Below are 144179 nucleotides of genomic sequence, written 5' to 3' on the forward strand. Positions count from 1 at the left end.
CTTCCAAAATCTACTTCAATTCTTTTTCCACTTGCACTAAAATGATATAACCAAAATGAAAACTGCATTGCACTGCATCCTTGCTTAAAGTGTTTAAGGATTATCATCACTTATACTGTAATCCACAGTTTTTCAGCGTGTTACTGAATGTGCTTCATGGTCTGTGTTGTTTTCCTATACACACAACACCCAGCTCTTTAGGGTTCCCTGTTGGTTCTGGGATACGTCCCTCTAAGGCCTCTGTGCCTTCAGTCTGTCTGGGATCTTCTTCTCAAACTGATTTTCACCCCCAGATCAGGTTACTCATGCTCTGTGAATACTTCTTTACTTGACTATTGAGCTCCATACCTTCCTCCAATCCAGTCTATAACTTCCCCTTTAGTATGTCCTCCATGCCTTATGCATACTCTGTAATAGTACCTATTGCATCCAGATGCTGCACTCCACAAGAGAAAAGATTATAGTTTATTTATTATTTCTTTAATCCTGAAATCTAATCAATGACATAATAAATGATTACTTATATAGTTTAGAGAGTTAATTGAATGCAGTAGTAGTTCACGCTAACCTTTCTAAAATCTACAAAGAAACGGTCTCAAATAGTTTTACAGGTAGAAGTTACATTTTAATAAGTCATGATATGTAAGTAAGGCTAGTTGATTAAATAAAATTTTTGCACAGATTGATCTGGAACTAAAAGGAGATTAGAGAACATAGTTTTTTAACTAGTGGGAAAATCTACCAATCACAGTTTATATATTATGCTTTCTCTTCCCTTGAGGGCTATGGGACTAGGAACCAGTCTGAGAATGTGTGAACACTTAACCACCAATCCTAGTTTTGTTTTTGGCTTTTGGGAGTCTCAGAGAAGAGCAAAAGCAGAAAACAAAGGTCCCATTTTAAATTCTGTTACACAAAGTTATAAACATGTGCTGGATATAATACACGGGGGTTTTGAATGCCAGGCCAACGAAACTGGAAAACGTTAAAAATTCTCCAAACTAAGTTTTAGCAATGTTTGTTCTTGCCTTTATATGTATTTCTTTGTCTCTGCTTGCAGGTTCCACTAAAGCTCAAAAATTTTAATGGCACAGGCACTTTGGAACCCAGCGAAAATTTGGTTTTCATTATATACCCCAGATAATAAATCAGCTCCTATTGATTTGCAACTTGACTGAGGTCTTCTAAAAAGACTTAAATTTCTTTTCTGGGTTGTTAGATTGGACCAATTTCACTCAATTTTGAATTTCATTACAAACTGCCTTCTGCATTCAGTGGAAAGCTGATTTCCTTTGCAAACCCACCAAACGCATCTCTCCAAATTGTAGTTGAACTTTTCTTAGTGGGATGTCTGCAACCTCCATGATAAATATTGATCTTGTATTCAGACATTCTAAAATAAAATATTTCCCATTTTCATGTGTTTCACCTTGTGGAGGTAAATCCTCCAAAGAAGAGGCTAGTCTTCACCTCTCATCAAATAACTAGTACTACCAATTTCTATTGAGCCAAGAGAATCTGAATAGGTCTTCAAATGCCTTCTCCCAAAATCACCTTTTAGAACTTGAAGTCCAATAATCAAACGCATATTGAGAATTTGTGGTGTCAACAAGAAAATTACAAGCATGTTCACATATAATCTACGCCTGGGAAAGGGATTTCTTTTCACTGATGGAAAACTGATCTTTTTGCCTAAGACTACAGATGTAAGTACCTAATGGATATATTAAATTTTAAACAGTAGAAAAAAAATAAAAACATTATTGTTTTTTTGTTTGTTTGTTTGTTTGTTTTGCGGTACACAAGCCTCTCACTGTTGTGGCCTCTCCTGTTGCAGAGCACAGACTCCGGAGGCGCAGGCTCAGCGGTCATGGCTCACAGGCCCAGCCTTTCAGCGGCATGTGGGATCTTCCCGGACCGGGGCACGAACCTGTGTTCCCTGCGTCGGCAGGTGGACTCTCAACCCCTGCGCCACCAGGGAAGCCCGCATTATTGGTTTTTGATTAACATGCCAGAGGTCATTCTGCCTCTAACTCGAGTCTTTCTAAATTCATCTATCAGTTAGAGACATACTAATCTTCTCTCTAAAATCTCAATTTTATCCTGTTACATCTGAGCCCCTCAAATTTTACTGTTTCTCCATGGTTTAAATTTCCAAAGTCAGCCTAAGGATCTAAATCCTTTGCATTCTGATTCCAGCTTATTCTTGCAGACCCATTCCTCTCAATTCCTGCAAGAATGGACTCTTTTCTTAAGTACCTTGGCCCAGTAAAGATGTAGAATTTTCTAGCTTTTCCCTGTCTGTATCTCAAGGACACCAAGTTCTCTCAAATTATTTCATAATTGACAAATTTTAATACCACAAAACCTTAGACAATGACTTAGGAGTAGGTTTATTTGGGAGGTACCGCTGAATACAATTGTGAGGGAGTGGGGAGAGTGTGACAAGGAGAGGAAGGTACATTATGAAGCAGGTTACCATGGTGGAATATGGGACTCAAAGCTCTTGGGGAATTTCAAATCTGCTAGAATGAGCTTAAGCATTACCTTTCTGAAGGCTGGAACAAGGGGCATTTACCCCCTAACTTTCATTTCCCAATAGTGGGGAATTCACTTGGAGGCATTTATTCACCCACCCTTGTGTGCTGTACCAGGTACATGAGCTAAATAACCTTCAGTGACTTCAGAGAAATCATTGTAGTAGAAAAGCAGTCTCACTAGGTATGTTTGGGGTGGGATGCTGTCAGGGTAAGTGAAACCATCCACCGGAATGTCACTGAAATCAGAGGTGGGCTGAGGGACATGGTTTGGGGCACCAGTAGCATTGGACCATCTTCCACTGGCATTAGAGTAAGGCCCAGAGCAACTCATGTTTGCTTTCTCCTTATTCCTGACTTCAGATGGACTTCCTGGCTTCTGGTTTTATAGCTTCTCAGCAGTTCATGGGTTCTATTAATGGCCTCATGAATGGCTTCTCACAAGAAAACATGCCCCCAAGACCTCCAGTCATTATGTGGTTCCATAGTTAGCAGTCCTTCTTCCAGTGGACTGAGGGATACAGACATTACATTCCTCCCCAAACCCTGTCCTCCAAACAAATGCTGTGCTCAGTGACCACCAAAGAGCCCTTTTATTTTCACAAATGCTTAGAACCTTCTTTCTACACAGTTCACCCTCCCACATCCCCTTTATAACCACTATTTAATCCCTTATTTAACATCAATTTTGGGTTTTAGAAAACAGCTTTATGCTTCAAAGTTCCACCTGGCTGCTGCATCATCTATGACATGTTGTATGATTGCCCCAATATAAAATGATCCCTCTTTTCTATTAATTCCTATGATAAAAACAGAAAGAGTAATTATTTCTCTATGAAATGAAAATGTCAACAGATATACCCTGTGCTTTCAGATTCAAATCAATGTAGAATTCACCCTTTTCAAGCATTCCAGGGATTCTGGGAGGAAATGACTCACATTTTCTCCAGGTACCCCGATTAGCAGTTTCTGCTTCTTCTGAATTAATTCAATTTGTGGATCATCATGGAGATGATGTCTCTATTCACGCATATGTCAAAACAAACCTGATATGTAGCTCTCTTCTCTTGAGTCCAGCAACAAAAATAACAATAACATACCTATCCATCTATATGAAACTTCTATTTGCACAGAAGACTGAAAAAATAATTCTAATGTATCACTGGAATACAAAAATTACATTGGCCATTTATACCAAATAGGGATTCAGTTTTCTTCTATGTTAATGAGTGTCATGCAATCATACCTCCCTTTATTCTCTCATGCCTCTCTTTACCTCAATCCTAAATCCCTTTTCATCGTATATTCAGAGTTCATTTCTTTCAAACCATACTCTCAACCCTCAGAATCAACCCCAATGTGACCATCAAGGTGTTTACCTAATAAGGTCTTTTACTTCCCTCAAAGAAACTCGGAAAATAATATTTTTCCTTTAAAGGTGTAGTCATCAATAGAAGATAGACATGGATCTGGAAATGGTGAAGTGTCTTCTAAGAGAGATCCTCACTGGATTCTACTCTAAGGGCCCAGATACTGCTTAACTAGCCCCCAGTAATGACAAGACACTAAGAGAATGACTCACGAAGTAAACAAATACAAAACCAATATGTTCTCAGTGTGTCATTTTATCAATTTACAATGAGAAATATAATCATCTTGTGGGCCAGAGATGTTCAGATCTCTTGTTTAGCCTTTTCTTCCTCTGTAGCTAATGAACAGGGACACCAAATCATAACCAGAAACAGTCATTAAGTAACCATGTGAAATCATTGTCAGAGAGTGTAAACAATCAAAGTCTTTGTCATCAGTGCAGTATCTCTTTAATGCCCTTCAGTATGCATGAAAACAAGAACTGTGAAAAAAGTCCCATGGTCAAGGGCAATTGGGCTAATATATTCATGGTGATCCTTGCCAGTGACAGCTGATAGCTTGGACACTGATCATAAATTCCTCTGATTCTTCTCTTTCTATACTACAAGGCAAACCCATTCTTATGGGCACATTATTTTATAAGTATATTAATATATTTGAAAATGTCACTCTGGAGTCTAGTTATCCCAGGCACTATATTCTGCTTCAGATAATTCTACATCTCTTTTCTCTGTCTTTTTATATTATCTTACAGCTTAATTTCTCTCTGTTCCAATTTCTTAGAGCAGTTACATACTTTGGTTCAGGCACAGCATTGATACTCTACAATTTGTGGCGCTAGTCTTTAAAACTCACATTACAAGTTACATTTCATTAGGGTGCATTTTATAGTCTATATCTTCTCCTATTCAACTGATATTTGCCTCATGATAGATATTTGTTTATAGTCCCAGTATTTTCTTCTTTAATTATGAGCTCTCTGAAAGCAAGGGCAAAGTCCAGGGACAGTAGGAGACCTACAGATATGTGAACTATACTATATAAACTGAAATGCAAATGAATAGCTGTAGCAACCATTTCACAAAACTTATAAAAAGGCAAAAAAAAACTGTCGCAAATACTGTTGATAAAAAGTCGTCATTAGGTTTAATATTGAGGAATTGAAGATGATTTTTTTTTTCTGAAAATGAGTAACATTGGCCTTGATACAGGGCCATGACCTACCCAATGAAAAAGAGTATGTGATGAAAACCACACTGGTCACTTCAAGAAGAATTAGAAGACCCAGGGAGAGAGATTGCATCCAGGAAGAGGGATGTGATGGGCTTCCCTGGTGGCGCAGTGGTTGAGAGTCCGCCTGTCGATGCAGGGGACACGGGTTCGTGCCCCGGTCTGGGAAGATCCCACATGCCACGGAGAAGCTGGGCCAGTGAGGCATGGCCGCTGGGCCTGCGCGTCCGGAGCCTGTGCTCCGCAACGGGAGAGGCCACGACAGTGAGAGGCCCGCGTACCGCAAAAAAAAAAAAAAAAAAAAGGAAGAGGGATGTGATTTGCCAAATGGGATGAGAAACACATTTTAAGTTAAATGATGGATATATTATCATTGCATGAGAATCAGCATGAGAAAACGAGAAGCAAGGTGGGTAAAACTCAGTACGTGAGTTTGAGGTATAGCTCTTCTACTTGCTGCTGCGACACCTTTGTAAATTTCTGTTTCCTCATCTGTACAGTAAGGATGATAAAATCTGCCTTAGAGAGCTGTTGTGAAGATGGCTTTGTAATAGCTCATATTTATTGAATATGCACCATGATCCACCTAGGGACTCTGCTTGTATAATCCCATACAGTCCTTCTAACAATACTGAGATAGGTATTAGTACTTGCTATGGAGAAAAAAAGGCACAGGGAGATCACTCCGTGTCATGCAGGTAATATATGTTAGAGTTAGAATTTGACGCCAGCATTCTGATCCTAGAGGCTCTCCGCTCTTAAGCCAGGTTGCTGCACTGCCTCCTAAATGACCCATTACCTTATTAAAGATTTCCTTTTTTGAGACAATGTACAAAAAGTCTTTATACCAGAATTTAGAACATAACAAAGACCATTTCTTCTTACTATTTTATTGTTATTAAATTTATAATTATCAAATTCTATGGAACATTATTAGCCCGGATGTCAGGCAACCTTAATTCTGGTGTTAGCTCTGTCACTAACAAGAAGTATGGCTCTGGGCAAGTCGCTTCCTTCTCTGACACTTATTTTTCTCACCTGTAAAATAAAGCACTGATATTGTCTGAACTTACTTTTTGTCCCAATATCTTATGATTCTTAGGGAAATTTAAGAACTATTCATTAAACATCTTACAGTTTCCACTAAACATACATTAAAGTCTTTAACTTTGTTTCCTGAGTACGTGGTTTTACTAAGTATTTTAGAGAGGATGCCGGATTGGAGGGGAATTAAGAAAGTTAGCATTGTGTGTGTGTGTGTGTGTGTGCATTATGTACGAATGAGAAGAAACTGAGCAGAAAAAAGAAAAGCGAGTAGAAATCTCATTTTCATTGTCCAGAAAGAGGCTCAGAGCCGCAGAAGTGGAGAAATTTCACTGCCTGTCCAAAATTATCTTGGATGTCCCTTGAAATAAATTGATCCAGGGTCCTAACATATGTAATTCCAATTTCGTTAATGGTAGGTTTGCAGCATTAGTGGCAGTTGCCAAAAAGTGTTGACATTTATTACAGGCTCAGACATGGAGAAAAATGATTCTTCACATGAATACATTTGCCTAAAGCAATGATAGTCTCAGAGGGAAATCATAAACAGAAAGAAAATGCTACTTGACTGCCCTCGAATCTTGAAAATCCTAGAAAGGCTCAAGAACAAATAATTAGCTAAATTCAGGAAAATTTGCTTCTCTTTTTCCTTAGCTCATTGTCATGGATTCTGCTTGTTCTTTGCCAATATCCTCTTGGTACTTTCCATTTTGTGTGTGCCAGTGACCTGCTCAGGTACCTGTGCTTCTCCGCCTGGGGGCTTTCTCTGGTTGAGCGAGGGGCAGGCCAGAGGTACCAGGTCATTGATACTCCTGTGAAAAGTCCTCAGATAATGCCACTTAGCACCTAGTGGATGAGTATCTCAGCTTCCTCATCCCTCAGGTAGGAGGGTCTTTGAGGTCTGTTCACAGTGTTCAGACGTCCTGAGCAAGATTAAGCCCAAATGCCCATGTCATTAGCATGCTCACTAATACACCTTGAATTGGCTTCTGTTTTGGCTTTGAGAATACACCTGCCAGATCTCTGACTGCAGGAAATTAATTGCAAGCTCCATCTGCTTTCTGTTCTCAACTCCAGCACCACCTTTGCACCAAGACCATGCTTCCCATGGATTTCTCTCAGCCAACAACTGAGAGATACAGGGATACTAAGGCAGATGCAATACTCCTCTGATAGTTTACTAGGGTTCAAGAATTCACAAAGAAGGAGAGAGGGAAGGAAGGAAATCTGCTTCTCAGCTTCTTCTTGTTCCTCCCCATTTTCTTTTGTACAGATGTTTTCTCCTAATAAAATCATTATGCTTCTAATCCCATCTTGGTGTCTGCCTCTCAGAAGACCTGTAATAATACATATGTGTTCCTTTTTCTGTATTATTTCTCTGCTCCTTACCAGTGTTTCCTGGGATCACCCAAGACACTATTTGCATTCAAAACTTCATCTCATACTCTACTACTGGGGAAACCCAATTTAAGATGACCCTTCCTCCTTTAATCTATAACACCTTGAAACTTGTAAATTCTACATTCTCTCTACTACACATACACACACCTTCACACACACACGCGTGTGCAGAACGCACACAGTGGAGTACTTCAATAGAAAATCATTTGAGATGATGTCCTTTCATAGGTTTAAACAGAGGATTGCAGAGAATGTTAAATACTGACATATATTGGGAGACTCCAGAGATTTAGTGGGAACAGTTGAAATCTTAGATTCTCCATGATTGATTATGTTCAGTTTTTTTATTTCTTCTTTGATTTCTTCACTGGCCCACTAATTGCTTAGTAGCATGTTGGTTAGTCTCCACTTGTTTATGTGTATGTGTGTTTTCTTTCCAACTTTCTTTTTGTAATTGATTTCTAGTTTCATACCACTGTGTTTGGAAAAGATGTTTGACATGATTTCTATTTTCTTAATTTTATTGAGACTTTTTTTGTGATCTATCCTGGAGATCCATTCTGGCCTAGCATGTGATCTATCCTGAAGAATGTTCCAGGTGCACTTGAAAATAATGTGTATTCTTCTGTTTTGGGGTTGAATATTCTGTATGTATTTATTAAGTGCATCTGTTCTGTGTCATCTAAGACCAGTGAAATTGTTTTCTTATTGGAATTCTGTCTGGGTGATCTATCCATTAATGCAAGTGAGGTGTTACGGCCTCTAATATTATTGTATTACTGTCAACATCTCCCTTTATTTTTGTTAATATTTGCTTTGTATATTTAGGTTCTACTATGTTGGGTTCATATATACTTACAATTTTTAAAGCCCTTTATTGTGATGATTCCTTTATTATAATGCAATTTCTGTCTTTGTTTCTTGTTACTGTCTTTGTTTTAAAGGTCATTTTGTCTGATATAAGTAACGCTACCCCAGCTTTCTTCTTGTTTCCATTTGCATGAAAATCTTTTCCATTCCTTTACTTTCAGTCTATGTATGTCTTTAGATTTGAAGTAAGTGTCTTATAGGAACCATATATATGGATTTTTAAAAATCCATTCAGCAACCCTATATCTTTTGACTGGAGAATTTAGTCCATTTGCCCTTAAAGTAACTGTCAACACATATATACTTATTACCATTTTTTTTTTAACTTGTGTTCTGGTTGTTTGTGTAGTTCTTGTCTGTTCTTTTCTTCCTATTTTGTTTTCTTCCCTTGTGAATTGATGACTTTATTTACTGTTATGTTTGTATTCTTATCTCTCTATTTTTGTGTATCTTCTTTAGTTTTCAGTTTGTGTTTTTTATGAGGTTCATATATAACAGTCTATGTATATAGTAGTCTATTTTAAGTTGATGGTCACTAAAGTTCAAGCACATTATTAAAGTACTACATTTTTACACCTCCTCACACATTTTATGTTTTTGACATCATATTTTACATCTTTTTTATTTTGTATATCACTTTATTTTTTTTAGATATAGATTTACTTTATTACTTTTGTCTTTTAACCTTCATACTCTCTTTATAGATGTTTGTTCCACAACCTTTAACCTAAGTTTGCCTTTACCAGTGAGATTTTTGCTTTCATAATTTTCTTGTTTCTAGTTATAGCTTTTTCTTGTTCATTTAAAGAAGTTCCTTTAACATTTCTTTTAAGGCTTGTTTAGTGGTGATGAGCTCCTTTAACTTATACTTGCCTGGGAAACTCTTTAGCTCTCCTTCAGTTCTGAATGATAACCCTGCCAGATAGAGTATTCATAGTTATATATATTTTTTTCCTTTTGGCACTTTGAATACATTGTGCCAGTCTCTTCTGACCTGTAAAGTTTCTGCTAAAAAATCAGCTGATAGTCTTATAGGGATGCCCTTGTATATAAGCAAATGTTTTCTCTGGATGATTTTAAGATTCTCTCTTTATCTTTAACTTTTAACATTTTGATTGTAATGTGTCTTGGTGTGGGTCTATTTGGGTTTATCTTATTTGGAACATTTTGTGCTTCCTGGACTTAGATGTATGTTTCCTTTTTCAGGTTAGGAAAGTTTTCAGCCATTATTTCTTGAAATAGGTGTTCTGTCCTCTTCTCTCTCTCTCTTCTCCTTCTGGAACCACTGTAATGTGAATGTTGGTATACTCACTATTGTCCCAGAGGTCCCTTAAACTATCTTCATTTTTGTAATTTTTTTTTTTTTTTTTTTTTGCTCTTTCAACTGGGATACTTCTACCAACCTATCTTCCAGATCACTGACTCATTCTTCTTCACCCTCTAATCTGCTGTTGAGTCCTTCTAGTGTTTTTTCCATTTCATTTATAGTATTCTTAGTTCTGATTGGTTATTTTTTATAGTTTCTATCACTTTGTTGAAATTTTCACTGCATTCATCCAATCATACCCTGAGTTTTGTGAGCATCTTTATGACTATTACTTTGAACTCTTTATCTGGTAAATTGCTTACATCCATTTTTCTTAGTTCTTTTTCTGAGGTTTTGTCTTTCTTTCATTTGAAAGCTATACTTTTGTCTCCTCATTTTGCTTAACTCTCTTTGTTTCTATGTATTTGCATATCAGCTGTATTTTGCAGACTAGAAAAAGTGGCCTTACATAGAAGGTGTCTTGTGGGGCCCAGAGGAACAGTATCCCCTGGTCACTAGAGCCAGGTGCTCCAGTGATATCCCCTGTGTGGGCTGCATGTGCCTTCCTGTTGCAGTTGGGCAATAATTGTTGTAGCTATGTCCCTGGCCTGGCTCACTGCATGACTCAACTGTGACTACTGCAGACACATTGGTAGGTAAGGACAGTCCCCACCCTATAAAGCCTGGCTGCAACTTCTAGGTGAAGGCTATGTTTTTCTTAAATGGCACTAGCCAGAAATTTCATCAGAGAAGATTCTACAAGATTCCTGCCCCTCCAGCACATGCTCTAAAATTAGTCAGTGAATCACAATCTCATATGACTCAGGTACTCTTCTTGCTGCTGACTGTGCATTGGAACTTGGAGTGGGTGAATTTGTGTGTGAACCCTTCAACAGCAGAGTCTCAGTTTCCCACAGCCCTCTGGCTCTGTCCCACATACGCCTTAATGGTTTCTAAAGCCAGATGTTATGGGGGTTCACCTTCCCAGTGAGAGTCCCTGGACTGGGGAGCCTGATATGGGGCTTGGACCCCTCATTCCTCAGGCGAGACCTCTGCAGTAGTAATATTCTTCCAGTTTGTGGAGTTTCATACCAGGTGTGAGTTCTGACTAGACCACATCTCTACCCCTCCTACCCATCACCATGTGGCCTTTTAAAAATATCCTTAGTTAAAGAAAATCTGATCTGCTAGACTTCAGGTTGTTCTCAGAGATAGTTGTTCTCTATGTAGTTGTAGTTTTGTTGTGTCCATGGGAGAAGGTGAGTTCAGATCTTCCTACTCTGTTATTTTGATTTGGACACTCAAGCCCTGAGATCCTGCTTTTTGAGAAATATTGACTAACACTAGGTTGTAGAACTCATGGGAGGAAAAAAATAAGGCGGAATCTAGAAAAATTTGAATAAAGGAATTTGATATGGCCAAAACCATTCCAGAAGTTCAATATGCAGTATGGTAAAAAGTTTTACTTTATTTGAACATAATTTGAAATCCAAGGATATCCAATAGCATGGTCAGGTACAAATACACTAAAATAGGAAGTTCTTGCAGGAAAATATCTATAATTTCAGGGAGGTAGTGATGAGATGTTTCTCAGAGGTCAGCCTATTTTCAACTAAACATCTATTTAAGCATGAAAATCATAACATTGTCAGAAAGGAAACTGGATGGCGTTAGGTGTTGTGCAGAACCTCATGCCCTTCCATGCAGGCAGAGCTCTTATGGTAAGAAATATGACAGAACTGTAAAACATGGTTGAAGTCACCTAAATAAATGAATAAACGTAAGTATAATTGTGTACACTCTGTAAAATCATAAAATGGCAGAAAAAGATAAGATAGAAAACAAAAGACAAGTATAGACAGTATGGTTTAGCTCAAATCTTGATGCAATTTTATTGTCCTTATTTCATAGAGATATTCATCACAGTCATATTCAAACAATATGACCCCTCCTTCCAAGAATTATATAAATAACTATATAACACTATATATATCAGTTACTGAGGATATAGAGACCCAATTTCCTGGAAGGTTAAAATGATTCCAAACTATGAAAGATGCCAGGGTCTCAGCCAAGTGTCCTGTGGTTTAAGACAGTGCCAGTGGGAAACCAGATGACTAAGCAGGACCAAAGGATGATGCCCACTTGGATAGATTGGGTGTGCAGTTGGAGAAGCTAATTCAATGGGTGAAGCATTTACCTGAGGTAAACCAGGCAATTAACTTATGGCAACAAAGAGAGTTATAGGGCTTCCTTTGTGGTGTAGTGGTTAAGAAATCCACCTGCAAATGCAGGGGACATGGGTTCGAGCCCTGGTCCAGGAAGATCTCACATGCCGCGGAGCAACTAAGCCTGTCCACCACAACTACTGAGCCTGCGCTCTAGAGCCCATGCACCAGAACTATCCACGTGCCTAGAGCCCATGTTCCACAACAAGAGAAACTACCTCAATGAGAAGCCTGCGCACTGCAATGAAGACCCAACACAGCCAAAAATAAATAAATAAAAATTAAAAAACAAAAGAGAGTTATAGACTTCATGAGCTCTCTGGGGAAAATGATGCTGAGACATAAACTATTGTGCCCAAGACTTCTCATGAAGTAAGTGATTTAGGGAAGGGCAGTAAGGGATCACAGTATCACCTGGATAAATCTGGGGAAGGCAGGGCTTGAAGACTCTCAACCAGAGTTGCAGCTGTGCAGCCGATGTTGTACAGCACGAGTCTGTTAGAGAGAGACGTTTCCCATCCACTATAGCCACTGAACAGGCATTCTTTAAGGGACTAGGGCAGTGATTCTCAATTCAGAGTGATTCTGCCACCCAAAAGACATTTGACAATGCCTGAAAATATTTTTGATTACTACAACTAGAAAAGTTGCCACTGGCATCCCTTGAGTAGAGAACAGGGCTACTGATAAACATCATACAGCATCCTACAGCCCCTATAACAAAATTTATATGACCCCAATGTCAATAGCACTGAGACTGAGAAATCCTGGACTAAGGCAATGTTGACAAGCTTCTCAGAAATTCTGTGAGCAAGAGAAAAGGGACTTACTTGACATAAGGCGGGGGTGGGGATTACACTTCATGAGCGCTGTTATGTGTCAGGTCCAGCACATAGCTACTCTTCAATTTCATAAATGAGAGTAGATATTATGACATCACTTTATAGAAAAGGAAATAGAGTTTCATAAGGAGAAGGAACTACCCAATAAATAACTCATTTTAACTTAAACTTAATCCAAAGCTTTTAGATACAAAGCCCAGAGATGAGATGTCACTGGGAAAAAAATGCATAGTTAGTTTTTTCTAGTTTCAAAATGGAAATCCATTTCATTGATCACTTTTCTTTTTTGCAGTACACGGGCCTCTTACTGTTGTGGCCTCTCCCATTGTGGAGCACAGGCTCTGGACGCGCAGGCTCAGCAGCCATGGCTCATGGGCCCAGCCGCTCCGCGACATGTGGGATCTTCCTGGACCGGTGCACGAACCCGTGTCCCCTGCATCGGCAGGCGGAGTCTCAACCACTGCGCCACCAGGGAAGCCCTCACTTACAATTTTTAACAAGGCAGGGAAGTGTCATTGTGCTCATGACTGGCTTTATGTGTCAATAATTTTAGCCTCATTTTAGTAGCTTTTAATAAATGTAAACACTATGCTATTAGGATGCTTATTTAAACATTAAAGTTTATTTAACACTGAAATATCAGGAATAGCTTTATCAGGGAGGTAGGATTGCAGGTTACTTTTATTACTATCTAATATTTTTCTTGAATTTTGCAACTTTTTACAATAAGCATATATTAAAAACTATAAAGTTTCCAAATAGCTATATTTTAATGTAGTATATATTTTAAGAAATTGCATAGAGGATAGAGACTCATTTATTTTGGAATTATATGGATTTGTTGACCATGAAATCTAAAATTCCATTTCATTGAATATTTCCTTATGTATTACAGAAAATGGGGGGAAAAGGAAAAAGGGGCACACAGTTTTTGCCTCTAAGGAGCTTGCAAAATTCCAAATAATGCAAATGTTTGGAGTGCTTTCTCCTCAGAGCTGCCCTTGAAGTTTCCATGTATAATCCCTCAGCCAATTATAATTCCAACTTTTCCACAAATATTTCATCCACCATTATTGGGTGTGATATCCTCTCTACCTCCACTCTAATAGCACCTTGCTGGAATTTCTGATGTAACATTCTAGCTGCATTATTATTAGCTTCCTCCCTAAAATTATGAGTCTCAAAGGCCAGGTTTTTATGCTTATTCAACTACATATTCCCCTATCACCTAATGCAGTGTCTTGCACATAGTAGAAAGTCAATAAATGCCTGCTTATTTGAAATAATTCCAGCCCTGAGGCCAAACGCTCACAGATTTCCATAATCTCAGAGAAGAGACAGGTGTGGAGGTGTTGCAGAGTGCCTGTGCTTAGCAGCCACGTTTATATTCGGGGTTAGTGGCCTCTATTTTTAATTTACCGGATTTTTCTACAATATCGACTTTTTTCTTAAATAATTCCTTATTTACATCCGAAGATCAAAAGTCTTTCAAGCTTAAGTCTTGCCTACACACACATTTATGAGCTGTGCTCACAAAATGCTCAGGAACATTAAAAATTCCTGACATGATAAATATGTCGCACCACAAGGTTTTAAGATGAACCAAGTAAATAAATACGTAACTCGTTTGCGGAGCAGTGCTAGACAGAGGGTTAGACTGCTCTGGCGCAAAGTTTAACAGGGCATCAAACAGGAGTGGATAAAATCCACTGGAACAATGAGAGAAGCCTGCCATCTACAGGCCAATAAATGTATCACCATGTAGGTACTGGTAGACTTTGAACCCAGGGTGTAATAAGTCTAGCTAATACTCAGTATGGGAGCTCAAAGAGACGATTCTATGTTGAATTATTGGGAGCCAATGCTCTGTTTCTGTCCTTCAATATCAGTATATAAGCAAAAAGTTAAAACTGTCTTAAAAGCAATACTCTCTTCCACCTGGTTCCCTGCAAAATCATTACTTCACAAAACTGAAGAAAAACTGTCTCCCATTTTTATTTTTATGATGATGCTCTGCACTTTTTAAAATTGTAATTATCTTTGTGTATTTTTATCTTCCCAGGAGTTAGTTAATTCCTACAGTGCAAGGGACCTATAAAATTCATCTTTGTATGACCTCTTGCCTAGCCCAATGTCTGACATGTGGCAGATATTCTAAAAAGATATAATGCCTGAATTATTAAAATAATGAATGAATAAATAAATGAGAAAATAAATCAACAAACTAATTATTTCTTGGTTTCCTTGTTCCAAATCACATAAAAATTTATGAATAAAATATTGTAATCTAATATACATGTATATGAACACATACAGATTTATGTATAAATATGAATATATGTATGTGTACATATGTATGTATATGTATTATATATATACATATATACATATATTTGTGTGTATAGCCAGTTGTTTTGCAACCTTTATAATAAAATAAGTGTTTTAACGCTTTTTATTAAAATCCTGAAACCCGTATATTAAGATCTTATAAATTCAGCTTTAGGGTCTTGGCTATGTCATTTTACCAGACAGAATATTCTGAAAGATTCATTTTATTTATAAAGCAAACATAGCACCAAGGCCATAGTTATGGTTTCGCATTTATTTTTTTCCTTTCTGTGATTGACCAGATAGCTCTCATCAGATGAAATGAGAGCCAAGGAAAAATGTTTAGATTATTATGGAGGTAGAATAAAAAAGAAGGTGCAGAAGTAAGAGAAATATTGTTTCTTTTAAGAGAACTTGGTTCTCTTCCCACTTCTCTATCAACACAACCTTGAAGAAATTTTTTTGCACTTTTAACCTTCAATTATCCTTAAAAAGAAGGGGCCACATGGACAGACCTAGAGATTGTCAGCTGAGTGAAGTAAGTCACACAGAGAAGGACAAATATCACATGATATCGCTTATACATGGAATCTAAAAAAAATGGTACAAATGAACTTATTTACACAACAGAAATAGAGTCACAGATGTAGAAAGCAATCTTATGGTTACCAGAGGGGAAAGGAAGGGGAGGGATAAACTGGGAGATTAGGATTGACATATACACACTACTATATATAAATCATATAATCAACAAGGACCTACTGTATAGCACAGGGAACTCTACTCAATACTCTGTAGTGACTTATATGGGAAAAGAATCTAAAAAGAGTTTTATGAATACATATATATGTATATATAAAACTGATTCACTTTGCTCTACAGCAGAAACTAACACAACATTGTAAATCAACTCTAATCCAATAAAATTTTTTTAAAATAAAAAATAAGAAGAAGGGGCCAATATTCATTGTTCACTGCTGAGTAACAGGCACTGTGCTTAGTAGTTCTATGAACCTTCACATTTAATCTGCCCAATGGCCCTATATCTGGGAGACATCTACTGATACACCCACTTTTTGGACCAGGAAACTGGGTCTCAGAGAATTTTTCTGTAGGGTTACATTGTGGGAAGTACACTGAACCCAGCTCACACCAGCTTATAAGAGCTCACTCTGTGTTCAGGGGTGTCACTTTGGTAGCAGAAAATCAGCCACAGTGGAATTGTTTACAACATGTAAATCAACAATTGCTAGGGAGCAGCCCTGGCCCCTGCCCTGAGAGCCAGCTGTTAAACATGTACCAGCATACCACGGGGTATGAAGCAATAATAAAAGTTTAAGAATACTCAACTCCAAAATGTATGTTCTTTCAACAGACTGCAGTACCCAAGAGTTAAGGAATTGTCCATTTAAGACTTACATAGAAATTTATAGTTGGTAAGAGAATATTTTACACAATAAAAAGAACCTGATTTCCATTTCACTTTTCTTCCTCCCTGTTTTCTACCCCACCCCTTCCCCCTGTTCATCACTGCCACACACTGAGCTTCTGCTAAGTGCTAGGTTCTTGACATAAATTGCAATATTTATATAACACTGAGGAAAATAAGGTCTGGATCAGTCAAGGGATTTAGAAAAAAACATGAATTAACTAAAGATGGAGCCCTGAATCCGGAATAAATATTTCACTCTTTTTATCTGCTTTGAGAGTCATATGGTTATGCATAACTGCTCGTCATTCTGAAAAAGAGTATTAAGAGTTAGGAGAAGAGGAGCTTTAAGATGGCAGAAGAGTAAGACTTCTTGGCAGAAGAATTAAGAGTTAGCGGAGATCACCTTCCTCCCCACAAATACATCAGAAATACATCTACATGTGGAACAACCCCTACAGAACACATACTGAACACTGACAGAATACCTCAGACCTCCCAAAAAGCAAGAGACTCCCCACGTACCTGGGTAGGGCAAAAGAAAAAAGAAAAAACAGAGACAAAAGAATAGGGATGGGACCCACACCAGTGGGAGGGAGCCGTGAAGGAGGAAAGGTTTCCACACACTTGGAAGCCCCTTCGCGGGTGGAGACTGCAGGTGGCGGAGCGGAGAAGCTTCAGAGCCACAGAGGAGAGCGCAGCAACAGGGGTGCAGAGGACAAAGCGGAGATATTCCCGCACAGAGGATCGGTGCCGACCAGCACTCACCAGCCCGGGACGCTTGTCTGCTCACCAGCCGGGGCGGGGTTGGGCGGCGGGGAGCTGAGGTTCTGGCTTCAGTCAGATCCCAGGGAGAGGACTGGGGTTGGCTGCGTGAACACAGCCTGAGGGGGCTAGTGCGCCACGGCTAGCCGGGAGGGAGTCCGGGAAAAAGTCTGGAGCTGCCGAAGAGATAAGAGACATTTTCTTGCTCCTTTGTTTCCTGGTGCGTGAGGAGAGGGGAATAAGAGTTCTGCTTAAAGGAGCTCCAGAGACGGGCACGACCCGCAGCTATCAGTGCGGACCCCAGAGACGGGCATGAGATGCTAAGGCTGCTGCTGCCACCACCAAGAAGCCTGTGTGCAAGCACAGGTCACTATCCATAACTCCCCTGCCGGGAGCCTGTGCAGTCTGCCACTGCCAGTGTCCCGTGATCTAGGGACAACTTCCCGGGAGAACACACGGCGCTCTTCAGGCTGTTGCAATGTCATGCCGGCCTCTGCCGCCGCAGGCTCGCCCCACATCTGCCCCCCTCCCTCCCCCCAGCCTGAGTGAGCCAGAGCCCCCGAATCAGCTGCTCCTTTAACCCCATCCTGTCTGAGCAAAGAACAGACGCCCTCAGGCAACCTACATGCAGAGGCGGGTCCAAATCAAAGCTGAGCCCCGGGAGCTGTGCTAACAAAGAAGAGAAAGGGAAATTTCTCCCAGCAGCCTCAGGAGCAGCAGATTAAATCTCCAAAATCAACTTGATGTACCCTGCATCTGCAGGATACCTGAATAGACAACGAATCATCCCAAACTGAGGAGGTGGATTTTGGGAGCAATGATACATATATTTTTTTCCCCTTTTTATCTTTTTGAGAGTGTGTATGTGTATGCTTCTGTGTGTGATTTTGTCTGTATAGCTTTGCTTTTACCATTTGTCCTAGGGTTCTGTCTGTCCATTTGTTTTTTTATTATATCTTAATTTATTTTTCTTAATAATTATTTTTTATTTTTCATTTTAATGACTTTATTTCATTTTACTTTATTTTATTGTATTTTATTTTAACTTCTTCTTTCTCTCTTTTTTTTCTTTTTTTCCTCCCTCATATTCTGAGCCGTGTGGAGGACAGGTTCTTGGTGCTCCAGCCAGGTGTCAGGGCTGTGCCACGGAGGTGGGAGAGCCAAGTTCAGGACACTGGTCCACAAGAGACCTCCCAGCTCCACGTAATATCAAATGGCAAAAATCTCCCACAGATCTCCATCTCAACACCAAGACCCAGCTCCACTCAGCAAACAGCAAGTTACAGTTCAGGACACCCTATGCCAAACAAATAGCAAGGCAGGAAGACAACCCCATCCATTAGCACAGAGGCTGCCTAAAATCATAATAAGGCCACAGACATCTCAAAACACACCACCAGACGTGGACCAGCCCACCAGAAAGACAAGATCCAGCCTCATCCACCAGAACACAGGCACTAGTCCCCTCCACCAGGAAGCCTACACAATGTACTGAACCAACCTTAGCCACTGGGAATAGACACCAAAAACAATGGAAACTACAAACCTGCAGCCTGTGAAAAGGAGACCCCAAACACAGTAAGTTAAGCAAAATGAGAAGACAGAGAAACAAACAGCAGATGAAGGAGCAAGGCAAAAACCCACCAAACCTAATAAATGAAGAGGAAATAAGCAGTCTACCTGAAAAAGGATTCAGAAAAATGATAGTAAAGATGATCCAAAATATTGGAAATAGAATGGAGAAAATACAAGAAATGTTTAACAAGGACCTAGAAGAACTAAAGAGCAAACAAACACTGATGAACAACACAATAAAATGAAATTACAAATTCTCTAGAAGGGATCAATAGCAGAATAACTGAGGCAGAAGAATGGATAAGTGACCTGGAATATAAAATAGCAGAAATAACTTCTGCAGAGCAGAATAAAGAAAAAAGAATAAAAGAATTAAGGAGAGTCTCAGAGACCTCTGGGACAACACTAAAAGACCAACATTCGAATGTTGGGGTCCCAGAAGCAGAAGAGAAAAAGAAAGAGACTGAGAAAATATTTGAAGAGATTATACATGAAAACTTCTCTAATATGGGAAAGGAAATAGTTAATCAAGTCCAGGAAGCACAGAGAGTCTCATACAGGATAAATCCAAGGAGAAACATTCCAAGACACTTATTAATCAAGCTATCAAAAATTAAATACAAAAAACAAATATTAAAAGCAGCCAGGGAAAAACAACAAATAAGGGAATCCCCATAGGATTAACAGCTGACCTTTCAGCAGAAACTCTGCAAGCCAGTAGGGAGTGACAGGACATATTTAAAGTGATGAAGGAGAAAAATCTACAACCAAGATGACTCTACCCAGCAAGGATCTCATTCAGATTTGACAGAGAAATTAAAAGCTTTACAGACAAGCAAAAGCTAAGAGAATTCAGCACCACCAAACCAGCTTTACAACAAATGCTAAAGGAACTTCTCTAGGCAGGAAACACAAGAGAAGGAAAAGACCTATAATAATAAACCCACAACAATTAAGAAAATGGTAATAGGAACATACATATAAATAATTACCATAAATGTAAATGGATTAAATGCTCCAACCAGAAGACATAGACTGGCTGAATGAATAAGCAAAACAAGACCCGTATATATGCTGTCTACAAGAGACCCACTTCAGACCTAGGGACATATACAGACTGAAAGTGAGGGAATGGAAAAAGATATTCCATGCTAATATAAATCAAAAGAAAGCTGGAGTAGCAATTCTCATATCAGAAAAATAGACTATAAAACAAAGACTATTAAAAGAGACAAAGGACACTACATAGTGATCAAGGAATCAATCCAAGAAGAAGATATAACATTATAGATATTTATGCACCCAACATAGGAGCACCTCAATACAAAAGGCAAATATTAACAGCCATAAAAGGGGAAAATGACGGTAACACAATCATAGTAGGGGACTTTAACACCCCACTTTCATCAATGGACAGATCATCCAAAATAAAAATAAATAAGGAAATGCGAGCTTTAAATGATACATTAAACAAGATGGACTTAATTGATATTCATAGGACATTCCATCCAAAAACAACAGAATACACATTCTTCTCAAATGTGCATGGAACATTCTCCAGGATAGACCATATCCGGGGTCAGAGATCAAACCTTGGTAAATTTAAGAAAATCAAAATCGTGTCAAGTATCTTTTCCAACCACAGTGCTATGAGACTAGATATCAATTAGAGGAAAAAAGCTGTAAGAAATACAAACACATGGAGGCCAAAAAACACACTACTTAATAACCAAGAAATCAAAGAGGTAATCAAAAAGTACCTAGAAACAAATGACAATGAAAACACAAAGACCCAAAACCTGTGGGATGCAGCAAAAGCAGTTCTAAGAAGGAAGTTTATAGCAATACAATCCTACCTTAAGAAACAAGAAACATCTCAAATAAACAACCTAACCTTACACCTAAAGCAATTAGAGAAAGAACAAAAAACCCCAAAGTTAGCAGAAGGAAAGAAATCATAAAGATCAGATCAGAAATAAATGAAAGAGAAATAAAGGAAACAATATCAAAGATCAATAAACTAAAACGTGGTTCTTTGAGAAGATAAACAAAATTGATAAACTATTAGCCAGACTTATCAAGAAAAAAAGGGAGAAGACTAAATCAATAGAATTAGAAATGAAAAAGGAGAAGTAACAACTGATACTGCAGAAATACGAAGGATCGTGAGAGATTACTACAAGCAACTATATGCCAATAAATTGGACAACCTGGAAGAAATGGACAAATTTTTAGAAATGCACAACCTTCCGAGACTCAACCAGGAAGAAATAGAAAATATAAACAGACAAATCACAAGCACTGAAATTGAAACTGTGATTAAAAATCTTCCAACTAACAAAAGCCCAGAACCAGATGGCTTCACAGGTGAATTCTATCAAACATTTAGAGAAGAATTAACAACTATCCTTCTCAAAGTCTTCCAAAATGCAGCAGAGGGAGGAACACTCCCAAGCTCATTCTATGAGGCCACCATCACTCTGATACCAAAACCAGACAAAGATGTCACAAAGAAAGAAAACTACAGGCCAATATCACTGAAGAACATAGATGTAAAAATCCTCAACAAAATAGTAGCAACTAGCATCCAATAGCACATTAAAAGGATCATACACTATGATCAAGTGGGGTTTATCCCAGGAATGCAAGGATTCTTCAATATACGCAAATCAATAAACGTGATACACCATATTAACAAACTGAAGGAGAAAAAACATATGATCATCTCAATAGATGCAGAGAAAGCTTTCAACAAAATTCAACACCCATTTATGATAAAAACCCTCCAGAAAGTAGACATAGAGGGAACTTTCCTCAATATAATAACGGCCATATATGACAAACCCACAGCCAACATGATCCACAATGGTGAAAAAGTGAAACCATTTCCACTAAGGTCAGGAACAAGACAAGGTTGCCCACTCTCACCACTCTTATTCAACATAGTTTTGGAAGTTTTAGCCACAGCAATCAGAGAAGAAAAGGAAATAAAAGGAATCCAAATTGGAAAAGAAGTAAAGCTGTCACTGTTTGCAGATGACATGATACTATATATAGAGGATCCTAAAGATGCTACCAGAAAACTACTAGAGCTAATCAATGAATTTGGTAAAGTAACAGGATGCAAAATTAATGCACAGAAATCTCTTGCATTCCTATACACTAATGATGAAAAATATGAAAGTGAAATTAAGAAGCCACTCCCATTTATCAGTGAAACAAAAAGAATAAAGTATCTAGCAATAAACCTAAGGAGACATAAGAGCTGTATGCAGAAAATTATAAGACACTGATGAAAGAAATTAAAGATGATACAAAGAGATGGAGAGATATACCATGTTCTTGGATTGGAAGAATCAGCATTGTGAAAATGACTCTACTACCCAAAGCAATCTACAGATTCAATGCAATCTCTATCAAAATACCACTGTTGTTTTTCACAGAACTAGAAAAAAAAAAATTCACAATTTGTATGGAAACACAAAAGACCTCGAATAGCCAAAGAAATCTTGAGAAAGAAAAACAGAGCTGAAGGAAGTAGGCTCCCTGACTTCAGGCTATAACACAAAGCTACAGTGATCAAGACAGTATGGTACTGGCACAAAAATAGAAATATAGATCAATGGAACAGGATAGAAAGCCCAGAGATAAACCCACGCACATATGGTCACTTTATCTTTGATAAAGGAGGCAAGAACATACAGTGGAGAAAAGACAGCCTCTTCAATAAGTGGTGCTGGGCAAACTGGACAGCTACATGTAAAAGAATGAAATTAGAACACTCTCTAACACCATACACAAAAATGAATTCAAAATGGATTAAAGACCTAAATTTATGGCCAGACACCTTCAAACTCTTAGAAGAAAACATAGGCAGAACACTCTATGACATAAAGCACAGCAAGATCCTTTGTGACCCACCTCCTAGAGAAATGGAAATAAAAACAAAAGTAAACAAATGGGACCTAATGAAACTTTAAACCTTTTGCACAGCAAATGAAACCATAAGCAAGACGAAAATACAACCCTCAGAATGGGAAAAGATATTTGCAAATGAAGCAACTGACAAAGGATTAATCTCCAAAACATATAAGCAACTCATGCAGCTCAATGTCATAAAAACAAACAACCCAATCCAAAAATGGGCAGAAGACCTAAATAGACATTTCTCCAAAGAAGATATACAGAATGCCAACAAACACAAAAAAGAACGCTCAACATCATTAATCATTAGAGAAATGCAAATCAAAACTACAATGAAATATCATCTCACACCAGTCAGAATGGCCATCACCAAAAAATCTACAAACACTAAATGCTGGAGAGTGTGTGGAGAAAAGGGAACCCTCTTGCACTGTTGCTGGGAATGTAAATTGATACAGCCAGTATGGACAACAGTATGGAGGTTCCTTAAAAAACTAAAAATAGAACTAGCATAAGATGCAGCAATCCCACTACTGGGCATATACCCTGAGGAAACCATAATTCAAAAAGAGTCATGTACCAAAATGTTCATTGCAGCTCTATTTACAATAGCCAGGACATGGAAGCAACCTAAGTGTTCATCAACAGATGACTGGATAAAGAAGATGTGGCACATATATACAATGGAATATTACTCAGCCATAAAAAGGAATGAAACTGAGTTATTTGTAGTGAGGTGGATGGACCTAGAGACTCTTATACAGAGTGAAGTAAGGCAGAAGGAGAAAAACAGTACCATATGCTTACGCATATATATGGAATCTAAAAAAAGAAAAAGAAAAAAAAAAAGATCAGAAGAACCTAGGGGCAAGACGGGAATAAAGATGCAGGCCTACTAGAGAATGGACTTGAGGATACGGGGAGTGGTAAGGGTAAGCTAGGACAAAGTGAGAGAGTGGCCTGGACATATATACACTACCAAATGTAAAATAGATAGCTAGTGGGAAGCAGCTGCATAGCATAGGGAGATCAGCTCGGTGCTTTGTGACCACCTAGAAGGGTGGGATAGGGTGGGTGGGAGGCAGGGAGATGCAAGAGATACAGGGACATACGTATATGTATAACTGATTCACTTTGTTATAAAGCAGAAACTAATACACTATTTTAAAGAAATTATAGTCTAATTAAGATGTTAAAAGAAAAAAAGAGTTAGGTTAAGGCCCTACTTTAGTGAGTTTATGATTGAGAAACTGACATAACCTAGAAAATGTTAGGGCCACTTATGTCTTCGTTTCCTATTCTGCTGTGCTATACCTGCCCTATCGCAATGAATGCTTAGCTTTCCAAAATGGAAAAGGGAATGTAATCTTATTTAAGAGTAATAACTCAAATATTACTCTACTTCACCACGATCAAGGTGCTGACATAGTTTGAGTCCTCATGTAGTCCATTGGTGAGCCACATTGCTTGTCCATGTCCACTCCTTCACCCTTACACACAGTCAGGTTCAAAATACCAGCCACAAAGTGGAGATCAAGACAAACAATAGACGCTAGAGAATCAACAGATGACAGGGGCAGAGCACAACCCATTAATGGCATGTGGGCAATGTTTTCTTTTACTCCAGAGCCGACCGCAAGATGAACATGTCCTAAGCTTCATTGTCCTTATGTATATGAAGCAGACAGCACTCTCCATTTATAAAGAGTGCAGATTGCAGATAAGGGATGTTAGTCCATAGCAAGTGCATATACATAGTTAATGCAAGATAAATTACAGCCATTATTGTTTCAAAAAGAAAAAAAATGTCCCATTAAAAAAATTAAACATCCAAAATGGTGAAATAAATTATTCCATTGATCCCATATATTTCCCAAGCAAGTTAGTAAGAATTTGCAAAATCTTTTCCCAATTGCCCCATATCCCATATCCAGTGCCTGCTCTTAGTGTCACAAACAACCCCCTCCATAAACTCTTCCCTGTATCTTCCTCCCAAAGATAATTAGTATCATGCTTTGCTTGTTTTATAATTCTCTCTCCATGTTACCCATTATTCAGATTATCTACAAGAAAATAATAATGAACAGGAAAGAGGAGGGGCTCTCACTGAACAGGCTTGGAGTCCTCTCCCTTCCTCCAGCACCTGCAGCTCTCTCTTCTCAAGCTTTGCGAATCTCACAAGCCCAGCAAGCAAGCAGGCTTAGGCACTCTCCCTGGAGGGTGAGGATGAGTACAGAAAGTTAAAATTTTCATTAGGGGTGGGAGGGAAGGAATGTGGAGAAAGGCTGGGGACCCTCACATGTTATTTGATCCTACTCTCATCACACTGGTGCTGGAAGGGCAAAATCTCCATAGGGTGTAGATACCAGGTCTTGGGCTCTGTTAACAACCTTGCACTAAAGTTATTTATTTTTCAGAATGGTCCTTGTTGCTTCCTCCTCCTCCTAAATGATTCACCTAAGGGACCTCAACTTATATTTAATGAAACTGTGCTTTTTGAGATTCTGTCCTACATCTTAGTGTGACGTGTGTTTTATTTTGCCCTGCATTTATTTGTGGGTTATGGTGGAGTCTACTGAGATGGAAAATATACTGGAGATGTTACTTCACATGTTCAGTACTTTGTCATTTTTAATGGGCTTTCCCAGAATCTCCATCTCCTCTTCCTACCCCATCTCTTCCTTCCCCTTCCCCTCCTCCTTTTCCTCCTCTCTTCCATTGCAACATGCTACATGTCTAATAAAAATAAAAGTTGGGTGTTTTTCTTTCTTTATTTATTTTTGGAAACCCAATCATTATCTTTACTCTCATTGAGACCTTATTTTCGAGGACTATTTTTACAAAGTGACTTTTACAGATGATATTCTGTGCAACAGAGCTTTTTCAATCACTGTGGTAGAATCCAGGATACTGGGTCTCAAAGGTGGAATTGCTAGGGAAAGTGTATACACCTAGCTGCTGCTGTTATCCTGACCTTATAAACCATCTTGCAGGTGCCTGTCTCTTTGGCCATCTCAAATTGCCACAGGAAGAGGTGATGACAGTTTGGCTTCACCCAGTCCCTTGAGTTATGAGTAATTTTGCTAGACTCTTGTCATTTTCTGGCAGTTCTCATGAAGTTGTGCTGAATTTGCAAACAAAGACAAAAGGCAAACAATGGTCTAAGCTGCTCTGAGATTGCCTCATTAAATTGCAGCCTGCCGGAAGCTTTCTGCTTATAGCAATGAACACATCTTAGCCTATGATGATGTCACCATCTAAAACCCTGTTCACATTGCTTGGAATGATAGAGCTGTCCCATGTGCAACTAAGCAAAAAAAGTTTAATTCATTAAACATGTAAGGAAGGAAAAAGGAAAGAAAAGAAAACTACCCCAGTTTTCAGGAAAGCTAATTTTCAGCTTGCTTGCTGCTAAATCAGCCTTGTCACCAATGAGCAGTATACCTGAGTTCTTCAAGACTAAGTTTAACCTTCTGGAACTTGGGTACACTGACATCCTTTGTGTTTGGGGAATCCACTGAGTCCTGCACATGTCTCCTGTTCAGAGATGGAATTGTGTGACATGTTCTCCACAATCTTTTAAATTTCAGAAGTAGCATGCATTTGTGAGGTTATGGGAAAGCCCTTTAAAAATGGCAAAGTCCTGAACATGTGAAGTATGGTCCCAGGGTATTCTTCATCTCAGTAGCCTTCATCATAACCCACAAACAAAAGCAGGGACAAGTAAAACAAATGTCAGACTAACATGTAGGAGACAATCTCAAAAGAATACTGTTTCATTAAATGTAAGTTGAGATCCCTTAGGTCAGCAGTCCCCCAAATTTTTGGCACCATAGACAGCGCAGGGGTGGGGGGGGATTTTTTGGGTGGTAATGCAAGCAATGGGGAGAGGAAGATGAAGCTTTGTCCACTTGCCCATCGTACACCTCCTGCTGTGTGGCCTGGTTCCTAACAGGCCACAGACCTGTAGCAATCTGTGGCCGCAGAGGTTGGGGACCCTGGCCTTAGGTGAATCATTTAGTCTCTGGAATTCAGTGTCTTCATACATAAATTATGATGAAATGGACCAATCTGTTATCCTCACAAGGTTACTGGGAGATTAAAAGAGACTATTTTTATTTTAGATAATAAATGTATTAAAAATTATTTTAAATAGATCATTTAAGAAAACTTGAAGTCTATGGCATTAGTTGTCCCAAGGGAAAAAGTGTCTAGTTATTGAAGAATTTTTCCCAAACAAACACTATCTGGATTCATAGCCCTCTAAATTGAGTTAAGCCTGTGCTCAATCTACTCATCTATAAAATGAGGTAATAAGACCTAACCCACAGGGTTAAATGTGAGGCTTAATACAATTAAACAGTGGAGAATGTGTCTGGCATATCATATTTAATTAATAAACACTTGTTTCCTTTACATTTTTTAACTCTTCTATGGCATGGAATTCCATGTGATTGTAGACATTAAAAAAATGACATTAAGATAAACATTTTTGACAAACAGCAACAACAACAGCCAAAGAAGCAAGTATCCAGCCTCTAAGTTCTTGAATTCCAGAGGGAGTCCAACCTCCTAGACAGGAGTGAACCAAGCCTCACCCAGGGCAGGGACCCTGTGCACAGCAGCCTCCATCTTGACCTGTTTGATCATAACTTCTGAAGGAGACCTGGGCTTCCAGGGTGGAGAGAGTTGTGGCAAAAGCATCATCACTAGCAACACCAAGAAGCTGCCTGAGCATCAGTGCCCTCCTCTCCCTGGATTGTGCCCTCCCTGAAGATTACCCTTTGATCTTTCATTCTGCCCTTCTCTAAAGAACAGAAGATCCTTTCTATGAAGATAGTAGCGAGTCACAAATTGGCCATCTCAAAACCTTCCCATGGAGCAAAAGAAAGTAGAAACTCGCCCCTCCTTTCTCTCTTGAGGAGAGGTGCCCATACTCCATGTCTTTCTACAGAACAGAAAGTAGAGCTGCCTCTCCCAGGCCAGGAGGATGCACTCTCCCTATTTAAGCAGAGAGAGAGAAGCTACCCTACACCAAGTCAAGTAGACCCCTGACCCAGAACAAAGCTAGCCTGTTCTGTGACCAGATGCCACTCCACACCCAAAACATGAGGTCCATCCCAGCCAGACACAGTACTTCCAATGGAGCTGAACCCTCAGGGGGAAGCCCACTAACTGAATAGTACCCCCCCGAAACCTCCCGCATATAATCTGAACTAGATATGCCTTCCTGACCTGCGGCAAGTGGCATGTGAGGCTGGCAGCTTGTCCCAGACTGGCCTCTCCCGCCTTCATCCTCCATGTCCTTCTATGGACCAGATGTTTCTATTGCTGCTGCTGCTGATGATACTGAACAAACCACCTGGACCACATAGAAATTATGAGAGAAAGTGCCCTGAGGACAGGTTTATGATAGGAATGAAGCTCAGTGGTGGTGCTGGTAGTGGTGACTCTCTCCCCTTGAGGAAGCATCCTCTTGCCTCCAGCCACAGCCTCCCACTCGACATTTCCTAGGGCCCCAGTTACCTTCTCTCTCATGGGTGCCCATACTGATCAATGTCAGGACAATTAATTCCTGAGATGCACCCTATGTTTACAGCCACTAGGGCACCAATCCCAATCAGAGGTAAATGCAGGCTCTCAGCCAGCCAGAGAAAGAGAGAGTTGCTGTTGTCAAGGGCACCACCACAGCTGCTATGGAAGGCTGAGACGATGCCCTCAATCATCTGTAGCAGACTCTAAGGCCGCCAGAACTTCTATATCCATCCACACTCCCAGCCCCTGAGATGTATTACTTCAAGTATGACCACAACATGTTGACCTTTGACACCAGCTGAGTCAATCCCAACCTCATGGACCAGCTTTGTGGCAAGCAAAGTGTTCTCACCAAATATAAAGAAATTCTGGGTTGATCAGAAACATAACTACTCACTGTGATGACTAGTCCCTTCTAGAGCAACTCTGCTTTGATGAGGTGGAGAAAGAAGCCTTCATTGATGACCTGCATTGTCCCCAAAGTGACCTCAAAGTCACCTTTTCTGGTTCTCTGTTCTAGAGAAAAAGTTCTAAGCAAAGTTCTAGAGATGAATGGGAAACTGCTCAAATAACCCCACTGTCTGAGAAATGTGATTTGGTGTCCAGATATCTGGACATGACAGTGGCCAAGGGGACCAGAGGCCAACTCAGGGAACACCTGTCTCTCCCACCCCATAACCTAGGAAGAGTGATTCACACACAGAGATGTGGGGTCAGACGGAGGGGAATCCCACCTCATATCATCCACCTCCTCAAATACTCACTACAATAAATCATTCTTGGAAAAACCATTAGGCTTTAAAAGATATGCTGTACTATGTATTTTTGGAGAGAAATAGCTAGAAAAATGTCTTATTGGTACAGCAAAACAAGTTTTTATTTGCTATGAAATGTGTGTCTAAACATTGAAGTCTCCAAATATCATGCTATGATTTCTAGCATCTCTCTCTTGAAAACAGCATTTTCCAGTAGGTCTTTGTCACTGTGGTCCCATTTAGCCAGTGAGCACTTCTTTTCAGCCAAGGTTGGTAACAGAACTGGCAAGAAGAAGTCACAGCTACAACCTTAGCTCTCAGTGAAAATGACCTTGAAGACAAAGCCCCAGGCAGCATGATGACTTTCCTCTCAGTAAACATTTTTACATATGTTTATACATGCCACTCTTCACAGTCATTGCAGGGAACACTGAACCTGTGTCTATTTTGCTCCAGATTATTCAAAGACTATTATGGGTGCTTATTGATGGATTAGACAAGAGGTCTTGGTTTTCTGAAAGTAAGAAAAGAGTAATTTAGTGTGAGTTCTTTGCTTCCTGCTCTATCCACACTTTTCTTATTTACCTTTGAGGACACAATAAGAAAATCAAGTTAGACAGCTAGACCCAAACTGTGTGTCCTATGTAACAGCATATCTCAGCCTTGAGTCTGGAGAGTAGGGATATAGTTCTTGGAGGAAAATTAGAATCTTCCCTGGGAGCTATTAATTCAATATACAAATTGTTATAATAAAATTGAGGTTATATTGTTGACTAAAATTTCCCTACTACACATGAAAATTCTTCTACTACTAAGAGAAGAGGGGTTGGGTTTATTTGTACTTATAACTTGTATTTGTAACATAAAGTGGGTACACATATTGAGTAAATTATTAAGCAATGAAAATCAGTGATTGAGTACAGAGTATCCCATGAGAACAGCTACATCAGAAGCTAGAAAATCATGACCTTAGTGCTCAAGCCATGGAAGCATCAAAAGCTTTAGTTCAGTATATAAAACATATCTATGCATGTGTGATTTAGATAGAAACATGGGAAAATTCAGAAGAAAAGTAACCAATAACATATGTCAAATTTCAATATGCCACAGTGTTTGTATAAGAAACATGCTTTAAAACTTTAGTCAAAAATTATCCACTCATGTATTTCCAATGTGTTTGCATATGTTTGTGTGAGCCAAACTAATTTCAAATTTTGTGTTGTAGTATTTAAATCCCAAATACAAGAATGTGTTCATATACTGATGTATTGAGTCTGAAAATATAATATATGGTATATAATTTTTTAAAAAAGAGTGAAAGGAATACCACAAAGGGAATCAGTTGAAGTAATGTGAGTTAAGAATGCAGAGGACATCTCAAGGAAGGAATACAAAGTTGGGGTCAGACCAAATTCACCTAGTATCCCAGTGCCATTACTTATAAATGGCATGACCTTTGGTAGGTTTACTTACGATTTCTAAAATTAATCTCTTTGAGATTCAGTCGATTTCCTCATTTGAAAAATGATAGTAATAGAGGTGATTGTCAGAATAAGTTGAGATATGTTTACTTCTTTTAATACAATTTAATAATATATAATAAGTTTGAAGAGATACAGGTTTACCTCAGAGATATTCAGTTCCAGACTGCTACAATAAAGCGAGAATCACAATAAAGTAAGTCACATGAATTTATTTTAGTTTCCAAGTGCATATAAAAGTTATGTTTACACTATACTGTAGTCTATTAAGTGTGCAATAGCATTATGTCTTAAAAAAGTGTAGATACCTTAATTTAAAAATACTTTATGGCTAAAAATTGCTAACCATCATCTGAGCCTTCAGCAAGTTGTAATCTTTTTTGCAATAGTAACATCAAAGATCACTGATCACAGATTATCATAACAAATATAATAATAATGAAAAACTTTGAATTATTGAAAGATTACCAAAATGTTACACAGACATGTGAAGTGAGCAAATGCTATTGGAAAAATGGTGCCAATAGACTTGTTCAACCAAGGGTTGCCACAAACCTTCCATTTGTAAAAAATGCAATGTCTGTGAAGTGTGATAAAGTGAAGCACAATAAAATAAGGTACGGATGTATTAATTTTATCTTTACTATTAATCCCACCTATTGAACAGCAACTATTTGTCAGGTGCTATGACAGATCCTTGACATATGATCCTTTCTTTACTCCTCTGATAGTAGCCATTTTCCTCTCCCAAGCTAATTTCAATAGGATCATACACATACATTGACTTAAACTATAGATGACCAACTTGCCTTAATTTGCCCAGAACTTTCCAATTTTACACTGAAAGTCCTATGTTCCTAGAAACCCCTCCTTCCCAGGCAAACCAGGATAGTTGGCATATTAGTTGCCTAGGGCTGCCATAACAAAATACCACAGAATGGGTTGCTTAAACAATAGGAATTTATTTTCTCACAGTTCTGGAAGCCAGAACACCAAGATCAAGGTATTGATAGGTTTTCTTCTGAGGCCTCACTCCGTGACTTGCAGATGGTCACCCTCTCACCGTACCCTCATATGACATTTCCTCTGTATGTGTACATCCCTGGTGGTTCTCTGTGGGTCCAAATTCCCTCTTCTTATAAGGACACCTGTCAGATTGAATTAAGGACCTACGCTAAGGACTTGATTTTAACTTAATCACTGCTTTAAAGGCCTTATCTCCAGATACGGTCACATTCTGAGGTGCTGGACTTATGCATTAAACATATGAACTTTGGGGAGCTACAGTTTAGCCCATAACAGTTTGTTACCTTAGTTAAGCTTCATACAGTCTCTGTTATTCAACAAACATTCTTTAAGCACTCACTTTGAGCCAGGACATGTGCTTAATTATTCCACCCAACATCTGAAGCCAACCATCCATGCAGCTCCTATTCTCATTACCCCATGAAAAATGAGGATGTAAGTACTTGAACAAAAAGTAGAAAATAAAATGACCATTATTTTCATGGAGGCCTGAGGATTACATGTGAATTGTTGAATCACTTTAGGGGGAGACATCTTTGACCATATGAGAGAAAAAATCATAGATGTGATGAGAACGAAGAAGTCAATTTTGTTTAGATTGGACCATTGGAAATAAATGATACTTTATCATTTTGACCTACACAAACAGAAGTTTCACCTATTTCATAGAGCAGAGTCTTCTTGCAGTGAATATCTCAGTTCATAGTAATTTTGCCTTCTCTGGGGATAGCCCTCACATGTCAGTGGCCATGTTACTACTTAAATGACAATCCGCCTCATGGCCATATTTGATGGATGAAGGGTATGCACTTAATCCAGTCTGATCCACTTAGATATCCAATGAAGAGTAAGGAGGCACAAAGAGACAGAAAGTCATAAAACTGAGTCAGGTTAATGACAGGCTTCCAGGTAGAAGATTCAAGTGTCTCTGCTGTTTCAAGTTAGAATCTCCCTGGTTACTTTCCTTTCCAAGTTGTTGATACCCTCTCCTATTCCACCAGATACTTGAACATCCTTCCAAATATTTGCTTTTTTTCTTAAACTAACCAGGGTCAGGTTTTATCACTCAAAATAAAATGACATAAATAAAAACAGATCTGTACTAATACAGGCATCCTGCTTGAGTTCTCTGAACTTGAATCCTTTATGCTTGGCCACCATTTTATCACAGTGCTAGTAAAGTCCTAGTCAAAGAAGAGGAGTTTAATAACATTGAAAGGATAGAGAAATAAATGAATGAGTGAAGAAATAAAATATATTTAAATAAATTAAATGCAAAATTTTGCTCTCACTTTTTTATCTTCACTTGGGAGACAAAAGATGCATGGTTTTTAGTTGATTCTAAAATCAATTCCTGTCCCAAGAAATTTGGCAAGAGCTCACTTAGAGAGTAATCAGAAGAGCATGGGATTAAGTGTCCTGAAATCATTTGCTAATAACCTCAGACATAGGAGGCATTGTGAACCTAGCCTTACCTTTGAAAGCCCCAGCACAGAAAACTGGGAAAAATAAAGGCTTGAGCATATCTGAACAAATTAGAACTCTGGCTTCTTCTAACATCCCTTTTTACAAGTATTTGGCCTTCCAAATGTCCAATGAAACATGTCTGTCTTTTGGCATTACCTTAAAAGGCCAGTCTTGACAATGACTTATGAGAGGACCCAATAAAATAAATGTTTTCCCATATAAATTTGAAATCAACTGAAATAGAGTTAGAAATAAGGTCAAGGGAAATGAAAATCTTTTCTCAGCGACAGTTAAAAGCTGTTTAGGTGGATGTGGCTAACTGTGAAAGTACAGTGCCTAATAACATTAGGATGACCCTCCCAAACAGACACAAGCAGTTCTTGCTGGGGGTGAGATCTTTACCAGACTTCTTGCAGGGCCTCTGCTGTACCACAACACACACGCTCTTTTGATGGGCAGACTCCTAAAAGGAGGGAAGAGAAAAGGACTGAGTTGAAACTAACAATGGGAATAATTGTGGAGAGTGGAAAGGGAACAGGAAGTTCATGTGAATGTGTTTCCCCCCACTTGGAAACAATAAGCACGGGAAATGAAAGTTCCTCATTAAAATAGTGCTACTGCTGTGTTGATATTTTTTGTGGGGTAAAGAGGTATGGTATAGAGAGGATGTGAAGGCTTTAAAAAAAAATAGATCTAGAATCAAATTATAACCATGCCACTTAAATCTTTGATAAGTTACCTGACCTCTCTGAGTACAGATTCTACATCTGTAGAAGCAATCAGTCTACACCCTTACACAGATTATGACAACATAACATGAGTGTAACAAATGTGCTGAACATTTTTCCTGGCACAGTATTCAAATAAAATCCTTGAAAAATAGGGCTTCCCTGGTGGCGCAGTGGTTGAGAGTCCGCCTGCCGATGAAGGGGACGCGGGTTCGTGCCCCTGTCTGGGAAGGTCCCACATGCCATGGAGAGACTGGGCCCGTGAGCCGTGGCCACTGGGCCTGTGCGTCCAGAGCCTGTGCTCTGCAACGGGAGAGGCCACAACAGGGAGAGGTCCGCATACCACAAAAAAAAAAAAAAAAAAAAAAAATCCTTGAAAAATAAAAGGAAAATAATGAAGTTATAGTATCAGAAAGCCTATGACATAGCAGGGAGAAAGATGGAAGCTCAGTGCCTGAATCAAAGTTACTGTTAATGGCAGGAACAATTTATATTCCTTGTCTTATTTCAAAGAGATACTAACCATAGGGTATGAGTAGTGATATGCACCCCTTTACACAGAAATGAAAACTAAGGACTGAAATGGCTACATAACTTAAGGTCAGTCAAGTGGGTAAGCAAGAAATTCAGACCCATGTTGTCTGGGTTCAAAGACTGTATCTTTAACTATGATGGTATATTGTCTCCCCATACTCAATGAGTAAATAAAAGATGCATAAATGAATGGGACGGAGGACCCTCCAGGAAGCAATGGGTCATCGATTTCAGCTCAGGCACTAAGGACCTTGATCATCTTCATACTCTTGCCCAAGACAGACTCTGTGTTTCCACATGAAAGTTTCTTTTCCTCTTTGACCCTGGCAAGGTTACACCTGCAATGATGGATTAAACTTTGAACATTGCAAGAACTCAACAAACAGCTCCAAGAATAACAGTTCAGGTGAGTAGAAAGACTGATTCATAACAGGAATTTTAAAGAGGAATGAGTTTCAAAGATATTTCAAATCTTAGCCAAGTGAAAAGAAAAAGAAGACCTGATTGTTATCTGTGCATATTTAAGGAAAAGAATGACTAGAATGTATAATATTAGTTCCTTTATTTTCTTTACTTTTTTTAAAGTTATGTTTAAGAAGCTAAGGTAAATCCAGGAAAGAGATCACAGAGGGACTAGACTTCGAAAAATGCCTTTAGATATTTAGGGCTGGACCCAGAGCTAAGATTTGGCAAATCTCTCACAGAAAAAAGAATAATGATCCAAAGGCTAGGGAAATATCCCTCAGTTTCCTCTTAAGGATTTTGTCATGTTCAAAGTGGATAAAGAAGGCTAAGTCCTAAGTCAATAGCAGGCTCATGTAAGTAGTACACTGTTGGCACGGGTGAGAAAAAGAGAACAGCTAAGACATCCTGAAAGTTATTCTATTTCCTCCAAGGGAACAGGTTTAAGTGACAGAAAACTGACATTGAATATAATATCCAGTTCAAGTAAACTATTATGAATTCATTATTATGAGAAATCAGGGACATTTGAAGGTAAATGCTTCCCATGGGTGTATCTGGGAAAAGGAGAATGGAAAACCTCTAGTAAATAGATCAACATAGATTTGTGTCTACATAATGTTTGACATCATATTATTCATTCAAGAATAATCATGATCATTTTGTTGAAATTTGATTTGTACCCAGTGAAGTGGGAAACACATAAAAAAAAAATCTCAGTGCAGAAAAGGCAAAGTAACATGCTCAGCTCTGTGGAGTTGTTTTTATTTTCTAATCCTGTCATTATCAACTTGGTTGCTTATCAGCTAATTTTCAGGAAACTAAACACTATAGTTGGGTTCTAAATTTGAAGGGCAGTTTTGATGCTGAATTTCTGTGTAGTAGATTGCATTATTTTGCTTAAATATTCACTGATCTTAATCTTGCCCACCCATACAAGGCCCTTTCTTGGTGCCTTCTTTTAGGAGGAACAAAAATTGGGGAAGAAAGCATTGTGTCTTGGGGGATAGACTCAAATACATATTACATTGTTTTTAATGGGTCATTAGCTAAAAACTCAACTCCAGAAGGTAACTCAGAAGCACTTCCAACAACTACTTGTATTTTTACTCAGGATACTATGAAACAATACCAAAATATTAGCTTTTACTGATTCCTCAGCTCTCAGTTGTTGATATTTTTCTTCTTAAAAAATGTCAATGATTTAAGCAGGATTTCTATCCCCAAATATTAGGAAGTTTTTTTTGTTGTTGTTGTTGGGGTGGGGTGGTTATCATCCATAGACAAACACATGTGCATCACTTATTCTAATTCTTGAGGTGACAACTCCCTAACTCAATTTACTTCTGAGTTAACAGTTGGTGATGAAATTCAGTTACAGTTGCTTCTTTCACACTTAAAGCACTGATATTTGGACTTTTGATAGTTCCTAACAGAAGTAATACAAACCATAAGACAAGTGAAACTTCTCAAGTTACAGTATAAGATGCAGAGATACCCCAACTCTTATAAAAATTCTCAGGGGAATGTATTAGACATTTGTGTTCCTATGGTATGCACACCCCAAGACAGACTCCCACATGGTGTTCATGCATAAGGAAGGACAATGTATCTTGATAAATGCCTAAGAAGCAGAATTATCCAAACACCTTCTAGCATCCTTTATGAATAAGAATAATTGATCATCAGTGTAAACCAACAAAGTTACATTCAGATGTTAATTTTATAAATAATGCTTATTGTATCATTTAGGAAGAAGTAGGTTATGCTGCCATAACAAATAACCCCCAAATTTCAGTGAAGCAATAAAATAGTTGTTTGTTGTCCAGGAACCATTGTAGATTGGCAAGGATAGGATCCTCCTTGTTTCTGATATAGTTAGAATGCAGGGTTGGATAAAGTCTCACCATGTAGAAGATCACCTTGCTCCATAGCACAGAAAAGGGCAATATGGAGAAGCACATCCCAGATAGTAAATTCTTCTGCCCAGAGGAGACGTGTATTTTATTGACCTAGATAAGTGGTCTGATCATGTCTAAACTTGAATGCATGGAGGAACTAAAAGCTGACCATGTGCTTAGAGGAAGAGAACCAGAAATACTAGTGAGCAGAATTTGTATCCTACTTACAAAAAGAGTGTTATTCAATCGTTTGAGGGAAGCTATGGAACTCTCTTCAGTGTAAAACTCATGAGGTTTATGATAATCTTCCATTTAATTGGAGACTGTTTTGTTGGCTCTCCATTTATTTATTGCAATTTATTTATCTTTTTAAAAAATTAAGCATCTCCTTAATTCCAATTCTATATGAGACTTCATGGATTTAAGTAGAAGATTTCTGTTCTCTATTTGCTCAATTTTTTAGGTAAGCTCAGGCTTCTCTAAAAACAAAATATATCCAACTCAGAAAGGAGAAAAGCTAATCTGGGCAGGCTTTCTGAGGGACATAACATTAGAGTAAACTTTTATAGCATGGGGAGATGTTACAAAAGCACCTGGGTGGGGCTTCCCTGTTGGCACAGTGGTTGAGAGTCCGCCTGCTGATGCAGGGGACATGGGTTCATGCCCTGGTCCGGGAAGATCCCACATGCCGCCAGAGCAGTTAGGGCTAGGCCCGTGAGCCATGGCCACTAAGCCTGTGCGTCTGGAGCCTGTGCTCTGCGACAGGAGAGGCCACAACAGTGAGAGGCCCGTGTACCACCAAAAAAAAAAAAAGCACCTGGATGGAGAAGTGACAGAAGCATCTGTATTCCAGTCCAGAAAAAAGTATGTTCCAGATACTTGTAGGCAGATTCTTGGGAGGTATTAATTAAAAGCTCACACTTTTTGTCTCAAGTAAAACTTGAAAAAATTAGAAAAAATGTAAGGCTATATTTACTATTTTAGAGGTCAGAGATTCAGATTTCTTACAAATACACACAAGGAAGCAAGAGACGGTAAGCATTCATCACTAAATTGCATATCTGAAAGGATGGTGGATGGGTGGATGGTGTCTTGCAGAAGGTTTTGATATGCACAGAGGTTTCACCAAGGAATGTGAACCAAATCCATTTAAAGAACTTAGAGCTTGCCCTGAAGCCTTAAAATAACTTTCTCCTGTTTTCAATACCTCCTGCTTTCCCTGAAACCACTGTCAGAATGTTGAAAAGCCAGACTTCACTTGCAGAAAGAAAGAAAATATAGATAGTTGAGAGTGTAAGGAAGTCTGTTGGATAAGGATTTATTTGAATAATTATTATTTTATATTATAAATATCTGAACACTGGTCTGTCTCCTTTTTTCCTGTAAGACCACTGCCCTATTTGAATAAGAGGTGAGTACTTCAGAGTGCCACTAAGCACCAATGTCTTTTCACCACCGAGGACTTGAAACTTTATTGAGAATACGTGGAAAGCAGTCAAAAGAATATGGCTTTTAGAGACTTTCTAATTTTGAACCCAAGCACCATGAAAGCATATTATTTATCATTGCTGAATTCTTATTTCCTCAACTATACGATGGAACAAATAACTACAGCAGAAATGTGGGAGGGTTAAATTAGATTAATCAAAGATTAATATTCCACATCAATAATAATCTCCTCAGTATTATATTGACATTATCTTTTTCTGAACTCCTATAGAGGGAATACTTGGTTCCATTTAATTTAACATGCCATTATATACACTCAGCAGCCTGCCATCCTACAAAGCATTTCATGGTGTTTTACAATTGACAGAATCTTGCATGCATTATTTTATGTTCATGACCTTTACCCATACCACTCTCTGTGGACAAGCTGTTGTCATCATCACGTCCATTCACAGTTGCACAAACATGCCAAGTCATAATGATTATAAGTGACAGAGTAGGATTCATCAGAAAACCTGGAATTCAGCTCGAATTCTGACAAAAGCTGTTGCCTGATCTTAGAAAACTCACTGGCTTTTGAGTCTCAATTTTTTCATCTCTAAAATAGGTATAATTATGATTTAACTATCTCATACAGTTGGTGAGAATATTAAGCAATATAAAATATAAAGCAATTGCTCAAGTTATATTGGTTCTCTTCCTTGAAATCTTGTATTTTGTTCTGTAGTCTACTCTAAAGTTTATTACCTTTTTTATGCTATTGTCTGTTTTATCAAACTTCATGGACCAAGGAAAGGACTGTCCAAGAAATAAAATGTGACCACAGGAAATGTATATTTACACATTGTGCCTACATCTATATGTATATATATATATATATATATATATATATTTAATATAGTTATATAAAATAGTTCACATACATTTGTATATAAATTACATAGCAGTATTCACATTAGTATTAATATAAATATAATAAAATTCATATTATTAGTTAGGATGATTATAAAATTTACCATGATACAGATTATATATATAACAATATGAGTTATGGATATACAATGCATATTTGGATACGGACATTTTGATATACTATGTTAAGTATATAGTATGCACAAGATGTGCCTATTTTTTGTACACTTATCAGGACATTTTGGCATAGTTGGACTACAACAGGGCATAGGTTATATATGCAAAAAAATAAGCATGACTATTGCACTAACACTGGAGTTGAATATTGCTGAAGGGAGGGGATACAAACATCATTTGCCCCTACTCCCAGGCATACACACACATACACACAGAAACACGCACACACACCCCACCACAAAAACCAACAGTATTTATTTGTAAACAAAGCTTTACTTGAATACAGAAAGGCTTCCTAAGATTAACAGAACCAATGTCCGGAGGCTTATCTGACCAAATGGCAGCTCATCTGGCCACCTGTTCTGCTGAAGCCTCTGAGGTTCAGATTTCTGCAATGATGACTAGGGGTGCTTCTGGTGGGTAAAATAATGACCCCCAAAGCTATCTATGTACTAATGCTAAATGCCTGTGAATAAGTTACCTTATATGGAAAAAAAAGATCTTGTAGATGTGATAAGAATCTTGGAATGCAGTGATTATCTGTGTTCTTTAGATGGGCCCAGTGTAATGACAAGGGTCCTTATAAGTGAAAGAGGGAAGCAGGAGAGTCAGAGTCAGAGTGATGTGGACTCAAGCCAAGGAATGTGCACAGCTCTAGAAGCTAGAAAAGGCAAGGCACAGACTCTCCCTTAAAGCGTCCAGAAGAAACACAGTTCTCTTAACACCTTGATTTTAATCCCATAAGACCCATAACAGACATTTGATCATGGAGATTTTAAGGCAATAAATGTATGCTGTTTTAAGCCACTCATTGTGTCAATATGTTACAACAGCAACAGGAAACTAACACAGTGCTCTTTCCCTCTGGCACCAATGTTGCCTGGCCAGAGTCTCACTGTTGCAGGGATTACTCTCAGAAAATGCTCATTTATGCTTTGGTCTAAACCAAAGTGTGTTAAAACTTCCCTGGCCTTTTGTGGCCTAGAAAATTACTGCCTATTGCCCCCAACATCTCACACATTGTGAGTGTGTGCATCCTACAGGTGTCTGTTTCACTCCTAGCTCACTGTTTCTAGGTCTGCAACATGAACCTTTGGGGAAAATGGGCTGAAGAAAATCTGCATAACAGACACCATGTTACAAGAATAATCAGCCTCTCTTCTCCTGTCTCAGTTGAGCCCACAGACCACATCTATTTGTCCAATAACATATCACCAATAGTGTCTGACTCATGCTGAAACTTAATACATATTTATAGACTGACAGCCCAATCCTGGGCCAGCCTTCTGCAAATACACACCATCTTCCCTAAATTTCTCATAACACCACCAAGGGCTTGCTCCTTGCCTCAGCCACTACCCTTCCAGGCTACTCCTACACAAGACATAAGAACGTGGACTTCTCTTCCAAGCATCCTAAACTAAACATGTTGTGGGTTGAATTATGTCCCTACAAAAGATGAAGTCCTAACCCCAGGTACTTGTGAATGTGACCTTATTTGGGAATAGGATCTTTACCTAATACAAGAAATCAATTCAATATAAGGTCATATTGGATCACAGTAGGCCATAATCCAATGACTGCTGTCTTACAAGAAGAGGGAAATTTGGATCCAGATGTAAAGGGAAGGCAACATTGTGAAGGAAGTCAGAGGCAAAGATTGGAGTTATGCTGCCACAAGCCAAGGAATGCCAAGGACTGTCAGAAACCACTGAAGAGAGGCTCTAGAAGAAAGACATGAAACAGTTTCTCCCTGAGGGTTTCCTGAAAGGACCAACCCTGCTGGCATCTTGATTTCAGATTCTGGCCCCTGTACTGTAAGGAAATACATTTCTGTTGCTTTAAACCTCCGAATGTGTGGTAATTTGCTGCATCAATCCAAAGAAATTAATAGGGTAAAGATAGTAGCTATGCTACTCAATATAATTCTACCTCCATCCACATGCACAAACCACTGCACTTTCTTGTTGATTTAGGTTGACAAAGATGAATCTATTTTGCCATTCCAGCAGGAGGGGATCCTGTGCACACTCCCCTGCCTGGCAGAGTCCCCACTGAGGTAATCTGCATGCATTGACATCATCTGGTTATAAAGTGAAAGTTAACGTGGCAGAACGGCGGTGTTCCCGTTAACTACTGATTTGTTTTCTCATTTGTGTAAACACGAACTGAACTATCTGCGAAGCCAGGAGAAAGAAACCTCATCAGGGAGTCTTATAGGTTGTGTAAGTGTTTCCGACACCTGGGCCTCTCTGTACATACAGAATCCTATATCTGAGCTGCTTATTTCTTTTGCAAACAAAACGTTCAAAATTCTTAGCACACGATATTCATCTGAATCCCTCAGGAAAATAAACATTATGCACTAAAAATAAAACCAGCTACCCTGCAATTCAGGGACCCAATTCATACTACTGCCTCAGTCTGACAAAAGCAGGGTGGTCTATGGTCACAAAACCTGGGCAATGAGAATATATTCTAGAGTTATCCTAAACTACCCTCAAAGTCTCAAAACCAAGTATAAACATGGCAGTGTCCAACACCCTAGGCTACCCAGTGAAGGGTATTTTTGAAATCTTTCCCCTTTATAACAGCAATCTGTCAGTCCACGGGCCATTTGTATTTCTTCCCTAGTCTTAATTGAATTCAGAGAATTAGTGAGATTGCCAAAGAGCAGGATTTCAATCAGATAAGGAATGACTGAAGCCATATAAAGTATAGGTCTTGGGAAAAAAACCTGAGAAAACAGAGAAGGTAATATTTCTCCAATTGCAATAACATTTCTTAGAACATGGAGATTCTAGGAGAAATCTAGTATCCTCTCTTTGCAAGTCATCAAATCCACCTTCCAGGGGGACTGGGGATATATTGTTTAAGGATACAAACTTGCAGCCAGTAGATAAATGAGTCCTGGAGATCTAAACACAGTGTAATGATTATAGACAACAATGTTGTATTATACTTCAAAGTTGCTAAGAAACTAGATCTTGTTACCACCACCCAAAAGAAACGATAATTATCTGAAGTGATAGAAGTATTGGTTAGTGCTATGGTGGTAATCATACTGTAATATATAAATGTATCAAATCAATACTTTGCATACCTTAAACTTACATGCCATGTGTCAATTATATCTCAATTTAAAAAAAATCCAATTTCCTATACCCTGTGATTATTCATTCAAGACAACATTTGAATGTCTTACTCACTCTGAGTAAAGGAGGCCAGGCATAACTAAGATGTACAATATGCTGTCCCTGTACTCATGGTGATGACAATCTAATGAACAAGCTCTCACTGGAAGGTCTGCTTTGGAGTCTGAGAAATAGTTAGCAATTGGCAGCCAAAATATCTATATCTATTTTCTATCTCTGACACTAATAGTTATCTGTGTTGTAGTCCCCATATCTCTTAAAGCTCGGTTACGTTAATATCAAAATGGGGAAACTTACTCGGGTTCCATTAGAACCTGGTTGGCTGATATCTTCATTGAGCAGAGTTGCCCACTCTCCCTGTACCACCAGCCTATCTCCACCCTCTTATATAATGGAGAAATAAACTTCTCTTGCTTGAGATTTTGTAAGTTTTGTCTCTGTTATATAAGCTTAACCCATCCCTAACTATGCCCCCTTCTTGCCTCCATGTGACATTATCCTGTTCTTGTGTCAGGGAAGATTATGTTTTAGGATACACCGTTTATCTCAATGATATCAATAAAAACACTTCATGTCAAGGATTGTATTTGCGAGGATTGTACGCTGAATGGTACATCATAATAATAGGTAGTACCTTTCCTGTATAAATTTTGACACTTTGAAAAGGTGGATAAATAATAAAGTTATATAATATGCTATAAAAAAATGGGGCAACTTTGCTTTTCTTACATTCTCATTAAGAAGATAAAGCACATGAGACCATTTTGAAATTCAAATCATCTAACAAGTGTAACCTACATTTGTTACAGTTTTTTGATAAAGAGTGCTTTAGTATCTTCCCGAGTCCTTTGAAAGCTCATAGCTTCATTGCCAAACAGCTCTGAACGTGAGGCTTTCTATTCTTATCTCATAGCTTGGCTCTCCTTGGTGGATAGATAATATTCTTGTGCCACACAAATCTTAAAATTAGACTGAATATTTTTACAAGTACCTCAAAAAGGAAAGAGAAAGCTAAATGTTAGTGAGAAATGAAGATTTTACTAAAGATTCCATAGGGAAGATGAAGAGAAAATTCACATCACTCACTACAGAGCAAAGAACTGTACAATCGTCCCTTAAATCCTTAAATATTTCTGTTACCTTGGAAAACCTCTCTCTGGACAAATAGGTAAACTTTACTCTTCATATATTGCCTTTGTCTCTTTCTTTGTCTCTCTTGTCTTTACTCAAACTCTTTATTTTCTTGTTTTCTGGAAAGCATCCTAAATATATATGTGTGTGTATATATATATTATATATATATATATAATATATATATACACACAGAGGGAGAAAGTATAATTAACATACCATATAATTCATTTATTAAGTGGTGTAATTTAATATTTTGATATAATCACAAGGTTGTACAACCATTACCACCATCTAATTTAGACCATTTATTGCCACAAGAACTCCCATACCCATTAGTATTCTCTCTCTATGACCCTTCACCACACCACACTCCCCACACAGCCCCTAATCTATTGTCTCTCTCCAGATTTACTAACACTGGACCTTTCATGTAAGTGGAATCATACAATATATAGTTGTTTGTAACTGGCTTTTTTATTGTCAAGTAATATTCTACTGTATGGATATACCACACTATATTTAGCCATTCATCATTTATGGACATTTGGGTCATTTCCAATTTCTGGCTATTATGAATAATACTGCTATGAACATTCATATACAAGTTTTTGTGTGAACATATGTTTTTATCTTCTTAGGTAAATACTTAGGAGTGGAATTGCTAGATCTGAAGGTAACTTTATGTTTGCCATTCTGAGAAATGGCCAAACTGTTTCCTAAAACAGCTGCACAATTTTACATTCCCACCAGCAATACATGAGGGTTCCAATTTCTCCACATCTTCATCAATACTCATATATCTTTTGATGCATTAGTGGATTGGAAGTAGAACCTCATCATGGTTTTTATCTGCATTTTCCTAATGACTAATGATGTCAATCAGCATTTTGTGTACTTATTGACCATTTGTAAATATACTTTGGAGAAATATCTGTCAAAATATTTTGCCTTTTATCCTAGTCTGTTCAGGCCACTATAACAAAAATAACATAGACAGAGTGACAAACAACAAACATTTATTTTTCACAGTCTAGCATCTGGGAAGTCCAAGGTGAAGGTACTAGCAGATTCAGTGTCTGGGAAGGAACTGCTTCTTGTTCACAGACAGCCAATTTCTCTCATTGCATCCTCACATGTTAGAAGAGGCAAGGCTCTCTCTGGAGTCTCTTTTATCAGGGCACTAATCCCACTCATGAGGGCTTCATCTTCATGATCAGCTTAACTCCCAAAGGTCTCACCTCCAAATATCAACACATTGGGAATTAGTTGTCAACATATGAATTTTGGAGGGACATAAACATTCAGTCTGTAAAAATGATAATTTGATTTATTTATCTTTTTGTTATTGAGTTATAAGAGATTTTTTAATGTAAAACTCCTTTATCAGATGTATAATTTGCCAACATTTTCTCCCATTTTGTGATTTGTTTTTCCTTTCTCAATACTAGTGTTTTCTGAACAAAAGTTCACATTTTGATGTAGTCCAATTTATCTATTTTTTGGTCACTTGTGCTTTTGGTGTTATATCTAACAATTTACAGCCTAATCCAAAGTCACAAAGATTTACTCCTATGTGTTCTTTTAAGAGTTTTATAATTTGTCCATGGTATGTGGAAAACACCCAACCTCATTATTTTGTATGTAAATAACCATTTTTCTCAGCATCATTAATTTAAAAAACTATTCTATCCCCATTGAATTTCAGATCCCTTGTTGAAAAATAATTAACCATAAATGTACGGTTTTAGTTCTTGTTTTTTAATTTTGTTCCATTGACCTATATGCCTATCCTCATGCCAGTTCTACACTGTATTGATTATAATTGCTTTACAGTAGGTTTTGAAGTTAGGAAGTGTGAATCTTCCTGCTTCACTCTTCCTTTCCTAGTTTCCTAAAGTGAAAGTTTACATTACAAATTTGAGATCATTCTTTTTAAAATATAGGTATTTATAGCTATAAATTTCTTTCTAAGCACTACTTTTACTGTATCCCATAAGTTCTGATGTGTTGTTGTTTTCATTCATCTCTAGATATTTTCTAATTTTCCTTGTGATTTCTTCTTTAAACCATTGGTTATTTAGAATTGTGTTAATTCCCAAAGTATTTGTGAATTTCTCAAATTCCATTCTGTTACTGATTTCTAATTTTATTCCACTGTGGTCAGAATACATACTTTGTATAATTTTAATGCTTTTACATTGAATGAGGTTTTACATGTTCTATTCTGGTGAATGTTCTATGTTATATTATAACTATGTTGCATGGAGCTCTCTACAGATATTTATTATACTTATTTGATTTACAGTGTTATTTAAGACTTTCATTTTCTTGCTTATCCTCTGCCTAGTTGTCCTGTCCATTATTGAACAAAAGGTATTAAAATCTCTTATTATTATTGTTAAATTATATACTCCATTCAATTTTATCCGTGTTTTCTTCATGTTTTTTGGGAGCTCTGTTTTTAGGTATATATATGTTTATAATTATTATAATTGTTATAATTTTATGGTGGAACAATCCTTTTATCAGTGTGAATGTCTTTTTTTAATCTCTAGTAATATTTTTTGCTAAAAGTTTATTTTGTCTAAGTACACCACTTTCTTGTGATTATTTTTATATTATCATTTTCTATCTTTTTACTTTGAAACTACTTGTTTCTTTTAATTTGTATGATATATAACCTGATTTTTGTAGCAATTTCTGTCCTTTTCTTAGATTAATTCATATATAATGTTATCACTGATATGGTTGGAAATACATGTGCCATTTTACTTTGGTTTCTATATGTCTCATTTTTTTGTTCCTTTATTTCTTCTTTATTGTCTTTTTTTAAAATTAAGTCACTATTTTCTAGTGTAACATTTTAATTTCTTTGTTTTTTTTTTTTTTTTTTTTTTAAACATCTTTATTGGGGTATAATTGCTTTACAATGGTGTGTTAGTTTCTGCTTTATAACAAAGTGAATCAGCTATACATATACATATGTTCCCATATGTCTTCCCTCTTGCGTCTCCCTCCCTCCCACTCTCCCCATCCCACCCTTCCAGGCTGTCACAAAGCACCGAGCTAATATCCCTGTGCCTTGCAGCTGCTTCCTCCCAGCTATCTACCTTACTACGTTTGTTAGTGTGTATATGTCCATGACTCTCTCTCGCCCTATCAAAACTCACCCCTCCCCCTCCCCATACCCTCAAGTCCGTTCTCCAGTAGGTCTGCGTCTTTATTCCTATCTTACCCCTAGGTTCTTCATGACATTTTTTTTCCCTTAAATTCCATATATATGTGTTAGCATACGGTATTTGTCTTTTTCTTTCTGACTTACTTCACTCTGTATGACAGACTCTAGGTCTATCCATCTCATTACAAATAGCTCAATTTCATTTCTTTTTAAGGCTGAGTAATATTCCATTGTGTATATGTGCCACATCTTCTTTATCCATTCATCCGATGATGGGCGCTTAGGTTGTTTCCATGTCCTGGCTATTGTAAATAGAGCTGCAATGAACATTTTGGTACATGACTCTTTTTGAATTTTGGTTTTCTCAGGGTATATGCCAAGTAGTGGGATTGCTGGGTCATATGGTAATTCTATCTGTAGTTTTTTAAGGAACCTCCATACTGTTCTCCACAGTGGCTGAACCAATTCACATTCCCACCAGCAGTGCAAGAGTGTCCCCTTTTCTCCACACCCTCTCCAGCATTTATTGTTTCTAGATTTTTTGATGATGGCCATTCTGACTGGTGTGAGATGATATCTCATTGTAGTTTTGATTTGCATTTCTCTAATGATTAATGATGTTGAGCATTCTTTCATGAGTTTGTTGGCATTCTGTATATCTTCTTTGGAGAAATGTCTATTTAGGTCTTCTGCCCATTTTTGGATGGGGTTGTTTGTTTTTTTGTTATTGAGCTGCATGAGCTGCTTGTAAATTTTGGAGATTAATCCTTTGTCAGTTGCTTCATTTGCAAATGTTTTCTCCCATTCTGAGGGTTGTCTTTTGGTCTTGGTTATGGTTTCCTTTGCTGTGCAAAAGCTTTGAAGTTTCATTAGGTCCCATTTGTTTATTTTTGTTTTTATTTCCATTACTCTAGGAGGTGGGTCAGAAAGGATCTTGCTGTGATTTATGTCATAGAGTGTTCTTCCTATGTTTTCTTCTAAGAGTTTGATAGTTTCTGGCCTTACATTTAGGTCTTTAATCCATTTTGAGCTTATTTTTGTGTATGGTGTTAGGGAGTGATCTAATCTCATACTTTTACATGTACCTGTCCAGTTTTCCCAGCACCATTTATTGAAGAGGCTGTCCTTTCTCCACTGTACATTCCTGCCTCCTTTATCAAAGATAAGGTGTCCATATGTGCGTGGGTTTATCTCTGGGCTTTCTATCCTGTTCCACTGATCTATCTTTCTGTTTTTGTGCCAGTACCATACTGTCTTGATTACTGTTGCTTTGTAATATAGTCTGAAGTCAGGGAGCCTTATTCCTCCAGCTCCTTTTTTCGTTCTCAAGATTGCTTTGGCTATTCGGGGTCTTTTGTGTTTCCATACAAATTGCGAAATTTTTTGTTCTAGTTCTGTGAAAAATGCCAGTGGTAGTTTGATAGGGATTGCATTGAATCTGTAGATTGCTTTGGGTAGTAGAGTCATTTTCACAATGTTGATTCTTCCCATCCAAGAACATGGTATATCTCTCCATCTATTTGTATCATCTTTAATTTCTTTCATCAGTGTCTTATAATTTTCTGCATACAGGTCTTTCGTATCCTTAGGTAGGTTTATTCCTAGATATTTTATTCTTTTTGTTGCAATGGTAAATGGGAGTGTTTTCTTGATTTCACTTTCAGATTTTTCATCATTAGTATATAGGAATGCCAGAGATTTCTGTGCATTAATTTTGTATCCTGCTACTTTACCAAATTCATTGATTAGCTCTAGTAGTTTTCTGGTAGCATCTTTAGGATTCTCTATGTATAGTATCATGTCATCTGCAAACAGTGACAGCTTTACTTCTTCTTTTCCGATTTGGATTCCTTTTATTTCCTTTTCTTCTCTGATTGCTGTGGCTAAAACTTCCAAAACTATGTTGAATAAGAGTGGTGAGAGTGGGCAACCTTGTCTTGTTCCTGATCTTAGTGGAAATGCTTTCAGTTTTTCACCATTGAGGATGATGTTTGCTGTGGGCTTGTCATATATGGCTTTTATTATGTTTAGGAAAGTTCCCTCTATGCCTACTTTCTGGAGGGTTTTTATCATAAATGGGTGTTGAATTTTGTTGAAAGCTTTCTCTGCATCTATTGAGATGATCATATGGTTTTTCTCCTTCAATTTGTTAATATGGTTTATCACATTGATAGATTTGCGTATATTGAAGAATCCTTGCATTCCTGGAATAAACCCCACTTGATCATGGTGTATGATCCTTTTAATGTGCTGTTGGATTCTGTTTGCTAGTATTTTGTTGAGGATTTTTGCATCTATGTTCATCAGTGATATTGGCCTGTAGTTTTCTTTCTTTGTGACATCCTTGTCTGGTTTTGGTATCAAGGTGATGGTGGCTTCGTAGAAGGAATTTGGGAGTGTTCCTCCCTCTGCTATATTTTGGAAGAGTTTGAGAAGGATAGGTGTTAGCTCTTCTCTAAACGTTTGATAGAATTCACCTGTGAAGCCATCTGGTCCTGGGCTTTTGTTTGTTGGAAGGTTTTTAATCACAGTTTCAATTTCAGTGCTTGTGATTGGTCTGTTCATATTTTCTATTTCTTCCTGATTCAGTCTTGGCAGGTTGTGCATTTCTAAGAATTTGTCCATTTCTTCCAGATTGTCCATTTTATTGGCATAGAGTTGCTTGTAGTAATCTCTCATGATTTTTTTTATTTCTGCAGTGTCAGTTGTTACTTCTCCTTTTTCATTTCTAATTCTATTGATTTGAGTCTTCTCCCTTTTTTTCTTGATGAGTCTGGCTAGTGGTTTATCTATTTTGTTTATCTTCTCAAAGAACCAGCTTTTAGTTTTATTGATCTTTGCTATCGTTTCCTTCATTTCTTTTTCATTTATTTCTGATCTGATTTTTAGGATTTCTTTCCTTCTGCTAGCTTTGGGGTTTTTTTGTTCTTCTTTCTCTAATTGCTTGAGGTGCAAGGTTAGGTTGTTTATTCGAGATGTTTCCTGCTTCTTAAGGTGGGCTTGTATTGCTATAAACTTCCCCCTTAGAACTGCTTTTGCTGCATCCCATAGGTTTTGGGTCGTTGTGTCTCCATTGTCATTTGTTTCTAGGTATTTTTTTATTTCCTCTTTGATTTCTTCAGTGATCACTTCATTATTAAGTAGTGTATTGTTTAGCCTCCATGTGTTTGTATTTTTTAAAGATCTTTTCCTGTAATTGATATCTAGTCTCATGGCGTTGTGGTCGGAAAAGATACTTGATACAATTTCAGTTTTCTTAAATTTACCAAGGCTTGATTTGTGACCCAAGATATGATCTATCCTGGAGAATGTTCCATGAGCACTTGAGAAAAATGTGTATTCTGTTGTTTTTGGATGGAGTGTCCTATAAATATCAATTAAGTCCATCTTGTTTAATGTATCATTTAAAGCTTGTGTTTCCTTATTTATTTTCATTTTGGATGATCTGTCCATTGGTGAAAGTGGGGTGTTAAAGTCCCCTACTATGAATGTGTTACTGTTGATCTCCCCTTTTATGGTTGTTAGTATTTGCCTTATGTATTGAGGTGCTCCTATGTTGGGTGCATAAATATTTACAATTGTTATATCTTCTTCTTGGATCGATCCCTTGATCATTATGTAGTGTCCTTCTTTGTCCCTTTTAATAGTCCTTATTTTAAAGTCTATTTTGTCTGATATGAGAATTGCTACTCCAGCTTTCTTTTGGTTTCCATTTGCATGGAATATCTTTTTCCATCCCTTTACTTTCAGTCTGTATGTGTCTCTAGTTCTGAAGTGGGTCTCTTGTAGACAGCATATATAAGGGTCTTGTTTTTGTATCCATTCAGCCAATCTGTGTCTTTTGGTGGGAGCATTTAGTCCATTTACATTTAAGGTAATTATTGATATGTATGTTCCTATTTCCATTTTATATATTGTTTTGGGTTCGCTACTATAGGTCATTTCCTTCTCTTGTGTTTCGTGTCTAGAGAAGTTCCTTTAGCATTTGTTGTAAAGCTGGTTTGGTGGTGCTGAACTCTCTCAGCTTTTGCTTGTCTGTAAAGGTTTTAATTTCTCCATCAAATGTGAATGAGATCCTTGCTGGGTAGAGTAGTCTTGGTTGCAGGCTATTCTCCTTCATCACTTTCAGTATGTCCTGCCACTCCCTTCTGGCTTGTAGGGTTTCTGCTGAGAGATCAGCTGTTAACCTTATGGGGATTCCCTTGTGTGTTATTTGTTGTTTTTCCCTTGCTGCTTTTAATATGCTTTCTTTGTATTTAATTTTTGACAGTTTGATTAATATGTGTCTTGGCGTGTTTCTCCTTGTATTTATCCTGTATGGGACCCTCTGTGCTTCCTGGACTTGATTAACTATTTCCTTTCCCATATTAGGGAAGTTTTCAACTATAATCTCTTCAAATATTTTCTCAGTCCCTTTCTTTCTTTCTTCTTCTTCTGGAACCCCTATAATTCGAATGTTGGTGCGTTTCATGTTGTCCCAGAGGTCTCTGAGACTGTCCTCAGTTCTTTTCATTCTTTTTTCTTTATTCTGCTCTGCAGTAGTTATTTCCACTACTTTATCTTCCAGGTCACTTATCCGTTCTTCTGCCTCAGTTATTCTGCTATTGATCCTATCTAGAGTGATTTTAATTTCATTTATTGCATTGTTCATCGTTGCTTGTTTCATCTTTAGTTCTTGTAGGTCCTTGTTAACTGTTTCTTGCATTTTGTCCATTCTACTTCCAAGATTTCAGATCATCCTTACTATCATTATTCTGAATTCTTTTTCAGGTAGATTGCCTATTTCCTCTTCATTTGTTAGGTCTGGTGGGTTTTTATCTTGCTCCTTCATCTGCTGTGTGTTTTTCTGTCTTCTCATTTTGCTTATCTTACTGTGTTTGGGGTCTCCTTTTTGCAGGCTGCACTTTCGTAGTTCCCGTTGTTTTTGATGTCTGTCTCCAGTGGCTAAGGTTGTTTCAGTGGGTTGTGTAGGCTTCCTGGTGGAGGGGACTAGTGCCTGTATTGTGCTGGATGAGGCTGGATCTTGTCTCTCTAGTGGGCAGGTTCACGTCTGGTGGTGTGTTTTGGGGTGTCTGTGGCCTTATTATGATTTTAGGCAGCCTCTCTGCTAATGGGTGGGGTTGTGTTCCTGTTTTGCTAGTTGTTTGGCATAGGTTGTCCAGCACTGTGGCTTGCTGGTCGTTGAGTGAAGCTGGGTGCTGGTGTTAAGATGGAGGTCTCTGGGATATTTCCACCGTTTAATATTATGTGGAGCTGGGAGGTCTCTTGTTGACCAGTGTCCTGAAGTTGGCTCTCCTACCTCAGAGGCAGAGCCCTGACTCCTGGCTGGAGCACCAAGAGCCTTTCATCCACACAGCTCAGAATAAAAGGGAGAAAAAGTAGGGAGAATTAGTAGAAGTATGAGTAAAGAAAGAAGGAAAGGAGGAAAGGAAGGAAGGAAGAAAGAAGCAAAGAAGGAAAGAAAGGAGGGAGGGAGGGAGGAAGGAAGGAAGGAGGAAAAGAAGGAAAAAAGACAGAAAGAAAGATGATACAGTAAAAATAAAATAAAGTATAATATAGTTATTGAATTAAAAAATATTTAGAAAAAAAAAAAAAAAAAGGGACGGATAGAACCTTAGGACAAATGTTGGAAGCAAAGCTATACAGAGAAAATCTTACACAGAAGCATACACATACACCTTCACAAAAAGAGGTAAAGGGGGATAAATCATAAATCCTGCTCCCTGAGACCACCTCCTCAATTTGGGGTGATTCGTTGTCTAAAGGAGGGAAGGAAGGAAGGAAAGAAAGAAAGAACGAAGGTAAAGTATAATAAAGTTATTACAATTAAACTTAATTATTAAGAAAAAGAATTTTTAAAAAAAAAGTCATGGACGGATAGAGCCCTAGGACAAATGGTGGAAGCAAGAGTATACAGACAGGATCTCACACAGAAGCATACACGTACACATTCACAAAAAGAGGAAAAGGGAAAAAAATCATAGATCTCGCTCCTAAATTCCACCTCTTCAATTTGGGATCATTCCTTGTCTATTCAGGTATTCCACAGATGCAGGGTATATCAAGTTGATTGTGGAGCTTTAATCCGCTGCTTCTGTGGCTGCTGGGAGAGATTTCCCTTTCTCTTCTTTGTTCTCACAGCTCACAGGAGCTCAGCTTTGGATTTGGCCCTGCCTCTGCGTGTAGGTCGCTGGAGGGCGTCTGTTTTTTCGCTCAGACAGGACGGGGTTAAAGGAGCCGCTGATTCGGGGCCTCCGGCTCACTCAGGCCGGGGGTTGGGGGATGGGGGTAGGAGGGGCACTACGTGCGGGGCGGGCCTGCGGCTGCAGAGGCAGCGTGACGTTGCGGCAGAGGCCGGCGTGATGTTGCACCAGCCTGAGACCTGCCGTGCGTACTCCCGGGGAAGTTGTCCCTGGATCCCGGGAACCTGGCAGTGGCGGGCTGCACAGGCTCCGCGGAAGAGGGGTGTGGAGAGTGACCTGTGCTCGCACACAGGCCCCTTGGTGGCGGCAGCAGCAGCCTTAGCGTCTCCCGTCCGTCTCTGGGGTCCGCGGTTTTAGCTGCGGCTCGCGCCCGTCTCTGGGGTTTGCGCTTTCAGCTGCGGCTCGCGCCCGTCTCGGGGGCTCGCGCCTTCAGCCGCGGCTCGCGCCCGTTTCTGGGGTTCGCGCTTTTAGCCGCGGCTCGCGCCTGTCTCTGGAGTTCCTTTAAGCAGCGCTCTTAAACCCCTCTCCTCGCGCACCAGGAAACAAAGAGGGAAGAAAAAGTCTCTTGCCTCTTCGGCCGGTGCAGGCTTTTCCCCGAACTCCCTCCCGGCTAGTCGTGGTGCACTAACCCCTTCAGGCTATGTTCAAGCCGCCAACCCCAGTCCTCTCCCTGAGCTCCGTCCAAAACCAAAACCCGAGCCTCAGCTCGCAGCCCCGCCCGCCCCGGCGGGTGAGCAGACAAGCCACTCGGGCTGGTGAGTGCCGGTCAGCACCGATCGTCTGTGCAGGAATCTCCCCGCTTTGCCCTCCGCACCCGTCGCTGTGCACTACTCCGTGGTCCCGAAACTCCCCCCTCTGCCTCCCGCAGTCTCCGCCCGCTGAGGGGCTTCCTAGTGTGTGGAAACTTTTCCTCCTTCACAGCTCCCTCCCACTGGTGCAGGTGCCGTCCTTATTCTTTTGTCTCTGTTTTTTCTTTTGCCCTACCCAGTTACGTGGGGAGTTTCTTGCCTTTTGGGAGGTCTGAGGTCTTCTGCCAGCCTTCAGTAGGAGTTCTGTAGGAGTTGTTCCACGTGTGGATGTATTTCTGGTGTATCCGTGGGGAGGAAGGCGATCTCCGCGTCTTACTCTTCCGCCATCTTCAAGGTCCCCTCAATTTCTTTGTTTTAAATTATGTTTTGAGTTACATTCTTAGTGGTTGCTCTAGGATTTACAATATATACCTTAAGTTATCAGGATCCACTTTCAATTTGTACTGATTTTCGTCAAGTGAAAATAGAAAATTTACTATTACATAGCTCAATTTATCCTCTCTTTTTTATTCTATTATTCTTGTACATTTTACCTTTATTTATGTTACATACCCATAAATACATTGCTCTAAGTATTACCTTATATAATATTATGTCTTTTAAAGAGGTTGAAAGACGAAAGACAAGTATAGTTTTATAGAGTTTGTTATATTAACCATCTTACTTTCCCTTGCAGGTTTTCTTTATTTCTTCTTGCAGTCTTCAGTTACCACTTGTTTTAATTTCTTTACTCCAGTGAAGCTTTGTTTCTACCTCTCTCCTTTTTGCTACTATTATCAAATATATTACATTTCCATATAAGTCCAGCAATGCATTTATACAAAAATTGTTTTGTACAACTGCTTTTTAAATCAGTTAAGAAAAGAAAGGAGAATAGATATGCAGTTATACTGTCTTTTGTAATTGCCTACATAGTTAACTTTACTGGTGCTCTTTTTTCAAATGGGTTAGAATTACTATTTGATCTCACTTGCTTTAATCTTTTAGAACTTTTTTTTTTGTGGTACGCGGGCCTCTCACTTCTGTGGCCTCTCCCATTGCAGAGCACAGGCTCCGGATGCGCAGACTCAGCGGCCATGGCTCACGGCCCCAGCCTCCCTGTGGCATGTGGGCTCCTCCCAGACCAGGGCACGAACCCGCGTCCCCTGCATCGGTAGGCAGACTCTCAACCACTGTGCTACCAGGGAAGCCCTTGTAGAACTTCTTTTTGTATTTTTTGTAAGGCAGGTCTTTTTACAATGGATTCTCTTTCTCTGTTGTTGTTTAATCTGGGGATTTATTTAACCTCTTTATTTAAAAGACAGTTTTGAAGATATAAGATTCCTGTTTAATAAGAGTGTGTGTGTGTGTGTGTGTGTGTGTGTGTGTTTTCAGCACTTTGACTATGTCGTTCCACTGCTTTCTGCCCTCCATTATATCTGGTAGAAAGTCATATGTTAATCTTTTTTTTCCTTGTATAGTATGTCATTTTTCCCTTTCTGCTTTCAAGATTTTTCTCTTTGCCTTCATGTTTCTATATTTTGACTACAATATGCCTAAGTGTGGATAATATCTCTTGGTTTATCCTACTTGAAATTTGTTAAACTTCTTAGATGTGTAGATTAATTTTTTTTCAAAAATATGTTTATAGCCATCATTTCTTTGAATAATTTTTCTGTCCCCTTCTTTCTCTCTTCTCCTGAAATGTCCATTATATGTTGGTACATGTAATGACATCTCACATTTCCCTGAGACTCTGTTCACTTTTCTTCATTCTTTTCCTCTCTGTTCCTTAGATTACATAATCTTTATTGCTATATATTCAAGTTAGATTATTCTTTGTTTTGCCAGTTCACATCATCTATTAATCTCCTCTAGTAATTTATGTATTTTTTCATTTTGGTTATGGTGATTTTTTTTTTCTTTTATGTAGTATGCGGGCCTCTCACTGTTGTGGCCTCTCCCATTGTGGAGCACAGGCTCCAGACACGCAGGGTCAGCAGCCATGGCTCATGGGCCTAGCTGCTCTGCGGCATGTGGGATCCTCCTGGACCGGTGCACGAACCCGCGTACCCTGCATCGACAGGCAGACTCTCAACCACTGCACCACCAGGGAAGCCCGGTTATGGTAATTTTTAACTTCAAAATGTTCATTTGTTTCTTTTGAATGATTTCTATCCCTACATTGATATTGTCTATTTAATAAGATGTTATAATACTTTCCCATAATTTTTTAAGCATGGTTTCTTTTACTTCTTTGAACATATTTATAATAGCTGTTTTGAAGCTTCTGTGTACTAATTATGACTTCATGGGCCCTTCAAGGCAATTGTATTACTTGTTTTCTTTTTCTCTTTTTAGGTCACAATTTTTTTGCATGTTTCATAATTTTTTTAAACAGTATATTTTAGATAATATATTGTAGCAGCTCTGGATACTGACTTCTATCTTTTCACCAGGGGTTGTTGCTGTAGTTTTCTTGGTCACTAGTTTATTTGTTTAACAACTTGACTCTACTAATCCTGTAAAGTCTATTTCCCTGACAGTGTGTCTCAGATAGCTCTACTCAAAATTTTTCTCTTATTTTTATATTTTATCCTGAGTATGAGGAGTCACCCCTGGATTGGCTAAGGCACTTATTAATTAAAGGTTGTTTAACCAACTTGACAAGTTAGATTTTTACACTTTACTGTTAGATGTGTGTGTGGCTTTAAGACTACTATCATAGTTGAGGGATTAATACTTTTGTTCCACATTAAGTGAGGAGCCAAGTAACTTGGTTTCTTTCACCAATCATTCCTGATAAGGAAAACTTGAATGAACATAGTCTTCTAGACTCCCAGGAATAAATGTAATTTTGTTTTTTTGTGGGTCCCTATGACCTATCCTTGGGTCATAGTAGCTTAGTTTTCACTCAGTGTATGGCCAAAGGTTGTGTTTAATATTTCTGTGCCATTGAGGTTCTTGTGACTTTAAGGTTCTTCTGCTTTGTGTTGATGAGGGTCTGTGTGTTGCTTGGAGATGCTTTCAAGTTTGCCCCACATCTTGCAATAATACTCCCTGAGTAGGTGCAGCCTACACATGTGCACAGACTTTCTGCCCTCTGGTTTAGATTCTGAACCGTGGAAGGCCCTTCTTAAGTTGTCTCTTTTCTTTGTTCTCTCTATTAAAATTCTGGCTGATCTGCTATTTTATTCAGATTGTGGAGCTATCAGTCTCCTTTTAATTGTCCTCCACCAAGACCTCCATTTTTTTTAGACAATGCCCTTAGGTATGGTGTTTCTCAAGCTATGCTCTAAATAAGATTAGTCTCTGAAGCAATGAAGCTCTGCAAGAGTTTTAGTCAACTGCAAAGTTAGAGTCAGCATAGTCCACACAAGATGACCCTCATTTCTGTCACCAACTACAAATTCTGTGGTTCTCCAAACCACCCTCATTTTCTTTAATTCATTAGAAAGACTCACATAACACACTGGAAGCTACTATATTCACAGTTACAGTTTATTACAGAGAAAAGAAACATATTAAATTAAGCCAAGGGACAGGACACATAAGACAGAGTCTAGGAAAATTATCAAGTGCATAGCATCCATTGTCCCTTCCCTATGGAGCCACAGACATATTACTTTCCTGACACCAATGCACAACAGCACATACTGACATCTTAATGAAAACTACAGAAATACAGACTTCATTAGGTCTCTTGTTATTTTCTAGCTAGTTCTTAAAGAGTTTGAGAGTCAGCAGACCTGAGCTTTCATTTTATAGATAGGAAAACTGAGTCTCAAGCAGATGTTATAACTGGTCTATGGTCACCAAAAGCATTGTGACATGTTGGGACTAAAGTCTAATATCCTGGGGTTCCTGTGAGCACTCAAGTATAAGAGGTCAACCTGGAGTGTTTCATGTATTTTAAAGAAAATACTTTTGTATAGTAAGATAATATTACCTATTTAGGGACCCTTGTGACTTTCTTTTAAGATAACTTCCTCATCTATTACAGCAGTCTCTCCTCATGTAATGCCACTGTATATAGTTTCAATTTTTATGTCCACATCTTTTCTTTCTATGAACTTTACACAGTCAAAACTCCATTTCACATATGAGAATCCTGAAGCAAATAGAGGGTGGTGATTTTCCCAGTGTTACCTAGCTTGTTACACAATCCACAGTAGAAGCCACAGTTCCTTACTTTCAGTGCAGGCCTCTTTGCCAATATGCCCCATTTTGCTGACTGTTGTTTCTATCAGAATCAAAGGATATCTCCTGTCCTCCTACCTTAAGCATCAGCATGTGAAATTACAGCCCCTCTGGGTAATTATTCCTCTCTTAGGTCTCCAGCTTGATGCAACATTAGAACCCTCATTCACTCTTCATTTTCTTATGTATTAAATGGAGACAATAATAACCTGACTTCTATTTGTCTTACAAACTCACACCTTCACTTTTTCCCTACTTGCTATTTAGGATGCATGCAATTTTGATTTTTTTTTTTTTTTCTGATCTATGGATTTTGGAAGTGAGAGAAAAGTTAAGTACTATCTCTGGTGCCAAGGTACTGAGAAAAGCCCACAAACTCCTATGTTCAAAAGCAGGTGCAGGAGATCAAAAGATAACAGATACAAGAAAGATGCCTCTGAGAATAAACATGCCTCGACTAAGACTAAATGATGAAATAATAGACTGATTCCTTCCCTCAAATATCTCACCATGGTCATGGGATTAAAAAATGGCTCAAATTGGGGAAAGATTATACAACCTTGCAGAGAAGAGGGAATGTTTTGTTTTGTTTTATTTTGCTTGTGACTTACATGAATGCTGTATAAATGAACATGTTGGAACTAGATTGAATATGTCCACTTTCTTGCTTATATGAGATGACAGATATGACATCAATATGATTTATTAAGTCTGTGAACTAGAGCATAAAGTTTCTCTATCTTATCATGTTGCCACAAAGATCATAGCTATTAAATGGGTATAATATATTTACAGTTCCTACGCCAACTTGGTCCTATCAACTGAAATAATTTTCATGTGGATAGAGGCAGACATACCACAAAGCTGAAGAAAATTAGCTTCAGGGTCCCTTATTTGCATGGATTTCTTAAGACATCCTGAGAGGTAATTTGTAATGGATTCACATGATTATATATTTCTGGAATTTTTTTTCAAAATAAATACTTTTAATCTCAATGGGTTAAGACAAATGTCTCTTTCTATTGCACTTTGACTTTCCTTCTGTTGTACTGTTCCTCATATGGGATGAATTTAATTAACTGTGGGCATTTTTGGATTCCATATAAGTGGAAATCTATGAACGCATCACTTTTTAATTAGTTGGATCTATTTATATCACTATTATGTCAGAAATACCATTACCACCCTTGTGCTAGTCACTTATACTGGTGGCATGGCAATTTAGGACCAAAGGTTCATATCATGACAAATGTGTCTTTTGGTGTCCATAACTAGGAATACACAAGTAATGTAAGAGAAATGAATGAAATTTACAAAGTCAGAATTTAGTCTGTGAAAATACTTTCAGTCATCAGACAAGTAAGTAGAAGGTAGTTTTCATTGATTCTTAGTCAAGACAGATTTTTTACTTCAAGAAATATATTAAGTAAAGTACAAATTTACATGATTTAAAATTAAAAATACACCATGATTTTTAAATAATTTATGGGAATAATATGACAGAATTTATCAGAATTCTTGTGTTGCTAGGGCATGAATATATAGTAATACTGCAAACTATAATCATGTCTGCAACAGCTCAAGGATGAAAGAAACTTAATAAAGGTGCTGCTAAATTTTACAACAATCCTAAATATTTTCACAGCAATACCTCTAGTATGTTGTCAAGTTGAAAGGTTTCTAAATTATCATTCATAGTGATGCTAAATGTAGAACAACCATGGTATAAAAAAAATGACTTACCATTATCTCTTTACATCCTCCATGGGAATTATGTTATCAAATTCTTGTAATGTAAAAAGGTGATGAGTGTGCAGACAAAAGTGTAGGAAAGAAAAGGTATTATAAGGGATATGTCAGGAAATTAATGTATGAAATAGTACATTATTTTCCTAGATCTTGTGATATTGGCAATATTTGTCAGCTTGTTCAAATGTGACTTTTGCTGTGATCTTTTTGTCTTTCTGATTGAACACTTTACACCTAATTGTGTATTTGTTACTATTAATACTTTTAATACTTAAAAATTATTAATACTTTTAAAATTATTTCCCCAATTTTTATAATCTTTCAGCTCTTCAAACCCTTTATGTGCCCCTGGGTATGAACATCATACATTATTCTTATCCTTCAACAGTGCTCATAGCCAGGCAAAATGAGGTTTGCAAAGCATTGTGGAGAGCTAAGAGTAGAACTTGGCAAAATTTCCCATGCATTATAATTTCCCAGGGGGCTTGTTAAATAAAACACAGAGCACTGGGTTTCTTCCCCTAAATTTCTGAGTCAGTGGGTCTTAGATGGGGCTGATAATTTGCTTTTCTGTAAGTTCTAAAGAGGTGCTGATGCTGCTGGGACCACATCTTGAGTGACAATGGTCTACACTTTAGAGGAACATAAGTCATTAAAGATTAGTCAGGGATTTAAGCAGTAAGTGAGGAGGTTAAACTCCTACTTTGTTGCTGGTAGAGGTTCTTGCTGACTTATTAATAATATAGTGGGATAAAACAAAATAATAAAAACCAAGTGATATGTTAACTGACACCAAGGTTCCTCTTAGCAAAAGAATTAGCAAGCCAAGATTTAGGAAGAAATCACAAACAAATTAAATTGAGATGCATAAAATTATCATAGCAAATTGGAGATAAGGGGCAGGAGAATAAATAAAAAAGAGAAAGAACTCAGATAGGAGAGAAAGGTCTAGGAAGATGAACCTATGGAGATGGGTGATTCATGAGAAATTTCAGATGAAAGAAGGGTAGGGAATTTCCAAGAGCAAACATGTCTAATATTCCATTTTAATTTGTTTCTGTTGCTGTGTTATAAATGTCCTATACTGCCTCAAGCATGCAGTAAAAGTCTACTTTATATGTACAGCCAGGCTTGTGATAATAGGGAGTAAAATGATGGGGAAACAAACAAATAAAATTTAAAATTAAGTAATGACTCCTGCTCAACATTCATTCTTTTGCTGAAGATTATGTATAAGGAGAGTCTCAAATCTATAACTTTTAGGTGGATCTAAGATTGGATAAATAGGAGTGTAGTGCCCACTGTGCAATTGGAAGCTGCAGAGCTGAATGGTGGGGAAAATAGAATGTATATTTCATAAAAGCAGCTTTTGAGCACATAATTCAGGAGCATATGGGAGGCAAGCCCCATATTTCCAAACAATACTGGAGAAAAGTGACTGTATTAGTTTGTAGGTCTATCATAATAAAGTGTTACATATTGTGTGGCTTAAACAACAGAAATTTATTTTCTTTCAATTCTGAAGGCCAGACGTCCAAGACCAAGGTGTCAGCAGGATTAATCTTCTCTCCTTGGCTTGTCAATGGCTTGTCTCTGTGTCTTCACATGGTTTTACCTTCATGTGTCTCTAGGTCGAAATCTTTCTATAAAGACAGTAGTCGTATTGGATTAGAGCCCACCCTAATGACCTGATTTTAACATAATTGGCTCTTTAAAGAATGTAGTCACATTCCATATTCATTATAGTCACATTCTGAAGCACTGGGAAATAGGATTTCCATATATTAATTTGGGGAGGATATAGTTCTGCATCAGAGTGACCTTTGAAAGGAGCAGACTACTTCCTGGATAACAAAAGTTAAAAAAAAATAGTAATAGTAACAATTCAACAAATATTTATTGAACAAACTGTAGTTCTAGAAACTGACCAGTGAACAAAATAAATAAAAGAGTTAATTCGGATGAGCTAGTGTAGGGAGACAAATAATAAATAGCTAAGTGACATGGTGGGTGTTAATAAATGCTATGAAGAAAATTCTAGTAGAAAAGGAAACAGTAAATGCTGGATGGAAGGCTGGTCTGCTATATTAAATACAATAGCCAGGAAAATTCTCACGGACCAGGAACATCTAGGCAAAGACATGCTTAGAGGTTGAATATCAGTTGAATATCAAGTGATGATAATAATAGCATTATATGTACTTACTATCTGTGTTATTTTATCAGCTTTTAGTGCCTATTGTATATTAGACATAGTTCTAAGCACTTTACATTCACTATGTCATCTTTAGTTATCTCATTAGCCTAATAAGATAGGAACTTTCACTCTCATCTTTTGATAAATGATGAACTTGAAGCTCAGAGAAGAGTAATTTTCTCAATATCACACAGTATGAACAAGGCAGATTTTGATTCCAACATTTCCTGAATCCAAGCCTAATAATCTTCTCATGGTTTTACAATAGGTGTTTAATATATATGCGTCCAGATTTTGAAAGTACCAGCTGGTAGAACCATATTGTCACTACATGTGAGATCTCACTGAGTTCAGTGCTGCCAGATAACTATAACCTCACATAAATTATTTTATTCAAGGCTTATTTTCTTCATCTCTGAAGTGGGGTTAGCAGTGTTCTTCTCAGGGGATCATGGTGAATATTAAGGGTTAATCTTTGTTAACCATTGAGCATACTATCTGGCACATATCAGGTGCTCAGAAATAAGAGTTGCTATTACCATCATTATCATCATCATCATCACCATCTACCATTGTCATAAAGGCTCTAGGTAACCTCCCATCCTAGCAAAATAATCCCATCTGTGAGAAAAAAGGATTAGACTAAGTGATCTCCAAAATCCTTCCTACCTCTAATACTTTATGAATCTATTTAAAATTCTCAAGTGAGGAAAACAGTGCTATTGAAATGCCGGAAGTGTATACTTGGTTCTAAATAGAACATAGACATGTCAAAGGGCATTTGACATATTTCCCAGACATAGGTGAAGGTATAGAGAAATTATCTACAGTGAGCCTTTATGTTGATGAACACTGAAGAGCTTGATGATTTGTGCTTTTCTGTCTGTCCTACTTAGACTCAAAATTGAGAGTTGTGCACTTATAACGGAACATTCATTCACAAATCAAGCTAGATGTAACAGAGAGCTCATTGAAAATGAGAACATTTTAGCCCATGACAACCACAAACCAGTACAAACATCTCTATAGAATGTTCTCATCCATGAAGGACAGAATAGGAAAGTTTCCAAACTTTTTTCCTCTAAGTTCTGGCTTGAATCTAATATTTTTCAATTCAATGTTATATTTTTCTGAACAGAGAAAAATAGAAACTAGATGTTAGGCCAAAATCAAAACATGAAAAACAAAAAAACTAAGAGATTATTTGGCTCTAGCTTTTACCCTATGTAGGAAAGCCCAAAACATTGTCAGACAGTTCTGCCTAAATTATTTCAATAGCTGGTGATTCATTACCTTAGAGCAGCCCATTTATTATGTTCAAATTATTAGATTCTTCTTGAGCTTCTACTCAATATAAGAAAATGTGAGGAACTTTATCCCCTGCCCCCCAAAGAGAAACAAGGATTCAGAGCATTCCCACATAGTAAAAGACCAGAGATAGAGTCATTATGTGAAATAGAGGGCTGAACCAGCCAGGAACATATATGGATGACTGCTTATACCACTGTTCAGGAGAAGGGCTGATAATGGATTGCGTGCCTGGGTCTTCAGCGGATTCAAATACAGTTATATTCAAAAGCCTCAAAGAGATTAACCTGGACAGGGAGTGAAACACCTGTCTCACAGTGAGAAAACTATTAAAGATGTACTAATTTAGTGGTTAAATTCATTGCTTTGAGGTAGTTTGTTAAGGACCAATAGTTAACTACAATGCTGTGAAACTGAGCTAAAGTCACCAATATGAGGTCTGATTCTCAACTGGAGAAACCAATGAACAAGACAGAAGCAATTACAAAATCTTTACATAGAGAGGTAAGGATGAAATTTAAAAAAAAATTCTTAGGAAGCCTTCCCCTCAAGCTGAAGTAAAATTTCATAATTTACTAGAGACACAGATGTCAATCAACCGAGAAAATAAAATAATTACTTCTGAGGAAACGAAAATAATAGCACAATCTTCAAAGGACTTAAAGACAGTTATATTCAAAAGCTTCCAAGAGATTAAAAATACATAAACCATCCAAACCAAAAAAAAAATCAAAAAATTGGAAGCAAAGAAAGGTGAGCATAAATCATAACAGATCAAAAATCTATTAGAAAATTTTTAAATCATGGTTTTAAAAAGTCATTACACACTTCTGAGACAGTTCTGTAATCTGAAAGAAGTAGTAAATTTCAAGACAGTCAGAAAAATTCTCCAAGAAAGTAGTCTAGAGAAATAAATAGTTAAAAAATAAGAAAGAGAAGTTAAGTGATATAGATGAATAGATTGAGAAATTCTAATGAAATATCACAATCGGTACTGTAATAAGCTGCCCAACTCTTCCTTCAGTGAGGAATTTGCTGATCCAACTTCTGAGAATACTGTTGGCAGTGTGCATATGTCAACTCTTTATGGGATTTCATCACCTATAAAGAACTGCTTTCCCCAACCTCAAAACACTTACTGGACTGGCCCTCATCCAATAACCAATTCATATGGGAGAATAAAGGGATGATTGTCTTGTTTTATTTGAGGATAATTCATGATAGCATCTTCATGTGTTCACTCATGTTTCTTTCAGCCTCCTACTATAGGTCTTGAGCCTAAAGATACTGCTTAAAAGACATTATGGATTCGAACTTAACATTTGCTTCCTGAGAAACCCAATGGAGCCATTTAGTTCCAGCAATGACTCATGAAACCAGATGCTAAGACAGGATTTTACAACTGTATCACTCACCACATGGATACCAAGAAAGAATACATTTCTAGCTTCTGGCACAAGTGGGTGGTCTAATTGTTACAGTGAATAAGTTAACAAATGTGATTAAATGGAAATCACATAAAAAAGAGGGCAGAAAAAGGGAACAAAGAACAAAGGAGATAAATAGAAAGAAAATAGTAACATGAAAGACTTAAACTTAACAGCATCAATTATCACATTAAATGTAAATATTCAAATATCTCAACTAAAAGGCAGAGATTGTCAGATTGCATTTTTTTCAAGCAAGACTCAACTATATTGATTCTATATTATAATTCTATATATAATTGTGAGCTTTGTGTTGCAATGCAGATAAGTTACTTGGACGTTTTGAATATTTAGGCTTTGCTTTTATGACATGTTGGATGCATCTGGGGAAGTGCTTAATTGAAGGTTTATATTTTCTCTTACTGAGGTAAGACTTTCCTGAGTGTTCTACCCAATTCCTCATGAATTATGGAATTTTCCAGTCTGACTGGTGAGAACAGGCAATATTTCTGGTCTAGTGTGAGTTCCAGGCACTGTCCTCAACTGTCCTTTTGAATATTTCTTTCTGAAGTCCTGGATTATTTTCCTCACATGTATGCCCTGATTCTTCATGGAATAGTCTAATGGGATATTCAGAATGGGTCAGCTCTCTCCTCTCTGGCATTCTGTCAAGCAAATTCTAACCACCTTTTTTCTGCTGGACTCTCAGCTCTTTCTCTATTCCCCCATACCTGAACCATGGCCTGGAGATTCTCTCAAGGAAAGGAATCAGGAAATCATAGGGTTCAACTCAAGTTTTCCATTTCTAATCAATCACTATCTTTTTCTTTTTTGCCTGATTTCCAATGTCTTGAAAACCAATATTTCATATATTTTTTTGTCTTTATTCTGTTAGCTATTTCAAGTTGGAGGAAAATCTGAGGCTAAAGTCCCTCTTACCTCATCTTAGTTGAAAATACAAGAATGACATAATATGAAAGGAACAAAAGCATGGTTCAAACATTCATAAACCATGTGATCTCAATCCCATGGAAAAAATACATACAAATATTGGCAGATTATACAGAAAAGAGTGAAGAGGATATCTATTAAAATATATTCTATTTAAAAAAATTACAACACTGAACAAGCTTCAGTTTCAAATTCAGAAAATAAAATGATTTTTAGAAAGTTTTTTAATGTTACGGGAAATTGGTTGTGTACAATGCTAGTAAAAATTGCAAATTTCAAAACTCCATATAGCCATGTTCCTCAAGCTACGTTAGAAGTTCCCTGGGATACCACAGCAAACTCTCAGAGGTGCTGCAGGATAGCTTATATTTTGAGAGAAATACAGTTATATTCAACATCTGTTGGATGCTACAAAAACTACTAGCTCAAGGTGGTTCATATTTTCAAAAGTAGTCTATGTTCCATTCCTTTGGGGATGTCATATCTTTGTAACACTGAGTTGTCAACAGTTGCTATGATTAAAAAATACTTGTGTAAATAGTGTGGAGCAGGAAATTAGGGTGGTAGTATCCAATCTAATTCCAAGGATTAGTGGAATCGAGCCATGCAGTGCTTGATAAGTGCACTGCTTTTATCCCATTAGTGAATAACTATAATTATTTAAGAAGCAAATAAAAATGTTATTTTTATTTCCATTTATTTATTATTTTTTTAAATAGCTATAAGTTTTGAGGACACAAATACTTAAGTTGTTTAGAAATAACTACTTAATAAGTGGAAATCTTAGATATCTGTCCTAGGAGGTGCCATGAAAAACATTCTAAGATGTTCAGTGTGCCAAGAAAGATGGAGACCTTCTACCAATAGCATGATCATACAGATTCATACACACAAGACCAAAGGAAATACAACATAATGTTAAATATTAACAGTGATTTACTCACACAATCAGAAACATCATTCTTGCTTGTTTGTTTGCTTGTTTGGTCCTGTACTACATTACCACTAACGAGGATTAGATTCAGTTAAATGATTAAGACCAGAGACAAAGAGGAATGTTATAATAACCATGCTCTTAAGGGTAGAATGGGCAATAGCAAAACAAAGGCAATGCTCATCAAGTGGGAAGAGACACTGTTTTGGCAGGTGTGGGGAGTAAGTGTTAGATGAAATCTGTCAATAGACTTGAGGCAGAAATCCAGATGTAAGAAAATAGTTGGCAGTAGGAAGAGCTCAAAACATAAGGAATAGATTCATAAGCAGCACTCTAGGACCAGGGAAATGCAGGAAAACATCACACATCAGCTATTGAGGACCTGGGGTCCTGGGAAGTCTTTCAAAGCAGGCTCTTGAGAATGAATGTTGGGAGGAGTTATATGAGGAAACAGGACAAGGAAGTTATGACTGGAACAAAAACACAAGTCATCTAATTTGGTTAGGGGCTAAGCCCTACTCACGAGCTTTAAGTCAAAGGCAGGATTGATGCTGAGCCCTTAAGCTTGAGTCAAGCTTATTCAACAAGCATCCTAATCAGAGGTAGACTACTGAACCAGATGAGGTTATGAGATATCATCTATGAAAATAAACTGTTTGGCAGGTGATGAGGGAGGAGATAGCATGGTTGACTGCATTTGTTTTTAGTCTCTATCCTGACATTTTTGAGCTTTGGGAATTTGAGCAAATCATACTCTTGAGCCTCAGTTTCCCCCTCCATAAAAAGAGAACAATAATCCACCCTGACCGTGAAGGCTGTTATGAGATACAAGGAATTTTTCCTCAACCAGGACTTAACCTTTTTGAATACAGAAAGTATCTTTGATACACTACTTTCATAAAACTGTCACTGTTTATTTCAACAACATATGTGAAATAGTTTTGAAATGTTTCTGTGTTCCAAACTTTAATGTACCAAACCTTCTTATTCTTCTTTTTTAACTATTGTGGTAAGAGCACCTAACATGAGATCTGCCTTCTTAAATGTTTAAGGGCAAAATACATTTTTGTTAACTATAAGCACAATGTCGTAGAGCAGAACCCTAGAATTTTTCTTATTTTATTTAAGTAAAAGCTTATATTTGTTGAACTGCAACTCCATTTTTCCCTGCCCTCAGATCCTTGGCAACCACCATTCTACTTTCTGTTAAGCAGAATCATGCAGTATTTGTCTTTCTGTGACTGGCTAATTTCACATAGCATATTGCCCTCCAGGTTCATCCATGTTGTCATATATGGCAGGATTCCTTTCATCTTTTAAGACAATAATATTCCATTGTATGTATATACTACAATATATTTCCTTTATCGACTCATCTATTGATGAACATTTAGGTTGTTTCTTTATCTTGGCTCTTGTGAATAATGCTACAATGAACTTGGGAGTGCTAATAACTCTTCAAAATCTTGATTTCAATTCTTTTGGATATTTATGAAGATATTAGATTGTTGGATGATAGAAAAAAAATTGAAATATTTTAATGTATTCTCCATACCATTTCCCATAAAATTTCTATCAACAGTATAAATAAATTCCAATTTCTTCACATCCTTGACAACAATTGTTATTTTTTGATTTTTGATAATAACCCTCCTAAGTGTTATGGAATGATTTCTTATTGTGATTCTGACTGTATTTCCCTGATGATTAGTGATGTTGAGATCTTTTGATATATCTGATGACCGTTAGTATATCTCCTTTTGTGAAATGCCTACTCATGTCCTTCACTCATTTTTTAATGAGATATTTATTTTCTTGCTACTGAGTTCCTTTGATACTTTGAATATTAACCCCTTCTCTGATATGTGGTCTACAAATATTTCCTCCCTTTCCACAGGTTGCTTTTTCACTCTGTCAATTGTTTCCTTTGCTGTGCAGAACCTTTTTAGTTTGATGTTTTGCTTATCTATTTTTGCTATTGTTGCTTACACATTTGGTGTCAGACAAAAGAACTCATTTCTTAGGCCCAAGTCATGAAGCTTTTCCCTTATGTCTTTTTTAAGAATTGTATAGATTTAGGTCTTACATTTAAATCTTTAATCCATTTTGAGTTAATCAAACCTTCTACTCTCGTTGAGATCACTGCCATTCTTGAAATACTATCTGAAGGCTTCCCTGATGTGCCTGGTCAGAACTAACTTCTCCTTCCACAGTGTTTCTATGGTATTCTGCTTGGATGTACCTCCCTCCTTTCTGTTCTTTGTCTTTTCTCTCTGTACCAAAACTATATTGAGCATAAAAACGAATAAGATATTGTCTTTTTTAAGAATTTGCAATATTTTCTATTAGGCGCCAGATGTTAAATATTTTAGTTTTTGTGGACAAAATATGGCCTTTGTCACATATTACTCTTTATATTTTTGCAACCCTTTAGAAAGATAAAAATTATGCTCAGCTCATGGATTATAAAAGATCAGACTATGGGCTGGATTTGTAGCATAGGCTATGGATTTTCAATGCTGTTATAGAAGGCCACAGTTTAATGAGAAAAAATAAAGAACAAACAGCTACAATAATGAGAAATCAAAATACAGGGTGGAAAACAACATACATACAACATTTTGATACCACAATAAGGAAATAACTAACTCTTACATAGCATCTACTAAGTGTCAGGCCCTGTTCTAAGTACCATACACATATTAATGCATTTAGAACTTACACCAAATTTATGAAGTAGGTATTATTATTAACTCTGTTTTATAGATGAAGAAACTAAGGCATAGACAGCCTATATAACTTGCCCAAGGTCACACAGCTAGTAAAAGAAGACATTGAATTTGAACTCAGTGAATTTGTATTTAGTTCCTACTTATTGAACTCTAATCTACTTTACCCTTTATCTCTATGTGGTAAAACCTATTTATTGTAATACTAGTTGTGACCCATTATTTCTCATATTCTTTTTATCTATTTTATTTTCCCTTTCACCCCCTAGCCAAAAGAATGTCTAAAGAGGTACTTTCTGAGAGTCTTGAATTGGAATACATCTTTGTCTAGTCAGTAATAATTTTTTGAAGGGATGTGGTCTGAAGAAGAGACAAAAAGGATAGATTAAAAACTATAATGTCTAAGAGTATAAGAATTTTTAAATCTTAAAAAATGAAGCTGAACCCCCACCCCATGTACTTCATATATTGCAAAAGAATCCTAGATTCTCATCAATTGCCATAAACATGGCTGCAAGTATGTTTGTGGGCAGGGGGCTGGGAAATGTGCAGCAGTCTTCTAATATCCAATGTGCATGGACATCAGTCCTTATTTCCATATCTGGGGGATTCTTCTGGCAAAAAACAGTGCTGGATTTGGGGATTCTCAACTGGAGTTAAAGGAATTAAATTCTCTATCTACTTCCTATCTCTCTCCACATTTCATTTCACAGTGCTCTCATACCTTCCTCTATTGTATTTCTATTTGTATTTATACAAAACATGAACCTAAAATAGAGATGTCTGCAATTATAATAATTCACTCAAACCTTTAGATTTTATAGAGTGATTAAATGCATGTTCTTGTTTAATCACTTTTTACGTGCGGATAACATCAAAGATTACAGAAATTAAATGAATTTTGCAAGATCTCACAGCTGATCACAGTCACAGCCAAAAATAAAAATCCAGCTCTGGAAAGTGAGCCCACTGAATCCTCTACATTCAATGTTAACACACCTGTGGTATTTTGAGGAAAACATTATTCTCTCATTGTTTAAATGTCAAGCAAACTTGGCAGGAAACCCAACTCTGCCACTTAAAGGTATGTAGTGTTAGATGAGATACTTTGTCTCCCTAAACCTCAGTTTTCTCATCTGTAATATGAATATTTTTTAAACAAATATAATTCCATTATAAACTGCACATACATGGAAGTCACTTAAGAGAAAGTTTACCTTCTTTTTTTTCTTTTAAGAAATGTGATTGAGACAGCAGAAGCAAGAAGAACTACATTCCCAAAGCCTATGAAATGAAAAACACATTCACAGAAAGATAGACAAAATGAAAAGGCAGAGGACTATGTACCAGATGAAGAAACAAGATAAAAACTGAGAAAAACAATTAAATGAAGTGGAGATAGGCAACCTTCCAGAAAAAGAATTCAGAATAATGATAGTGAAGATGAGGAAGGACCTCAGAAAAAGAATGGAGGCAAAGATCAAAAAGATGCAAGACATGTTTAATGAAGACCTAGGAGAATTAAAGAAAAAACACCTAGAAAAATTAAATAAAAAACAAACAGAGATGAACAATATTATAACTGAAATGAAAAATCCACTAGAAGGAATCAATAGCAGAATAACTGAGGCAGAATAACGGATATGAGACCTGGAAGGCAGAATTGTGGAATTCACTGCAGTGGAATAGAAAAAAGAAAAAAAGAATGAAAAGAAATGAAGACAGCCTAAGAGACCTCTGAGACAACATTAAATGCACCAACATTCGCATTATAGGGGTCCCAGGAGAACAGAGAGAGAAAGAACCAAGAAAGTATGTGAAGAGATTATAGTAGAAAATTTCCTTAACATGGGAAAGAAAATAGCCACCCAAGTCCAGGAAGTGCAGAGAGTCCCAGGAAGGAAAACCGAAGGAGAAACATGCTGAGACACATAGTAATCAAACTGACAAAAATTAAAGATAAAGGAAAATTATTAAAAGCAACAACGGATAAATGACAAATAACATGCAAGAGAAATCCCATAAGGTTAACAGCTGATTTCTCAGCAGAAATTCTACAAGTCAGAAGGGAGTGGCACAATATAATTAAAGTGATGAAAGGGAAGATCTTATAACCAAGATGACTCTAGCTGGCAAGGATTTCATTCAGATTCAACAGAGAAATCAAAAGCTTTACAGACAAGGAAAAGCTAAGAGAATTCTGCACCACAAAACCAAATCTACAACAAATGCTAAAGGAACTTCTCTAAGTGGGAAACACAAGAGAAGAAAAAGACCTACAAAAACAAACCCAAAACAATTAAGATAAAGGTAATAGGAACATATATATCAATAATTATCTTAAATGTGAATGGATTAAATGCACCAACTAAAATACACAGGCTCACGGAATGGATACAAAAACAAGATCTGTATATATGCTGTCTACAAGAGACCCATTTCAGACCTAGGGACACATACAGACTGAAAGTGAGCGGATAGAAAAAGATATTCCATACAAATGGAAATCAAAAGAAAGCTGGAGGAGCAATACTCATATCAGATAAAATGGACTTTAAAATTAAGAATGTTGCAAGAGGCAAGGAAGGACTGCACATAATGATTAAGGGATCAATCCAAGAAGAAAATACAACAATTATAAATATATATGCACCCAACATAGGAGCACCTCAATACATAAGGCAACTACTAACAGCTGTAAAAGAGGAAATCGACAGTAACACAATAATAGTGGGGGACTTTAACACCTCACTTACACCAATAGACAGATGACCCAGACAGAAAATTAATAAGGAAACACAAGCTTTATCTAACACAATGGACCAGATAGATTTCATTGATATTTATAGGACCTTCCATCCAAAGACAGCAGATTACATTTTCTTCTCAAGTGCATATGGAATATCCTCCACGATAGATCACATCTTGGGTCACAAATCAAGCCTTGGCAAATTTAAGAAAATTGAAATCACATCAAGCATCTTTTCTGACAAAAACGTTATAAGACTAGAAATCAATTACAGGAAAAAAAAAAGTAAAAATCACAAACACATGGAGGCTAAACAATAAGGTAATAAATAACCAAGAGATCAATGAAGAAATCAAAGAGGAAATCAAAAAAATACCTAGAGACAAATGACAACGAAAACACAACCTATGAGATGCAGCAAAGGCAGTGCTAAGAAGGAAGTTTACAGCAAAGCAATCCTAACTAAAGAAACAAGAAAAACCTCAAATAAACAATCTAACTTTACACCTAAAGGAACTACAGAAAGAAGAACAAACAAAACCCAAAATTAGTAGAAGGAAAGAAATTATAAAGATCAGAGGATAAATAAATAAAATAGAAACAAAGAAAACAATAACAAAGATCAATAAAAATAAAAGCTGGTTCTTGGAGAAGATCAACAAAATTGAACCTTTAGCCAGATGCATCAAGAAAAAGAGGGAGAAGACTCAAGTCAGTAAAATTAGAAATGAAAAAGAAGAAGTTACAATGGAGAAATACAAAGCATCATAAGAGACTACTACAAGCAACTCTATGCCAATAAAATGGACAACCTGGAAGATATGGACAAATTCTTAGAAAGGTATAACATTCCAAGGCTAAACAAGGAAGAAATAGAAAATGTGAACAGACCAATCACAAGCACTGAGATTGAAACTGTGATTTAAAATCTTCTAACAAACAAAAGTCCAGGACCAGATGACTTCACAGGTGAATTCTATCAAACATTTAGAGAAGAGTTAACACTCATCCTTCTCAAACTCTTACAAAAAATTGCAGAGGAAGGAACACTCCCAAACTCATTCTATGAGGCCACCATCACATTGATACAAAAACCAAAGATACTACAAAAAAAGAAAATTCCAGACCAATATCACTGATGAATATAGATACAAAAATCCTCAATGAAATACTAGCAAACAGAATCCAGCAGCACATTAAAAGGATCATACAACACGATCATTGGGATTTATCCAAGGGATGCAAGGAATCTTCAATATACACAAATCAATCAATGGGATACACCATATTAACAAATTGAAGAATAAAAATCATATGATCATCTCAATAGATGCAGAAAAAGCTTTCGACAAAATTTAACACCAATTTGTTATAAAAACTCTTCCAGAAAGTGAGCATAGAGGGAATCTACCTCAACATAATAAAGGTCATATATGACAAACCCACAGCAAACATCATTCTCAATGGTGAAAAATTGAAAGTATTTCCTCTAAGATCAGGAACAAGACAAGGATGTCCACTCTCACCACTCTTATTCAGCATTGTTTTGGAAGTCCTAGTCATGGCAATCAGAGAAGAAAAAGAAATAAAAGGAATACAAATTGAAAAAGAAGTAAAACTGTCATTGTTTGCAGAAGACATGATACTATACATAGAAAATCCTAAAGATGCCACCAGAAAACTACTAGATCTAATCAATGAATTTAGTAAAATTGCAGGATACAAAATTAATACACAGAAATATGTTGCATTCCTATACAATAACAATGAAAGATCAGAAAGAGAATTTAAGGAAACAATCCCATTCACCATTGCAACAAAAAGAATAAAATACCTAGGAATAAACCTATCTAAGGAGGTACAAATCCTGTACTCAGAAAACTATAGGGCACTGATGAAAGAAATCAAGTATAACACAAACAGATGGAGAGATATACCATGTTCTTGAATTGGAAGAAACAATATTGTGAGAATGACTATACTACCCAAAGCAATCTACAGATTCAATGCAATCCTTATTAATTTACCAATGACACTCTTTACAGAACTAGAGCAAAAAATTTTAAAATTTGTATGGAAACACAAAAGACCCTGAATAGCCAAAGCAATTTTGAGGGAAAAAAACGGAGCTGGAGTAATCAGACTCCCTGACTTCAGACTATACTACAAAGCTAGAGTAATCAAGACAGTATGGTACTGGCACAAAAACAGAAATATAGATCAATGGAACAGGATAGAAATCCCAGAGATAAACCCATGCACATATGGTCAACTAATCTATGACAAAGGAGGCAAGGATATACAATGGAGAAAAGACAGTCTCTTCAATAATTGGTGCTGGGAAAACTGGACAGCTTACATGTAAAAGAATGAAAGTAGAACACTTCCTAACACCATACACAAAACTAAACTCATAATGAATTAAAGACCTAAATGTAAGACCAGACCCTATAAAACTCTTAGAGAAAAACATAGGAAGAACACTCTTTGACATAAATCACAGGAAGATCTCTTTTGACCCACATCCTAGAGTAACGGAAATAAAAACAAAAATAAAGAAATGGGACCTAATGAAACTTAAAAGCTTTTGCACAGCAAAGGAAACTATAAACAAGACGAAAAGACAACCCTCAGAATGGGAGAAAATACTTGCAAACAAATCAATGGATAAAGGATTAATCTCTAAAATATATAAACAGTTCATGCAGCTCAGTATTAAAGAAACAAACAACCCAATCAAAAAAATGAGCAGAAGACCTAATAGACATTTCTCCAAAGAAGATATACAGATGGCCAAGAGGCACAAGAAAAGTTGCTCAATATCACGTCACTAATTATTAGAGAAATGCAAATCAAAACCACAATGAGGTATCGCCTCACACTGGTTAGAATGGCCATCATCAGAAAATCTACAAACAACAAATGCTGGAGAGGGTGTGGAGAAAAGGGAACCCTCTTGCACTGTTGGTGGGAATGTAAATTGGTACAGCCACTACGGAGACAGTATGGAGGTTCCTTAAAAAACTAAAAATAGAATTACCATACGACCCAGTAATCCCACTACTGGACATATACCTGGAGAAACTCATAATTCAAAAAGATACATGCACCCCAATGTTCATTGCAGCACTATTTACAATAGCTAGGTTATGGAAGAAACCTAAATGCCCATCTACAGATGAATGGATAAAGAAGATGTGGTACGTATATACAATGGAATATTACTCAGCCCTAAAAAGAATGAAACTGGGTCATTTGTAGAGACATAGATGGACCTAGAGACTGTCATACAGAGTGAAGTAAGTCAGAAAGAGAAAAACAAATATCATATATTAACGCATATATGTGGAATCTAGAAAAATGGTACAGATGAACCAGTTTGCAAGGCAGAAATAGAGACACAGATGTAGAGAACAAACGTATGGACACCAGGGGGGAAAGCGGAGAGGGGGGCAGTGGGGCAGGGCAGGGGAGGTGGTGCTGGGTGAATTGGGAGATTGGGATTCACATATATATGCCAATATGTATAAGATTGATAACTAATAAGAACCTGCTTAAAAAAAATCAAATTCCTATAAAGAATATGATTAATCATACAAATTACAAAAAAAAAGTTGTAGAAGTTGATCTTTCCATTATAAAATTTTTGCTCTTTCCACTAGATGGCAGTGTCTCTATAAAACTCAGCCTGAAACAAAGGACCAGCTCTTTTACAGGCCTGAGTGTCCAGGCCTGTAAAATGCTTTCCTTGGGCATTAATAAAATTGTTATTGCCTCACTGTGTCTTCTGGGCATGTATACCTTGATCTCTCTTTTACGTGCCTTTTAGACCATCTTTAAGTGAATGAAGCAATATCTAAAGAATATTTTGAGGAAATCACTTTGTAAATTTATCAAGATTTTACTATCCATTCCTAGCAATTTTTGGAAATGTTATAAATTAACCAACATTAAAAATATCTCTTTATATTTTAGATTACACCTAACCCTCAAAGCTAGTGTGCTCTTTTCTACTGTAGTGAAATTTTTGAGAGGCGGTAGGTGGGTTTGGCCACCAGCCATGACTTTTTCTGACATTAAGAGTGGTCAGGTCTTGGCATTAACACATCCTCATCCTTCATCATTTCTAGTTGCTATCATGAATGCTAAATGCCTCTTTTCTGAAGAGCTTATGCTTTTTCCAAAATGCTTGCATTTAACCTTGTTTACCAAGAAACAGTCAACTCAAGCTCAAACAACCTGTATTTGCTACTTATATTTTTTTCAGTGCTAGATATTTCCATTTTTATTTTTAATTTTAGTTGATAAAATAAAGATCAGAGAAGACAAATGACTTGCCTATGGTCTTGAAGCCCATAAGAAGAATAGCTGGGGTACTCTCACTCCACAAAGGAAATTTCAGCAAAATACATTCTATATAACAGAAATATTTATAATACATTAAGTTGTGATCTGGGCAAATCCTCAAAACAAATATGGGCAAAATTCTCAGATTAACAGTACACTATTTGTGAGAGGAACAAATCTTTTAACAAGATTTTTTCATGCAATCAACAAATATGCTTCGATGTCTACAATATGTCAAGCCCAATAGTAGACTCTGTTGTTATAAAGATGAATTAGATTTGTATGTGAGCCTCCAATCAGAAGGCTAGACTATGGCTGCGCCCAGCATCTCCACCCAGCAACCCCCACCCAGAGGATAGAGCTGCTCTTTTTTACAAAGTTTTGGAGATAAAATAAGCTAAAAACTGATTAAGGGAATAGACTGTCAGGTGACTAGAATGTGGCCTTGCAGATAATATTTGTTTCCTTCAAAGTCCATCTGCTTGCTTATAGATTATTCCAAAAATGCTGTCGTAGTATTGAAAACCATTGCCTGGAACTGATTTCAGATTAATTAAAATTTTTGTTCTGATTGTCTAATAAATATGTGATCAATTTGTGAAACTTAGAAAATAGATAAATTTATAAACTATTTTTTTGGCTTCCAAGAATCCTATCAGGATTGTTAATATTGTTAACAATTGTTAACAATCGTTAATTGTTAATATTTAGTTGTGCCTTCTTCCAATTTTACATCATCAAAACTTTTAGAATACTGCATTTTAGTCTATTGTATAGATGTGTCAATTTTTTTAGCTCTTCCTCTAAAAAGAAAAATTGAAGTTATTTCTAATTTTTCACTATTAAAACTAATATTGCTGTTATGAACATCTTTTTCTGCATTTTGGCATTTTTGTTTCAGCTTGATTCCCTACAAGTGCTTGTTAAATAGTTAAGTAAAGGCATTTATTATTCTTTTGAGAGTGATCAAAAGAAAGAGCTTTTCATTTTAAAATAAAAATTTGGTCCAGTTGCTTTGGGACCAAATTCTGATGTGAACATTTAAAAGGTGAAGATGGCTTCATTCCAAAATCTCCAGAGCAGAGACATTTTGTCTTATGAAAGGCAGACAAACAATCCCCACTGCTTGGTGAATAAAGCCCTAATCCTTTAATCTGTCAAGGCAGCCCCATCCATATTTCATCATAAACTGGGACCAAATCATATCTATAACCAGTTCTCCTATTACTGTTTAATTACTGCTTTATCTTCCTTCTTTCTCTACAGTTTGCCATTTTCTTATGCACATTATGTCTACAATTCAGCTCATAATCTTCCTGTCTCATTCTCATTCTTGAATTCATAACCCTCCTTTCATATCCTTCCAATTTCAGTCAAATCTCACTTTGTTGTAACTGATCATTTTAGATAAAATTGACCCCTCTTCTGATAGAGATGCAGAAAATTATTAAAGCATTCCTACAGAAAACAATTTAAACACTCATTATAATTTCATTGCATGCTTACCTGTACTCTAGGTATGTGCACATTTATCTTACCTTCCCTGATGATAGAGTTCTCTCTGAGGTTGTGATTTATGTCTTTATAATTCATCTTAATGGAAGTCAACAGAATCCCACACAAAGTGAGATGTGCCCAAAAATGTGGCCAAAAGATACTTTTGAGAGCCCTTTTCCATAAGTTCTGTAATCAATTCTTCTACCTGCTTTCCTGCTATTCTTTGCAGCTCTTCTCTGCCTCCCCCATCCCCAATTAATCTGGCTCATTACTACTAGGTTTTAAGTCCTAGTACAATCATCTTCTGACTTGTCCTATAACCACTTTCAAGTCTGGTCTGACCCCTGCATTGAGAAGCTTAGAAGGGGAAATAGTGCAAATTGACAAAGTCATACAGACACTGGTGTTTTCTACCTCAGAAGATTTTTGTGATGAGATCGGATAAGATAGCCCACAGGAAAGTGTGATATCACATGTCTGGAAAAGACATTCTTTCTTCATGAGTGCTATGGACTGAATGTTTGTGTCCACCCAAAATTAATATATTGAAACCCTAATCCCAATGTGATACTCTTTGGATGAGGGGCAGTGGGGAGGTAATTAGATCATGAGGGTAGAGCCCTCATGATGAGATTAGTGCCCTTATAAGAAGAGGCATGAGAGAGATTGCTTCCTCTCTCTTTAGGCCATGTGAGGATACAATGAAAAGACAGCCATCTTCAAACCAGGAAGAGAGCCCCCACCCGACATCAGATATGCCAGCACCTTCATCTTGGACTTCAGCCTCCAGAACTGTAAGAAAAAAAATTCTGTTGTTTAAGCCACCCAGTCTAGGTTTTTTTGTTATAGCAATCAAAAGTGACTAAGATGTGGAGCCACTCCACAACTCAATATCATTTAAACAAGAAAGTGTTATTTCACATGAAGCTACTTAAAATTCTGTGAAATTGAACAAAACACACTCCTAACCTCCATTTGAATCAAATTCTATCAAACTAGTCAAGACAGCTGCTGCATAGTGCCTGAAAGGAGATGTCCACTCTTCAGGCAAAATTTAACATCACTAGGGAAAGATGTTATTGGCCTGCAGCAAAAATTTCAATGTGTCATCTGGTGTCCATGCTCAGAGGGATATAAATATTAATATATGGCAGATAGGACAACTGGAAAGAAGATATGGCAGAGGGTGGAAAAGGCACTAAACTCATTAGTAAGAGCTTTGAAGTTTCCCAGACCTAGCTTTAAATCCTAGTTCTGTCACCTGTCATCTCTTTGACCTGAGGAAGGATACTCAACATCTTTGCTCTCATTCTAAAATGTGAATAATTATGCAAAATTCACAATTAATTACATAAAATAATTCATATAAATGACTTTTATGGGTTGAATTGTGTTCCCCCAAAATTCATATGTTAAATTCTTAACCCCGAGCACCTCTAATTGTGTCTGTATTTGTAAGGTCTTTAAGGAAGTAATTAAGTTAAAATGAGGTTGTTAGGGTGGGCCCTAATCCAATCTGATTTGTGTGCTTATAAGAAGAGATTAGGACACAGACACATTCAAAGGAAAGACCACCTGAAGACAAAGGGAGAAGATGGCCATCAAAAAGCCAAGGAGAGAAGCCTCAAAGGAAACCAACCCTGCCAACATCTTGATCTAGGGCTTCTAGCCTCCAGAATTGTGAGAAAATACATTTCTGTTGTTTAAGCCAGCCAGTCTGTGGAACTTTGTTGTGGCAGTCCTAGGAAACTATACCTTAAGCACAGTAACTAGCACACAGTAGGCTTCTAATACAAGTCAGTTATTTTCAATAATTATTAGTGTTTATAATCTAACATGAAAAAATAATTTTAAAAATATTATTTATATGATAAATAGCCAAATAAGGTTTCTCACTTAAAATGCTCTGGATAAAATTCTGCTCAAATTAACCAGTTAAAGGAGTAACACATGCATTTACATTGAATATTTGGTTCCAAATGTTGCCATGTTGATGGAACATATTTTACTGAACTTTTTTTTTTTTTTTTTCAATAAAAACTTGGGAAGGTCTCCAAAGCCAAGAACCCCAGCCAGGTATGAATGTAAAAGCAGTGCCAAGCTCTTCCTGTCAGAAGAAGCCAGTGCTGCTCTGTCAAAAATAGTGATGGATAGAGTAGCCAGGTCAGTACATGGAGTGAAGAAGCTATAATGGAAAGGTCCAAAGGAATGTCAAAGAAAAACATTGCCTCAGAAAAAACAATTCAGAAGAGGCGGTCCTTGCTAAGACACAGCTTCTACCACACCCTTGGCTAAATGGAGGTTCTTCCAGCCTAGTTCCCCATGAGAAATTAGAGCTCAGTCAACACTGCAGCTCCAGGTCTCATCACTATGACCCACGGCCAGTTTGTGCCTGACCAAGGTCCCTGTCATGTAGTTTAAGATGTGGATTTTGAAGGCACCCACGGTGCACCAGGAACCATGAAATGCACTCCTGAATCTCAGAGAGAAACAAAATAGTGCTAAACCAAATATAGTAGGAGGCAGAACTCAGAGTCACATCCAGATCTCTTTGTTTGTCTGAATTTCATTTGTGCATATATATATATATATATATATATATATATATATATATATATATTCATTATTACATATATGTTATTGAATTATAGTTGATTTACAATGTTGTATTAGTTTCAGGTGTACAACCATCCGGGTCTTTTAATTCCAAATTCTGCTCCTTTTTGTGGCAGACTACTACAAAAGTGTGAGGATGATGAGACATATAAAATATATATCTGGAATGTGTAAGCTTGAGGGAAATAAAAATAAATTCAGTATAAAAGCTTCCTTCTTAGAAAAGTAGCAGGGAATAGTGAAAGATTTTTATTTGTTCCTTTTTCTTTCAGTTAAGTGAATATAAAAATTACCCTTCCCTTTCCCACAAGATTGTTACCAGGTTTAAATGAGAAAACAAAGCATGCAAAAGTACACCACTTTATTTTAGGAAATATTGGAATTGAATGTAATGACTGGACTTTGGAGTCTTATGATCCTGGCTGGGCTTCTGAGCCCTACAACCTAAATCTGTAGTTATGGGCAAGTTTCTTAGGGTCTCTAAACCTCTGTTTCCTCATCTGTAAAATGAGAGTCATAGCAGCTTTTTTGCAGGGTTTGATGAGGATTAAATGAAAGAATTGATGTAAAATGTCTGGTATATAGATCATGCTACATCATTTTACTGTCCTGTCTCCTCTGTATAATTATTTGGGATTGCTTTTCTGGACTTCATCCTCTTATAAGAAAATATGTCTCCACAAACATTTTTTTGTGTTTTACTTTTGTCCTTCCCTATCTAGTCTAGAGGTTACTCAGAAATACCATACTGATTACTAGTATTCTTTGGAGTGAATATTGGAAAATATTAACAGCCACTTTATGGATTCAGAATTGACCCCAAGAGGTGTTCCAGTATTTTGTTGTGTTATTTGGCTTCATATTTTCCCCACTGTATTTCACTGCCTACCGTGTTGGCAAGTGATATGGAATAAGGAAAAAATAAATCTGGGGCCAAAGCATATACTGGAATTCATCACTCCTTTTAGGTAGCCTGAGGCTGCATCTGTAATGTGCCAAAACAACCAGTCTATTCAGAAAGAAAATCTTTCAAGCTGCTCATTTGCCATCAGGTCTCTAACAATTAACCTGATTCAATGAAGACATGGCCTTCATTTTTTAAATAATCTTCCTTTTATCTGTGTCTGGATTTTGTATGGTGATGACAAACTCTGTTGAGTCATAATAGGGAGAGATTTGATGGGAAATTTTATTTCCATTATCTACGTTTTTTAACTGACTGGCTTAAGAGAACTCAGTAATTTCACTTGCATGTGTTTATTAGGGATTTAATATATAGCCACAGTCTAATCATTTCCGACATCAATTTAGCTACGTTATAGTAAATCAGGGAAATGAAGCATGCTTCATAAATTTCATTACTATTAAAATAAAGGTCACATTCAAAGAAGGGGGAGCATGAGCTGGAAATAAATGCCTGGTTTTAAATGTTTAGGGATTAAAATTTTAAATTCACAGCTCAATTCTGTTAATATTGAAATGCATAATTTGAAACACTGGCAGATTCAATAAAGAGGATTCAAATGAAGGAGTAAAAGCTTTAAAATTTCCTTTAACTGGTTGTGAATATAAATCACTTGGGAAGTTCTTTAATAATGCAGATTCCTTGCCCCCATCCTGAAGATTTGGATTCAGTAATCTGGGGTAAGGCCATTGATAAAAGCCCCCAAGGGGGCTTCCCTGGTGGCTCAGTGGCTGGGAGTCCGCCTGCCGATGCAGGGGACGCAGGTTCGAGACGCGGGTTCGTGCCCCGGTCCAGGAAGATCCCACATGCCCCGGAGCAGCTGGGCCCGTGAGCCATGGCCGCTGGGTCTGCGCGTCCGGAGCCTGTGTTCCGCAACGGGAGAGGCCACAACAGTGAGAGGCCTGCGTACCGCATAAAAAAAAAAAAAAAAAAAAAAAAAGCCCCCAAGGGTTTCTGAAGATCACAGTTACAAATTAAATTGCTGTATACTCATCTGACTTGCTCCCTGGTCTTCACTCTTGTTTCCACCAATAGCTTGGAACCTTAGACTCTTCCTGTCTCAAAATCTTGTAATTACCCTAGTTGTAGGGTTTAAAAGGGTCTCGTATTTGTAGCTCCTATTACTGAATATCAAATAACCTGTGTGCCTGATGTCAAATACAAATAAATTCAGAGTTGTATAAAGAGGAACTTTATTCAAAAATACTACTACAAGAGGTCTGGATCTGCTTTTCAGAATATGTACCATAATGGAATGATTAACCATGAGAGAAGATTGCCTGAATAGGAGCAAAACTGTGAGGAAGAACTCAAGTTAGGAGGTTTGTTTTCAAGGAATTAGGGACAAGATGTTTTGAGGAACTAAATATCAGGGCAGTGACAGCAAGAATGTGTAGCAGAGACAGAATTCAGGAAAGGAGTTAGTTAGTAGAGAAAATAAATGGGTTTTGTGAAATTAGAAGGAGAATCATCTCAATTTAATACTGGCTCAAACAGCTAGTTGCCATTGAGAGCAATGGCAACTCTTACCAAGGCAAGGAAAAGATAAATTTGGGGTACTGAAATGAGTTAGATTTTGAAATGTAGAAATGTAGGCGGGTCCTGTGAACTCTAGGAGAAAAATGCCTGGTAGGCAATGTAATACAGAGGAATGAAGATATGAATTGGGTTCTCAGAAATAAACCTAAAGATTATCAGTATTGGAAGAAGCTATGGGCATTGAATTCCATGGCTTCTAATACAGCAGCCACTAACCACATGTTGCTGGAGCAGTTGAAACATACCTAGTAGAGCTGAGAAGCAGAATTTTACATTTTATTTAATTTAATTATATTTCATTTGTCACACATGGCCAGTGGCTGCCATGTTGAACAAAACAGAACATTTCCATTATCAAAGAAAGTGTGACTGGACAGCACTGGATTAGATCTCCTGGGGACAACAAGTAGGGGAAAAGGTTAGCAATTTAACCACTAGGAATCCAACCATTTAAATTAAATTAGGATCTTAACTATTAGCAATAAAACCATGCTTGTTTCCTAGCCCTAATAACTCTATCAGTTACCTTATTTTCCCATGTCCTGGTCTGAATCTTCACAATCCAATTAATATCCTATTTTCTCCAAGTTGGAGACCCTACATTGCTCTGGCCAGTCTTCTTTGTGAATACTGTCCTCCTCTACCCACGACTCAGCATAGCATCTCAACAACTCCATCCAGTCTGTCTAGCACCGACCATCTGCTAACCTTGAACTTTGCCAATTAATTACTCATTGGCTATACTTGCCTGCCTCAGACTCTTACACCCAACCTAACACTGCTCTTTGCTCCCCATCACATCAGTCTCTGGATGCTCTTTACTTGTTGCATAACTTCACTCCTTCATCTGACTTACTCTTTACTAATAGCCTTCCAAATTCTCATTGTGCCAAAAGGAAAACGGAGAGTGTAATACGTGGCAATAGAAGAGGAGCAGCCTGAGAGTCTAGAGACTGGAGCTCCATTGCAGCTGTCTTATTTTCTCCGTGGTGTTGTACCAGAATGTCAGCCATTTATCACCTCATTAAGTAGAGAAGAGCACCTGACATGATTCAGCCAGTTGGGGGACTTCACAAACTTCTACAAATAAATTCCTCCACCTCACCTACAGTAGAGCTTTAGGACAACCAGCCATCTTAGCCTGTGATCAACTGGCTGCATTATTATCATGTTAACTTTAGTTTAAATATTTCCAAAAATCTTTGAGATGGGATTAAGACAAAAATGTGGACTTTGGAATGAGACAGGTGATTTAGCATAACTTTTTTCATCTGTAGCTGGGATCTATATCTATTTGTAGGGTTGTCACAAATACAGGAAAAATTAGTTTAAAAGATCTGGTATATTAATTGGGACAGCTGGCTGTAATTGACAGAAGCACAGTTCAAACAAGCTTACACAAAACAGGATTTATTATAAGGAAACATGTGGAACTCCAAGATGAGCTGAACAACCAAGCTTCCAAAAAATAGGAGACAGAGCAAACTGGAGACCATGTGACTAGAGTCACTATTCACTCTCCATTTTCACTATTTTCACAATGCTTTTTTAGGTATGTTGACTCCATATCTCTTACCACAGCTGGCTTTTCCTTGTAGCAAGGTGTATATGGTCACAGGGAGCGCCCAGTCTCACATCATCATGATGTCATCACACCAATGGAAATGTCTCCTCTGTTACAGCCCTCATGTCAATAACTCTAGGAAAGATTTTTCATTGACCTATTTTGAATCAGATGCAGTCATGCTGGACAAGGAGGTGAGACAGGGCAGATCTTTTTTGAAATATATTTTAAAGAAGCAATTCACAGAAGAAGTAGATGCCCCTCCAGAAAGACAAATTAGTTAGTGTTCACTCATCTAGAATATGTTGTTGATGCTCAACATTTAGTGACATAATGTATGCAATGTTTCGAGGACTTCATAGTCTTATTAAATTATTAAGACCCTGATAAGTGGTTCTTGCTCTAATGTCAGTACATTTATCATACCTAAGCCGATTAAATATCAACAGATATCTTTATTAAGAAAGGGTTATCAATACTCTATTATTTTAAAAAGTGTTGGAATTTTGGGATGGAAACAGCCTGAGCTTACCCCTGTTCCCCACTGAAATTCTAACCAATAAGAAGAGATAAGAATCACTATCAAGTAGAGTTCAAGGTCTCATGTTTATTAATGGTTTAACAAGAATTTAATCACTGCCAAATGCAGAGATTCTGTTAAACTTTATCAGAGGACAAGCCTGTAACATGAAAACAAAATGGTATTTTCACTCCTAGCTCTGAAGCCTGTGGGTGCGTTGTGCAGGTCTTACATAGCTTCTACATGGGTGAAATATTACCAAACTGCAGAGACTCTGGATGTTCTGACAAAGGGCTGATCAGTGTAACAGACAGAGAAAAAAGATTGTAAGGCCAAGCAAGAAGCCAAGAAAGTGTGAACATATACTAAGTCTAAGTTCAGGCTGGTATGAGAGAGAGATCAGGAAGCAGAAGCATGTCCTTCCCACACTATCTCTATTCTCTATTGAAGTGCATTCCAAGGCAACCCAGGCTATTTACTCCTCCAGAGAACCAATATGCCTCCCACAGCCTTCCCTGTAAGGCAGATGGATTGCCAAAATTTCCTTCTTCTGTGTTACGATGTAGAGATACAGGAGAGGAGAAAGGGTTCCCCTAAACGTATTTTTTTTTTTTTTTTTTTTTTTTTTTTTTTTTTTTTTTTTGCGGTACGCGGGCCTCTCACTGCTGTGGCCTCTCCCGTTGCGGAGCACAGCCTCCGGACGTGCAGGCCCAGCGGCCATGGCTCACGGGTCCAGCCGCTCTGCGGCATGTGGGATCCTCCCGGACCGGGGCACGAACCCACGTCCCCTGCATTGGCAGGCGGACTCCCAACCACTGCGCCACCAGGGAAGCCCTAAACGTATTTTTGACATTGACTTTTATCTTAAATGATTGAAGAACTCCTAACCCCACCTCCCCATTAACTTCTTTTCAACTAGTTCAGGATATTCTCATTGGTGTCTTTCCTTTTCCCTCCAAAGCGGTCTACCTGAATTACTTCAAGGAACGCTTGTATCAGATGCAAAATGTTGAGAAACACTATTCCACCTGGTCTCATCCCCCAAAACAATCTGGTTCCCATCACAGTGCAGGCCAATGTTAAGTTTTCTTATGGCATAAGCCAGTGTGCCCCAAATATCATCCAGTAAAGTGCACATCCTTCTCTTCACCTTACTTATTTTACTTATTACATTGTCAAAGAATCAGTTTTGCCTATTGCTTCTAAAGCTTATCTAAATATGCAGCAGTCTTCCACCACAGAGTGAAAAGACAGCTCTAGGACTTTTTTTGGAAAAAGGTTCTAACTGCAGCTTAAGAACAGCAGTCAGGGCTCATGTAACTATCACTCATTTTCAGTTTTTGTTTGTTTGTTTGTTTGTTTGCAGTACGCAGGCCTCTCACTGTTGTGACTTCTCCTGTTGCAGATCACAGGCTCCGGACTCAGAGGCTCAGCGGCCATGGCTCACGTGCCTAGCCGCTCTGCAGCATGTGGGATCTTCCCAGACCAGGGCACGAACCCATGTCCCCTGCATCGGCAGGCAGACTCTCAACCACTGCGCCACCAGGGAAGCGCCCTCCGTTTCAGTTTTTAACAAGGTAGTTTGCCGCCCTGGTAACTAGGTTCTGCATTAAAAAATTTCCGTCCCAATTTAGTCTGAAGTTGAAACCAAGATTCTAAAGAGATGATTCTAAATGCATTTGTTAGTTCATTCAGACTATTATAACAAAATACCATAGATTGGGTGGTTTATAAAAAACATAAATTTAGTTCAACAGCTTTGGAGGCTGGGAAGTCCAAGATTAAGGTTTGGGCAGACTAGGTGTCTTGGTGAGAACCTACTTCCTGGTTTATAGTCTTTTCTTGTGTCTTCACATGCAGAAGGAGGGAGGGATCCCTCTGTGGTCTCTTTTATAAAGATGTTAATATTCCATCCATGAGGGCTCTGCCCTCGTGAACTATCACCTCCCAAATGCCCCACCTCTGAATACTACCGTCTTGGGGTTAGGATACTAACATGTGAATTGGTGGGGGCTGGGAGGACGCAAACATTTAGTCATTAGCAATGCATTTCTTTGAATTCTGCATATATATATATATATATATGCATATATATATATGAATATATTTTTCCCCAAGTCGTTGAATTAATTGTATATATCTGAAGAATAATGTTTAGAAGATTTGCATTTTCAAATGAATTAAAAGTATGTTATGTTTTTGATATTCATTAGGTACAATGTTTATTCTGTAAAACAGCAACATAAGTAAATATAAGAAACACCAAGAGGTTTACAATGAATTCTCTAGGGCAATTGTGAAGTACACTGTACATTTTTCCACAGTATTAAGTGAAATACTTTCTATAAAAAGATTTTTTTTTAACTTGAAATGTGAATCAAATTGTGGTGCAGAGTTGGTTCAAAACATGAATTACTACATTTTTAAGATTTTTCCAAGTGTTTTTAAATAGAATTTTACATTTTTATTTCAATTACAAATGCAGCAGATGCTCAAAGGCAATAATTTTAAAAATATGTAAAAATATATAAGAAAGATAAGAATCCCACATGACTATGACCCAGCAATCCCACTACTGGGCATATACCCAGAGAAAACCATAATTTCAAAAGACACATGCACCCCATTGTTCATTGCAGCACTATTTACAATAGCCAGGTCATGGAAGAAACCTAAATGCCCATCAACAGATGAACGGATAAAGAAGATGTGGTACATATATACAATGGAATGTTACTCAGCCCTAAAAAGGAATGAAATTGGGTCATTTGTAGAGATGTGGATGGATCTAGAAGACTGTCATACAGAGTGAAGTAAGTCAGAAAGAGAAAAACAAATATCGTATATTAACACATATATGTGGAACCTAGGAAAATGGTACAGGTGAACTGGTTTGCAGGGCAGAAATAGGGACACAGATGTAGAGAACAAACATATGGACACCAAGGGGGGAAAGTGGTGGTGGGTGGTGGTGGTGGGATGAATTGGAAGATTGGGGTTGACATGTATACACTAATATGCATAAAATAGATAACTAATAATAACCTGCTATATAAAAAAATAAATTAAATAAAATTCAAAAAAAAAATCCCACATGATTATTTTCCCCCATACCACCAGGAAATAACCACAGCAACATTAACAATTATATTTTTCTGGGTTTTATAGAATCTATATTTTCTCATGCCTTTGTTCATTTGTGCTTCTTGTAAAAATTTCCAAAGCACACAGCTTGTTTTTACCTCTGCTAGTGCATGAGCTTAACTCTAAAACATCCTTCAGTCTTTATTTGTCTGATATCAAGTCCAGAAAGAAATGATCTCAATACCTAATCTAGTCATTGTTAATATAATGTGGAATTAAGGAGCTGAAAATAATTTTGACTTAATTAATTTCATTTTAAATTATGAATTAAAAAATTATTTTAGAAACTAATAAATGTATGTTTTAATATATTTATTTTAATCTTATTTTTATATTACATTGCTATAATTTGCATTTACATGTAGGATCTAATCAATAAACATTTCAATATATAACATCAGTTCCTTCAAACTATTTTTGATTTTGTAATTTTGACTATTTTTCATGATTTCCTACCAGAAATAAATCCATAAATTTATAGTCAATTGATCCTTGACAAAAGGGCCAACAATACACAATGTGGAAAGGATAGTAGCTTCAATAAATGGTACTGATAAAACAGGCTTTCCACATGCAAAAGAATGAAATTGGAACCTTATTTCAACCCACATACATAAAACAAATGAAAATAAAGACTTAAATCCAAGACCTGGAACCATAAAACTATTAGAAGAAGATGTAGTGAAAAAGTTTATTGACATTGATTTGTGCAATGATTTTTTTGATATGACCCCAAAAGCACACGCAACAATAGCAAAAGTAGAAAAATGGAATTGCACCAAAATAAAAAGCTTCTTCACTTCAAAGGAAATATTCAGCAGAGTGAAAAAACAACCAATGGACTGAGAAAATTTTTGTAAAAGAAACATCTGATACGGGGTTAATATCCAAAATATAGGAGGAACACAAACAACTCAGCAAGAAAACAAATAACCTGATTTAAAATGGGGAAAATATGTGATAGATATTTCTCAAAAGAAGACATACAAATGGCCAAGAGGTACATGGAAAGATGTTCAAGAAAACGCAAATCAAAAACATAATGAGATATCACCTCACAACTGTTTGAATGGTTATATCAAAAAAAAGATAATTGTTAGCGAGGATGTAGAGAAAGGAAACCCTTGTGCTCTGTTGGTGGGAATGTAAATTGGCACAGCCATTATGGAAAACAGTATGGAAGCTTCTTAGAAAATTAAAACTAGAACTACCGTATGATTCAACAACTCACTTCTGTGTACACACTCAAAGGAAATGAAATCATTACCTCTAAGACGTACCTGCTATCTGCACTCTCACGTTCATTACAGGATTATTCACAATAGCCAAGATATGGAAACAGCCAAATGTCCATTGACAGATGAATGGATAAAGAAGATATGATATATATTATTCACCTGTGAGGAAGAAGGAAATCCTGCCCTTTGTGACAGCATAGATGAAACTGGAGGACATTTTGCTAAGTAAAAATAAGCCAGACAGAGAAAGCCAAATACTGTGTGGCTTCACTTTTATGTAAAATCTATATAAAAACAAAAAGTTGAACTCATAAAAACTGAGAGTAGAACAGTGGTTACCAGGGGTTAGAGTTAGAGTTGGGTAAATAGAGAGAAGTTGGTCTGGTCAAAGGTTACAAAGTTGTAGTTACACAAGATGAATAAGTCTACAAATTTAATGTACAAACATAATGGCTATAGTTAGTAATATTGTACTATATATCCAAAAGTTGCTAAGAAAGTACAGCTTAAAAGTTCTCATCACAAGAAAAAAAATTGTAGCTATGTGTGGTGATGGATGTCAACAAGATTTACGATGATGATCATTTTGCAATATATACAAATATTGAATCATTATATTTACACGTGAAACTAATATAATGTTATATGTCAATTCTATTTCAATAAAAACAGTGTGATATTGGCATATAAATTGAAAAACGTATCAATGTTACATTACAGGAAACCCAGAAATAGACCCACATGTATGAATCATTTTGGTTTCTGGAAAAAGTGCTAAAGCAATCAAATGGGTAAAAGAAAAACATTCTAGCAAATAGTACTGGAATACCTAAATATTTATATGGAAAAAAAACAGAATGTCCCTTGTCAAAAATCAGTGAAAATATAGTAACATTTGCTCATTTTATTGAAGATAAATAATATATCTAAAGACAAAAACACCCTAAGCAAATATATTAAACACTAGTTAATAATATTCATTCTGAAGTATTTAGGGGAGTAGTACACAAATGTTTGCAATTTACATTGATATGAATCAAAAATAAGAAAGATTGATGTTTGAATGGAGAGTAAATGCATAGAAATGTGGTAAACAAATATAATAAAATTCTAGTGACAGAATCAAGATGACATTTTGTGTTCACTGTAGTTTGATCATTTTTTTATGTTAAAAATTTTTATAACAAAATGTTGAAGAAAAGTCCAAGTTTTTTTCAGTGTTTGCTTATTTATTTTCTGATATTCAGCAAAGGCTTTGATCAATAATTGCAAGCACTCTGTGCACAGGAAAGTTTTCTTCACTTATACCTTAACGCTTACTCTCCTCCATTTGTTCTGGTCATATCTTTGATTATTTGTAGATTGCACCTTGATTATTGTCTTCTGCACTTATCACTTTCTCAGTCATGAGTTTCATCGTCTTATCCATTTTCCTCTAGGCAACTTTATTATCCAAAAATGATTATTTTGTTTTCTGCATTATCAGTTTTTATCCTTGCTGTTCCCAATGCCAATTCAAATGTAACTACTCAGTATTTATGTTCAAGCTTTCTTTTGCTTACTCAGCTCTCTTTTCTACTCAGCCTGCTTATGAGCCACCTTTCTTTTTAATGCAGTGTGTTCTTTCTCTTACATTTTTTAAAGTTTCTTTCAGAGTTAATATTCTCTTGCTCTTCATTCAGAGCACAAATCAGATACTTTTAAACTTTTCTTTTCTTTCATGTACAGTCTTCTTTAAATTGTACTTCTCCTGCATCATGAATACAATAACATTTTCCTTTTGTCATTCAATATGTGTTTTGAGATCACTGTTGGAATATTCTGAGGAATTACACAAGTATTAATGAGAGTTACAACCAGAGCCAGTATGTGCCAATAACCAAGAAGTACCAAAGCTAGCACAATGGCCAGCATAATCCTTGCTACATGGAAAATAATCTCCTCTCTGACACTGATTAGTCTGCAGACACAGCATTTGCGCCTGGAATATCTCATCTCCTAAGTAGCTGCTTTCCCTGGAGGTTTCTTGGGGAAATCCCACTGACCCTCCAAACCTAGTCTATCTAAATTTGCAGAATCCTCTACCACAGAATTAAGAGACAACATTAAAACATTCCTTAGAACATTAATTTAGAATATGCAAAGATTCTAACTGTATCTGCAAACAGCAGTCTGGGCTCATGGAACTATTGCATACTTTGGGTTTTTTTTTTTAAAAAGTATAATTTATCTGCTAACTATAGTCCTGGTCTGCATGTAGAATGAGAGGTGTGAAAGAGCAGATAGTGTGGGAGATGAAATAACATTAGTTGCCTCAGATAGCACAGCATGGGTTACATATGAATATATAAGTTTGGAAGTTGAGGAGGTTAAATCAAGAACCAATGGTCATCTGCAGTCTCCATATTCTTATGTTAAAAATAGTTGAATTCCCATGTCCAATATGTGGTTTGTTTTCAGTACATCACTCTGTACAACAGTGATGATAACTTCCAGAAAACAATTGAAACAAAAATAATAGAGTCAGCGTGTGTGTTGGTAGGGAGGGGTACTTCCCTCAAGGGATTATTAGTACTAGTGAGAAAAAAATTGAGACTAGTTTATACGGTGTAATAAAGAAATATGTTTTAATTAATCAGAACGCTAAGTGCAGCTGAATAGCAATTCATTTATATAGGTAAATGTAAAGGATAAACTAAATAATATTGCAAAGTTCCAAGTAGAAACAATGTCACCAAGCTAGGGTTTTGTTACTAGACACACATAGAAGCCAATGCTATGGCACTTGCTTTTGAGAAAAGAAACAGCTTTATTTTGAGGTTGATCAGTAAGGAGAAAGGAGGCTAGGTTCTCAAATATGTTTCCCTGATCCCGGGTTCAAGTGAAATTTAAGGGTTTGGAAGAATAAGGTGATTGGCTAGTCTCAAATCAGTCCATATATGGTAATCAACTTCGGGAAGCCAGATTTTCCTTATTGAAGGACTTCCTTGCTTTTTAAGGGGCTCCAGTAACAACATTTCTATTCTTTGAGTTCTATAGACTGACAATTCTTGGTTCTGGGGTCACTCTGGAGACATGGGTTCCCATATTGCACATGTGCAGTGCTGTCTCCGTAAAATAAATCCCTGTTTGATTAATCAAAAAACCTGTTTTAAGTAGGAAGCAAAACCAGTTTAAGCTGGTAAGTGTCTTATGTGTTGTTTCAATAATGTCCCACAGAAGCATGTGTTAAAATATCACATTCTGCTCTCATGAAACATTGGAATAAAGTTGTATCATTTCAGCCAATGAGTGGACCTTTCTATCTAGAGGCCCATGGTCAAGTTGGCAGGCCTGATCTCAAAATACTGGAATCTGAGCTGGATTGGATCTCCCCATGTGATCTTTATCCTGGTAGAGTCCAGTATCGTCTCCACATTGGTACCTAGAAAGGAATATTCATCTCAAGTGAATATCAAGATATTCAATGATCCATGCTTTTTTCTAAATAATATTAACATCCTAGAGGTTGGGGAATCTCTTATCTTATCACAGAAAAAGATAGTGCTATAATCCTGATGTCAGTAGCAGTCTTAGACATGGGAGGAGGAAGCTGCCTTCAGAATTAAGATTTGAGGGAACACAGGAAGAACTTCCTACCTGAATCTCTTTCACCTGTTCAGTACCATGGTGTCTGAATTTCCACCATCATGTTACAGGCTGGGGTCAGGCAACTCCTGGGCATATTGCTCTTTGGTCAGAAACAATCACAACCAAAGGAATCAACTTCCTTTGTGCCTGGCATCATGATTTATTTATCACACATTAGTTGAAGATAGGATAGATATGGAAAGTTGGGATCACAAAAAGGGAGAGGGGTAAATGTGGAGAATGAAGACAAAGGCAGGAAAAATGAAGTTTTAGGAAACAGAGGTGATGTTAGTGATGGTCCTGTAATTCGCAAGCTCTGGTTTCGGCTTTTTCACCAACAAAGTAACATTGTACAAGGTCACTTTTTGTTTTTTTTTTTTTTTTTTTTTTTTCGTACATGGAATGAGAATAATAATAAACACCTTGCTCATCTCTAAAGATGCTGCATAAGCAACCCCATAGGAACCTTCCACATGTAACATTTTATGGTGACCAGAATAGCTCTAGTCAAGGTGCAGTTCTCACTCCCCTGAGCTTCTTCCAGTACAAGAATAGATGTGAGAAGGAATAGAAAATAGAAAGCATAAAATTTGAAATACTAAAGCAGCTTAGATCAATAAGAACATATTGACCAGCCACCACACCCCCTCCTAGTATGTTGTGGAAATCAAGAGAAGAGAAGAAGGTGCAATTTCTGCCCACGAAAAGCACTATACACTTTATTGCATTTGTAGCTAACATTTATCAAGGACTAACCCATGACTGAAACTATGCTAAATACTTTACCTCCTGAAATCCTCACAGCTGCCTTAAGGATGGTGATAATATCTCCAAACATAATCAACTGTATAAAGAAATTTTATTAGTGGTTCCCAAATTTTGGTATGGATAAAATCACTTAGAGAACTGTTAAAAAATATATAAGTTGTACTCCCAAGGATCCTGATTCAACATATCTTCAGTAGAGTTTGGGAATTTGCATTTGTAGCAAAGTCTCCAGGTAATCTGAAGCAGGTGGATTAAACACAGAAACACTTTCATGTATTATTAAATATGAAATACCAGGGGACATAGAGATCTTGGAGGTCAGTATCCCCCAGTTAAAAAAAAAAATTTGACTGCCAGCACCACTTGAAACATTTGTAAATAATATAGGACCCTGGACTTATCCCTTGGAGGTTTTGATGCAATAATCTGAGGACAAACTCAAAATCTGTATTTTTTTTTTACAAGCAATTGTTGTCCCAAGTGATTCTTATGGTCAGGCAATTTTGTAGTAGCTTAAGTGAATTGTCTGTGGTTACCTAGTAACATCCTATCAGAAGGAGAATGGAAGCCCAGCTCCCCAGGCTCCCAGGCCAGAGGTCTTTCAATGCACTTTCTCCTTGAAAAAAATATTGGTGGAATCAGCCTAGGTTACTGTACTGCTTCAATTTGGAAAAGGGTAAAGGGTATGTGGAGCTTATTTCTGTAGCTACTTCAGGTGTCCTCAGCTCATTCTCAGAGCTGTGATCAGGGCACACTGTTTAAAACACATCACAAAGCACTTCCAGCATGGAAATTGTAGAACAGAATGGCTGCGTGTCAAGCCTCATGAGGGGTAAAAACAAATCTGTGGAAACTGTTGTCACAGTCACCAAAACTGCTTAGCCACCTTCAGGAAGCAAACAAATCCACTGAAACATTAACTCAGGCAGAAGGTTCCAGCTCATTTAAAGCAGGCTTATTTTTTTTTTTCCCCATTATAGCTCACCAGCATCTACCTAGGCTGTGTTTGCAGGGTTCTGGCAGTGTCATGACAGAGCTGGGGAAGGCTGATGGATTTATGACACACTGCCTTGATGACACATTTACCAAGCCTGGCTTGCAGGATTCCAGGGGCAGGAGGCTGGGAGCTCGAAAAGGAGAGACCTGCTGGAAATTGAGCCGGCTGGGAAAAATGATAGGTAGAAGGCCACTGATGAGAGAAGTCTCTGCTGACATTCATTTTCAGGCAGTAGCACTTCTGAAGGGCAGGGATTTCAGAGATCCTGACCCTCTGGGGGTCAGGGGAGGGGGTAACCTTCTCACTCTGGTGCTTCCTTCCTGTATAGCTATGAGGAAGTCACTTGACTCCTCTGAGCCTCAGTTTCCACATTAGAATAAATAGCGTTAAGTCCTTTTCAAACTCACAGGATCATTGGGACATGTCACCTGGTAGAACTATAAGGATATATTGTTACATGTTCTAGCATTAGAAAAATTCTTCATACATTCCAGAAGTTAATACTAGGCTATTGTTGAGAAATAATTTCCTTACTTGTTTTTTTGTGTTGTTGTTGCTGTTGTTGTTTTCATCTGAAACATGGGAAACCACATAGTGCGAACTAGGAAAGATTTTATTTTTTGACTGATTTATATTTCTTTTCAGAGAGCTTGGCGAGGAAGAGGGCAAATATAAATTATTTAGCAAATACTATGCTTAGAGTTTTATGTAGTTTTTCACATTCAGTGTTCACAAAACTCTTGCAAGTTGAAGACTATCATTTCCACTTTACTGATGAAGAAAATGAGACTCAGAAATGTTAAAGACTTTGTCTAAAAATTACACAGCTTATTAGAAGAAGAGTCAGGATTTGAGCAGTACCTGGCACATAACAGATATTCATCAAATATATATACCTTTAATTAAAAAAGGAATAAATGTCCCTAAAACCAGAATTTTTTTCTTACTACAGTGCACATTTACAAAATAGCCTTAATTTTATCTATTAGTGCTCATTTATTCATTCACCAAGATCCCCTTTAATAACTTCTATACCCAAGTCTTTGTTGGAAATATAAAGGTAAATCAGATAAAATGTCTTTCCTTGAGAGTTTGATAGTTAATAGAAGAGAGTGGACAATTACAGAAGTTACTATGACACAAGTCTGAATGTGCTGAGCAAATGGAATATTCTAGAAGGGAGAGAGAAAAAGAATTTTGGGTAGACACATTTCAGCTGAGTCTGCAGGGATGTTTAGAACTTGGCTGGGCAGGGATGGGAAGAGGACCACTGGGTGGGAGGAACAATCTGAACATGGGCAGCATTTAATGCAAGTTCAGGGGACATGGTAAAGGATCAGTGGGTAGTTTAAAGTTTGGTGAGGTGAATAGGATAAACTCACAGGGTTCTGCATTCATTTGGTGGCCACAGCCTCTGTACAGCACCCCTAGAAGTCCTCACCTTAGAGAGGCCCGCGGTAAGCTTACAACAGGTATCCTCTGTAGCTAAGTGTTAAGGGGGAGGGCAAAATGAACTTTCAAAGTGTTCACTCTTTAAGAGCATTCATAGGTGGCCAGGGTACCATTCTGTAATCTCAAGACATTCAGCAAAACATTTGGTTTCCCCTTCCAGTTGAGAGTTTTCAAGATGTCTGTGCTGTATTCTTACATGCCAATAATCAGTGAGAGCTGAATCATTGGAAAGTTGCAATATAAAGACACAAGGATAAAAATTTAGTATGTTGCTACAAGTTTTATTTGGCCTGTCACCCTCATTTTATTATAAGAGCTGTATAGGAAAGGTGAAAAGGCAATAATGCCAGTGATACAGTTGGAGAAGCCAAAATTAAAATTCACCTCTGGAAAAATATTCATTCCTGCGTTAGATTTGTGCAAACATTAATGACAAGACTATCACATTACACATGAATATGATTAGCATAACTCTGCCTAATGAATTAATTCCTTCTGTGAAAATAAAGGTAAAAATGTTTTTCTTCCCCCTTAATCCTCTCTAATAGATGCAGATTTGTTAATAGAAGTTATTTTTGTCTACATTAGATTATTCTCACCTTATGCATAGATGAGTGAATAGCGAATATACTTAATTGCAGTCTGTGCAAATATGAACCTTCCATTTTCAGAACCAGAAAGAGCAAAACTTATTTTTTTCAGTTTATTCTCAGGAAATTTATGGTCATGTTAGGATGACTGGTTTCTCTGAGATGCTTGATCCAAAGAAATCATTTCTTTCTTATGCCTTCATGTGTCTAAAAAGATGGGCAAAATTTTACTTTGCTTTTAAAAGTGCAAAATAGCACAACTATTTTGGAAAGCAGGCAGTCAGCATGTATCAAGGAGTGTTAATATGTTTAATCTTTTGACCCAGGAATTTCATCTCTGGAATGTATCTTAAGGACATAATCCTAAATTTAGAAATCATACTCTGTCGAATCAGTACCATGTTATTATAATAATAAAAAAATTAGAAAACACTTAGATGTTCTATAAAAAAGGAGTAGCTAAATAAACCAAGGGTTTTTACTTTTAATGGAAGAGTGTACAGATATTTTAAGATGATATTTATAAACACTATAAAATTTGTAAAACATGGAAATTCTCATGGTATGATAATTATGACAGTGAGGACAGCTAATATTTATTGATCACTATGTATAAGTCCAGTGCTTTACATGCAGTACTGAATCCTCACAAGATCCCAATGAGACAAGCACTATTATTATTGTCCCACTTATCGTACCATAAAATTAAGCCTATAGAGTTTGAGTTATCTGTCTATGGTCACACAACTAATTAGTTTTGAAACTGGAGTCTGTGCCATACCAAGTCCCCAAGACCATTCTTAGGTCAACAATTTGCTAGTGGGACTCACAGAGTTCTGAAAAGCTGTTATGATCATAGTTAGAGTTTATACAGCAAAAAGATAGAGATTAAAGTCATCAAAGCTATCATGTGTAAAACAGGTATCTAGTGGGAACCTGCTGTATAGTTCAGGGAGCTCAGCTCAGTGCTCTGTGGTGACCAAGATGGGTGGGAAGGAAGGGGGAGGGAGGTCAGAGAGGGAGGGGATATATGTATACGTATAGCTGATTCACTTCTTTGCACAGCAGAAACTAACACATTATTGTAAAGCAACTATATCCCAATTTAAAAAAAAAAAGGCAAATAGAGCAGAGTTCAAGAGAGTCCAGGTATAATCAGTCTTCCAGTTGTCCTCTCCCAGTGGCATAGTACAGACAGAGTTTAATTCTCCCTGCAACCATGTGTGCCATGTATAGAGTATTGGCAACCAAGGAGGCTCACCTGAGCCCCGGTGTCCAGGGTTTCTTGTGGGGTCAGTCATGTAGGCATGGACCCCCATTTGATCTTAGTGTCTCAGTCTCTAATTCCTCCAGATATGAAAGTGATACAGCTTGGTCCAAGGCCCCCATCATAAATAACATTGTTAGCATAAACATTCTGGAGTAGCTCAAGCCTCCAGGAATAAGGAGACACTCTTATCAGGCAGGATTTTCCAAGGGTTTAGAAGTTATCTTCAAGAAGCCTGTTAAAGGCCAATCTTTCCTTTGGAATTTGCAGTTTGAACATCCCAGATGCTGAGTTAACATTTCGCTGTGCAAATACCAATTAGACAGAATCCAGAGCCTGAACACTTAGCCATTATGAAGTTTGCTTAGCAATAATCCACAGTCTTTTGCTGAGTACCTTCTGTGGGCCAAGACCCGAACCATAACTAAGGGTTATGAAGTTGAAAAATAAATGGTCCCTGCTTATGGTAAGTGGACTGTCCAGCACGCACACTTTGAAAGTTGTGTGCAAATGTGAGTATATGTACACAGTGAGGTAAAAGGGTAACACTGACAGGTGAAAGAATAAGAATTCCCTTTGAAGTGGAGAGTTGAAACAAATTAAATTGTTGGTAAGAGTCAGAAAAGTTTCTCTGGAGGCTTGTAGAGGTGTGATAGGTTTCAGGAGTGAAAAGTGATTGGGGTATTTATTTCTGCATGTGAATCTAAAATTATCTCAAAATAAAAAATTTAATTTAAAAAAGTGGTTGGTGGGCTTCCCTGGTGGAGCAGTGGTTAAGAATCCGACTGCCAATGCAGGGGACACAGGTTCAAGCCCTTGTCTGGCAAGATCCCACATGCTGCACAGCAAATAAGTCCATGCTCCACAACTACTGAGCCTGTGCTCTAGAGCCCCAGGCCACAACTACTGAAATCCACGTGCCTAGAGCTTGTGCTCCGCAACAAAAGAAGCTACTGTAATGAGAAGCCTGCGCACCGCAACTAGAGAAAGCCCGTGCACAGCAACGAAGACCCAACACAGCCAAAAATAAATAAAATAAAATAAATAAATTTAGGGGAAAAAAACTTTAAAAAAATAAATAAATAAAAAAGTGGTCGGTGTTGGCTGGAGCAAAGAGTGAGAAAAGAGGCTAAAGGTAAAACTAAAACAAGATGTCCAGACAGAGATGGGTCATTAAGGGGGCTTTGTGTTTTTAAGAAATTTAATGCTTACCCTAAAAGACACTGGGAGTGACTGAACAATTTAAAGCTCTGGGGAAAGATGGTCAGATTTTTCCTTCATTAAAACAAGTCTAGCAACAGAGTGGGCCTTAGGCTGGCAAAGTCTTGATGGAAGGTAGGCAGACCAGGTAGGTGGTGACTAAAAAAATTCCCACAGGACAAAAAATGAATGTCTACACTAAAACAATGTTTGTCACAGTAGAAAAAAGAACATGATGGAGAATGATAGCAAGGGGATAAAACTTAGTGAAAGATTGCATATGGAAGACCTACTCCTTGGCCTTTGTCTTGGGGCCAAGTATGATGATGTTATTTTTCAACTAAATACACAATGTAGAAAGGGAGTCATTTGGGGCTGTGATTGAGACAATGCTATATATTCAGCAAATCTATTTACTTTTTCTGCCAGTCCAATAGGAAGATTGCATTGTAGACCTACATGGTTGAGTTCTAGCCAATGAAATGTGGGCATATATGAAAGATGGGCACTTCCAGTCACAGCCATTAAAGTCTCCCATATGAACTTCCACGTTCCTTCCTCTGTCTGCCAATTGGGGCCTCCAGGGTGATTTTGGAGCCACAGAATAGAAGTAGCCTGGGCTTGTGAGACACTGCTGAAAGAAAAAACACCATGCACACATTACACCATCATGTGAGTAAGGAATGGTCCTCTGCAATGTTAAGCCAGTGAGATCTGTTGTTGTTTCTCACAGAAGTTAGCCTACCCTGACTAAATCAGAAATTGGTACCTTGAAGTAGGGAGTTGCTATAAAAACAAAACCAAACAAACAACAGAAACTAAACAAAACAAAGTAAACTTAACTTGGGTGTCATTTCCTTAGTTGATTGGCAGGTGATAAGGAAGCAGTTGATTTGGTGACAGAGTGGTCACTGGATGACTAGAGACCCAGGCTATTCAGTAGCAAATCACTTGGTCAAATTGTTGTGATAACTGGGACAGCAGATCATGCTCCTCATGAGCTGAAAAAGAGACTGTAAAAAGATTTTACTAGTATGTATTAATTGGTATTGGGTGCGTTTGGCAAGGATTAAATAAAAGGAAAAAATACCTCAGGAAAGAATTGGCTGGTTGGAAAGAAGAAAATAATCAGAATGCCAAAGTCCAGAAATTCAGAGTTGTTCAGTTTGGAAAAGCTAACTATTCCTAGGTTCCAAATGTAAAAGATGTAATTTTCAAAAGCTTTGTGTGAAAGACCCAGTACATCTTCTCATTTGAATAAAAGGACTCAGCCCTACGGCAAAGGCCAGAATAAGGAGGTAGCCTTCCCAGATATTGTTTCAGAATACCTCAAGGTAGCCACTACCCTCCACTAGAGAAAGAAGGAGGCCTCACAGCGAAGAAGCAAAGAAATAAATCAGACTTGAGAATCACGGCTTAGGAAAGAACTTTGGGGATGGTAACGGACGCATGAGACTAACAAGAAATAAATCAGAAGCTTGCACAATTTGTGAGGAAAGTGTTTTTCCAAAGAAACTGGAATAAAAATAATAATAGAAGGGGAAGAAAGACTTTGTTCAAGACTCAGAATAACTGTACAATCACCAATCTTTCATGAGCAGGAATGAAGCTGAAGATACAGTACAGGAAGGAAATACTCTCCTTACCCTTTCAGTTGTGGTCAACAGAGATTATACATGTGAAGGAATCCCCTAAAATGTGGGATCTTAGAGTGATCTTAGAGTATAATGGGTAGGAAATCTCCTACATGAAGGCAGAATGGAAGCCCAAGTCGGAACTTCTCCCCTCCCTCAAGGTAGAAAACTTTCAAAATTTATATTCAGCAAGAATTGGACATGAATTACTATGATCCAGGAGCTCCTTTTCCCTGCCCCAATTGGAATTATTATTGCAATTGTACTACATCAGTACTATCTAGTCTGATAAAGAGGACTATACATTAACCATAGATCGGGGCTTTGAATTTGATGCAATTTCTAAATGAGGCTCTGAGTCATCTCCCTTAGGAAGAAGAGAAATTTGGTCCGAAGTGTGGAAGAAAGAGCCAAGTCCCTGAAAACTCCCAAGTGATCTTCATGCTCCTTTCCTTTCTGCAACCAACATGGATTAAGTGGGAACTGGAAAACTTGAAGCCACCTGTGAAAGATAGCAGAGCCATAGAATTCAAAGAGCCTGGGTCCCTGAATGCCGGCATGGAGAACTGGCCCACTCATAACCACATTGCACAGGGTGACCAATTAACTTTCCAGCATTTGTATGTTATAGCAACTAGCAGGATTTATTCTGACTAACATAAGGGGAAAGGATATGAATTCAGTTTTGAACGTGAGTTACAGATGCCTATAAAACATTGAGACTGAGATATTAATAAGGCAATTATATATATTTGGGAGTGTGTTTACCACCTAGGAAAGATGTCTAAGGTAACTACTAACTCTCATTACAACTTTCTCCATTGAGAGATGAAGTCTAATCCCTTTGGATTTGGATGGGACATAGTAACTTGATTGATAAATTAATGTGGCATGTGAGCTAAGTCATAAAAAGTGTTGCAGCTTCTGTCTGGGATCTTGCAACACTGGTTCCAAGAGCTCTGAGTGGTTATATAAAATGACTAAATATCCTGAGACTATCATGCTGAAGTAGCCACAGGTAGGTGCTCTGATTGACAGTCTCAGCTGAACCTTCTAGCCATCTCCACTAAAGTGTCAGACATATGCCAGTCTTCTTATATCCTCCAGACCAGTCCATCACCAGCTGAATACTAACAACTGTCAAGGAAGCAGTGGGATATGGGTTAACTGGCCCTCTGGGGAAAAAATAAAAAAGATTTTAGTGTTTCCTGATTTCTGTGATGTAAATATCTTCACCATGGCTGGTTCCAAGATATTAAAGGTTTAGCCATAGAGTTTACAAAATTCCTGAATATTTAGCAATTGGCTCTAGTGAACTGATGCAAGCCAGCCCTGGCACATCATAGAAGAATCCTTAGCTGAGCCTTGTTTGAATTCCTGAGCCACAACATCATAAGATATAATAGAATGTTTGCTGTTTTAAGGCACTAAGTTTTGAGTCATTTTTATATAGTGATAGATAACTGAAATAAAAGGTATGACAGTACATTGAATGAGACTACCCTATCATCCCCAAGTCAGGGATCGGGAGCCAACCCTGAGGACAAAGATGTGTAAAGTGCTTACAGATTCTAAGAACAGCTGTGAACATTTGGGGGAGAATCATTCTTCAAGGCAGTGAAAAGCCAGCTTCTTAGTCAGCATCCAGCTCCTTGTATCCCCATCAATATAAGAAGATGACCAAGGGGAGAAAAAGGGTCAGGGAAAGTTTTGTGAGTGTGGTGTTCCCTCCACCGTGCTAGATCCAACCTCTACCCTAATCCTAATTGTCCAAAGGTCAAGTGAACCCTAGTATCTATGTCGTTAGTTGGGTTTTTGCTTTTAGGCAGCAGGCTTGTTGATCTGCTCTGCCCTGCCCCTACCTCTGCATGTAGAAAGAGAATTGGGGTGAGATAAGAAAATTATATCATCTATTTACTTTGTCATTTGAAGAGTACTTGTAACTTTAGAGAGAACCATCATGAGAAAGCAGAATAGGCAGAAAACCTGCTGCAGTGCATTAAGGAGAGAGTGAAAGTTTCACGATGGAGATCAATTCCTTTTGGGAAGGAGTAGTAGGATGGATCTAAGCTTAGACCTGAGCTTACTGGTTTGGGGACACTCAGGATGCAGGAAGAACGCGATGTCACTCAAAGTGGTAAGTAAAGCCTTTCAAAGGGACTATCTACAAGGTTGCTGTTGGGGTTAAGGAAACCAGCACAGGATTAGGAAGTACTCAAAGACAAGCCACAGTAAGGAAAGGAAGAACTATTGCCAGAACCTGACAAAAGTATAATCAAGGAGCTGTGGCCTTAAGTGGAGGAATGCAGCCACTGCTGAGAATAAGGAGGAGGGGGGTCTGAGGAAGTCACTGTGGAGGTCCTCAAGGATATTCAGAGAATATTTCTGGCTCTCTGCCTTCCAAACAAATAGTGGGACCCCTCTTCCCGACCCCCTTGTGGTTAGCTGGGACTCTGCCATTATTTCCAGCTAAAGGGTTCTAAATGGACGCAGGACTTAATGCTGGTCCCAGGGCTCAGTGATCTCTTTTCTTCTGCATAGAGACCAGGCACCTCCAAGATCCCAGTTTATTTATCAGCCTGGGTCCTGGAGCAAGGGTGCTCAGAGCACAGTCCTGAGCTCTCCCTTAATGGGCATGGTGCATGAGCAAGAAGTAAGGCTTTGTAGCTTTAAGCCACTAAGACTCTTTGACCATAGTGTAACCTAGCCTGTCATGACTGATAGAGAAATATTTAAATGATACTTGAAGAATGGGAATGAGCCATGTGATGGATTTTATTAACTTAATGGTGGTAAGGGGGAAAGCATTTTGCCTGAGAACTGCACTGAAATTGTATCTGATAAACTGTTTAAAAAAAGTCCCCCCAAGGAGGACCTTAGAGTTGGAACATTTATGTTCCTGTTATCGTTTGTCACTCACTGACTGACCTCAGGCATAAGGTATAACCTCTTAGTTTTTAACTACAACAACTGTAAAGTGAAAGAGATTTAGTTAATGAAGCTGAGAATGTGTGCTATTAGGGGCTTGACTTTGAACCCAAATGCACTTGGGGTCAAGTCCCAGATGTGCTGCTTGCTATTTTTTGATGATTGGAAAGTCTCAAAGCTTCGGCTTCCTCATCTGAAACCCAGGATGCTATTTGGATTTTTGTAAGGATTATATGAAATCGTATATGTACTGTAGCCTGATGCCTTGATTTAACATGCACTCAATAATTATTAGCTCCTACTATAATCAATTTCATCATCATTATCATCATCACCATCAATACTACCTTATAGCTCTGAAAATCTATGACTCATTTCACTCAGTAATTATTATGGATAATTGTTGATTTAAAGTAATTGTTTTCATTTAAGGCACAAGGACCGTAGATATATGCATTGTGAGACAGGAAATCTGAAGCTTGTGTTTCAGGTTTTTACCACTCTTTGTAACTGTAAGATTAAATACAAGAAGCCCTTCATTTATAAATTTGCTAGTTATGGTCTTTTTACTCATGAACTTTGTTGACCTTAAAAGTAAAACAACCAGTTATTTTACCAGCAATATGAGTTTATTCAAGAATAGCAGATAACTGAAATTCAGGACAAGCATTTTATAGCAAAAAACTACCGGCAAGTCTGGAAAAACAAGAGAGAGGAACTTTTGTTCATAGAGGAAAAAGGGAAGTTACGAGAGGTGTTATAAACAAAGAGTCCATTGGTGGAAGCTGGGAGTTCAAAGTGTAGTGACTTTTCATTGGTTGGGTTGTGACAGTCTCTCATTGGCTCGCCTGTTGCCAGGCAAGGAGGAAATCTATCCTTTCTCTTGCTGAGGTAGTAAAGTAGTAACTTTTTTCTTGTCAGAGATGTCAGATACATCTCTTCCTGTTTGAGGTCTGCAGACAGCATAAGTGGTTGGGCTTGACAGCTCCACCTTCCACTTCCCAACTCCAATTTAAATGAGGTTTCCTTTATTTATTTTCACATTTCCTGTTTGATCAAGATCTTTTCTTAAAAGCATGAGTGATCAAAATCAGGTTTTCTAAATTCAGTGTCTTTTGTTCCTCAGTGCCAACAAGGACCTTTCCTGGGTATCATGTACACATCAGAGGAAAAGTGCATGGATTGGGAAACTACTGAGATCACCTTTAAATAATAATGAGATGTAAGAAGTCTACATCTTAGCAAGGTCATAAGCATTGGCAATCAACTTCACGCTTTGTGCCAGCATCACCTTATAGGGTATAGGTTTTTGTTAGTTTGTTTTAAAAGTTTAACAAGCAACAAGTTAAAAACTTAAAAATAATCATACAAAACAGAACTGAAAGTAACATGACAATTCCAAATTATATGATGATTCCAAATCAGGAGTCCAGACCTGAAGGTAACCAGCTAAATAGATCAAAAGATCATAAATTGTTTGGTGAAATTTCTTATAGCCAATGTACTTGTTCCTTACTTTTATGCAATTGGGTTTCTACTTCCCTAGAGGAGTTTATCCACATGCAACAGGTGGTGTTTGTTCCTTGTTCAGAAAGGGCTAAGAGATTATCAAAAACAACCTTGTCCAGAGAGTCTAAGGAATTTCTTGGGCATCTGTTGCTTTAGCACCAGATTCTGCAATACTTTTAAGAGTTAAGAAGAGGCTTCTAATAACATTCTCATTTGCATTTACTCCCAATCAAGGAAACATGGCCTTGCCAAAGGAAGTGATTCCTGAATCATGAATGCCTCCTCAAAGTTTCTTTCTAGAACAGTTAGGGGCAAAATTAAATAACCTAAGAGGCATTGCCCAGTTGTGCACCAGCCATCTAGGCATTCATAGACCCAAGGAGAATGATAACCATCACAGACAAAGATAATTCCTGTTGAGGCACAATTGTCTGTTCAAGACAGGGGTCCATCAGATTTTTAGCACATGTGGGAAGAGAACCTCCTAGCCTTAGTAAAGAGTCATCCAAAATTCTAGAAATTATTCCCCTTAGCAATGGCCTGGAAGATACAAATGAGGGTGTTATCTCTCCAGGCCAATGCTGAAGTAAAGAAAAGAAAGAAAAAAAAAAAGGGTTTCATGCTTAGCTAAAGTTGGAAGTCTTGATCTGGCATGTTGGACAGAAACAGTTTACATCAATGTCAGCTTCTTCTCTTCCTCATCAATTTGATTCGGAGGTCTCCAGCATTTGTACAGGACCAGATATCAGGTGAAGCTTTCTTTAGCTGTGAGATGTACACTGAAGGTTCAATGCCTTCCAGTTCTGCAGCAGTGTCAGTGGTAAGGACCATTTGGTAAGGTCCCTCCCAATGGAGCTTGAGGGCTTCCTCTTATGACATTGTCAGAATACCAGTCAGCAGGCTATAGATTGTGACCAATGGGATCTTCTGAATTGGGATTGAGGGAAGCCTCTTTAACGTGTTGATGATAGACTTAAGAATAAGAAATTACAGACTTAGAGTAGCTGGTCATACTAACAAAAGACAAGGTATCAGCAGAAAGATGTATACAAATAGACTTGACTGATTAGAGGTGAGAGGGACAGTGATAATTCCAAGAAATTTGCAAGGTTTTCATTAAGACTTATATAATTTGCCGAGTGAAGTGGGTGTCTCAATCACTAGAGATTGTGAAAAAATGGAGTTTTCCAGGGAGCTGGGAAGAACCAAGCAGCTGTTTTGGGCCTCCCATAGCCTTGGCTATTTAATTAACAGCCATTATTTACCTGTCTTAATTTCTCTAGTTCGGGAGTAGACTGTTGCCATGTTACAAGAACATCAGGGTGACAAAAGTCTGACAGTAAGGGGGTATTTTTTTTTTTTCTTTTGCAGAAGCAGAATGGACTTCATCCACATGTGTCACAATCTTTATAGATTCTGTTGCTTCTGTCCTTGTGTGATAGTAAGCTAGGGCATTCCCTTGATACTCACATTCAGTCTGTTTAATGAAAGCCTCAATTTTGAAGACAGCAATTTCAGAAGGTAAGAGATTTAGTAGTAAGAAAGTCATTTATTAGTTGCCCATTTACTAGTTGACCATTGTCAAAGATCAAATGAGAATTCACTACAATGCAACTGACAAAGAAATTTTTTTTTTCTGTAACACACAACATTCTAACTAGAATTACAAGTGATAAAATTATACTGGGATGTATCAGACTTTTAGGAATTTTATGCAATTTCTAAAACAACTTATATTAATAACATTCACCTATACAATATAACCTAAGAAGTTTTATTGTCACTTATTTGGCAACACTTCCCATGTAATTTAGTACAAAGAAGCCTAATTAGTATAACATCTCTCTTTTTTTAAAAAAAAAAAAAACTCTTTTTTTTTGCAGTATGCGGGCCTCTCACTGCTGTGGCCTCTCCCGTTGCAGAGCACAGGCTCCGGACACGCAGGCTCAGCGGCCACGGCTCACAGGCCCAGCCGCTCTGTGGCATGTGGGATCTTGCCAGACCGGGGCACGAACCCGTGTCCCCTGCATCGGCAGGCGGACTCTCAACCACTGCACCACCAGGGAAGCCCAACATCTCTCTTTTTATAAGGCAAGAGAACACATCTTTTGAAATGTTGCAGGGGTCCTCTATAAGATTTCAAAATTATTTCAAGGTCAAAAAGAATTTATTTAGAATTTGGGGAGTTTGTCAAAAATATCAAAAGATTTCAAAACACTTGACTAAATACAATCACAGATTTATTATAACACAAGATTTAGTTACCTCTCTGACCAAAGTGTTAATAAAAGATATCAAAGACAAATACAGAAGGTTACATAGTTGTTAGCAATACTCAGTTCTTACTATTGAAAAAATTCAGTTTTCTTAAAATAATCAAAGACCTGATTGATACAACATTAAAACAGGAAATTATTTTTCTAAAGCACAGAATCTTTGCTTTCTAGGCAAATTACTTAAAAAGAAAAACCTTTACAATTTCTTATCAGGAACAGACCAACGGTTCAATAAAACTTTGTTCTTCTAGCAAGTGAAGGAAAGTTGAGTTTTAGTTTTACATAAGTACACCATTTATGTTAAAGCTTAATTCTTAAAAACATTTATAATAACAATTCAGTTTTAGCCAGCTTGATTAATTCTCTTTCCCTCTTTCTCTCTTTCTTTCTGTATATATTGTTTGTCCTTCATTTCCTTCCTGCTCATTCTGAAATAATCAAAAGTTCTAGTTTAGACAAAGTTACTCTCATTTCCCTTATGAAAAATGCATCTTCATTCCTCATAACTTTTCTTAACCAAAACCACATTCTATTTTCCTTGCATATGGAGATATTTTCCTTATTATTTCTGTATTTTAATTATATATATTAGAATCTTTAACTCTCAAAACTTTAATTTCCAGTTAAAGTTTAGGAAGTAAACAATAGTAGAATGTCTTACACTAGCATTCTGTGTAAAATTAAAAATGCCTTCCATACTTTCCAGAAGCTTGTGCTTCCTCATAGTGTAATTTCTCAATATATTAAGACATATTTACTAATAGACCGAAATATCTATTTCCTTAGTAATACGAAATCCAAAGTAGATAACCTATGTTCAGTAATGAATATTTTAGTATATTATCATATTTGGAAATTATCTATATAGTCAAGAGTTTCCCTTCATTTAATTAAACTTAGAAAAACTCTAAGTTTCAAGTTAACAAAGAGATGAGAAACGTTTTAACTACACACACCATAAAACATAATTTGTTAAAGGGTTCACCTAAAAACTCTTATTTCATTTGTATCTATCACTTGCTCCCAACAATTACGTTTATATTACTCATGAAAACTTCATGAGACATTAGGTAAGGTCAGCCATCATCCCAAGCTATTTTTCCTGCTGACAAATTCTGTAAGAGTTAACGTGAACTCATTTGACTAAGAAGTACAGGTAGAATAAAAGTTGTTTATTTACATTATATTTAATGCTGATAACTCTAAAGCCATGCCTATTTTAATTAAACCAACAAAATCAACTAGTTTTTATTTACCAAAGATTGTCCCAGATCATGTGAACTTGAAAAACATTTGGGTTTGTTTCTATATTTCTGAGAGTTTTAGAATAACCAGTCTTTACAAGTACTTGCTTTTAAACCACCAAAATAGAGTTCTTTGTAAATTAATTTTGCCATCCAGATGTGGAAAAATATCTCACATCTATAACATACATGTGTAGATACAAAAACAAACATATAGACAGATGCAAACAGAGATCTTTTAGCCATGAGATAGGTGCAATAATGCACAACGCACCAATTTATAAAAGAATAGTTGGATTCAAATCATATATAATCAGAATAAATTAAGGTTACCTACTACTTACTGAGATGGCTAAAGCCTTTTTTTTTTTTTGCCTGCTGTAAGAATCCTTTTAGAGCTATTTATTGGAGTCATTTTGTCTTTTAGAAGTTTCTGCATACCAAAGAATGCAATTCATCCTCTCTGAGATGTTTGAAATCCTCTGTTTCTAAGGGTGGCCCTTAAGGTCGACTTATATAAAACAAAGTTTCTCCAGAATGGCCGTTGCAATTTCAAATTATCCAAAAGTTTACCCATTTCTCCTTCTCCTTGTTGGAGATTCAAGATATGTCTCTTTCCGTTTGGGGTCTGCAAACAGCAGAGTTGAAGCTTGCCGACAACACTTCACCAACACTAGGATTTAGTGAAGTCTTATGTAAGGGTCACTTTTGAACTTATGAACTGAGAACTTTGTTTTTAAAACTTAAAATTTTTAGCTTCCAATAACTTAACATGTTTGTAAGTAGAGCTAAACCTGTAAGTTTGGTTATTTGAGCTTCATTTGACTCATTTGCCTATACCATGTCTATTGGATGAAACTCAATATAAGATAATGCAATATTACATAATTAGGAACACTATTTCAGTTCAATTTCACAGCTATGTATTGGGTGGTAAGGATGGAAAGACAACTGAATCCCGCATCTGGAAGTGCCCGCATTTTGAGCTCCTATTACGTTTTTTGTATATACATTATAACTCCTTTGATATGACTTACTGGACTATAAATATTTAAGATCAGGAGTGACATTCTTTCCCCAAGAACCTTGTAAAATACCTGTCATATGGTAGGTGTTTCTTAACTGATTTAGAATGAATTAATTAATTTGATAACCTGAGACACATAATGACATTCCTGGATGATTCCTAAATCTAACATTTATTACCAGGTAACCTTTATCAAGTTACAGATATTGAAGCAAGGCTCTGTTTCAGTGATCACTGTACCAAGTTTAACAGCAAATGAATTATGTGTATAGAAGGTATTAAGACAATGGCACAAAGCCAGGGAAATGGCTGAAGGAAACAGACTTGGGATTTTTCTCTAGCCACGTTGAAAAAGTGGGAAAATAAATTCTCCCTCTCCTCCCTTCCTGTCCTTTCCTTAAACCCCTTGATTAGGTGTGATTGCTCTGGAATTGTGTGAATGTTAAGTAAGGTGGGCTGGGGGTCAGATGACCAGTAAGGGTCAGGACTGTGGGAGCAGAAAAACCACAAACTCACCATCAGGCTGGCACAGAGGACAGGCATGCACACTCCTGCACAGGCAAACAATTTGGACAAATACCCCAATAAGGGTTTGAAGATTTCGCATTAGCTCTGTCAAAACAAGTTTGAAGAGCTCTTATCTATCATTTTTTCCATCAAAATAATAACTAACTTTATTGTGCTTTAGTTGCATTGGCTCGTTTCATTCTTTCAACAGCTCCATGAGGAAGATACCATAACTTGTCCTGTTTTGCAGGGGGAAAAAAATGAGGATTAGAGACATGAAATAACTTGACTAAAGTGACACAGTCAATTGTGGGCAGAAAATCGATTGCAGTTGAGGTTAACCTGACTTCAAGTGCATACCCTTAACCACTACCTTATATTGCCATGGATTCCATGTTTCTACAGCAAAATAGGCAAAATTAACAATTTCAGCCATTAAGTCTCATTTTCCTCATCTATAAAACAATGATAGGGGCTTCCTTGGTGGCGTAGTGGTTGAGAGTCCACCTGCCGATGCAGGGGACACGGGTTCGTGCCCTGGTCCGGGAAGATCCCATGTGCCATGGAGCAGCTAGGCCCGTGAGCCATGGCCGCTGAGCCTGCGCGTCCAGAGCCTGTGCTCCGCAACGGGAGAGACCACAACAGTGAGAGTCCCGCGTACTGCAAACAAACAAACAAACAAAAAAAACAGCAATGATAAAGGAACACCTTTTAAAGCTCTTGGTATTATAAATGTCCATAGTCAGTATGATACTGTGATTTATAATAAGAATGATATTTGTTCTTTGACCCTGTTCCTCCCCCAGAGATCCTAAAATGCTTGGAATTTCTTATAAGAGATATAAAGGTATCTTTTTTTTAATGAGGTGATTTTTGGAAAGCCTTTAGGTAACTTAAGAATGGGGGTTGCTTGCCAGGGGAACTAACCACGTGATTAAAGGGTTGGAACTTTCAGTAGCTTCCTCCCCCAACCTCCAGGGAAAGGAGAGAAGCTGGAAGTTGAATCAATTGTTAATGGCCAATGATTTAATCAATCATGGCTATGTAATGAACACCATCAAAACCTAAAAGGACCGGGGTTTGGAAAGCTTCTGGGTTGGTGAATATATGGCGGTGCTGGGACACTGACGCACCTGGAGAGGACAAGGGAGCTTCATGCTCTTGGATCCTACCTTGCCCTATGCATCTCCTCCATCTGGCTGTTCTTGAGTTATATTCTTTTATAATAAACTGGTGATCTAGTAAGTAAAATATTTTTTTGAGTCCTGTGAGCCTTTCTAGCAAATTAATCAAACCTGAGGAGGAAATTGTGGGAACCCATGATTCATAGCCAGTGGAACAGAAGCACAGGTAACAACCTGGGCTAGCAACTAGCATCTGAAGTGGGGAGTGGGGGCAGTCCTGTAGGACCGAGCCCTTAACCTGTGGGATCTGATGCTATTTTCAGGTAGATACTGTTAAAATTTGAGTTGAATTGTAGGACACTAGCTGGTGTCTGGAGAATTGATTGTTGGTGTGGGAATCACCACACACACACACATTGAAATTGGTCTCCAGAACACCAAAATAATCAGGTATTATAAATGTCCATTTTTTCTCAGGAACAATAGCATGCAGTCAGATATTGTGCAGCCTTCTGTAACTAAGACATATCCTTTTGTTCACTTCCTCGTCCCAGCACCCTTTAGCAGTAGCTGTCATCTCTTCTGGGAAATTACTTGCTGATATCCCTGCTGAAGACATTTGGCTTTGAATATATTTAAAAGATGCTTCATTTCCCTTGTTGTCTTTGTCTGCACATTGTTAATTATCACCTGAGTCCCAGCAGGTCTCTGGGAATCAATGGAGGAGTTGCAGAGGCATTTCCTAGACCCCAAGGACCAGAAGATCTATGATCTGTTCCTTTAGTTGTGTTGCTTCTTTTCTTCCGAGTTTCATCTCACCAGACAGATAGTGGTATTTCAATTGATCCCTGTTGTTTGGGCTGACTTCCCACTTTCACAGGATATAGTATTGCTGCAAAACATTACATATTTTCTTGGTCATCTCTTCAATCGAAATATCTTCAGTGCCTCCTACAGTAGAGCCCCTAAAGTCAGGAAAACTAGCATGACTCAGTTAAAACTTCCACCTTTAGGGCTTCCCTGGTGGCGCAGTGGTTGAGAGTCCGCCTGCCGATGCAGGGGACAAGGGTTCGTGCCCCGGTACGGGAGGATCCCACGTGCCGCGGAGCGGCTGGGCCCGTGAGCCATGGCCGCTGAGCCTGCGTGTCCGGAGCCTCTACTCTGCAACGGGAGAGGCCACAGCAGTGAGAGGCCCGTGTACCGCAAAAAAAAAAAAAAAAAAAAACTTCCACCTTTAGATAGCCGCAATCCTATAGGATAGGGAAATAGACCAATAAAGAGAGATTTACAATGTGGTGTGAAAGACAATGAGAAATGTCTGCAAAGGCATTATGGGGTCACAGAGAAGGAAGATTTCATCCAAGTGTCAGGGGTTTGATCTGAGAAGGCTGCCATAGCAATATGTATCTGAACTGAAAAGCAGACCATGAGTTTGAGACAGCAGACGAAGGAGAGGAGCAGGTAGAATGGCAAGGGAGGGCATTGTAAAAAGAGTGTGGACTCCTTCATTCGCCCCTCATGCATTTAAAAGATAATTGGCTGGCTTGACACCTACTCTGTGCCATACACTATACCAGACACCCAGAATACGACTTTTTTTTTTTTTTTTTTTTTTTGCGGTACGCAGACCTCTCACTGTTGTGGCCTCCCCTGTTGCGGAGCACAGGCTCCGGACGCGCAGGCTCAGTGGCCATGGCTCACAGGCCCAGCCGCTTCGTGGCATGTGGGATCCTCCCGGACCAGGGCATGAACCCGTGTCCCCTGCATCGGCAGGCGGACTCTCAACCACTGTGCCACCAGGGAAGCCCCCCCAGAATACGACTTTCTGGTTTTTTTTTGTTTTGTTTTAATTGTTGGCTGCACCATGTGGCTGTGGGATCTTAGTGCCCCAACCAGGGATGGAACACTCACCCCCTGCAGTGGAAGCTGGGAGTCTTAACCACTGGATCACCAGGGAATTCCCCAGAATACGACTTTGAATAAGAGAAATCAGATCCTTCCCACCCTTTGAAGTGATCCAGTGATATTATAAATGTCCATTTATAATACCACTGGGTGTGGTATTATGTCCTTCCCACCCTTCAAAGTGGTCCTAACACTTGACCACTTGGCAGTAAGATCTTTGACGTCTTAGGATATGATAAACACAAGTCATGCTCAGAACACAGAGCAGAGTCAGAAGGTGGGTATGATGGGCTTGGAGATCGGGCTCAAGCAGTCCCATATGGGCTCCAAAGGGTTCAGATGCCAAGTAAGGAGCAAGAAAAGATGAAAATGGAACAGCACACAATGCCAGATCCCAGGGGATTTCCACTGTCAGGCCCAGCAGATGGGTCAGATCTTTGTTTTATGAAGGTCCCTCTGCCAAAAATGGGAAAATCTAGAGACAGAGAGATCAATCACTTTGTTTTCATTCATCTCAACAGATACTTAAACAGTCCACTGGGTGCAAGCACAGAAAATGCAAAGGTAAGGGAGCCATGTCCTGTGTCCTCCTGAACAAGCTTCTTAGCAGGAGAGAAACTTATAGCAATCTCAATTCTATCTCAATCTTTATTTCTTTTCACAGAAATAGGAATGAAATGATGCCCTCTTTGCTCCATTTGGGAGAAGGAACTAGTTCTGTCTGAGGTAGTTTGATGCTTTGAGTGAAGCTAAACTGGAATCGACATTTGCTAAATCCCCAGGTCTGGGTAACATTTCATCCAGCAGAGGAAACACAAATCTACTGGGAAAAAAAAAAAGAGCAGGGGATGAACTGATGATGAAAATGATTGCAAAAACAGTCTGATTCAAAATAAAGAACTCGTGACCCACACGTGTCACCAGACTATGAATGGCAGTCACTGATAACAAGAGCCTCTGAAACCCATTACAACAGTCATCTGATTCTGCAGTGGGGATCCAGGATTATCTCTCAGGGAAAAGAGATTGTCCTTGTCTCTCTGCAACAAAATAGTAGTTTTGGAGAGAGGGAAGATCACCAAGGGGCTAATTAAAAAGACTTATCAAGCATCGGGCGAGAATCCAAAAGTTGAGCAGGCAGAATTTGGGAAGGTGCTTCCCAGGGCAATCTCTTCATCAACAGAAACAGAAGCCCTGCTTCTTGGAAGGCTGAACGGTCAGGTTCTTAAAGGAACAAACCACAGAGGTCTAAAGAGTGCCCCCTTTCTACAAAAAAGGACAACAAGATGGCCACATGGTTTAATATTGTCTCTGAAAGCCAACTAAAATTCTTCAAAAAATAATCTGGTTTTAAATTAGATCAGAATAACAGGAATGTCCTAAGTGCAACAGATGTTTCTGTATTCTATTTCAACAAATACTTACGTGGGCAACTAATACAAAAATGGAGCTGAGTACCTATTCTCATGAAAATTATCATTAAATAGAGAGAATTGGTTCATGTACTTACTTCTGATTTATTGAACCTAGACATGTTAGGTTAGGTTTGCTGGACACAGAAGTAAGTAAACAACAAACACAGGTCTTCTCTGCAGGGGACATCATCTTTGGGAGGAAATTGGAAACACAGCAGATAGTTGTAATATAATGTGGTAAGCTGAGATACAGATGCAGGCAGTGTTAGGAGAAACACAGAAACTCACCCTGGGAACTGGAGAAGGAGCTCTCAGAGGGCATCATAAATGAGGTGAGGCTCCTCTTAGAGAAATCGAAATAAAAACAAAAATAAACAAATCGGACTTAGTGAAACTTAAAAGCTTTTGCACAGCAAAGGAAAACATAAACAAGATGAAAAAACAACCCTCCAAATGGGAGAAAATATTTGCAAATGAAGCAACAGACAAAGGGTTAATCTCTGAAATTTACAAGCAGCTCATGCAGCTCAATATCAAAAAAACAAACAACCCAATCCTAAAAGGGCAGAAGACCTAAATAGATGTTTCTCCAAAGAAGACATACAGATTGCCAACAAACATATGAAATGATGCTCAACATCAGTAATCATTAGAGAAATACAAATCAAAACTACAATGAGGTATCATCTCACACCAGTCAGAATGGCCATCATCAAAAAATCTACAAACAATAAATGCTGGGGCTTCCCTAGTGGCGCAGTGGTTGAGAGCCCGCCTGCCAATGCAAGGGACACGGGTTCATGCCCCGGTCCGGGAAGATCCCACATGTCGCAGAGTGGCTGGGCCTGTGAGCCATGGCCACTGAGCCTGCGCGTCCAGAGCCTGTGCTCCGCAATGGGAGAGGCCACAACAGTGAGAGGCCTGCGTACCGCAAAAATAATAATAATAAATAAATAAATGCTGGAGAGGGTATGGAGAAAAGGGAACCCTCCTGCACTGTTGGTGAGAATGTAAATTGATACAGCCACTCTGGAGAACAGTATGGAGGTTCCTCAGAAAATTAAAAATAGAACTACCATACAACTCAGCAATCCCACTACTGGGCATATACCCTGAGAAAACCTTAATTCAAAAATAGTCATGTACCACAATGTTCATTGCAGCTCTATGTACAATAGCCAGGACATGGAAGCAACCTAAGTGTCCATCGACAGATGAATGGATAAAGAAGATGTGGCACATATATACAATGGAATATTACTCAGCCATAAAAGAAATGAAATTGAGTTATTTGTAGTGAGGTAGATGGACCTAGAGACTGTCTTACAGAGTGAAGTAAGTCAGAAAGAGAAAAACAAATACCATATTCTAACACATATATATGGAATTAAAAAAAAAAAAAAAAAGATCACGAAGAACCTGGGGCAGGACAGGAATAAAGATGCAGACATAGAGAATGGACTTGAGGACACAGGGAGGGGGAAGGGTAAGCTGGGATGAAGTGAGAGAGTGGCATGGACATATATATACTACCAAATGTAAAATAGATAGCTAGTGAGAAGCAGCCACATAGCACAGGGAGATCAGCGTGGTGCTTTGTGTCCACCTAGAGGGGTGGGATAGGGAGGGTGGGAGGGAGATGCAAGAGGGAAGAGATATGGGGATATGTGTATATGTATAGCTGATTCACTTTGTTATAAAGCAGAAACTAACACACCATTGTAAAGCAATTATACTCCAAAAAAGATGTAAAAAATATAAAAATAATAAATGAGGTGAGGCTGCATATACATGTTAACAGAGGAGAAGAGGGAAGAGAGGGCACAGAAGGATGAGCAGAGCAGTGGAGAGAGGAGCCTTGCATCCGTAGGGGACAGAATTAAGAGAGGCTGGAAGCCAAAAATCACACAGAGGTGTGACCTCCGGCCAGCAGGTCAGAGTTCCTGTAGCACAGAGCACAAGGCAGGGCAAAGTGAAAGATGAGACAGGACAGGTAGTAAAGCACTGTGCCTATGGGGTCTGATCTATTGTGCTAAGGTATACAGGCTTTTTTCTTCAAACAATAGGGTGACATTGAAGGGTGTGACACAAGGAATCCAAGTGTTCAGGACTGAAGGGAACATGACCAACAGCTAAAGTAGGGACAGCAGTGTCCTGAGCCAAATAGGGATCCATCATTCAGAACTAGTTTCTTATCCGGGTCCCTTACTTATCACTGGGCTCACTACTTAACATCCCTAACCTCTCATTTTGTCTTTTGTAAAATAGAGATAACCATACTTATGACAGATGTTGCTATAATGACTCAATTAGATAGGACATAGAATGTTCAACTAGATACAAGGGAGAGGCCCTTATAACATGAACCGTACATAGTAAACCAAGTCAGCATTTGGGGAATGTGTCACATGCTCCACAAGGGATGTGTGAAGTGACGTGATTTTAGGTAGCATTTGAATTAATATTTTTAATGTTAATGATTATATGTTTATCACATAAATGTATATGAAATGTTTAGAAATTTCTAAACATTTCTAAACATATATGAAATGTTTAGAAATATACTAATCATTTTAATCAGATAAATGATGACTAGTATATGAAAATTTTATTCATTTATATTATGGCTTAGCAAACATTTAGCTAAATTTAAAAAGAAGATCCATCTCTATTGTTTTTTTTTCTTTTTGGTGGTACGCGGGCCTCTCACTGCGTGGTCTCTCCCGTTGCGGAGCACAGGCTCCGGATGCGCAGGCTCAGCAGCCATGGCTCACGGGCCCAGCCGCTCCGCGGCATGTGGGAATCTTCCCGGACCGGGCACGAACCCGTGTCCCTGCATCGACAGGCGGACTCTTAACCACTGCGCTACCAGGGAAGCCCCCAACTCTATTTTTAATAACCTAAATAACAGTAGAGTGGCTACGGAGATGTGATGAATACAGCAAAATGTATTCTGAAGGTGGTACACAGAAGTATGAAGTTTGGAAAACCAGACTCAAAAGGGTAGCTTTAAATAAAGGCTATTGCTACTGATGGGAGAACATGGGGGTTTGAAGTAAGTTCATAACCATATGGATGTGACGAAAGGAAGGGGAGAGATTTGCAAAATATTTAGTAGGACAGTCAGCGTGAATGGATGATTATTTGAATGGAGGAGAAGAGGGATACAGAGAAGTCTCTGATGAAGTAGAAACCTAGGCTGGTGGTTGTGCAAGTGGACCATGGGGCCCAAATGTCCAAGTGGACCATTTAGCCATTGAGAGAATATACAAGAAGGCAGATTTAAATGTAGACCTTCCTCCTGTGTGTGTGTGACATGTCTGTCTGGCATTAAGGGGTAAGTCAGATGCGTGGGTTAAGAGTTCACAAAAATGATATGGTATAAACTGAAGATGAATATCTGAGAACTTGCTTTTTTTCACTGCGAGTGTTTCAACAAATACTTATTTAGCACTTACTATGTACAGTTATCATGCTGGGCAATGGATATGCAGTTTCAAGCTAAACAGATACAGTCTATTTTCATAGAACTTAGAGTTTGGAAGAGGAGAAAGTTCTTAAACAAATAACCACATCAAGTTAGATAATTTAACATTATAATTAGTGTTATGAAGGATATGAGATTGAGACCTGACTCTCTGACAGTCAGGAAAGTTTCTCTAATTAAGAAGCTCAAATTGTGACCCGACGATGAGACAGAGAGCTGGCTCCAGGGCTTGGCGTAGAGGTTGGGGTTGAAACCGTGAGAGCAGCCGTGCCAGGGGTAAAGTAAAAGAAACATGGACTTCAGACGGGACCTGGAGGTAGCCACCTGCAAGGTGTGGGCCTCTGGGGAGACTGAGAGCATGTGGGAGGAGGTACAGAAATGTTAAGAGAAGTGGGCTCTTAGAAGCCAGGGGAGCTGAGAGCTTCAAGAAGGAGGGAGGAGGTACACCGTGAGATGCTGGCAAAGAATACCACTAGCATAAGGCCAGTTTTGACTTGAAGAGTTGTCCCCAAATAACTTTGATTCAGAGGGGACTGAGTGGAGGTTGAGCCTATACCTCCAAGCCCCCATACCCACTTACCCCTCCTGACCCAGGCGGTGCCATGAGAGGGTGTAGGGACTTGCCTGCAGTCCTTATATGTCCTGTGATCTTGGATGCTTTGTTTTTCCTCTCTGAGTCTCAGCTTCATTATCTGGAAAACAGGAACAAAATGTCATTTTCTTAATACCAGCACAGTATAAGCACTGGATAAAGAAAGGAAAAGCAAAATACAAATGGATAGATGAGAAAGGAAGTGAGACTGGATATGTTTGGCGACAGGCATTAATAAGTGTCATATCTATGTTGATTTCACTCTCTTTTTTCCCCAACACATCTGTGTAGCACAACTCAGATTGTCACCTTAAAATAATCAAAATCAAAACCAAACAACAACAACAATAAAGCTCCATTTGATGCCTAAGGGCACAACTAATATTTTCCTCTCCAGGGTTCCCACAGCAATTAATAAATACCTAAATTATAACACTGATCACATCAGATAGTAATTGTTTTTAATACTCCTGTTTTCCACTCAAGAAGGGGATTTATTTTCCTAGAGATACTGTATTATTTGAGTTTGCATTTCTAATGCCAAGCACTAGAAATGCATAATTTTCCATTGCCATAAAAATCTATAATACATAATTGTAGACTACGTATGATCCCCATAAAAACAGTGTTATATTTCAGACACTGTATATTGGTAACTTGATGCAGCTCAGAGAAATGATGCGATTTTCCCAAGGTCTTCCAGTGTATTCATAGACGAGTTGGAACTAAATCTATGCCCTTTGAGATTAAATAGCATGCACCTTTCAATGCAGCATCCTGAGGAATGAGAACATGAAAGAAAGATGGGGTCAGACAGACACAGCATAGGCCTCTGGGTGCAGGGAGGGAGGAAGGGTAAGTGAACACTGAATGATTCTACCTCTGCCTGTCTCATTCTCTAGTTTTCCAAAGCAGAAAAAGCAGGTACACCTCACAGAATTACCTTCAGAGCCATTATATAAATAAATAGCCAAAGAATCAATAAATGCATTACAAGACACTTACCAATTCCCTGGTAATAGTTCTCTGTGTAGAGAGAAAGAAGAAAATAGGATGGTGGGTGAAGATTTTAGCTGTCTACAGTTTTTTTAAACAGCTGAAATAAATATGATGGAATGATAACATTTGCTAGATGAAGGTGGTGAGTACAGAGATGTTGTTGTGTGCCATGCTTTTCTAAATGTTTAAAATATTTAATTTTTTTTTTTTTTAATGAAGTGACACTCTCCTCCTTTTCCTCCTCAGCCCACAGGTATGTGAAGCCCTCACTAGCTCACAGGGCAGAGAGGCAGATGGAGCTAAGTGATTGTCAACCTGAATCAAAGGGCCAGGAGATGGAGGAGATAGAACAGTGTCTGTGGAGCACAGGAGTTCAGAAGCCAGGGCTTTCAGGGGAGTTTCCAAGGGACTAAGAGAAGGTCACTTCTTGGGAAGACCCAGAGTTGAGGACAAATGACAGGCATGCCTTAGGACTATATCAGCTCATTTCATATTGCGTGGCTGCCCAGAGGAACGGGGTTCACTCTCCTTCCTGTCATTCAGGGACCCATCTTTATGAGAAGGACCTTTCTTCTGTCCTGGCCATATCTATGTGTCCTCCAGAAAAGGAATTTGAAACTTTTCTCTTTGTGAAAGCCTGATAATTCTCTGATAAACAACACTGGGCTAAAAAAAATAAAGTATGTCTCCATTTCCATTGCTCATAATAATGATGATGATGATAATAATAACAATCTGCCAATGGTGAATTATGTTCTAAGTATTTTCTAAGTATTAGAAGTCAATAAAAATGCAAACATACAGCACATATCTCATAATATTTAGCATCTATCTGTGTTGTGATCACAGTGGATATACATTTTTAGACTTTCAGAATTGACATTTTCTCCCCTTTCTTCCAGGAAAGTCTTTGCTATTGACTCAACGGTGCCATCTGGTGGTCATATGCCATAAAACGTCTGAACTGGAGGATTTTTTCTTTTTTAATCTCAGGTGAGGCTGTGATTCCGCTAAAGAATATGCTTATCGAGAATAACTAGTGTTTATTGAGAAATTCCTTTAGTGTGTGTCTTATGAGATCTCAGGTACTTTCATACATTTAATTTTCATAAAAACCCAATGAAATATCCCCGCATTTTCTCTTTTAGGGGGAGTGGAGTTACAGGCTGAGAGAACACAGATATCCTGCCGAAAGTCTTGCAGCTGGTTTGTGGAGGTGAGATTTAGACTCAGAACTTAAGATTCTGCTGCCTCCTCTCTTCCAATTGTACATCATAGCCTCAATAATACTCCACTATGTATCTTACAATGAATTAAATCATTAAACTGCCATTTCTGAAAATGAGATAGATATTGAAAATGAGTGTATTCATTCATTCATTTATAAGCCATATATTTGGTACCAACCACACATTGCAAGAACACTTTAATAGGTCATGTCACATCAGAGATAAAAACTAACCACAGAGTGTCAGTTAATCAGCATCTAACAGACTAGTAAAGATGACCACATACAGAACTAAAACATTCTAAGATGAGGCAAAGAGATAATTTTGGCAACTGAGGAAAATTCATGTTACAAAAACAATCTCTTGAAAATAATTAAGCAGTGAATTTAAATTATCTATGCAGCAGACACAATTCTCTAACGAGATGTGTGAAATACTGGCAAGATATGCAGATGTGTCCTTTACCCAAATCACTTGGGCATTTGAACCTGCTTTGTTGCAAAGCTGTATTAGTCAGGTTACTGAATACTAATGTGTGCAACAGAGAAGCTCTGAAATCTCAGTGGCTTGATACACTAAAAGTTTATTTTTGGGCTTCTCTGGTGGCACAGTGGTTGAGAGTCCACCTGCCGATGCAGGGGACATGGGTTCGTGCCCCGGTCCGGGAGGATCCCACATGCCATGGAGCAGCTGGGCCCGTGCGCCATGGCCGCTGAGCCTGCACGTCCGGAGCCTGTGCTCTGCAATGGGAGAGGCCACAACAGTGAGAGGCCCGTGTACCGCAAAAAAAAAAAAAAAGTTTATTTTTCACTTGTATCACAGTTGCATGTGGGTTCAACAGTTATCTCTTATCTTATACCTCTTTCAATATGGAATCTCCATCAGGAACGAATGCCCCCCCACCCCCAACAAGGTGCTGCAGCAGTGGGAGAAAAAGGATGGATGAGGCACGCCGGGTTTAACAGTCACTTCTATTCTCACTCCATTGACCAACACTGGTCACATGACCCAAACTAACTGCAAGGCAGACTGGAAATAAGAGGAGAACATAGATATGCAGGGAGCCCAGGCAGGCACCTAGGGCCAAAAGCAACACAAGTGACAGTTGGCCTATTAATTTGTGTGAATGGGGAAGAAGTTTCAAGTTGCAAGAAAAGAAACTTGACTTACTGGAAGGCATTTGTGAGACAAGTAATTCTCTGAAAACATTGGCAAAATAATTTTGAAAGTCAACAAATGGAAAAAAAGGAATAATGTCTTACTGGGAAAAACTAGTTATGAGTGGCAGTTTTCCACTTGTATTAATTCTTCCTTTGATTCTCCAGATTGTGTTGTGTCCATTAGCAGAAGAAAGATGTAACACAAAGTGCTGTTAGATAGTAACCACCTTGCTGTTATTTTTGAGATAAAATCGTCATGTATATTACTTTCATCAATGATTTCTTCTCTATGTTTTATCCCTTTGTGGGTCTTGTTATAATAGTATTCACCGGTATGTCACACTTAATTGAGTCTGGTGGTTTGCGGTTATGTGTAAGTGGTAAGAGAGATTTTATTTCTGACTCTCACATACTTGCTGAGATCAGAGAGAGACAGAGAGATATTTTGTACATAATAATGTCAAAATAATAATGTCAAAATTTATCAGCAGTGTAAAATCTGATTCTTTAATTTTACAAGCGATTGCTTCTAAAGTCATGTAGCTTGGCTTGCCTTCGCTTTCTACACAGCCCTCATGAATCTGAAATCCTGTCTAGTCTAAACCAGAAGAAAAACAGATGAAATTAGATGACAGTCAAGCCTATGATAAAGAGAGACACAGGACCCCAGCTAGAAAAAGATCATGGAGTCCAAGTTGACAACGTGACTGAGAGGGAAAGATGGACTCTGGGGCAGAGAGTATCTGAGGGTCCAAGAGAAGGTGACCTTCTGTGCAGCCCCAGAAGTTGCAGTCAAAGCCCACCACGGCTTATGCTGACATTCTTCTGGAAATCAGCTAGCCAAGTTGTTTGTTTGCTTGCTTTTGAATTTTATTGTTGATAATGGTACTTTCCAGTATCTGCCTAGGCTTCCCGGCCTTTTCAAGACGAAGGGCATTGCAAGAGCCTTACAGAATAGCATAAAATGACAATAACCAGATGACATTGCAATATGTTGCATATGTGCTTTCAAGATGTAAATGTGGTTCTCCACGTGGAGTCCTCCCCACAGCACTTTAAGGTAAGAGAAATAGTTGTCACTGATTTCATAGGCACTGAAGATTAACAAGAAGCAGGGTGTTGAAAGCAGTATGACTGGTTGAGCCAGTCAAAGAATCCGAGTCAACTGACACCCTCTTTTCACTCTGGCTTACCTGTGATTTTAAAATGTGTACAAGAGAACACCAACTTTTAAATCTTGAAGTCGAAGTCTAGGCACTATTTCAAAGGTATTTCTCTACTTTTGAAAACTTTTGATTATTAATGGCAGATACTAGAGTAGATTTACTAGTAAAAACTGTTTATATTTACTTGATAAAAAAATCACAAAGCTATTAAAATTAATCACCATAAATATCATATCATAGTATAGAAAAATGCTTATAAAGGTATGTGGAAACAGCAAGTGAAAAAAATCTGGACACAAAATTACAAGGTTACTATGTACATACCTGTGAAATTGGATGCGCATAATGAAATGGTAGGAAGAAAATAAAATTTAACATTCACTACGATTGTGTTAAAATAATGGGAGTGGGAATGATTTTTCTTTTTCCTTTCCTCCTCTGAATTGCTGTAATTCCATGGCTTTATAACCTTTAAAATAACTTTTAGAATAATATAATCATTATTATTAATAAATAATAATATATAAGTCTATAGTATTTTATATTAATAAATACTATGATATAGAAATTATTATTGTTATTATAGTGGGAAGCACCCAATTCCCCTTTGTGACTGATTAGAAGTATGGAAGGGCAGCTAATTTCACTGTCATTGCTGACTGTGCTTCAATGCACTCAATCAGGTCATTGGTTTTATTAAACTCGTTGTATACATATGGCATTTATATGCATATATATATATATACCTATTATATACCTATTTTTCACTTTATTATTTGAATTTAGAGAAAAACATCCTCAGGATGGCATTGAGACATTTTCCTAGCTTCTCCGAGCCTTTTACTTAGAATTCAAAAGATACGGCACAAATAAGAAAACTCAGAAAAGCAGATGCCATCCGTCCTGACAGGGCCCTCATTTCCCTTTCCTCCAGCACTTTTTTGTTTTCCGCAGAGGACCTGGAGAGCAAAGAGGTTTGGGATGATCTCATTAGTTCCAAACAGTGTTCACGAAATGCTAACTGGGCAGGCCAGGAAGCACTGTGTTGAAGGTAATAAAATGCTCATTAAGTCCCCGCACCCACGGATGGCCTCCCGCTTCTGCTGATCTGGGTGATGAATTTGCATACCTAATCCAGAAATAGTGGGTTAGTTGACACTGAGTGGGGAAATTGCCAGAATTTCTTGCAGAGTGATTTCTCTGTTTGGGTTTTGGGTGGAATGAGGTGGGGGGAAGAGGTCTGCTGCATTCAGGGGAGCAATCCTGTCCTCTGGAGTGCCACATACGGAGATTGGAAACAAGAGACAATAGAAATCACAGAAATCCAAGTGCTTCACATTCATTTTTGTTAGAAAGAAAGAAAGTGAAGAGGAAGGGAGGAAAGGAGAAAAATGAGTGAGAAAATTCCTAATGCCCGAGTGTCAGAATTTTTCAGCAATATTTCAAGATATCCTTACTTACAAGTGTTGTCTCTAAAATATCCCAGCCTGGGAAGCAGTGCTTCCTGTCACCGTGCCAATGACTTTTATTAACTAGAAAAAAGATGAAAAGATCTCAGTGTGACCATCCAGAGAGCAAAATAAGAGAAAGCAATAATTTGTTAACAAAAGAGATTTAGGCTTGAAAGAAGACACAGATTGTTGACTCCTGATTTTTATTATAATTGCAGAAATGTCAACTTTGGCTGATTGATCAATCAATTAATTAATTTGTCTGTTCGTTCAAGAAACGGGGAGCATCAACTTTTTGCCAGATGTCAGACTGAGGGCTTAGAGTCTCACTACTAGAGTGCGGTCCATGAGCCAGCAGAATGGGTGTCACCTGGGAGTTTGTTAGAATAGCACAATCGCAAGCCCCAATCCAGACCTAATGCATCCAAGCCTGCATTTTATCCAAACGGTCAGGTTTTTGTGCACACCTCAAACTTAGAGGAATGCTGAGCTAAATCAGGTCCTAGCATCCAGCAAGCTCACCATCTCAGTGTTGTGGTTCCTGCCTGTTTTTCAGATGCTTCTGTTATTGGCTCCCACATCTGGCACATAGGGGCAACCACTTCTCAGTTTCTGAAACAGAAGTGACCATCAAGTTTCAACCTATGAGCACTTTTTGAGCCTTGGTGTCTTCATCTGAAGACATTGCAGAGGGGCTTCCCTGGTGGCGCAGTGGTTGAGAGTCCGCCTGCCGATGCAGGGGACACGGGTTCGTGCCCCGGTCTGGGAGGATCCCACATGCCGCGGAGCGGCTGGGTCCGTGAGCCATGGCTGCTGAGCCTGTGCTTCTGGAGCCTGTGCTCCGCAACGGGGGAGGCCATAGCAGTGAGAGGCCCGCGTATCGCAAAAAATAAAAAAAAAAAAAAAAAAAAAAAAAAAAGAAGACATTGCAGAAAACTCTGTCCCTTCTGGTATTTCTGAGACTTACACGAACAATATTTACAAGCCACGTATCTGTAGCTCTCCTTACTGAAGCGCCTCACCCCCATCTACACTTGCACATGGTAAGTCTTTAGGGAACACACACCCTCACTTCCTTTTCATACTTTCTGGACCTTCAACGAACCCACTACTCATTTTAGACTTTGGGGTCAAGGTCTTTACCAGCCTAGAGCCTGAGGGCAGGGCTGTGTTGATTTTCCCTGGAAGCCAAGTTGAATTCAGGTATCTGGCTACTCATTTGGCTGAGACCTTGATCAAAGTACAGAACCTTGCTGTGCCTTTATTCCCTTAACCGCAAAGTGGTGGTATTAGTAGTTATTTTTCACTGCACCACACTATTAAGTTTCCTTTGTAGCTATGCTATTATTTTTTCCTATCACCTTAATTCTATACTCAATCCAACTCTTTAATTGCTTTGTGTTTTTCCTGCATGTGAGTTTTCAGTCATTCATTCATGCAATATTTACTTATCTGTTGTGGGACAGGCATTGTGTTTATGCTTCGCAGTTTTGTGAGTGAGCACACACATATACCTGAAAATAGTCATATATTTATAAACCATAAACACATATGATGCAGTGTTCTTATTTGAAAGAATTTGATCACCACCAAGGGGACCTAAATACAAAAGCGATTACTTGGCATTTTAAATGACCCAAGTATAGAAAAGGATTAAAAGCAACCAGCAGAGGGCAGAGCACCCTAACAAAAGGGGAACATATCCCACATTCCTATCCCTCCTCTCTCTTTGGATGGTATTGTCTGGTATTGTGCTAGCACTGTTAGAGCACCCTCAAGCAGCTTCTTGGGATCTTAGGAGCACCTCTAGAGAACTCCGGATCAGGGGTCATCCATGGGGGTCTTCTAACTGCTTGTCCATCACTAGAGAGCCAGTATCCTGGTTAGGGACTCAGATTCAGCACAGACTTGGATCAGAATCCTAAAATTTCCACTTACTGAAATGTAGCTTAAGGCTATTTAACCTCCTAAACTTCAGCTTCCCCCTCTGTAAAATGGGTATAGCACTACTGCATAGTTTGTTACATCAGTTATTTGGAGGCTATTAAGAGGATTAAAAGATAATATATCCAGTAAATACTCCATCAGATTATTATTATGTCAAATACTGGACTATGGAAGTCACTTTTGGGATTACCCCTTGCTGCCTTTCTCCTCGTAATGAAGAGCAGGCAAATACATTCACTCTCTTTAGTAGACGATTGAGTGATTCGATCTTAGAAAGAAAGGAAGTAAGCAAGCAACACTGATAGATGTTCTTCTGGGTGCCAGGCTCTGTACCAGCCATTTATGGGCATCATCTCTTTTAATCCCCCCCAAAAAGCCATGAGGTTAAGTGCTATTTTCATTTTATATATGAGAAAACTGAGAGTCAGAAAAGCCAGGTTACTTGGCTAAAGATACAAACTTAATAAGCAGTTTGAAATATGATTCAAATCTAAGATTTTTATATGTGAGAGTCCATGGTCTTTCCATGCACCACTCAAACTATGGCAACAGCAGAATAACCTTTCAAAAGATTGACTTCAATCATTTAATTTCATTACTCAAAGTCCTTCATCGATTAGTTGACTGGATCACTCATTCATTCATTTCTGAATATTTACTGAATATCTAATTTAAATCTGCTGTATTTTTGCTAGATGTCGAAATATGAGAAATGAATAATAATACATGGTATTTGTGCTCCAGGAGCTAAATTTAGTAAGGTGAAAGATATAAACAATAGTTAGGCAGGCATGCAAAAAGGACAAAAATGTATTAATAATTAAAATATCATGCCATACAGTATAAAAGAAAATATGAGTTATTGTTTTAGAGGTATAGGACAGCAATGGGGCTGGGCCATGGAGATTTATTTTTCTAAGAGAGAAGCTGCCATGAGGAATATAGTTTGTTCCAGCTACCGCAACTTCAGGATCACCCATGATGCTCTGAGCAAAGTTACACTCTCCTCAGGCTGCTCTGGACCAGGCATTCCTGCCAAGGGCAGGACTGCTCTGGTGGGCAGTGTCTGCTCCCTACTCCCCTTGGCCTGAAGCTCTTTCTTCCCAATTCATTCTTCTCTCTCTCCTTTTACAAATGTCAGACGTGCACCGTGATCTTAAGGTCCTCAAATTTCTCCTGTGCCCTCTCACCTTATTCCTCATCAACATTTCCTCAATAAATATCTTGAATTCCATCATGGTATCTGCTTCTCAGAGGGCCTGAACTGACACGGAGTGGGGCTGGCCAAATGTCTTTGGGGAAAGACAAAGAAATTCTTACAAGGAGTGCTTGAGCTTAAATTGTAAGACTTCAGAACTAATGTAAAGTCCCTTCTGCCCCACCCAGAGCAGTAAACAGTCTGTACACAATAACTCTCCCTCCTTTTCTAACTGAACTGTCAGCTTCTAGAAGTCTGAGGCTATCTATCTATCTATCTATCTATCTATCTATCTATCATCTATATCCTTGGGCATATAGTGGTTGCTCAATATATGTTTCTTTAGTGAAGTGGCAAATCCCAATGTCTATAACAATCACGTGCCAAGCTATTCAGACTCCAGCCCTGTTCCTGAAGTCCCCTTTACCTGATTCACCTTCCCTACTCATTTTCAAGACCCACACTATGGCCACAACTCTAAAGGGTATGCCAAATGAGACCTCTCCCTTCTTTAATCCTCACAGAGTTGTGTTTGGGCCAGCTTTAGGCAATGCATTTTACTTTGTCCCCTAGCATAATTTTCAGCACACGCGTATATGCATCATACATTAGTACCTACTTCTAAGGGAAATAGCCATGCCTCGAGCTCCAGCTTGGAGTGGAGAAATGGTAGGCAAGGAGGAAAGGAAGGAGACACAGCCTATATATTATGTCATCATGACCGGCTTCATCTGGCAAAGGGCATGAGCCCAGGAGAAGACCCCGACTTACCGTAATAAGCTGGCCAGTGGCTGATGAAGAGGACTGACATTTAAAGCTCTACTCAAACAAGGTCAAACAAGGTCAGTTATATTATTTCAATCAGGAATCTGAAAGAGGAAAAACAAAAACTTACGGAGTTGACATCAGTGGTATTTCCACCAAAATATCAGAGGGTAGAGAATAAGTCATGTAAGGCGACAGATGTGCTAAAATTATGAAATCGCTAAATATATGAATAAATAGAAACCATGAAAAACAAAATGTCTGTTAAATCAGAAATTTTAAGATGGCTAAGTGGATAATAATGTGGGTCCTGAAGTTATATACTTAGGTTTAAAGTCCAGGCCTCACTCTTACCAGCTTTACGACCTCGGCAAAGTATAAGCCTCTCTACATCAATTCCCTTGTCTAGAAAATGGAGAGAATAGCTTCCCCTCATCAGGTTCTTACTGGGATATACTAGTCAATACATCCCATCCCCAGTCCAGCTTAACTGGGTGAGGAATTAGCATGGGGAACAATTTGGGTCACTGCTAACTAGGAGGAGACAGTTTGACTCTAGGGGAAGGAAGCTGGCCTCCTCACCACCAGTCAAAAAGTCTCAAGTGGCAGCAAGAGCATTTTAATACCAAAGAGAGAATCTGTCTCAGAAAGAAGCCAATAAAAGGAAACCAAAGCCAAGTCAAGAACGGAGAGAACCAAGTCCTATGCGAAGTGTGTTTGGAATCAGCCCTCCGTGCAGGCTTTTCTGATATGGGAGCCAATGTAATTTTCCTTATAGGTGAGTGGGTTGGGTTTTCTGTCTCTTGCAAGCAGCAGAGTTCTAACCAGTGCAGCCAGTTTGCAGAGCTCTTTGGATCCCAAATGGTTTCCCATGGCCGGTTTTAGGGAGTATTGGACTTTCACAGTAGAGTTTTCTTATCTCTCTAGGAATTACTTCTATCCAATTTCCTCTTGAATATTTTAAATAAAATGAAATTTAAGAAATCTTGAGTAAGCCTCTGATCCTTATCTGCAAGGGTGCCTGATTAGCCCATTGACTTGTGTTGGCCTGTTCTCCCCACTGCATTAGGATTTACTACGATTTAATTCCTTACCACAGAGTTTTCCAAACCTCTGGAGACCTATCAGAATGACGTGGGGAATTTTTTAGTAACAAACTCCTCTGCAAGATCACCTTCATGGGTGTTTAATCCATGTAGTCTCACAGAGACCCATGCTCAGAAGGGGCCTGCATTTGGTTTAATGTTCTGCTGCCACCATCTCAAACTCCTTAATAATTTTAGCCAGGGGACCCCATGTTCATTTTGCACTGAGCCCTACAACTTATGTAGGGCCTCAGTTTTTCAAAAGCCCCTTAGGGGGTCCTAATGTGAACTAGAGTTGAAGACAATTGATGTAGGCTAATATTTTCATTTTACAATCAAGGAAATAAGTATTTTCCAAAGGAACTGGTGTATCCAAGGCAATACTAAGCACCACGGACAGATCAATAGTAATTGTAAACGGTGGCCTATGAGTCAGTGCTGAATCAGAAAGTAGACTTTCATGTATGTTTGTCAATCATAATCTCATAACTAAAGAGAACTTACTGTATCGCACAGGGATCTCTACTCAGTGTTCTGTGGTGACCTAAATGGGAAGGAAATCCAAAAAAGAGGGGGTATATGTATACATATAGCTGATTCACTTTGCCGTACAGCAGAAACTAACACAACATTGTAAAGCACCTATACTCCAATAAAATTAATTTTTTAAAAACATAAATTCACATCTTATATATAACCTTTATTAAAGAAAGAGTAAAAACTAAATAAAGGTTTTAAATTGCTAATATTAAAAAAAAAAAAAAGTAGACTTTCAAATCTTCTGCTCCTTTCCTTTCCAGAAACCTAGGATCAGAACTGGTGGCCTGTCCACTTTGATCCAGCCTGCTCCCCTCACCAAGTGAGTTTGGTAAATATTGGTGACTAATTATATTCTGTTTCCCACTCTCATTTACTGTAAGAAAATTATTAGAGCTGAGGCACTTCATACCATTCAACACTAAGACATGTATTATTTTAAATGATGGATTAAGGTAAAAGCAATAAATGCACCAATGATTCCAAGCATCTTGAAAAATGAAGTGCACAGAAAGAAGGTTGCATTGCAGAAACACACCCCTGTGATCCTCTCTTGATAAACACAGCTGAACGAGGGCTCTGTCCATACCAGTGTCTGTTCCTCCAGGCTTGGATTTAGCCTCAAGATAGGTCATGAAAGGTCAGGGCAAGTCATTTCAGCTTCCCCAGTGGCCGAAGTTAGTCATCTAGAGCTTTAAGGTCACAGGTGCAGCACTGAAGAGAAATCAAAACAAATAACTAACACGTCAGCTTTTGTCTTCTAAGCCTTTATTGTGTGAATTTACAGAAAGCCAAGAACAGAAAGGTTAAAAGAGGAGAGAATGCTTACTTCTCTCATAGTGCTTATCAGGGTGTGCTATAACTATTAATTTACCTCTGCTATTGTCACTAAAATGTTAGCATCTCTCAGAGTGAATTACCCTAGTGTGTGCAATTGTGGATAAAACATAGAAGGGAATCAGCAAATGCTTATTGAATGTATGCATTCATGGATTTATATATGTATGTTATCTCTGTGTGATAAGGTTAAATATTGCTTTTGTATACTATCTAAATTTTTAACAGACTATTTTTTAGAGCAGTTGTAGGTTCACAGCAAAACTGAGTAACCTTATGTCCCCTGCCCCCCACACATGCATAGCCTCCGAACTATCAACACCCCAACCAGAGTGGTACATTTTTTACAACTGATGGACCTACACTGACACATCATTATCACCCAAAGTCCACAGTTTACATAACATGAACAATATAATAATAGCAAAGAGAAAGCGTATAGCTCCAAGACAGGCACTGTTAAAAGGCTTTACACTCACTTATCACCACAAAGCTTTGCTCCTGAGTGTTTCCTTGCTATTGAATATGCAAGACAGTGAGTGTACTTTTGCTGTACTTCCTGACGATATGTGTGTTTTCTCCCACAGACGACTGGACAAAAATAAAGTAGGAGGCAAGGAAAGAAGCTTCAGAGTATAACAGCTTGTGGCTCAAAGCCTGGCAGCTAAGTCTCAGGGAGAAGTCTTTAGTAAATCACTTAATCCAGCTATGATTTCAATAATTTAAAAGAGAATAACTTAAATAAGATAATGTATGTAAAACCTGGCCATAACCTGTCCCCTACCCCCTACTTTCCCTAGTAAAATAATAATGAAAGTCATCTTTCTTGACCAGAAATCCAGCACACCAGCTCACCAGGCCCTTCCGGACATAACTCTTAAGTTTCAATTCCAAAAAGCAGGCTGACCACTGAGCTGACCATGGGCGACCCCACTTCAGAGACGGACCTGGCTGACAGAGAAAATAAACGGAGTGAGGGGTCGTCTCAGAGGCAGTTTTATAAATCAGATCCTTGCAAACATCCAGAGGAAAATACCAAATCTTTCTCCCTCCTTCCCAAACTCTGGGAAATACGGTATATTTTCCAAAGTCAAGTGCTCACGGTTCTCTATCACCTTAAGAAGCAGGAGGCTGGGAGGGCAGGGGCCTTGGGGGCTGCAGAGAGGGGAGATCTGTGACACATTGTTCTGCTAAGAAGGTGGAAGAGGACAGAGGTGTGTGGTCCTGCAAAGCATAGACCAAGCTGATGCCTCCCTGCCCCAGAAACTCATTTATCACCTTGATGGTTTCAGCTCATTTGCAGCCAAGTTATTGTCACCCTTAAAATAATGTGGCTTGACAGGGAAAAAATGAAATCCTTGTGAAAAGTTACATAGTCATCACACTCTGGAGTCAAAATATAGACTGCAGTATCCAAACACGGGCCCTGGGTACGGCGGGGGTGGTATTTCCTCTCTCCCGCAGGCTTTGGTTTTCGAACAGGACATTAACATTTATGTCATGTTAACGCGCACCTAGGCATGGCGTGTGGCCTCCTGCCATGGACACGGAGAAACACATACTCCAGTGCCGCCTCGGCATGACCGCCAAGGCTCGCAGTATAAATGGAGACGCGTGTTTCCTTGCCCAGAGAGTTAATAGCGGACGACGACTTAAATGTTTAGCCATCCCCCCTCCCCGCCTCCGTGCATAGACTCCAGTTAAGATGTCGGGAAAGTACTAAATCTTGCTGCGCTACCAGCAGCAACTGATGTTCATCCCCAGAACCCCAGAACTAATTAAGCCAAAGAAGTCTCAGCTTGGAACACCCCCAGACATCGGTGCCACCCCATTTAATTAGCTGTGTGATCTTGATCAACTTTTGTTAGCCTCAGTGTCCCCGTCTGTAAAATGGGGAGACTTGAGCGTACCTGCGTGTTTGTGCAAAGAGGAAAGGAGACAATATACGCACAAGATTTCGTCCTGGTGTCTTGCATACAGCAGAGGAGCAGTGAAGTGGAGTTCTCCCTTCTGGTTTCTGTTTTATATTTCTTACCTTGCACAGCCTGAAAACTGCGTTCGAAGTACCTCAGTCTCAGAGAGAAAAACTAGTTTCCCAGCACGGCATGCTGGTCAGAACCTGCCAATATTACTGTAAGACTTGTTTCCTATTCTGCACAACCTGGAACCAGACCAAGCCAACAAGGAGAAGTGAGCCTCATTGGAGAGGCAAGATGGGTTAAAAGGGAGCCTCGTGGGGGCGCTGCAAGCACCTGGGGTGTGGCTCCTGCCTCTCATCTACCTCCAGAAGGCTCTCCTCTCTCCACTCGGATCTCCAAGCGATATCTGCGTAGGCTTAATCAACCCAAAATCCCTTCTTTTTTTCTGTCCTAGCTGAATTGTGGGGGTTGGTTCCAGAATCCCCTCGGATACCAAAATCCGCGGATGCTCCTCTCTTACACGTACAGACAGCCCTCTGTATCAGCGAATGCGGAACCCGCAGATACTGAATTCATCTTTCCTGGACCAGAACACAGCTCACCCTACCCATTAAGAAGCCCTACTTCTGTACTTTCAGCAGGCTCACTGTTGTTCTGTCACTTCATTTCGTAAAGCACTGCATTTCCACTGATTGCTTAGTTGTCTGTTCCTTGCCCCATCCTTTCTTGTTATTTCACAAGGGCAGGGCTTTGTCTTCACCTCTGGGATATCCTTTAGTACCTCTTGGGTTGCTATCATGCATCCGTTACTCAAGAAATGTTTGGGGAAATGTATTTAAATATGCCCAATGGAGATACTCTACAAAATCACAGTGCAGTTGGTTCCATGTAGTGTCTGTTCGTGTGAGCGTGTATGTGTTACAGTGACATCCTCAAAATATGAGGATGTGGTTATATGTGTATGTCTTCAATACTGAATAGTTTAAAATATAATTAAATCTTTTAATAAGCTGTGACACGACCAATGCATATATTGTGATAATATGCTTACAAATCTTTCCCTATATGTTTCAATTACAAACAACAAAGTAAAAAAGAGAAAGCAATAAACAAAGCCTGGATTTCATTCAACGAACAAATATTTTTGGAAAAGCAAATAAAGTACTTAATACAAAAATGAGAAGTAGAAATAAAGATATGTTATTTAGAGGCATGTAGGTATTACAGAGGCAGAGTAGGTGAGAGGATGAAACTAGAAGTGAGGGAATTTAGGCTATCATTTGTAAATAAATAAGAAGAATAAACTTACAAAATTATTTGTTTAAACCATGTACACATTTTTTTTAATTAAAGATTTTACTTTGAGTATATCAAACATGTAGGAAATGACTCAAACCCCCATTACAACTTGAATTTTCACAAAGCGAGCATGACAAAATAACCACTAGTCAGATGAAGAAATACTTATAGACACCCAAAGACCCCCTTCTTTCTCTCAGCGAGTTACTAATTCTTCCTTCCAAAATACAATTTCTGACTTTTAATACCAGAGATTAGTTGACCTGGTGTCTGAATATAAATGAAATCATACACTATTTAGCTTTTTTATTCAACATTATGTATGTGAGCTTCATTTATTTTTACTGGTGTATAGAATTTCATTACATGAATATGCCAAAATTAATTCATCCAATCTACTGTGGTTAGACACTAGGGTTGTGTCCAGTCTGGAGACTGTATAAATAACACTGCTATGAACAGTCTTGAACATGTTTTTTTTTGGTGTATATAAGCAAGTATTTCTGTTGGCAATTGAAATTGTGGGGTCATAGGGTGTGCCTATAGTGGGAATTAAAAGATGTGGAATTCATATATGTGGAACACAAATTCCCATTATAAAGAGAGATTTTAATCCATTTCTTTTAGTACATGATAGGGAAAGCAGTCAAATCCAATAAGCATACTGAAGATTTACATGACACAACTAGCAAACTTGATCATGATTTATCTCCTTTTTGTTTTGCTAATTTCTGCTTTACACATTATGAAGCTATGTTATTAGCATACAAATTTAGAACTATGACTTTCTGGTGGATAAATTATCATTTACACACACTATGTTGATCAAAAAGTAGATTACCAATACCCTAGAAGACTTTGCAGCCACGGCTCACGGGACCAGCCGCTCCGCGGCATGAGGGATCCTCCCGGACCAGGGCACGAACCCGTGTCCCCTGCATTGGCAGGAGGACTCTCAACCACTGCGCCACCAGAGAAGCCCCCCAGAAGTCTTTTTCTCATCCCTTCCCAGTTGGATTTTCCCCCTGTTGATTTAACACCTAATGTAAATTTCATTCTAATAAATTCTTGCTTTTCCTTAGTGGAATATATATATATATATATATATATATATATATATATATATATATTCTATGTAATATGCAATATCTTAAATAATATATTGTTATATTATCTAGAATTATTAAACTTTATACATTTTGTAATCTCTCATCCTTTGTGTCTAAATATATTTTCTTTGATATAAGAGGTTCAATCAACTTTTTTGTTTCATATTTACATGGCAAATTTTTTCATATTTTGAATTCAAACCTTTTTATTTCTGCATATTCTGCATGTCGCCCCTAAATAACATAAAAGTGGATTTTGTTTTTAATCTACAATGACAATTTCACCCTTAACTAGATAGTCTAGACCTTGCACATTTTTTGTGGTCACTCTTTTACCTGGATTTATATTGATTATTTCATTATGTATTTTCTTTCTGTCCCATTTTTTCTTATTCTCATTTCCTTCTTGCCATCTTTTGGATTGATTGACATTTTTTTTCTTCCTTTTTCTCCCTCCATTCTTCCCCTCTACTTGTTTGGAAAGAGTATACTCTATGTATGGTATTTTAGTGGTTAGCGGAATTATTTGACCAGGTATGCAATTGTATACATGTATACAATTCTGGGTTGACAAGTATTATTTTTTTCTGCATTTTCAAAAACTATTCTAGTCTTCTGTCTTTAATTATTGCTGTTAACAAGTCTATCAACTCTCTCCCAGTCATCCTTTTGTAGTCTCTTTTCCTCTGGCTGCTTTAAGATCTCTTTTTCATGGTGTTTAAAGGTTTCTAGGTGAGGATTCCCTTCCATTTTTCCTGCTTGGTGTTAATTGTACTTTTTGGGATCTAAAGACTGGTGTTTTTAAATAATTTTATGATGTTTTCAGCCTCTACCATTTTGACTGTTACCTCTTTCCTGTTCTCGTCATCATGTCCATCAATAACCTTGATAAGAACAAGTTAAAACTTCTCATGTTATTCCTCTTAGTCTCATCTTCTCTTCCTAATTTTCATCTCTCTCTTTCTCTCTCTCTTTGTTCTCTGAAAGACATTGTAGGTAATTTCTTTACCTCCATATTCCACTTTAATATTTCTCTCTTCAACTGTATGTAATATTTTCTTTTTATTATTTTTAATCGTGGTAAAAATATATAACATAAAACTTACCATCTTAACCATTTTTAAGTGCACAGTTCACTAATGTTAAGTGCATTCACATTGTTGCACAACCACTCTGCAGAACTGTTTTCCTTGCAAAACTGAAACCTTGTACACATTAAACAACTCCCCATTCCTCCCTCCCCCTATTCCTAGCAACAATCATTCTACTTTCTATCTCTGTGAACTTGACAACTCTTAGTAACCCCTGTAAGTGGAATCATATAGTATTTGTCTTCTTGTGAGTGTCTTCTTTCACTTAGTATAATGTCCTCCAGATTCAACCATATTATCTAATGTGTCAGAATTTCCTTACTTTTTAAGGCTGAATAATATTCCATTGTATGGACAGAACATGTTTTGTTTATCAATTCATTCATCAGTGGACTCTTGGGTTGCTTCCATGTTTTAGCTCTTGTGAATAATGCTGCTGTGAAAATGGTGTGCAATTTATCTCTTCTGTAATCTGTTTTCTGGAGGGAGCAGGTATTTACTCCATTTTTTAAAAAAAACATTTGAACTGTGACTTTTAAAAATTGAGGAATAAACAAGACCAAAAGACAACACTCAGAATGGGAGAAAATATTTGCAAATGAAGCAACTGACAAAGGATTAATCTCCAAAATTTACAAGCAACTCATGCAGCTCAATAACAAAAACACAAACAACCCAATCCAAAAATGGGCAGAAGACCTAAATAGATATTTCTCCAAAGAAGATATACAGACTGCCAACAAACACATGAAAGAATGTTCAACATCATTAATCACTAGAGAAATGCAAATCAAAACTCCAATGAGATATCATCTCACACAAGTCAGAATGGCCATCATCAAAAAATCTAGAAACAATAATTGCTGGAGAGGGTGTGGAGAAAAGAGAACACTCTTGCACTGTTGGTTGGAATGTGAATTGGTACAGCCACTATGGAGAACAGTATGGAGGTTCCTTAAAAAACTAAAAATAGAACTACCATATGACCCAGCAATCCCACTACTGAGCATATACCCTGAGAAAGCCATAATTCAAAAAGAGTCATGTACAAAAATGTTCATTGCAGCTCTATTTACAATAGCCATGAGATGGAAACAACCTAAGTGTCCATTACTGGATGAAAGGATATAGAAGATGTGGAATATATATACAATGGAATATTACTCAGCCATAAAAGGGAATGAAATTGAGCTATTTGTAATGAGGTGGATGGACCTAGAGTCTGTCATACAGAGTGAAGTAAGTCAGAAAGAGAAAGACAAATACCATATGCTAACACATATATATGGAATTTAAGAAAAAAAAAGTCATGAAGAACCTAGGGGTAAGACAGGAATAAAGACACAGACCTACTAGAGAATGGACTTGAGGATATGGGGAGGGGGAAGGGTAAGCTGTGACAAAGCGAGAGAGTGGCATGGACATATATACACTACCAAACGTAAAACAGATAGCTAGTGGGAAGCAGCCGCATGGCACAGGGAGATCAGCTCAGTGCTTTGTGACCACCTAGAGGGGTGGGATTGGGATGGTGGGAGGGAGGGAGACGCAAGAAGGAAGAGAGATGGGAACATATGTATATGTATAACTGATTCACTTTGTTATAAAGCAGAAACTAACACACCATTGTAAAGCAATTATACTCCAATAAAGATGTAAAAAAAAAAAAAGATTGCTGTAGTGGTGCCATCTTAGCAATATTAAGTCCTCTGATCACATGAACATGGAATGTCTTTCCATTTATTTAATTTTCTTTAATTTCTTTCAACAATATTTTGTAGTTTTTGAGAGAAGTTTTTCATGTCTTTTGTTAATTTTTTCCTAAGTATTTTATCCTTTTGGATGTTACAATAAATGTATTTGTTTTAAAAAATAAAAAAATTGAGGCATAATTGACATATAATGTTACATTAGTTTCAGATGTACAGTATGTTGTAATCTCTTCTTAATTATACATTGAGCTTTCAATTTCAATTATTACATTTTCATTTATACATTTTATTTCACTCAATTTTAAAACTTCTTTATTATAATAACAATAAACCTGCCTTGCCTATGTTGTCAAGCTTCTCTGTTATTTCTTTAAACATATTAAGCAAGGTTAATTTATATGTTGTTTTAATAATTGAAGTATCTGAAGTATTTGTAAGTGAAATTCTGTTTTCTGAGACCCCTCCCCTGACCCCTGGCTGCCATTTAGCTTGGCTCGCTTATTTGCATGTTTTGTGATTTTTAAAAATTTTTTTGGAAGTTGCCAATTTTACTTTGATCTTTACCTGGGGTACAATTTGAGCCTGGAATTGAAATCATATGTCTCTAGAGATAATTTTTTTTTGCTGCTCCCAGAAACTTCTGAACATGATCATGTCATTACACTTTAAATTCTCCATTTGAAGTTTAGATATGTAGATAGCATGAATTCTCACCCTTAACCCAAGAGTTATCTGTCTTGTAGTCATTAATTTACAGGGTATTAAATAAGGCAAATTTCTCATTCAAACTTTCCATGTGTGGTGATGAATGTGCTCATATACTTTTTGATTTAGGCTGAGAGCTCAGCCTCTGTGGAATTTTTTCTCTACTCATGCCTCTCTCTTTCAGCAATTGTCTCAACCTTGTTTTCTTGTGTTCAGTCTGTATCAAGCTATCTGTAAGGAGTTTAGGGCTCTTGCAGGCTCTGTACAGATATGGTTTTTAGCTCTTACACACCACTATGGATTTTCTCTTAGTCCACAAGGATTTTGCTCTCATTTGTACAAATGGCGATGTATATGTTTAATATAGTAATAAAACATTAGTGAGCGCTTTTGAAAAGTAAGAATAGTAAGGTCATTCATATGCTTATGCTGTCATTGTTAACTGGAAGGCAATATTCTTTCCTTACCCTCAAACACTGTTGATCTCTTCCTGTCTATCTGACTTTAAAGTCTGTGCTTACTCACTATTACCACGCAAATGTATGAATATTATTGTTCCACATCTTTTACTGACAAAATTGTTTTAAAATGTAATATTTCATGATTTGGTATAGGTCATTAAGCCCATAGCACTTATCACCTCTTGTATCTTGAAATTATTTTTCAAGAATAAAATTCTTTCTAGCAAAGCTCTCTATTATCTTTCTATAAATGTCTTCAAGGCATATTTCAATTGCGTTATATAGGATCACAAATTTTTAATGCTCCTTAATAATTTATCAGAAAAATTAGTAAATAATGATCACACTTAATTATCTTACATTTGAGCTATGTAAATTTTAAATGGTATCCTTAAATTTACCTTGGAATAAACTTTCTCAAAGGTAGTCTGGAAATGTACATCAAGATCTCTTTAAAAGTTTATACTATACAACCCTATGAATTTGCTTATATTATTTTATCCCAGAGAACTATCGTGCATTGAATTTTTGTTTACAAAGATATGAAGACTATTTATTATAACATTTTATATATATGAAAAAATAAGACAACATTACTGGCTGAAGTACAGACTTAATTGTGTAATTATTATTAAAAATAAATTATAGTATATCTGTATGATAAAATATTCAGGCATTAAAGATGATTTCCAAGAATATTTAACTTTGAAAAAATGCTTATGATATGTAAAGTGATAAAAACAGAAAACAAAAATATATATAGACTTGTAGACTACTATACCAGTTCATTCTCTGTATCTGTCTATCTATCTATCTATCTATTCATCTAATCTATTGATTTATCTATATATCTGAGACAAAACCAGGAGGAAAAAGAGATAAACCAAAAAGTTAATTCTGATTGTTCTACATGGTATAATTCTGGTATTTTTCTTTTTATTCCCTTTATTTTTCATATTTTCTATAATGAATATAACACTGAATTATGGAGAAAAGGTAAATGTCTATTATCATCAGATAGCTATGTTCAAAACTGAGAAATGATAGAGTTAGGAGAGGGAGAATGAAAGGGAAGGAGAAAAAGGAGAAAGAAGGAAGGGAGGGAGGAATGAACATGAAAGGCTATCTTGGAATTTTTCATTTCATTTTTCGATATATAAAGCAAATGCAAAACTGAAAGTCACTGATCAAGAAGGATCTGGTGTTGATCACTGCAGGCACTTAAAACTCATCAGCTCAGAGTCTGCTAACATTTAGGAAAGCAAACAGCCAACCAGGGGTTCCAAATAAAAGCACAGGGCAGAAGTCAGCAAAGATCATTATAGCAATCTTCAAAGGCCAGCTCAGACCACACATTTGGGTTGCAGCTCACATGGTCACCATTCAAGAATTCAGAGGAGGAACAAGAAGGGGCCGGAATTGGGGTGGGGGAGGGGTGGAAGAGCTGTTTCCTGTGCCAAAACCCTGTAAGCACATAAAGAAGCTAAGTGATGTCACATTTGAAAGAGACTGAAGTAAACATTCCTGAGTTACAGTGAGCAGTGCCAATATATTTCTGGTATTTGGAATGAGTGATTTATTTTCTCCTTTGACATTGACAAGTTATGTGTACCACTAATACACAGTTCTTGGCATAAAATTTTGATCACCAGAAAGAGAATCTGCTCAGGCTGCATAAGTGAAGCATGCTTTATTGTAAGGGCGCTACTGATTCATCTCACAAGTCAAAGCCAACCTCAGTTTTCCAAGGGCTAAATTGTTACTTGTGTCTCTCCTTCTAGTCCTCTATTTTCCTGCCTTGGTCTGCAACTGGTTTTCTCTGTTTCACTCACAGCTTTTCTCCCAAAGTCCTCTCTGAGCCTTTAACTTGCCATATCACTGGCACTTGACCCAACTCTATATGACTTCTTAGTTCGAGTCCACAATTCTCATTAACTCGCTCTCTTTGTGTCATCATTCTTAATTCTTTGGAGAAAATTGCATTGGCCAGGTTGAGCCAATGAAGCCCATGGTACAGTTAACAGCAATATAAGCTGTATGTGTATTTAGGGTGATCCCTCCTGAGAGCTGTGGGTGAAGTTGTCTCAGTACTAGAATTAGCAATTTACATGACTGCTGCATGCACTTCTTAGGGAAAAAAAAGCCATGATTGCTTTACTAAACACTGGTGTTTGACCATAAGGTATCAAACACTAAAAAAGGATTAGAAAGGGAAATATTTATTAAGCATCAGAACTTATACATATGGCAGCCCACTTAATTAAGTGAGATATTCTTCTTCTAACAGCAGTTAGTAATTATTGAGCACTTAATACTGAGAACCAGATGCTTTCCTATATGTTGTGTCATTTCATCCCCATACAAATGTTGCAGAGTTAGCATTATTGACATGTTACAAATGAGGAAAGTTAACAAGGATTCTGTTCGCCAATTCTGATTGGGGGGTGGTGGTGAGGGTGTTTCCCATACCACTGGGCAATTCTCTGACACCAGCTGGATGCCTTACAATCCAACTCAATTCTAACACTATATACCTGGAAAGGGAGGGTCAGATCACACAGGTTAAGGGCTAAATCCCACAAGACTGTTTCTTACACATACTTCAGATGCATTTGCAAGAGCAGGTTGTCACCTCTGCTTCTGGCAGACATGCTATAGATTAGAGGTTCCAATGACCCCCCTCCTTGGGTTCAATTAATTTTCTAGAGTGGCTCAAAGAACTCAAAGAAATTTTACTTACTAGATCACTGGTTTATTATGAAAGATAAAACTCAGGAACAGTCAGATGGAAGAGATACATAGGGCAGTGTATGGAAAAAGGGCACAGCTCTCTTCAAGCTGGCCAATCTCCCCAAATCTTCATGCATTGGCCAACCCAGAAGCTCTCTGAACACTGTCTTTTGGGTTTTTTATGGAAGTATCATTACATAGGCAGGATTGATTAAGTCATTGGCCATTGGCCATCAATTCAACCTTCATCTCCTCACATCTCCCTAGAGGTCAAGGGTGTGGGACTGAAAGTTCTGATCTTCTGATATGGTTGTTTCCCCTGGCAACTAGCTCCCAACTTCAGTTGCTTTCCAAAAATTCATTTCATTAACATAACAAAAGATACCTTTATTGCTCTCACGACTTAAATTTCAAGGGTTTTAGGAGCTCTGAACCAGAAAGGAGAACAAAAGACCAAACATATATTTCTTACTATAAACCACACTACCACAGTTAATCTTTGGGATTTTGAGTAATTTGCCCAAGGATACACAATTGGAATGAAGTTTCAAGAAAACCCACACCTGTCTGACTGCATTAAGTAATGCTTTTCTTAAAACCTCAGTTTAGCCTAGAGTCGACCAGTGATTCACTGTAAGATTTGGCATAAGTCACACTCGTCAGGCCTCATATTTCTTATGTATGAAGTAAGAATATTCTTCATGATATCTCTAGGGTCTCTCTCAGTTTTGACTTTTATTAAATTTTGATAATATTTTACTTATTATTTGGTTTTATTCTATTTATAATCTTTGTTGACATCCTTTGATTTTAGTAGTTATTCTGAGTATAAGCATAACAAATAAATATTGATAATAAAAGGAAAGGTGATCTTTATTAAAATGATTAAAAGGCAGTTCTGAATTCAACGTTAATCTCTTAAGGTTTTTAGATATATGACATCATAGCTAGAACATATCACAGATTACTTCAATAAAATTTAGCAAACATAAAGAGTGCCTCCGTTTTTCATGGTCAGCAACTGAAAGGGACACTAAGAAGAATTAGGTGTAAAATGCTTTATTGAGCAAGTGTTTCATGGACTTCTAGGTAAAAACATTTGAAAAGATGGGACTCTAGAAAGCTGAAACAATGAGATCACTTAAGAGTTAGAGGATTTGGGAAATCTTCCTGAAAAAAAAAAGAGCATTTGAGATATGTACTGAGCACAATAACCAAGAATAATTATTAATCTGAATCAAAAGTATTCACTCTAATCTTTAAACAAGACTAGCTGAACCTATCAACTTGATTTGAAATAATTTGGTTTTCCCTTTACATTTTTTCTATTAGCCCAATTTCCACAAGACAGCAGAGTACTTATAAACATCAGCACCGAGAGACAAAATGTATAGAATTCTGACTCCAGAAGCCAAACCAAGCTAGCTCCTTGGGGGAGAGCACATTCAGAACCTGAGTGCAGCTGTAAGGTTTTTTCCCTTGACTTGTGTGGCATGGAGCTGAGTGTAAAGGATGGGAAGTGATGTGGAACCGGAATTCAGAATGATCCAGGTCCCACTGCAATAAAAGTCTGCCTGAGAAGCAGCTGAGTACATAAAAGCTCATAAAGAAAACCAAAACAATGATATTCCCCATTGTGACTGTTTAGTCTTTCTGTAGAGACTCATGGGGTCCTGGCTATTATCTATTTTTAATATCACTTGACCTGAAAATTTATGCTACCATCTGGAAAAAGAGAGAAGTTTTTCCTTAATGTGAATATGGATGAAGAAAAAAAGATGAGGGGAGAGTTACAGAATGTCGTCTTTTAAATCAACAG

This window comes from Phocoena sinus, chromosome 5 (genome assembly GCF_008692025.1).
Source record: "Phocoena sinus isolate mPhoSin1 chromosome 5, mPhoSin1.pri, whole genome shotgun sequence".
Classification (NCBI taxonomy): domain Eukaryota; kingdom Metazoa; phylum Chordata; class Mammalia; order Artiodactyla; family Phocoenidae; genus Phocoena; species Phocoena sinus.